This window comes from Dipteris shenzhenensis, chromosome 17 (genome assembly GCF_047967505.1).
Source record: "Dipteris shenzhenensis isolate YYH24624 ecotype China chromosome 17, Dip_SZ_1.0, whole genome shotgun sequence".
Classification (NCBI taxonomy): domain Eukaryota; kingdom Viridiplantae; phylum Streptophyta; class Polypodiopsida; order Gleicheniales; family Dipteridaceae; genus Dipteris; species Dipteris shenzhenensis.
The window spans coordinates 4,088,674-4,210,569 of NC_141612.1; the positions used below are offsets into that span (position 1 = coordinate 4,088,674).

The 121,896-nt window shown below is 42.1% G+C and overlaps 3 protein-coding genes across 4 annotated transcripts; 2 read left to right on the forward strand and 1 right to left on the reverse strand.

Annotated features, from left to right (window-relative positions):
- Positions 1–2,981: 2,981 nt before the first annotated feature.
- On the forward strand, positions 2,982–5,125 carry LOC147891548 (uncharacterized). The gene is made up of 4 exons (XM_087389015.1): positions 2,982–3,912; positions 4,100–4,264; positions 4,361–4,412; positions 4,530–5,125. Exons 1-4 carry the CDS (start codon positions 3,638–3,640, stop codon positions 4,629–4,631), a joined length of 594 nt encoding a protein of 197 aa, XP_087245141.1. The 5' UTR covers positions 2,982–3,637; the 3' UTR covers positions 4,632–5,125.
- Positions 5,126–55,293: 50,168 nt separating this feature from the next.
- Positions 55,294–95,894, reverse strand: ICU2 (DNA-directed DNA polymerase). 2 transcript variants are annotated; one of them, XM_087388047.1, is made up of 33 exons: positions 95,488–95,894; positions 75,066–75,317; positions 74,301–74,926; positions 73,889–74,062; positions 73,714–73,797; positions 73,291–73,365; positions 72,979–73,043; positions 72,735–72,825; positions 72,418–72,606; positions 72,103–72,266; positions 71,891–72,005; positions 71,604–71,783; positions 71,395–71,508; positions 71,157–71,276; positions 70,767–71,066; positions 70,593–70,685; positions 70,002–70,123; positions 61,005–61,077; positions 59,319–59,375; positions 59,072–59,164; positions 58,857–58,982; positions 58,661–58,758; positions 58,369–58,414; positions 58,101–58,214; positions 57,763–57,846; positions 57,534–57,644; positions 57,355–57,444; positions 57,194–57,276; positions 56,797–57,040; positions 56,610–56,663; positions 56,409–56,528; positions 56,187–56,261; positions 55,294–56,108 (listed from the first exon to the last, which is right to left on the reverse strand). In XM_087388047.1, the coding sequence occupies exons 1-33, from the start codon at positions 95,840–95,842 to the stop codon at positions 55,956–55,958; spliced, it is 4,740 nt and encodes a 1,579-aa protein (XP_087244173.1). In that variant the 5' UTR covers positions 95,843–95,894; the 3' UTR covers positions 55,294–55,955. The 2 variants fall into 2 exon arrangements, with proteins under 2 accessions (XP_087244173.1, XP_087244172.1); XM_087388046.1 differs by having other exon boundaries at positions 56,409–56,663.
- An 18,740-nt stretch (positions 95,895–114,634) lies between these two features.
- Positions 114,635–117,012, forward strand: LOC147891550 (uncharacterized). Its single transcript, XM_087387987.1, has 3 exons — positions 114,635–114,822; positions 115,172–116,103; positions 116,245–117,012. Exons 2-3 carry the CDS (start codon positions 115,192–115,194, stop codon positions 116,791–116,793), a joined length of 1,461 nt encoding a protein of 486 aa, XP_087244113.1. The 5' UTR covers positions 114,635–114,822; positions 115,172–115,191; the 3' UTR covers positions 116,794–117,012.
- The last annotated feature ends 4,884 nt before the right edge of the window (positions 117,013–121,896 follow it).

Genomic DNA, 121,896 nt, shown 5'->3' on the forward strand with positions numbered 1-121,896 from the left:
AAAGATGTTGGTATTTATGAAGGTTTTTACAAACTAGTTTGATGATTATTTCCTCTATTTTTCTAAGAAATAGGCAAGAATATCAACCTTTACCCTTTGAACTAAACACAAAACCCCTAAGCACCCTAGTCCATTCTCGATGTTAAAGGAAATGAAACAAATCATCAAACATGACCTTAAAATAACTATGAAATATTCATATTAGCATTTTTCCAAAATAGCCAATCAAAAAATATGTACTAGAAAATATGCCATCCCTTAAGCCCAAATTTATATTATGAATGGTCCAAGACAAAAAGGGACTAGGGAAAATGAATGGTCCAAGACAAAAAGGGACTAGGGATAGGTTGTAAAAAGAAAACATTCTCAATTTCTCATGATTTATCCAATAATGAATTGAAATTTGATCATCCCTCAACCCCTACCAAAATAGGGATGGAATTTGATTCAGAAGATGTTGTAAAACCTTAGATCAATAGGCTATAAAAGAAAAAAATGCTTAATTTCTTATGCTTTATCCAAGGATGAATCCAAAATTGGAATTTGATCCTCTCTCGACCCCTATTTTATTTGTGAAATATAGAGGGGAGTTGAAATGTACCTTGGACAAACAAGCTATAAAAGGAAAAAATGCTAAATTTACCACGATCTATCCGATGGTGATCTCAAACTTGAGATTCAATCATTCCTCAACTCCTATATTTTAGAGACATAGGGAGGGGACAAAAAGATCTAGGTTAGAAGATACACTCTTGGTTGGGATCGGAATTCGTCGAAGAATGTAGGTTGAAATAGAGGAGATGCCAAAATTTGAGAAAGTGCATGATCCTTGATTTGAATATCAATTGCAAGAAATGATGGTGGAAGAATTTGACAACAATGGCCTTCTCAAGATCATCATGTTTGCACAATACTCCCACTATGAAAGTGTAATATGATCAGACACATCATTGTCTCTATATCTAAAGTAAATCACAAAATTTTGGAAAGAAATTTAGAAAAAAAATATGGCAAGCTACCACATTTGATGTTTTGATTTAACATTGTGCAATCCCTTTGACAAGTGTAGGCTTTTCTTTAAATAAAGTGCAAGGAAAGGAACCCATGAAAATTGACAAACAATGTCATGTTACATATAAAAGTGAGAAAAAAGCATGGCATGCACATATATCATATAAGATTCTTTTGACACATGCCCACAATAAAATCAATAGATTTCACTGGCCCTTTTAGACTTCATGTAGAGACATGGTGCAACTATCAAGGTTTTCTTCCACATTGAATTTGATGTCATCGCCCTCGGCAAGCGATCGTAGGCCCTTTTGGATGAAGATGTCCTCACCACTATCATCAAGGGTGATGCACCACCAATGTTGCACGAGTGTTGCACTGGCTATTACACCATTTGAACTTGTCAATCTTCTTCAAGCCTTTAGAAGGGCGAGGCAAGTAAGCTTGAGTAAGAAAAAGAAAGTTCAAACTACAAGGTGGGGAAGAAGGCTCTTACTTCAATCATGATTGTGATATCAGCATCCACGATACATGTGTGGATGGTAGCCAACAGCAAGGTCTACCCTCATCTTCTATGAATGGCGAAGGAGACACTGCACCTCTTATCCTGCAAGCAGGATTTCAAAGGTTCACCTCCTAACTAAATTCAACCACAAGCTTTGAGGACATATAGTAGCATGCATCTCTTTGTATGTATCATGTATGAAAGAGCAAAGTGATCATATTATAGCAAGGTCCTAGAGAAGCAAAAATCTTGGTTGAGCTTTATGTGCGAAAATATAATCATGATGCATTTGCATACCTAAAACGCATTGTGTACCTATGATACAATTAAAAAAGAGGCTCATCTAGGGGCAACCATAGTGTAGGTGCAAGAGGGATTGATTTTGATAGTGCAATCATAATAGAGATTGACAAGGAATTGGGTTATACCACTATCACTCTTTATATCAGAGCTCAAGCCAATAATGCATTTTTCATTACTCCAAAAGGGACCCTTTTCTAAATTTATCAAATGTACAAGCAAGGCTAGTTAAAGTAAAGATTCATCTATCCCTCTCATACCTTAGTGCCCACTATGTAGCCATGTCATCAATGGTTTCAAGCTTGTAAAGCCCTCTTGCATTTTCAGTAGAAAACTTGTTTGTAAAACTTGTGCACGTGTGTGTGTGCATGTGTAGGCACATGTGCATGTGCGTGTGTGTGTGTGCGTGCACACCTACACACGTGCGCATGTCTTTGTGTGTGTGTTTTGAGTGCAAATGTGAGAGAGGCATGTGTGTACTTTGAGAGAGGCATGTATGTGTACTTTGAGAGTAGGCATGAGAGAGAGAGAGAGAGAGAGAGAGAGAGAGAGAGGAAGGGGGGGGAGGGAGTAATTAGTGAATATCGATGTGCCTTGAAAGAATTTACAATGATTGTATGCAAGGAAGAGACTCTATGCAATGCCATTTTTAGAATACAAGCATAGATTGAGAAAGTGATGCATGTTGATTAAGGAATGGTTGAACATTCTAGTGCTATAAGAGGAACAAAGGAGGTACGGAGGAGAAACTATGGTTCTAATAACGGAGGGAATCCATTCTGAGATAGCTTGAAAGTATGGAGAGCATACATAACCCAAGCTTGAATGTGAAAGGTAATAAGAGTCAAAGCATGATGATTTTTTAGGTGGCTTGTCAATTTGCTCAACTAATAGGCCTTGATCAAGATGCTTTCAATAGCTATATTTGCACAGCGAAGATGGTAAAGGCAAAGGTGCCTTTTCACAGGCATCGTATGATGCTATGTCGCGATAAGGTCTTTGGAGTGATGAAAACAAGCTGGAAGTTAGGGATGTGGTGGGGGTAAGGTCCTTAAGTCTAGTAGTTGTTGGTCTTGTCTTTTGTTGGATGGGTTGTGGGAGTGATTTTGTTGATAAAGTTGGGAGGCTGCCAGATTTTCTCTAGAACAAACCAATAGAAGGGACCCCCGAATTTGACCATGAAGCAATATGGGATAGGAAGCACTTTGCAAGGTTTATATTCTTGTGTGCTGCACTTACTAACCGCACTTTATCAGCTTGTGCCAAAGCGAGGTCCGACCAATGCCCTTTTAGATCTAGCGTCTGTTTTATTTTGTTGTAACGTAGCTCTTCTGATCCTGGAGCATGTGCTCGAGCATACGAGAGCACCGGTCTCAAATCGCTGGTATGTAGGAGGAGCTGGTCGTTACGTCGTCTGCACTAGATGGCTGGGGGTGAGACACGGTAAGGCAGTGCGAAAGAGAAGGGAAGAGATATTCCAGAGTGAGAGCCAGAGAACGAGAAAGAGAGAGCGAGAGAGAGAGAGAGAAGTGCGAGCTGAGGGAACGACGGAAACAGCAGCTAGATGATCGAACGGGAGGGTATCACAGTAATACAGAGGCAGAGGAGGGAGAGATGTGATGTAGTAGAGGGAGAGATCGATGTGTAGAGCCGAGGGAAGGAAACAGAAGCTAGATGATTGATTGAGCGAGCAGCGACGTATCACTCTTGATAGTCGATTGCAGAGCGGCAACCAGGGTATATAGAAAATCGAGCGTCGCGAAGACAGGCGATTGATCGTTTGATTGTGGCGTGAATGAAGAGACGGCAAAGTCCGCTGCCATGGCAACGACCTTGAAGATGATCCGCCAACGATCCCTTCTTCTTCCTGATCAAGTCTATGGTATCTCGATCGCGGTGGATTCCCAACAACAACCACCGCTGCTTTGGGGGCCTTCCCCTCTCACCACCACCAGCGCCGCCCCCTCTCGCCATCTCCTTTGGAAACAGCGCGCTGAGAATCTCCTCTGGATCGCCTCCGCCTTCTTCATCATCTACTATGGCGATTTTCGGTCCAACTTCTTCACTCTCCTCGCCAATGACCCTCGCGTCCGCAGGTGCTCCTCCCTCCCTCCTTCCACTGTTCGCTTTCTGGTCGCTTTTTGGTGCTCCCATGCCTTTCTTCCACTCGCTCCATCACGTTTTGCTCGACTCGAGCACTTTTTTGGCTCGGATTCTTTGCTCGGGCTGCAATTGCCGGATATTGTTTGCGCACAATTTGACTAGCAAGTGTCTTGCGCACAGGACGCCCCTTCACCTCGGATCGGTATGTCTTGTCTTGGACATGGGCATCTTCTTTTACTTGGCTGTTCGGCTTCGAGCCAGGAACTGCATCCAGGAGAGTCTGGATGTCGTCGCTCCTGGTGCCATACCTGCTGCGACCATGGTCGGACTAGCAGCGTTTACACTGTAAGGCATTCCTGGCCATGCTCCTCGAGCTTTCACATTTTCTGTCTTGCTGAGTGGATTTTGACAATTGATATTCATGTTGTCGAAATTGTTCAGGTTTTGTGTCGCCCTGTGGCCCATTTGGAACATCTTGACAGTGCCAATGCTGGTAAGTGGGCTTCCCTTCGGCCTGTGTTTTCGTTTGTAAGAGGGTAACTTAAACTCTACCGAAGCAGGCAGTCGACGCCTAGGCGGTTCTCTAAAACAACTGTGGTGGTGGATGCAGCTCACTCTGTTCATGGCGTTCACAGTGGTGGCTCCATATCTGTCTCCCTATGTGAGCATGAAGCTGGATGCAGACTCTTTATGCTACAAAATGAATTCGTAACTGTGTCATATTACGGCGTTGCTATGATGAGCTTAGCATTATATTACTGCATACGTAAGGCCCTTATAAGCGCCTGTCGACTGTCTTGTCAATCGCATAAGCCTGCGAACTGTATCGATTCCTGTAATGGGAAGTCCCAGGGGGACTCGAACCTCCTGATCTACATTGCTACATACAGCTCATAATATGTATCGAGAGATGCAATCGATTGAGAGGATTATGAATCAGACTCGAGAGCGGAGGTTAAGCTCAAAACTCATGTATTTCGCAAAAGGGCGATAGGTGAGCCGCTTCCTCCAGAGTCCAGGAGAGTCCTTCCCTGCAATCAAGAACATTTCAAGATCTAATTTTATGGTATCTATTATCTTGGGATATGGCCATGAGATTTGGGGGGCGGGGGGGCAACGGAGCGACTTGTCGTGATCTCAACTTGTAAAGATCTTGTCGTCTCTTTTAGTTGTGGAACCTCACTACATTTTATGAAAAGATAATGGCAAGAGCATATTCTGTTGGATGGGCGTCGCCTCTCTCGTTAGAGCATAAGGATAATAGAACTTAATCTTTAAATAAGATACCCCTTGGACTATATTGGAAGGGAAGACATAGCCCATAAGTAGGTCATCCTAATTTTATTTTAAAAAAAAGAATGCATTCTTACTTTTGTACCTAAAGTAGTGTGGATAATCTTCATTATGATCAAAATGTATCTAAGAACACAAGAGAATCTTTGGTAAAACAAAGGTCAATATATTGTATACTTGGAAGGTACAAAGTTGAAATTCATGCTCTTTTGGAGCAATCATGTTAAATATTTAATAGAAAAATGTGCAATTGTGAAAATAAGCATTCCAAGAAGATCTCAAAGGCACAACTTATAACTAATAAACCATTATAAGAGAAGCAAAAGTCTATTTAAGAAGACATTTAATGAATGAAGTAGCGCTAATATTTATATAATCTCTCTCTCTCTCTCTCTCTCTCTCTCTCTCTCTCTCTCTCTCTCTTTGCATAAATCATTGGTTGACATGATCAGATCTGGCTGAAGCAAAGCTCAATAGGAGAGAGCTTAGAAGTGGGCTCTCCTCACACTCTACACCAATCAAGGCAATGCCAAGAGCAGGAACTAAAGCAACGATGGTACGTCAACAAACTGAGGTGCAGAAAGCATCAAAAGAAGTAAAAGAAACTCCTCAAAAATCATCAATGTTGCCACCTCCTTTGGAAGAATTGGCACTTACCACTTTAGATGGAAATGCAACGCCTTTTATGCCATCACAAGGAAACTTTTGGAATTTTCTAGCATCCATTCAAGCAGCAATGATGCAACAGCAACAAGAGTTAAGGAGTCTAGCACTAAAATGCCAAGATCTAGAGCATAAAAATGCTCAATTAGATCAAGTTGTGAGCACGCAAGCTGAGATGATTGGTAAATTGCAACAGAGAGTACATGACTTGGAAGAAAATAAGACCATACAACAGCAAGGGATGCATTCTGTTACTTGGGCTGAGATAGCCAAGGGTGCAAATACAGAGGAGCATGGAAGCAATCAAGAAATTAGTAACAAAGAGGTGCACATTGAGCAAGGGATAGATGCAAAAGAATGCAGTGAAAGGGAGAAAAGACCACAAATATAGTCATACGAGGTATGACAGAAAAGGATGCAGAAACACCCCTGTCACTAGCCAAGGAAATTACAGATTTCTTTCAGGAGCATTTTGCTATGTAGGATGTGACTATTTTTGGAGCACACAAGGTCGGCAAGAAAAAGGAAGAGAAAGACCACCACCGGGCAATTGTATGCATGATGATGGATGCAAGGAAAAGAACAATTATATTAGATAACAGTAGGATATACCTACGAGGAACCTCTTGCTTCATCACTGAAGATAGAATACCCAAGCAACAAGCCGAAAGACGCCAATCCTACGAAGCACGCAAGAAGAGACAAGAGGCAAAAGAGGACACTACCCTCTAGGGACACGTGGCTCATGGGACCCAGAAGGAAATCAAAGTAATGTTTTGGAATTGCAAAGGTTTCCCCTGGCAGAAGGGGGCAGGCCTTAATGATGTGCTTGAGGATGCAGATGTAGTCTTTTTTGCAGAGACATGGGAGAGGGATATGCACAGACTACCTCCAATCAATGGATACGTAACACATTCAATATGCCAAACACACACTGGTACAAGAGGGCAAGGAGGAGTTGCATGCCTATACAAAGAGCACTTAGGAGATAATATAAGCATATGCAAAGATGACCCTCATAAACGATTCATCTGGATCATGGTGAAAGCAGAGCCCCTACCACTTTACATAGTTGGGTGCTACATACCGCACTTAGGGTCGACGTACTATCAATGCTATGATGGAGATGGATCAAATCCATACGGAGACTTGTGCTCAGATTTGGTGGAATTCAATGCCAAGGGGAGAGTATTGATTCTAGGAGACATGAATGCACACATTGGGGACACCCAGTTTCAGTCACTTACAGGGCATGAATATGACAAAGACAAAGAAATTGAGATAGACCCCAAGTGGCACAGACACTCGGTGGACAAGGAAGTAAATGCACATGGAGAGGCATTGACAAGCCTAGTGAATGGGCTTCATATGATTGTGCTGAATGGATCAAACCTCTTTCCACATACAAGAGTTCCCACATGCTTTCCAGCTAGTGGAGGATCAAGTGTGGTAGACTATCCTTTAATTTCACTTGATGCAGTAAATTTGGTACATGATTATATAATTGGCCCAAAGTATCCAAAATCAGATCATACTCCCCTTTATCTCAAAATGCACGTACCCCATTTGGCAGAAACTCCAGTCCATGCAGCAAAGAATTGGTCTTTTCGTATGGACATAGACATGAGGGAGAAGTATGCGGACACTACTGATGCTCTTATTAAGGAGGTTTGCAGACTTGAACTAGAGTGAGATGAAAGAGACTTTACTCTCAGCTGCACATACAGTCATGGGTCAAAAAAAGATCAAGAGAGTATGCACAAAGGGCTTACCATAAAACAAATGGTTTGATGATGAATGCATAAAAGCCAGGCTGAAAATTAAACAAATGCCAAATGACATGCAATGTAAAGAGGCTGAAAAACACTTCCATGCACTCACTCGGAGAAAAAAGAGGAAATATCAGCTAGACAAAGAGTGGAAAGATGCCATTGAGTTTGCTAAGAACCTGAGAGGGTTCACGTGGAGGCAAACTAAAGGGAGATCAAAAGAAATCATGGGAGATTTCATAGATGAAGAAATGCTCCAATATGCCAAGCAACTCTACACCCACCCACATGCCTTACCTATGTCCACAGACATAGCTCACTACAATGGCCCACATATTTTCTCTGTGGACGATGTGAATGAGGGCCTGAAGAAAATGGCCAATGGAAAAGCAAATGACACATTGCATATAAAGGCTGAGCTACTAAAATGGGCAGGTGACTACACATGAATTTGCCTAGTTTCTTTGCTTAATGATACAATTACTAATGGTTTCCCCCCAGAGTGGCAAGAAAATTGGGTGAAACCAATATATAAAGGTGGGGATCATAACCAGCTTTCCAACTATAGAACCATTATGGTGGGATCCACCATGACCAAGATCTTTAGCACAATCGTTGAGACAAAACTTAGTCTATGGGCAGAACTGAATGGAAAGAGGGCCATTGGACAAGCTAGTTTTCGAAGAAACCATAGCACTGTGGATCACTCGGTCACATTATGGGTTCTAATGGAAGAGAGCCGGCTACAAGGAAAACCTCTCTATTGCTGCTTCATAGATTTTAAGAAGGCATTTGACACAGTGCCTAGAAACAATTTGTGGGAAAGAATGGGCTACTTAAGAGTGCCAAATCACTTGAAAATAGCAGTCTTCAGATTATATGAGAGAGTAACTTGCCAACTCAAAGGTAGAAACGGATTGTCAACTACATTCCATAGTAATATGGGGGTTAAACAGGGTTGCCCTATGTCACCAACATTATTTGGACTATGTATTGACAGATTGGAGGAGTTGGTCAAAGAAATGATGCAAGAGCAGCAACTAGAGAGCCCCCAAATCTGTGCATGCACCATACTACTATTGTTATATGCAGATGATGTTGTCTTTTTCTCATACACAGCAGAAAATATGCAGTGGATGATGCACATTCTACACAAGCTTTGTGCAGAGAGCGGCCTCATGGTAAATGTCACCAAAACTAAAATAATGATAGTAAAAACAAAGCAGCCTGCAAACACCCCAAGTATTATGTACAATGAGCAGGAAATCGAGAGAGTAAACACATTCAAATACCTGGGAATATATGTGCCAGCAAATCTAGCTAGAATGATTGTGTCCACAGAAGGATTGATGCCGGGTGGGGAAAATATTATCATTTTGAAAATGATTGCAGAAATAGTGACACTAAGAGATGGAGCATCAGACGGATTTTATTTGATGCTTATGTGGTGCAAACAGTCCTATATGCAATAGAAGTATGGGGAGGTACCATCTCAACATCAAAATGGAATGATATTGAAAAAATACAAAAATCATTTCTAAGACGGCATCTGGGAGTTAAAATTACTACACCATACTCAATCATGCTTATTGAGACTGGTACAAGGCCCATTGAACTGAGAGCACTATGAAGGGTTTTCAAATACATAAAGAGGGTCAAGTCCATGGGGTCGCAGAGATTACCAATGAAAGGATGGGAAGCAAGTAAAAGGCCTCAAAAGACAAACAAAAGCAAGACGCTATCATCTGGTTGGTGGCAAGACATTCAGAGATGGTTCCAAAGATGGAGAGTAAGATACTACCTGGAGATGTCATCCAGGGAAATGGATGAGAAGGCATTTCATAAAGCTTTGTTGGGAATATTGCAGCAAAAATGGCAATCAGCTGAAAAAAGGGCTAAGTATGAGTACTATTGACATGTCAATCCCATTTATTGGGACACCTACTCCAAGGAGGAAGAAAATGCACAAAAATACATAACTATGCCCATACCTACAAATGCAAGGAGAAGCATTGCACTCATCCACACCCAATCACACACTCTGGAGATAGAGAAAGGTGCTTGGGGAGATGTCTCAAGGGAACAAAGATTTTGCAAGCTGTGTGACTAAGAACAAGTAGAGACAGAAGCACATGTCCTCCTTACATGCACACGGTATGCCTACATAAGGAGGGACTTTAACAATATTACAGAGGAACACGACACCCTAGCAAGCTTGCTCTCACATAGCCATATAGCCACTCTGGGTAACTATATTGCCAAGGTTCTTAAATATCGTGAATGTTTTATTACTCAATGTATTTCAAATTAATTGTTCTCCCCTCCTTCCATAAAAAGAAGGAGACACTTGTATCGTGACTTTTATGGGTCCCATGGGTCGGTATTTTGGCCCCCGAAGGATGGTAATACATTCTTCTTCTTCTTCTTCTTCTCTCTCTCTCTCTCTCCACACACACACACACAAGTACTCATGTTTTGTGGGTCAAGCGATAGTCCTTTAAAGGGATCCTAACCGTCAAATGACCCCTATGTGCAAAAGTATCACTTAGTTCAAAACTAACTACACTTTAATATATTTAACAAGAAAACATTAATATTTGCTTGCCTTATCAAATGTCTTATCTTAAATCATTTTAAACCTATTAAATCTTAAAAGCATATGCTCTAAGTACTAGGATATCTTCAAAATAATTTTTGGTTGTCATAGCAATCATAATCATTTTTTCCAACTTCAAAGCAATTATAATCAATTTCCTAAGATTGTTTGGATTTCATGAACTACTTGTCATCTTTAGAGCATCTTTATAACAACTTTTTTGGCAATTTGTGTACTTCATACTCATGACAATCTTCTAGCTTCATATTTAGAAATAGCTTTTATAATTTCATCAAATTCTCAAAATTGTTGTGTACATATAGATATGCTTAGCATTCTTTTGCTCCAAAATGTATAGCAATCAGAGTTTCTTACATGAGTATACAATGCAATATTTTAGCTTAAGAAGTTAGAACAGTCATATTGAGTTTTCTATCTTCGAAACACTTTTCTACCTTTAAGGTCATAATCATTTCCTCAACATCATAATCCATTGTTAAGCCTCATAATGGTTTTTCTAGTTGCATCGCAAGTTTTATATTTCTAATTGCTTAGCTTCATAATAATCCATCCGCATGGGTAGCAAAAAGAAGACCCCATACTACAAAGAAAGAATAAATCAATTTAGCAAACTAATAGCAAAAGTAAAAGCCCAACAACAAGGATACAAATTAAATAAGAAATAGCATTCGAGTAATTGTAAAGCAAGGATGCAAGCTCAAAAGCAAGAGCCCAACTGCAAAGATACAAATCAAATAAGAAGTGCTTTCAAGTAAGCAGCAAGGAATGATGCAAACAGTAAAATATCCAACATGCACAGATATGACAAGGCAAAAATCATTCAACACAAAGATACAAGTAAAGATTTACACACTCTAAGCTTGCTAGATAGTCAACACATGTCATAGATCAATCTAAGGTATATCTTCAATATAGATTTTTAGCTTTACGATTATCATAACCTTTTTTGCAACCTCAAAGCAATTGTAACAATGCTATCACATTCTGGCAATGTTTTGGGTTTCACGAATGACTTTTCAGCTTTATATTGTTTTGGCAATATGTGGGCTTCCTACTTCTGATAGAATCTTCTAGCTTCATGTTTAGAACAGCTTTTATGATTTCAACATCACATTTCCATTCTCAAAATTGTTGGATGCATATAGATATGCTTTGCATTTTTTAGCTCTAAATTGTATAGCAACCAAAGTTTCTTGCTTAAGAAGATAATGCAATATTTTAGCTTTAGAATAGCTGTATTGAGTTTTCTATCTTCAAAATACTTTTCTAGCTTAAAGATCATAATCAATATCTCAACTTCATAATTTTTGAGAAGGTTTAAACTAAGTAAAATGTGCCAATGAGTTACAAAGAGAGCAAGCAAGATGATCAATGACCCGAAAGCTGAGTGCAAAGTAAGTTGATCACACGTAACATGATGAACTAACAACAAAGCCAAGTGAAGAAGACCATCCAATGTACGGTGACTTATTAGTAGCCATGCCAAGTTTTTTACAAACTATAGACTTGAGAGCATCTTTGGTTTTGCACTTGAAACCAGACGATATAGAAACCCAAGAGACACCAATGCGCTAAGGAGGTGTGAGCAAAGTCGAGCAAGTCGGTTTTGCAAATCATAGGCAATAGTGTCGCATGCAATGTTTGGGTCCTCCTATAGCAACTGCTCATTCTCTCTCCATTCCTAGCTATAGCACCTCCTACAGTAGCTACTCATCCCCCTCTGCTCTTCCTCCCTCCATTCCTAGCTCTACAGTATCTCCTATAGTGGCTGCTCATACAGTACCTCCTATAGTGGTGGCTGCTCTTCCTCCCTCCATTCCTAGCTATAGTACCTCCTATAGTGGCTGCTCATCCCCCTCTTCTCTTTCTCCCTCCATTCTTAGCTACAACACCTCCTGGAGCAACTGCTCATCCCCCTCTGCTCTTTCTCCCTCCATTCCTAGCTACAACACCTCTTGGAGCTGCTCTTCACCTTCAATTGCACCCTCTATACCTTCCCCCCCTCTCCCTCTCTCTCCCTCTATCGGAGCTGCTCTCTCCCTCCAAGATGCACTTTCAGGTCCACTCTTGCTATTGTGACCTCTCTATAAGCATGGTGAGGAGGCCATACATGTCTTCTGCGTCCAACAGGAGCAAAAATGCACTGGGTGAATGGGTGCCTTCTTGCACCTACAGCTTGAATGATTGGATAGTCATGAGAGGATCTGCCAAGGGTGGGGTCCACATAAGCTTCCCAAGAGAAGAGAGGTGATATTTTGCATGAATGGAAGGGCCACATCATGAAATTCAAGCTTGGTAAGAAAGGATGGCTTGCAAAGGTGCAACACATCTACATGGGGAAGGACATGCGCCTTCCTCCATCAAGCAATCTATCGACAATATCATCGCATTGTAAGTCTACATTTTATGTGAGATTTCTAAGTGTAATGAGTTAGTTTTGTTAGATATCAATGCTCTACTCTTGTCTAACTATGCAGGAATCAGCTAACTCTACTTGTAAGCCCCCCCATATGAGGAAAAGGCATTTGAGTAGCTCGGTTATCCGGTAGGTCCTGGTTTGGACACCAGATGGGGGCCATGTGTGGCCTGATGGCTGGATGGCTTTAGATAGAGTTGACACACTACCAACTAGGCTACATGCAAGTGTGGGAAGGCATCCCATGACTGATCGCACTAAGGGTAGATGGAGCATTTCCCAGGGCAACAACCCACTCTCGGGTTGCGGGGCTCGTTTGGAGCCCCAGATGATCCCGAATGGCTCTGGGCTGAATGATGACTGTAGGTCATTTGCTCTATTCTGTGCCACGGTTCTAACGTGTGCTCGATGGCCTATTTTGGGAGTGACCTCCAGTCAACCGTTTTGGGCCGACTGGGTCGGTCTCCCAATTGGGTCTAACTGACTATGACTAGTGGCTATATAAGAGCAAGCCCGTGAAGCCCATAATCATCACTGGCTACAGCAACCCTGATTCATTAGCATCCAGCCTCTGTCCTCTACTGTTTCCAGCACACCATCGAAGCTTCTCACACAGGAGCGCATGGCTGGAAGGCAGTGCCATCTATTGTATCAATTTTACAGTAATCAAAATTTTGATTCTCCATACTATCTACTTTTCTCTCTTGCATATGAGATCCTATTATCTGTTGAGCACAGATGTTGTATTGTTTTCTTACATGGTATTAGAGCTTGTCTCTAGCAAGAAGATTTGGTAGTGTGTTTCTGTTTGCGAGCAGATTGTGAGAGATGGCCCAGCCCGCAAGACTGCGAATCCCACCGTTCGACGAAAAAGTTGGACGGCACTAACTATCCACTCTGGAAGTTCAAGATGAAGACCATCCTAAGCGCATACGAGCTTTGGGATACTGCTACTGGGGTGGACGTGAAGCCGATTGCGAGATCAAATCTAGCCAATGTAGGACAACAGATAGTACCAACTGCAGATGAGATTCTCGCATGGACAAGAAGAAATGCAGATGCGTTGTGTTCTATTGTCTGCAATGTAAGTGATTCTGTCATGGCGTTAATTCAACATGTCACCACAACGAAGGAGGCATGGACAGTCTTGAAAATTGAGTACGAGACCATGAATCAGACATGGATTCAGAATCTGGCGACTCAACTCACGAATGAGAAACTGTCTGAGTCTGAAACGGTAAAGAAATTCATCACTAGGGTGAAGAATCTACGCGATCAGATGACTGCGATTGGCATCACCATCACCAACGAGAATCTAGCACGAAGGTGCATACGGATTCTCGCACCAAAGTACGACGGTCTTGTTACGGTGCTGAATACACAAAATAGAAATCTGCCCCTCAACTTTGAGGATTTCAACACAATGCTTTTGGAGGAGGAGATGCATCAAAAGATGAGGACTGGAGAAGATTCGGCTTCCTTGGCTGGATCAAAGAAAGGTAAGGGTAAGGACTTTGGTAACCCATCTTCTTCTGATGATAAAAAGAGAAAGAAGAAGATCAAGTGCTTCTATTACAACAAGGCAGGGCACAAGCGGAATGAGTGCCGAAAGAAGATTGCAGATGAAAAGAACGGAGTAAAGAAACAATCTAGCAACAGCGTGCAGGCAGTACCAGTAGAGCTGTTCGTAGCAATTGAGGAGATTTGCACATAGGCAGTTCATGTACCTGCGGATGAACCTTGGATTATTGATAGTGGTGCATCGTGCCACATGACCAGTCGGAAGGATTGGTATACCTCTCTACATCCGGTAGGGAATGACATCCTAGTAACAGTCGGCAATGATGCAAAATGTCCAACAAAAGGAAAAGGTACGATTGCTCTCAAGTCAGATGGAGTTGTAAAACAATTGTCCGATGTTCTTTATGTACCAGATATCAAGAGGAACTTCTTGTCCGTTTTTGCAATCACGGATCGGGACCTCAAAGTTCACTTCGATAAGAATGGTGCACAGATTTTGGATCTTCAAGGGAAGGTCATTGGTAAAAGTACACGGCGCAACATCTACGAACTCTCAGCTTTCAGTGCTCGAGCCGATGTGAGCAACACTAAGCTGTGGCATGAGAGGTTTGGTCATCTAAACCTTAGTTCTTTAAAGGAGATGCATAAAAGTGGAATGATTACAGACCTACTAGAAATTATAGATCTACCCGATGTATGTGAAGCTTACATGATGGGCAAGTAGCATTGGCAGCCCTTTCCTAAGGAGGCCACTAGGGCAAAGGCTCCTCTAGAGCTCGTTCACACGGACCTCTGTGAAGAGATGGAGATGGAAGCTTTGGGTGGTTCCTACTACTTCATGATGCTGATCGACGACTACAGTAGAAGGATATGGATATACTTCCTGAAGACTAAAGATGAGGCTTTTAGTAAGTTCAAAGAATGGCATGTAATGGTCGAGAAAGAAACGGGGAGGAAGGTGAAGAAGTTGAGATCAGACAGAGGTGGAGAGTTCACATCAAGTGAATTCGAAAGTTACTACAAAAGTCACGGGATCAAGAGGCAAAAACCCCCACCACATACATCATAGCAAAATGGAGTAGGAGAGCGCAAGATGCGCGTCATCTGCGAAATGGGTAGGAGTATGATGAAAGGGAAAGATTTGCTGAAGACTTTCTAGGTTGAAGCATGTAACACAGCAGTTTACATTCTGAATCATAGCTACACGAAGGCTGTGAATGGGATGACTCCATTGCAAGCCTTTTTTTATAAGAAACCTTCAGCTGCACATTTTAAAGTTTTTGGATGTGACTGTTTTGTGCATGTCCCTGATGCTAACAGGACCAAATTCCAGGAACCAAAGAGCCGAAAGTGTATTTTCTTGGGCTAAAGTGAAGAGGCGAAGGGTTACCATCTCTATAATCCTGTTACTAAGAAGGTAATAGTAAGTCACGATGTGGTCTTCTCAGAACAGCCACATCAATTGGAGGAGGATGCTTCCTTCCCAGACAACCAAGACCAGGATATCCATCCAGTACAACCACCAATAGCAGACCGAAGTCCCCCAATGGTGCTTGGGAGGATTCAAGATAAAGAAGAGGAAGAAGAGCCTATAGAACCGCAACGGCAACGGCCATTCCTGAAGTGGGTAAAGAATCTTTTGGATAGCAGAGAACCTCCAACCATTGAGGAGGAATCATCCGAACACTGTCGGTCCAAGAGATTAGAGGAGCAAAGAAGGGCACAGGAACACTTGGTTAACTACACTTTGATGATAGAGGTGATTCGTGCTGAAGAACCCAAGTGTCTTGAAGAAGCACAGGGTGATGATAGGTGGATGGAGGCTATGCAGTCGGAGTATGGCTCCATAATGAAGAACAACACTTGGGACCTTGTGGATCGACCACCAAAATGCAAGGTAATTGGCACCAAGTGGGTGTACAAGACCAAGTACAAGTTCGACAGCACATTGGATAAGTACAAGGCTTGGCTCATGGCAAAAGGATTCGCATAGGTACATGGTTTTGATTATCAGGATACTTTTGCTCCCATAGCTCGACTAACCACAATTCGCAATGTTTTGGCTTTAGCAGCACAGGAAAGTTGGCCCGTGTTTTAGATGGATGTAAAATACGCCTTTCTGAATGGAGATCTCAAGGAGGAGGTATACGTGAAACAACCACCAGGTTTTGTGATCCCCGGTTCAAAAGGTAAAGTATGTAAACTAAAGAAGGCACTTTACGGGCTGAAACAGGCCCCACGAGTGTGGTACCAATGGATTGATGCCTACTTTCTGCAAAACGGGTTCAGAAGGAGCCCATCTGATGCAAATTTGTATATCTATAGAGAAGGAGGCAAGTGTATGATCGTGGTCCTTTATGTGGACGACCTTGTTGTAATAGGGAACCATGAAGAAAAGATCTTATAGACAAAGCAGTTGCTAGGAAGAGAGTTTGAAATAACAGACCTCGAATTGATGCATTTCTGTTTTGGGATTGAAGTTTGGTAAGAGCCAAAACAGATCTTCATCTCACAGCTAAAGTATGCTGGAGAGATACTAAAGGCATTTGGCATGGCTGAGTGCAAGACAGTTGGCACCCCTATGGAGGTTGACGTGAAGCTCTCAAACGAGGATTCATCACCACTAGTGGATGAAGTGAAGTACAGAAGGCTTGTGGGCAGTCTGATTTACTTGTGCAACACGCGGTCGGACATCAGCTTTGCAACTGGTGGACTAAGCAAGTTTTCCAATAAGCCTCGAGAGAACCATTGATGCGGGTGCTAAAATACATCAAAGGCACACTTGATTATGGCATCACCTATACCAAGGGCAACACCTTGACCAGATGTTGTGACTCGGATTGGGCAGGAGACGTGAACAGTAGGAGATCAGTGACAGGTTAGTGTTTCTCACTTGGATCTGGAGCTATGTCATGCATTAGCAAGAAGCAACCCATAGTTGCTCTTTCTTCTACCGAGGCTGAGTACAAATCAGCATGTTTTGCTTCTTGTGAATCAGAGTTGCATGGCAATTGCAAAGAACCCTGTGTTCCACGCTCACACAAAACACATTGAGATTCAATATCGCTTTGTACACAAACTCATTATGGATGGAGAGGTTGACTTGGTGTATTGTCTGACTACAGAGAATGCTCCAAACATCTTCACGAAGGCTCTTAGAAGAGACTTGCTGGAGAGGCATCTTCATCGACTTGGCATTGGGCCAAAAAAGTAAGTTCACTTGCGGGTGGACATTGGGGGGGGGTCTTAGATATCAATGCTCCACTCTCGTGTAACTATGCGGGAACCAGCTAACTCTACTTGTAAGCCCCCCCATATGAGGGGAAGGCATTTGAGTAGCTCGGTTATCCGGTAGCTCCTGGTTTGGACACCAAATGGGGGCCATGTGTGGCCTGATGGCTGGATGGCTTCAGATAGAGTTGGCACACTGCCAACTAGGCTACATGCAAGTGCGGGAAGGCATCCCATGACTGACCGCACTGAGGGTAGATGGAGCATTTCTTGGGGCAGCCCACTCTCGGGTTATGGGGCCCGTTTGGAGCCCCAGATGATCCCGGATGGCTCTGGGCTGAACGGTGACTATAGGTCAGTTGCTCTATTTTGCACCACGATTCTAACATGTGATCGGAGGCCTATTTCGAGACCGACCTCCAGTTGGCTGTTTGGGCCAACTGGGTCGGTCTCCCAATTGGGTCTAATCGACTATGACTGGTGGCTATATAAGAGCAAGCCCGTGAAGCCCATAATCATCACTGGGTACAGCAACCCTGATTCCTTAGCATCCAGCCTCCGTCCTCTACTGTTTACAGCATGCCATCGAAGCTTCTCATATAAGAGCGCACGGCTGGGAGGCAGCGCCATCTATTGTATCACTTTTATAGTAATCAAATTTTTGATTCTCGATACTATCTGCTTTTCTCTCTTGCATACGAGATCCTGTTATCTGTTGAGCACAGATGTTGTATTGTTTTCTTACAAGTTTAAAATAGCACTTATGCATAGCAAATGTATTTCCTTTGGAATACGAATGGGAACTAGTCCAATGCTTCTTAGATAAGTTTACTACCAATCATGAGGATTTAGAAAGGCAAATGCATACTGGAGAGAAGTCCTTTGCTTTGAAACAGAGAAATATCTATTGGAATAATGCCAAGTACATTACTCTAAGGATGGCATCAGGCTATGGCCATCTCAATTCATTGCAACACCACAACTTGAAGACATGGATTGTAGCATGGTGGACACAAGAATAGTGCAATCATATAAGGAAAAGATTGCAAAGGATGTGGGCATGGCCATGAACTTTACATTTGTCTCTTAATGGGTAAGGTTGTCTTGGTTTATACCTCTACACATTTTTGCTTCTTGTTTTTAGAATGCACAGAACAAAAATCATGTGGTCATGCAAGTGCCTACATGAGAATTCCCTTGAGGAATTGCTTGGGGTGAATTGGGGATGTAGGTCAAGTGAATAAAAGGGTGATCTATTTCAATACCATGTATGTAAGGACAATGTGGTTGTCAAGTATCACATCTCTCGCCAAATGTTATATTTTGCTTTTCCAATAACATTGACTCGTGAGGACGAATATGCAATGTGTGCTCTCAAACTTCCCAAAATAATTTCATCTTCTTGCATGAAAATAATTTAGTTAATTGACTCAAAAAAGTTGCATACAGGCACAAGAAGTTAGTACATGAAATGAATTTAATGAATTCACTCATAAAGAAGCTAAAACAAGACTTCTACCTCATCATTCAACTGTATCTTTGGTAAGGGTTGGAAGCAACCATATCTCTTTATGCGTCTTATTAATATGTTGTGTAATCTCCTTATTTATCCTTTGCATCACACATAATCACACAAGAATCATTGATAAAGATTTTCTCTACTAGTCTCTTCTTTGGATTCTGATGCGCTTGAAGACATCTACAAAGGTTACACATTATCATTAAAACACCATAATCCATACATGAGGAAAAAAGTGAACCCATCTTGTTTAATCATTGACCATGCTCTTTTTCACCGATATTTTTGTCAACGAAACGTTCTAGAAATGCACCATAGTTGGTATTTCGATTGCTATTATTGTCGAAAAAAGTGTCAAAATTAATGTTAGAGAAAAGACTCTGAGAACTAGATTTTATAATCCAAAATAAAATTAATCTACCACATGGAGCTAATTGGGGGTTCCATAACATGTACTCACACAGTTTGATGCCTAAAGCATAGCATTACGATAGTGCATTAGGATTATTTTTGAACCAGAAGAGAGGATGCATGGGAAAAAACATGGAAATGTTCATTCTTGACCATGAAAATGGGATCTAATGGCCAAGATATTTTTTACAAGCCTCAATCTAGGTGATTTTAAATCCCTTGCAAAGTATGTATCATGGCCATCAGATCCCATTTGCATGACTAGAAGACTAGCATTAGAGAGGGATGCCAAGAAGAGGTAAAGACTAAGGTTCCCTAGAAGGACACTTGGCATCTAGAAGTCCACATGGCATGTAGTGGGCTAGGAGGGAGGATTCCAGAAGGAACTTGGAAAAAGGCAAGTTCATGTGACCAAGGGGAATCTGTGGTAGGGTCGATTATGGAGAGCGGAGCCCTTCTTTGAGGTGTCGCTTCAAGAAGACTCGAGAAAGGGAGAAAATAAAAGAAAATGAAAAGGGAAGGAAAGGGAAGGGAAGGGAAAGGGAAGGAAAAGGGAAGGAAAGGGAAAGGGAAAGGGAAGGAAAGGGGAGGGGAGGGGGAAGGGAAAGAGAAAGGGAAAGGAAGGGGAAACGAAGAAAAACTTGAGAAAACCAAAGAAAATCAACATACTTGGTACAATTGGATGCTTGTAAGGCGTGGTGGTTGTCCCTAGTTGTGGAGAGGTGCTTCCAAGCCATGGAGGTCGTGACAAGGTGTAGAGGATCAATGATGGATGGGAGAGAAGAATGAAAGCGATGCGATTTGGGATTAGGTTTTAGTTCACACAGCGTCAATATTACTGTCGCTAAAAGCGTAGTAAAATGACTGCATTATTTTCTATGGTTTTTTAATTTGGTCTGAAAATTTAAATGCTTGTCCCTATGCCAAGTCCTCATAGAGTTGGTAAGATGATAGCATGAAATGGGTTGTGAATTTTGGAAACCTATGAGCATTGTTTTAGGGTCTGTATACCCTTTTAATTGCATCGAGACATTGTGGGTCGTCCAAGATGTGGTTTTCCATGGCCATGTTCAGCATCCATTTGCAAAATGGGATGAAAGTTGGTAGTCCTCTAATTCACAATGGTACAAAGATTCTCACTAGGTATTATTGCCTTTGGTGTAAGAAAATGGCATATTTTAAGGATCCGTATCACTTTTTCACAATGTATCAAAAAAATGCCTCGGTAGCCTTTTAGTCATGCAAATGTGACTTGATGGCCATGATACTTTGCAAGGGACTTAACATCAACCATACTGAGGCTTTCTTCTCATCGCAATAGCCTAAGAAGATACATTTGGTGCTTTTTGGCTGTAGCTTGTTTCTCTCATTGTTTGGTACATGCGCATAGCATTCACACCCAAACATTCTAAAATGGGAGACAGATGGCTTCTTACTCGCACTGTAAGCCTCATGTGGTGTTTTACATTTGAGTGCCTTTGTATAGCTACGATTAAGGATGTAAACCGTAGTATTGACAGCCTCAGCCCAAAAATGGTTTGGCTAGTCCAGCACCTTTCACATACACCTCCCCATCTCCACGGTGGTTCGCATTCGGCATTTAACAACCAAATTTTGCTAAGGCGTATGTGGTGTCGTCGTTTGTCACTTGATCCCATTGCTCTTGTGAAAATCTCAAAACTCTATAGAAATAAACTCACCACCATATCATGGCCATAGGATCCCATTTGCATGGTCATTTTTAGGTTTTTGCCATGCATCCTATCTTCTAGTTCAAAAAAATGCACCGGTGGTCTTGTCATCATGCAAATGGGATCCGATGGACATGCTTTGAAAGGGACTTAAAATAACTTATTTTGAGGACCATGAAAAATATCATGGCCATCGTATCCCAATTGCATGGTCAACAATGAACATTTCCATGTTTTTTCCCATGCATCCTCTCTTCTGGTTCAAAAAAATGCACCAACGGTCTTCTAGTCATTCAAATGGGATCCAATGGCCATGATACTTTGCAAGGGACTTAAAATAAATTATTTTGAGTCGTGATGCAAAATGTAATGGCCATCTTATCCCATTTGCATGGTCAAGAATGAACATTTCCATGTTTTTGCCCATGCATCCTCTGTTTTGGTTCAAAACAATGGCTCGGTGGTCTTCAAGTCATGCAAATGGGACCCGATGGCCATGATACTCTGCAAGGGACTTAAAATCACCTAGATTGAGGACCATAAAAAATACGATGGCCATCAAACGTTTCCACGTTTTTGCCCATGCATCCTTCTTCTAGTCCAAAAAAATGCTTTTATGGCCCCACTTTTCCTAGCCACAATTAATTACATCCACCATTGTAGTGTCAAGCCCTCTTGGTTTCCCACCTCACCTTAATCGCATCAATAGACTCCGGGATTATGGCTGATGTAACATTCCCTTCCCCTTAAGAATGGTTTATGTCCTCAAAAACAAAATTGGGAAACCTCCTCTGGAGACTGCTTACCCTTTCCCATGTTCTTCTCTCTTCAGATCTATCTTTCCACTTAACCAGACATTCTTTCCATATAGTATGTCGCATTCTTTTTTCATGTGTATCTAAAATTCTTTCCGGTTCATGTGGTAAAGATGCGGATTCAATGAGTTCAACTAGGACTTCATTTCCAATAAGATTATCATCATCTCCTAATTTTCTTTTTAGCCTGAACCTTCTCTTTTTTGAGTCCCACTATCATTGGGGCTCTTGGTTGAAATCCATACATCATCATGAATGGACTAAAACCTGTAGTTGAATGCTTGGCACTATTATATGTAAATTCTAATATGGGCAGATACTGTTCCCAATTAGTTTGCCATTACTTACATATGCTCGAAGCATATCCTCAATGATCTAATTGACCCTTTCAGTTTGACCATCACTCTATGGATGATCTATGGTGCTCATATTCAATGAAGTTTCCAACCTCTTAAACATAGCCCTCCAAAGATGGCTATTAAATTTGCTATCCCGATCACTAACAATACTGGTTGGTAGCCCATACAATCTATAGATATGCTCCACAAATAGCCTAGCTAATTCTGGAGTTTTAACATCTTCACTGACAGGAATAAAATGAACCATCTTGGTCAACTGATTCACAATTACCCACACAGAGTTGTGCCCCCTCTGTGTCTTAGGTAGTCCCACAATGAAATCCATGGAGATGTCAAATGGAATCTCCAATGGGTGTAGGAGACCTCCTACCTTAAGGCATTCAACCTTATTGACCTGGCATTTTTGGCACTTCAATACATAATCTTGGACGTCCTTACCTATTCCAGGCCAAAAGAATTGTCTTTTCAGAAGTACATATGTCTTTTGAATTCCTAGGTGTCTAGTACTCAGACTATCATGACATTCAAAAAGGATTTGGCACCTAATGTCATTATCATCCAGGACACATACTCTACCTTTGCAGAGCAGGTAGCCATCTTCAATAGTATATTTTCTCCAATTGAGTGCTTTATCACCAACCTGTGGTCTGCTGCCATTTCCATGCAACTCCTTAGTGAAAGCCTCTCGATTAGTTGGATCCCTATTTTTAATTTCTGTCCATATTTCAGAGAAGTGAGGATCAAACTCACATTTCCCCTTTAAGGACTCTAGGAAATCATTCTAAAATTGAGTAAAACTCAATTCATTAACAATTGGCATTCGGCAAAGAGAGTCTGCTACTACATTGAACTTCCCTTTCCTATATGTCAATTGTATATCAAACTCTTGCATTAACTCAGCCCATCTAGCTTTTCTACCTTTAAACTCTGGCTCTCATTACAAATCCACTTAATGATCTCCTGATCAAAGATGATCTCAAATTTTGCACCATATAAGCAGTGCCTCCACTTCTTTAAAGCATAGACTATAGCATATATTCCTTCTCATATGCCGAGTAATTTCGTTGGGCACGATCCAACTTTTTGCTTTCAAAAGCCACTGGTCGACCTTTTTATATAAGTACCACCCTAATAGCAAAATCACTAGCATCTGTCTCAACCATGAATGGTTCATTGGGATCCACTACTTTTAAGACAGAAGCTACCGCTATAGTTACCTTTAATTTTTCAAAACTTCTCTTTTGAGGTTCATCCCATATGAATGTACTTCCCTTCCCCTTAAGCTGGTCCATCATCGGAACAGCAATCCTAGCGTAATCTTGGATGAATCTCCTATAGAATCCTGACAAACCTAAGAATATCTATAATTCTTCTAGATTTGTAGGATGTGGCCGTTCCAATATAGCCCTTACTTTATCAAGGTCCATACGCACCCCTTCTTGGGATATTATATGTCCCAAGTATTTCACTTCTTTTGCAAAGAATTCACATTTGGATTCTTTAGCAAAGAGTGAATATCTCTAAGCAGTTGGAACACTTTTCGCAAATATTCCAAATGCTTTTTCTTGGTTTTACTATAAATAAGGATATCATCTAAAAACACTACAACAAATTTTCCTAGATATGGCCTTAAGACATTGTTCATAAGTGTCATGAAAGTTGTTGGAGCATTTGTTAAGCCAAATGGCATTACTTTAGATTGATAATGCCCATACCTAGTACGAAATGATGTCTTAGGGACATCCTCTTCCCTAATTCGTACTTGGTGATATCCTGATCTTAAGTCAATTTTAGTAAAGTATTTTGCCCCTTGCAATTGAACAAAGAGCTCATCAATGCGAGGCATAGGATACTTATTTTTTATGGTGATTTTATTTAGTGCTCGGTAATCTATGCATAAACACATAGTACCATCCTTTTTCTTTACCAGTAAAACTGGTGCAGACCAAGGTGAGCTACTTGTTTGGATTTGGCCCTTCCTAAGATATTCCGTTAACTGTCTTTCGACCTCACATTCCTCCGTATGACTAAGCCTATATGGGGGTTTACAAACAGGGGTAGATCTAGGAATTAAATCTATTTTATGATCTACTTCTCTCTTAGGAGGTAAACCATCAAGTAAATCAGACGGAAAAACATCTTTAAATTCAAACATTAAATCATTGAAAGAAGATTTATACTTTTTAACATTATCAAAAACAACATTACTTCTTTCCGATGCAGAAGACATAAAATCACCAATAAAAGTAAGTTCACAAAGATATACCTCGCATTCTTCTTGGTGTAGTAGTCGTTCCAATTCCATCGAACAAATAAGAGGAGAGTTAGGCACATCATGTTCTCCTTGAATATGGAAGACTCTACCCTCTTTTTCAAACATAATGGAGTTATTAAGATAACTTCTTTATAAGCTATGCCCAAGACTATACAGCCATTCTCGACTAAGCACTACATCTGTTCAGTCAAGATGCATGATTTGGAAATCCAAGGTATCCTAATAACCTTGAATATCTACCTCTACACCATATATCATGGTGTCCCAAACTTTTTTATCACTGCCCTTAGCCAAAGAGACCACATATTTATGGGCACTGGGACCCTCAGGCAATTTTAATTTCTTAACTAACAAGTAGTTCAAGAAATTATGTGTTGCACTATCATTGACCATCACTCTTACTCTTTGCCCCTTAATTTTTCCATGCATCCTCATTAAATCATGAGGACCAAAGGTGGGCTACCACATTGCCGATGATAGACAGCACATGTGGGTGCTATCCTCATGATAGACCTCTACTTCAGTGTACTTTTCAGTACCATTAAGTGGCAACACTTGCACTGCATGCACTTGTTCTTGTGGAGGTCTATATGGGGCTTTAGCTCCCACTGGTTTATTTTTAGGGCCAGTTCCAAGTAGCATGGTCTTTGCCCAAACATTTGAAGCAAAGATTTTCTTGCCTGGCCCTTTCATAATCCTCTTTCTTCAAGAGAGGATAATTCTGTGTTTGAGGTTTCTTAAATGGTGCCTGAGGAACCTCCTTCTGAAAGTGCCCCTTCCTTTTCAAATTAGAAAATTTATTGAACTTTGGAACAAAACCTGTTTGCTCTGAAGTTCCAACTCTGAATTTCCCCGTTGTATCGTCGTATATTTGGGCATACTTAATGGCTTCCTCAAAGGTTTTAGGAGAATTTCTTTTCACCTCAACCTTATAAGTGTCTTTTCACCTCAACCTTATAAGTGTCTTTGAGACCTCTCACGAAACCCCTTATCTTTTGGAATTCATCAATTTCTTTTAGCTTAAAGACTACCTCCCTATAATTTGCTATGTATTGGACTAGAGTGTTTTTACCCATACTGCAATTGTCCCAAGCCTCCCACGCTCTTTCTAATTCATTTTCCAGTAAAAACTCTTTTAGGAAGGCTTGTTCGTCTAGGGATTCTATCACTCTCCCTGAGGTTCATCCACCATTTATAGGCTTTATCTCCAAGGGAAAGACTTGCTTCCACGACTTGATTTTCAGGAGGTGTATTCCTGAGTCAGTGGAAGTTTTGCCACTTTTGCAAGAATGTATTAATTGAATCTTTATTACGCTCCTTTTCTTCCCCATTGAAAATTGGCAGTTTTAAGTCCTTAAGAATGTTTGATATTTCTCTAAGTTGAGGTAGCCCTCTCAACTTGATTAGGAGGAATCGGTGATTTCTCAGTAATAGATACCGATTGAGAATCAGCTATCTTAGTTATAGCTTCAGCTAGGGTTTTTAATGTTTCACTAATAACCCCTAACTGTCTTTCTATATTTTGCATCCGAGTTTCAAGTTTAGTAAATTCCGCATATGGAATTCCATAATCACCATAATTAATATCCTCCATTTCCACATTATCCTCTTGCATTTCAGTTTGTACCTCCTCATGTGTTTCCTCTCCAACTATTGCTTTTCCCTTTCTAGCCCTTTCCTCGGCCTCCCTAATCATACCATCCCTTTCTGGAGTTGTCATTTTAAAGAGTATATTTTCCAGAAATTATAAAGCGAAACACTTTATATCAAAGAGAAAAATACGGTGCCCACTTCCTTGGTATTTGTTCGAGGCGTTGGATTTGTCTTCAAAGTCGACGTGTCCTCTCACGCTTTTGATTCTTGATCTCTTGTTCCGATCCTGCTTTCCTTTATATGCTTTGCTTTGAAATTTTTGACCTGTTCTTCGATCTTCTTCTTTGAGTTTGGCGAGGCTAAGGAGATTGAAAAGAAGAAGGGGCTGAAAAGACTTTGAAAAGAGAGGGGGGGGGCTTTAGACTTTAGAGAGGGGTATAAATACTTTGATGAGGTGGCTTTTTCCAAAGGTTTCTCAACCTTTAGATGACGTGGCCCCCTTTTTTTTTCCAAAGTTGAGAAACCTTTGCCTGTCAAAGCTTTGAACAAAATGAACAAGATGGTGTAGAGACGTCAAGCTCTATGTACTCCACGAAATGACCGTAACGGCTTTCGTCTTCCTAAATCCTCCAAGGTTTATTTCATTTCACCAATGTTTCATATCACCAAATTCCAAGCCTCAAGGCTTCTGTTGCACACTCCAAAATCTTTTAAGGCTTCACGTCAAGTTCACCATGCTTCCACTGTGCACGCCTCTGAAGTTCTAACAGTCTAACTCCTGAGACTCTAAAGTCTTAATAGACTATAGCACAATAGCTAAGATCCAAGACTAACACAGGGACTCTCGTGATGGGTCCTTCACAGTAGTGTAGCCAACATTAACGCAAGTTATTCCTGGATCCCCAGTACTATGATCTCCGTGCTTTCACCTTCACAAATGAGCTCTATAGCTTTCGCCATCCTCGTTGTGCTCCATCCCTCAACCTTCCTGTCCTTGCTTTCAGTAGCATATCGTATCTCAGAATTGGAATTTATTCACACCGTGGATTCAATAGTGAAACGTCCTCATGACTCCAGTTCTGAATCTGAAGATTCTGAGAGGGGCCAAACGAATGCTCAAACAAAACTTTCCCTCAGCATTTGAGAATCCCATAGACTCGTCAAGTCGTTGCCTTGCTCTGATACCAATGAAGCGACACCTCAAAGAAGGGCTCTGCTCTCCATAATCTGCCCTGCCACGGATTCCCCTTAGTCACATGAACTTGCCTTTTGTCAAGTTCCTTCTGGAATCCTCCCTCCTAGCCCACTGCATGCCATGTGGACTTCTAGATGCCAAGTGTCCTTCTAAGGAACCTTAGTCTTTACCTCTTCTTGGCATCCCTCTCTAATGCTAGGCTCCGCTTGTTCCTAGCCACACTTAAGTACATCTCCTTGCTCTCTCTCTCTCTCTCTTTCTCTCTCTCTCTCTCTCTCTCTCTCCCCCCCCCCCTCTCTTTGCTCTTTGGACCTCTCCCCCCCCCTCTCTCTCTCTCGCACTCTCTTTGTCCTCTCCTCTCTCTCTCTCTGTCTCTCTCTAAGGGTAAAAAGTGACCCTCCTCTGATAGTACTATCTTGAGCAATAGTACAGAGAAGGCTCGCAAATTACTCATGAAGATAGATCCCAACACTAGGGAAATACTCACGCACAAGTGGGAGGAGGAGAGATAGCGAGCGTCGGGTCCACTAGCCTCCATAGAGATCTCCCAAGGCACCACCGAAGGTGGACCTAAAGAGAGAGAAAGCCATTATCAAACTAGACATTGGGGCTCTGGTATAGGTAGTGCCATTGGGGGGAGTCAAGCTGACTCCCAAACTTCTACCACCCTCCCCTATCTGCCCTTTAAAAATTAGCATTGAAACACTCTCATGACTTTTTACTAGTGTCGATGTTACCGTAAAAATTGTGTCACCAAAGTCAATATTACCATTGAAATAAGTACCAAAAATAGGGTTGGAAAACTCTGAGAAGCATTGATGTGGCCATCGATATTAATGCTTCTATTACCGTTGAAAAGTTTGATATCAACTCTAGTTTTCACCAAAATTATGATGTTAATAATGATATTTTCTTTTCAATGCTAATATAGACATTTATTTTTATGTATTCTAGAGTTAGAAAACAAAATTCAATGTATTTTCCATCGAAAAAAGCATCACAAGTGAGCTGAACTATTGTAGTTTTGTAGCCATGCAAGTTTCTTGTCTGTTTCCTTCTCCTTGTCCGTCAAGAGCTCAATAATCTCATCATACCAACTTTGCAGCTTTTGAACATACGAGGTATGCTCCTGACATTTATAAAACAAGACCTATGGTGGCATACGAGGTATGCTCCTGACATTTGTAAAACAAGACCTATGGTGGCACCCATGTGTGAGCCACATGGTGTGTAGTCCGAGTTACCTCCACAATGGACTCTCAGAGTTATTGCCAGTTCTTGGCCATCGCATGTGAGCTCCATAGATCCTCCAAATAAAAAATGGGATTAATTCCTCTCACCATGTAGAATAGTGTGAGGAGGAGGCAAGCATGGTATAGGTTGGTGGATAGGCTATGGAGATGGAACTCAAAATTTTCGCGTCAGTGGCTAGTCTTCTTACTCTTCTAGGATCTTGCCTTTCCCTTTGGCAGATTCCTACTCTTTTGGAGCAACAAACCAGTGTTAGAGTTGGGATTTCTAAGGCATTTCCCTCCTATTGTGGATCGTCCATGCTCACGAACTTGGGAGTCCATGCTATATTTTGAAGCTAAGTGGTCATATGGTTGACTCAATTGACCACTATCTCCACATCACAACTAGGGGCACAATCCCCATATCATAGCCTCGGTTATCAAAATTATTAACATTTTTTTGTGCCTCTTTTGTGACCTCGGCTACTATCCTACGTATCTCCACAATAGCTTCCTCCAAGCTTGTAGGTGCAATAGACTCCTTGTCCTGAGTATTCTTTGTGTTGGGCTCGGTGATGGGCCTCTTCTCTTCCATTTTGTTAGTTGGTGGGGATTGGTCATGAGTTATTGGTGGCTCATCTACTATGCCCTAGATAGTCTCATTATAATAGTGTCTAGTTGTATTCACAACTTGGGGCGGGCTGCTTCTTCGTTATCTCCTTGGCATAGTCCTCTTAGTCTACCTCCCCCCTGCACCAGTGGCATCAACTGCCACATTCAAACTATCTTTCCCTCGTACTATGGCCTCCTAATAATTTGGTGAGGCTTGATTATAGGGAGGAGAAGATCAAGTGTCAGGGTTGTTGGGAGAGTGTGGAGGAGTAAGAGGGGCTCATTTGGATCTAGTGTCTAGAGATGAAGGAATCATAGTAGTGGAGGAAAGTGGGTTCTTTGAAATAGGCGTTAGAATTCGTCTATTTAGGCGAGCATGGTGGACCAAGATTTGCAAATGAAACTAGGGACCAAAGTAGGTAAAGGCCCTAAACATGATTCAATGATGATTACCTCTGATTCCTTCATTATAAAGCCAACTCCCATTGTTGCACTCCTACTTTTGCCTGGAAAAGATTTGGCTACACAGCCAAATCTCCCTAGACCCTTGTGATTAAAAAGAAGCTAGCAAGATTTGGCCGCACAACCAAATCTCCCTAAACCCTCGTGACTTATAAAAAGCTAGAAAGATTTTGCATCGTAGCCAAATCTCCCCAAACCTTAGTGCTTTGAAAAGATTTGGCTGCACGGCCAAATCTCCCCAAACCTTAGTGCTTTGAAAAGATTTGGCCGCACGGCCAAATCTCCATAGGCCCTCGTGATAAGGAAGAAGCTAGCAAGATTTGACTGCACGCAAATCTCCCTAAACCCTGGTTCTTTGAAAAGATTTGGCCACAAGGCCAAATCTCCATAGACCCTCGTGATTAGAAAGAAGCTAGCAAGATTTGGCTGCACAACCAAATCTCCGTAAACCCAAGTGATTTAAAAGAAGCTAGAAAGATTTGATCGATTTGAAAGAAGCTAGCAAGATTTGGTTGCATGGCCAAATCTCTCCCAACCCTAGTGCTTTGAAAGAAGCCCACCAGATCTGGCCACAAGGCCAAATCTTTCCAAACTTTGGTGCTTTGAAAGAAGCCCATATGATTTGGCCACACATCCAAACCTCCCCTTCCAGTGCTTTAAAAGAAGCCCATAAGATTTGGCCACATGGCCAGATCTCCCTAGTGTGGTCGAATCTCCCTAGAATCTAGTGCTTTCTCAAATCTACCACTATGTCTAGTGTCAATTCTAGATTCTATTTCAGATATGTTTATCGATAATGTGTTTTGTCTAACATTAAAGATTATAAAGATGATAGTTTTATATTGCTTGGGTTTTTTACAGGAAAGACACAAATGTGAAGAAGGTTGAGAAAGTTGTAAGTGGATTTGGAGAAAAAAGCATACCTTGGTACTTTGACATATATAGTATTGAGGGAGCATAGTTGACACGAGTTCACTTATTTGTTTTGTTACCTAATAAAACTACATACACTTGTGTTGGATCGGTACATCAAATCACAGAAGATGTGGTTGGAAAAGAGGGAGATATTGGATTGTTAATCATTATAAATCAAAATAAGAAATTTCTCTTGGATCCCAACGATTATGAAGCATCTCATATGAAGCCTTATGTAGATGACAACATGCGCTCAAGAGGCTGGATAAGTGTTGAATCAATTGATGGAAATGAAATTGACACAATGACAACAATCGTTGAATCATATCGCAAAGTTTTAGCAACATTAAAGGAGCGTAAGAGTGGGGAAGATAGTGGGGAAGGAACAAAGAAAGGAAAATCGACTATGGTTCAAGCACCAGGTGGTAGCGGAGAAGGGGCAAAGAAAGGAAAGCTAACTATAATTGATGTACCACAAGAAGTAACACCTCCAGAGGGTATGCTAGCAGTTGTGGAAAGAAGTAGTGGTAGTGAATTAGAGCCAAGTGGAAAAAAAGGGCAAAAGAAACCATCAGGCTCGGTGGAATATGAAAAATACTACCCATTCGGGTTGCATGCAACATTTTTGGAAGACGTCAAAAAGCTCCTCCAAGCTATGTATATAGAGGGTTGAACAAAGAGCATGTGGAGAGGCTTGCTGCAGACTTTGGTTATAACTCTAGGCCTCCCTCTGATGTAGCAGATTTAATGCCTTTCAATCTTGAAACAAAGCAGCCCCTAGAAAGGGTAGATAAAAAGGATTTAACCAAGTGCCACTATTGGATACTATCTGGACAACATTCAATATATGCTGCTAAAATATTCACATCTAATGATGATAACAGCATAGCCCAAAGAAAGAACTACTACCACACCTACCAGGCAAGGATTGTAGTGAATTGTCCTGCATGCTTTTGTGTGGAGATATCAAAGATGGCAAACCTGGAGTCTCAAAATATCTTGAGACAATCTCCATACATTGATATACTTAAGCAGGTGAGGGGACAATGGATTCTCTTTAACAAACCCAAGAAAGCACAACAAGGGCTTGTAAAAGGACATCCAGATCGTGAGAATTGGGATGTAAGTACAGATTTTAATTATGAATCATTTTTTACAAGTTTGTTTTCTAAATTATTGCATTCTAATGGATTCATATATTTTGCAGGCTTTCATTAACACTGGCAAGGTAACATTGGGCAATAGCTTTGCTACAAAGGATGTACATATGATAATCACAAGCGATGCCATTTATGATGGTTGGATCTTTATCCTTGAGGATTACATTGTAGGCAAATATTCACAAGATGGAAAATGTGATAGGCAACCCACAGTCTCAATGTCTCCTCAATGTTTAGATGCTTGCGTGGATTGAGTGATGATCAAATTGGTCAAATTTAAAATGACATTAAGGAAAGTAGAGTAGTCATAGCTAAAACAAAGACTGATGCCATGATTCTTGATATTGAAGGACAAGCTATGCAGATCAAGAGAGATGCTGCACTACAAGAGAACTTTATATGTTTATATCGGCAGAGCGACCTTCTTTAATGTTAAAAAATTGGGATGAGTGCAGATTACATTTTAAAATTACTCCAAAATTGTATCATCGGATTCATGGTTGCTCTGACTCATGGTTCAAGTGAAGCTTCAACAGGGCAAGGAAACTCCACCATTGCCTGATGTTGCAAAGGGGTATCTGAGGTGGATTATCGGACAAAGTGCAGGTGCAAGTCATGGACCGAATTCCACCCAGCCTTGGAGGTTCTACACAGTCGGTTCAAACATGGAGGGAATGGAATTTATACATAATGTGTACCAAGAGCCAATGGCAATAGGGGTTGCTTTTGTGGATGTAATGTATGGACCAAGCAGAAGTAGAAATTGGAATGAGGATCGCTTTGAGTGTTTGTTGAAAAGCTTGATGACAATCGCTTCTCCCCCAGTGCAATTCCTTCTTGTGGTGTTCTTGACTATGGATCATGTATCGTGTTTGAAGAATGCATTAAATAAGACATGCGGATAATATAAAATACACTTCGGTTGCCTTAATTTTGAAATTGCAGAAACATTTGTCACTGGATCTATGGATGGCTTAATTGCTTGTGTACTGGTAAGCAAGGAAAAGCATTTCAACTATATTGAGCACTATACCAATGCACAATGTAAGCCATCAATATATGTTGCAGATGAAAAATATGAAAAATCAAGTGGTGCAGAAGAATCAAGTGATGAGGATGATGATGACAAGGATGATGATGATGAATTTGACATTGAATTGTCCTTGAAAAGAAAACGTTCAAGTATCATGAAAGACATGATCATGGGTTTCTGTCGAGAAGATGAGTATGTATTAGACTTGTTCTCTGAGGGGCTTGCTGCAATAGAGTCTCTTTCTTATAAGAGGCATGTTGTTTCAGTTGTTGAGACTTATGAGGAGTTGGCAAAGGTTGAAAGTATATGTTGCATGTATGCTTACAGTAATCATTAAATTCGACAATGGGCTGGCTTGCACGAACCAATATTGGCAATGGAGGGGGTACCAAAAGAAGATGATACAACTGAAGGTGGAGGGGATAAAGAAATTGATACCATACCAGGACAAAAAGAGCTTCAACCCTTCAATGAAGAGCAGCGTGAGGATATACAAAAACACGCTTCAAAGTTTTGGGAAATAGAAGAGGAAGCAACAGGTCCTTGAAATTTTCCTTTTATATGGTGTTCGTGTTTTCCATATGTTATCTTGCTATATTCTCCATATGATGTATTAATTTCGTTCCAAAGATCTTTTAATATTACTTGGAAATTTCTTCTATCTCATTGCCATAATTCACACATTCATATGTATTCTTGAATATGTTTAATTTTCTATATTTCATGAAAAGATGTGTTTGCATGTTGTAATACCTTTGGAGTGTGATACACATCCAAATTTATTTATGAGTTCATAAATGTTAAAAAGTGTGTGGAGTCTTGATCGTGATGAATGAATTAGTGTAAATTGTTGTCTCTATCCTTATTCACTTCATATGAATGCTCAAATATGTTTTGGCCGCTTGGCCAAATCTTTTCTTAGTGGGAACACTCGAGCAATGCTAGATAATGTTGGACTCCACTCTATCTATTACACAAAGGTTTTTGGCATTGTAAGGATATATAGGTTTGGGGATTAAAATAACTTGAAAGGGTATAGATTCAACAACTTTAGGGGGTATACTAAGCATATGAACATGAATGCTTTCTTTTTTTTAGTAATCCAATTTTGTTTTGAAAAAGAAAAACATGAATGCTTTCACACAAACAAATTGCATTGAGAGCACACAACCTAAAGTTTGACAATTTGGTTTTCCATCTTAATCTTCAATTTGTTTCTACTTATGAATTTCATTTCCTTGTTTATCAATAGATCTTGGCCATCTCAATTTCACATCGCTAGAAGCATTGCCTGTACATGTGACACCTGATCCAATGATTCATTATGTGCCTAATTTGAACATTAGCATGCAAGTTCCAAGTTCAACATGGTTGATTGAAAATGTTGAGGATGCAATGTCTGGAGTTAATGTTCCATTGACAAATGTGGATGCAAGCTTAGAAGGTAAAGGAGAAGATGCAATGTCATTGTATAAAGCCAAGGTGCAAGAAGAAATCTTAGAATGTAAAGGAGAAGACATAATGTCACCCTCAAAAATAATGTCAAAAGAGGTGATAACAAAAATAAGACTAGCAGTGATAATAGATTTAAAAGGATTATTGCTTGAGCGTTGTTTTTCAAAGTCAAACAAACATATGAGCTTGCACAATGGGAAGCATTGGCTTGTTCTCCATCCTAGGTGTTTAGAGTTTCTACAATGGTTGCTCGATCACTGCCATGTTGGCATTTGGTCCACTGGAGGAGAAAAGGGCATGGTGCAACACATGTTGGACACTTTGGAGCATCATGTTAACAGAAAGTTACATTTCTTCATGGTTTGGGGTGCGATGGCATGCCACAAGCATACAAAGAGTAGAATCATTTGACCAGATAGGATGAATGTGGAAGCAAAGTTTAAACCATTAATGAGAGTGTGGTGTTGTTTAAAAGAGGAATGCAAACCAGCAAGAACAGTGTTCATTGATGTTTCGCCTTACACGGGTTGTGGTAATCCAGCAGAAAATTACATTTTTCCTACAAAATTTGATATAGATTGTGGTGATTCTATTTTGCTTCATGAGTTATTACCATACCTACAGATGCTAGATGATGCAGTAGATGTGCGCAGTGCCATCTATTCTAACAAATTTGGTCAAGCTCTGATTGTCGAAGGGCATGATATGTTCTATTATTTTCAACCAGTGATCCTTGAATTCAAAGAAAAAAACAAAGAAGTGCTCAAAAGGATGAATGTTGAATTTCATATGTCTAATCATAGTTCAAAAAAAGACACAGAGAAAGGTATTACTTCACCTATAACCAAAACTAGAGTGAGAGGGACTTGTCCTACTACAAGAAGTATGGTGCATGCTCAACATGTTACATTGAATGAAGAGGAAGAATGCATGCTAGGAAAATTGCCAAAATGGGGCCATTGAAAGATAGTGAGGCAAAATGCTTTGCTATGGTTTTTGGATGCAAGGAAAGGGGAATCACTGCTGATGCTGCAAGGGCATTCTTAGCCAACTTGATTCAATTTTATTGCATAGTAGACAACCCTTAGTGAATCTGAGTGATCTTGTTAATTAGAGTTGCAGACACAAATGCTCAACTAAAACATTTGTACCTACATTTTGATTTATATTTGGACACTATTTGGCTAGATTAAATTTGTAAAACATTATGTTTCAATTTGTTTTGTGAAAGAATTAATAGACATTGAATTAGTACCTTGTCCAAAAAATGCTCTGTGCTTTGTGATGTGAGTTTGTATTCCTCCACTAAAAGAATGATTCTTTGATTTTAAACATATGATAGGTGTTGCAAATTGTCCTGAAAAGTTGAAGAGCTATCTTATTACAAAATTTGATCCTGCATTCAATGGTTTATGGAAACATGAATTGCCTATACCCATTGAGCATGTATTCGAAATGAATGGCATCCATTATGAAGTAAAGAAATCAACAATACATGTGGCAGGATATGGTCTTTTTGTACATATGAGCATCAACAAGAAACAAGATTTGATGGTATATAATGGTCCAAAGTATGATTATAATACATGGAGATCTCTCCTCAAGTTTTTCCCAAGGATGAAGACTTATGGAATGTTTGAAGATCCATTCATTGAGCCATTGACAGATGTGAAATGTATTGTGGGAGATGTATTGTATGGAAACATTGCTGGATATATAAACAACTCAATGTATTATAAAGAAAGAACAAATGTTATATTTGTATAGATCCCTAAACTACTACCTTGGGCTCAAAAGTCACAAGGAGATTTGAGTGCCCATGGCTACATTACTGTGCAAACCATAAAGGATATCTCCTTCGGAGATGAGTTACTTTGTGAGTATGAATACTAGTATGGAATTGTTAATGATTATGTTAAACGATGTGGTGCAAAATTGGCTATGTGTCAATGGTTTTGATTATATTTAGCACAAGAAAGCAATTAAAAAAAAGGTTTTTATCAAGACCATGTCTCTGAGTTTCATGAGCTCTATTGTGATGGAGAGTTTCATGAGCTCTATTGTGATGGAACGGTGTTTTTGAACACCACATTTATATAATGGATGTCAAAGCTCTACCATAATCCTATTACATATGTCAATACTGCAATTTATCAACATAGAAACATATGCATTTGGCATTAATTTGATACATCTAATATACCAAATAAAAATTGACAGTTGTTGCAAGTTTAATTTTGTTTTTGAACACCACATTTATATGATGGATGTCAAAGATCTATAACAATCCTATTGCATATATTAATACTTGAATTTAATTTACTCCAATGAATCTTCCTAATGCAACATCTATAAATTGGCTTTCGTTTGTGGTTTCGATGCATATGAAACAACAAACATCTTTCTTTCACTAGCAAATCAACAAATGTTTTGACCATGGAGCCCTGTTCACATCTATTAAGGCCTTTTGCCATAGCAATGTACGGAAGCTTGTTGCTTGGGTTCTAGGAATTGGGAAAGTATTGTGCATGGTCTAGTCTCCCCCAACATAATTGAAACTTGGGTCCTCAATGGAGCTAATGTTTCAATAAAAAACATCAAATTTTACTTTTGAAGTGACTATATTTCATTTCGTGGGAATTGGGATTTTCCCAAATTCTCTAATATAGTGTTGAATGGTCCCTACATGGCAAGGCTACTTGCTAGTGCTTTGTAGCTCTCTCTCCTTAGCCAAATGTAGAAGAGGCCATAGCTTTTATAGGAATTAAAAAGCTAAAAAGGTGACGAGAACAAGGATAGTAGCCGAGTCTACAAGGATAGCTGTGAGAATGAAGACGAAGAATATGGCTAGCACAGAGACAACGCAATGTGAATTCTTGCATGAGCTAATGGCTCATTAGCAGATGATTCGCTACCAATACAAACATCTTGTGTGACTCCTCATCTAGAACCCACAAGATCTAGCTCTCATGATTAGTGCCAGTAATAGTGAGTTTAGCCACCTTGCCTTCCAGACTGGCCAACTCAATGGTACCATTCTCATGAATTTCAACCAATTTGTATGGACCATCCTTACCAAATTTGAAGTTAGGCTTCATCTTACCATCCATTTCATTGTATAACAATACAAGCATACCCTTTTTCAAATTTTTGGGCACAATATATCTGTCATGCCAAACCTTCCTCCTCCTTTGAATTACCTACTATTTCCATGCAGCTCGTAAATGTAATTCATCCAATTTACTGATCTACTCCAACCTCTGATGGACTGCTTTAGATTCACCAAGATGATGTTCTACAACCATGTGCAAACTCAAACTAGAAATTCTATTGGGACAATAGCTTCCAATCCAAAGGCCATGAAAAATGGAGTGAGATTGGTCATGACCTTATAAGTAGTTCTATAAGCCCATAATGCTACTGCAATTCACTATCCTGATCAATAATATTAGAATTAACAGCCTTGGTAAAAACTAACTTGAGAGTCTTGTTGGTAGATTTGACTTTTCCATTACACCTAGGATAGTAGATCGTAGCTATCTAATGGACAATCATGATTCTTTAGTCAAGATTTTTAAAACTTCATCCATAAAATGAGTTGCTCGATCACTTACAAACTCGATAGTGTAGCCATATTTGTGGGTAATATTTGGCTGTAGTCCGCGGCTCTTTTTTGCAATGAGGGTTTGTCTTAATAGTTAAAAATTTTATAGTTAGTGGCCTGCAATTCTAGTTCCTCCTTCTGGCCCCCCTTAGGAACTGTTTTGATCATGCCCATGTTGATCTTGGTGTCCAGGAATCCTTTTGCAAGTGTCTCCTAGCAAAGTAGCAACAGAAAGGGGCTTATGGTTTCCCAAAATTTTTGATAAAATTATATTGGTAGGCTATCTTCCCCCGGCATTTTTTGCTTGGCCATCTGGTCTACTAGCTCCTTTAGCTCTTCAATTGTAATATCTCTATCTAAATAAACCGAATCAAAATTGGACACTACTTGTTGAGAGATCACGCTCAACATCATGTGATTACATGTGCATAGCACTAACACATATAGAGTGCTATAAAGGAAAGGATTAGATGCCCTAACCCTAATCCTAAAACATTTTCAACTAAATCTAGTGTACAGTTAATCATTTGTGGTGTGAGCTCTCTAGTTGTGCCCTCTTTCCTCATCTCCACTCTTCTCCTCTCCCCTCTTCATATTTTTTCATGGTATCAGAGCTCCCTTGCCTTCCGCTGAGGCATTGTGATTCTTGAGAGAGTGAGAGAGATTGAGAGATTGAGAATTCTCTTTAGTGTTCTCCATGAGAATCCACTGCTGGTGAGAGATCTTCATGCATTCTTTGATAGAGAAAATTTCCATCCATTATTTTTGAGAAATTTTCGCTCGTACTTCATGAGAGTGATTTCTTTGATAGATTTCATTGAGAGAGAGACTCAGAGTCCTAAGAATCCATTGAGAGTTCTTTGAGAGATCCATGTGAGAAAGATTGTGAGATTGTTGATTGCTTTTTTCTCTTCCACTGAGAGGAAATTCTGTTCAATCTCTTTGATTGTGAGAGAGAGAGATTCGTTGTGATCATTCCTTTTATGAGATATTTCTTCTTGTGAAAGTTTTTCTCCATACTCTTGTGTGAGCACGAGAGAGAGCTATTCTCTTTACAACATACTCCGTATAGAAAAAGAAGAAGAACAACAAAGGCAACGGGATTAGAGGAGGTTACACGAGCAGTTGGTGAATGAACAAGATACTCTTTCATCTACGGGGACCCTGCTGCAACGGACTAACCTCCCAGCTCCAGCTCCAACAAGGCGCATCTCTATGGCCGGCTACACCAAACTGCAGTCCATCTACTACAACCCCATCGGTCCGTCTCCAACGGGCTCTACGCAAAGGCGACCTCCAACCAAACTCTACGCACTAAGCAGCCGCGCCAACAGACAGCTCCTACTCCTCGGCGACTCACGGGTAAGCTCCTTCACGGGCGACCTGCGGCAGAGACTCCATGACCGACTGCGTACACAGTGCATGCAATGACCTGACAGCTGCAACGGCCTCGTCCATACATCAAGCCAACGAACTCCACACAGCCAGGCTCCTGAAGCGCAGTAGCCCATGCGTGCTCTCCACGGATCCCACGACAGGCTACTCCCAGCACAAACGACCTCAAGCACTCGCTCCATCTCTCCATCCGGCTCGCCTTCTCTCCAAATCAACCTCCAAAGCACCCGGGCACAAGCCGACTAGATGACTCCTACGAGCAACGCCAGCCCGCTACGAACAGCCCGCTACGAAAAGCTCTTCACGTCACCGGAATGTTGTCTTGAAGATTCCGGTGGTATCCATCACCCAACCCTTAGCTACCCTATCGACTAGGGTCACCACACACAAAGGTGTGGTCAACACATGGTGACCTTATCTCAAAGTGCCACATCATCAAAGACTCGCAATTGCCACATCAGCACCCTCAGACCACATCATCAGCATAATTGCCACGATGGCAGACTCTATCTACCACATCAACAAACTCGAGTCGAATTGCCACATCACCACTAACAAGACACACCAGCACTGACACATGCCATCATGCCACATCATCAGTCCACCTCGACTACCACATCATCATTGCCACGTGGCACTGACCCCTGCAAGCACAGTCCCTTGCCAGGCACACTGTGCACTGCATGTGACCACTCTTACCACCTCAGCATAGGGCTCCACAGGCGCAATCACTACATGTGACCCCCTGACTGCCACATCATCACTAAGCACATTTGCACCCTCTTTTGCCCCTCCACCTAGATCAAGCCGTATCTCTTGATCCAAGAAGAATTTGAGGGCACTCCAAAAAGAAAAATCACTTGATTTTTTGTGCTCTATGCGCTTGTTACATCACGCGTACATTTCAGCACAAGTATCACTCACTTTTGAGTCTTGCCGTCGATAAATTCACTTCCTTCACACACATCAGTCTCTACATCAATGCATCTAACCCAACACATAAAAAGAACCAAAGAAAAAGAAATTATTTGTTGTTCGTTTCTTCGATGGACGGTTGGTATAGATCTAGATCAAAGTAGACAAGATCGCCATAGAGGAGATGATTTGAATTTGTCCAAGTTACCAATCTAAGCCATGCCCAAATTTCCCGACTAGTTCCTACTCAGAGTCAGCCCCTATGCTCACATACGGTTTCACATCATCACATTACCTAAAACTTGATATTTATTAGTTCAGTGAGCAGACTTGAGAGTGTTTCGAGGCATTGACCAATTGATCAGTGTGGGCAGATAGCACATGATTTGATTTCACACACACATGCCATCATTGTAAAGCCTATTTGGCTATTTCATGGCATTGTGCACTTTATTCCAGCCTTGTAAAGCCTCTTGGCTATTTTCGGCATCATTTTCCACAAGCCTTGTAATTTAAATTAGATTATATATTGCAGTTCTATCTTCACTGACAGCTCAGATTTCACTGACAGCTCAGATTTCACTTGCTACAATCAGTGTTTTGCAGTTAATTCAGACAGTGATTTTCAAGACACTTTGAGTACATATCTTGCACCATGTCTATGACTAGCAACCTCAATCTGGAGGCATTTGCTAAGCTAGACAACTATTATGGCACATGGAAATACCAAATGGAGACCATTCTTGTACTTTAGGACAAATGGGAGTATGTCGATGGATTTACACCTAGACCATTGGACGATCCAGCCAGCAGTAGCTCTACTCCACCTATTGTCATAGCACCAGCAGTGGGATCTAAAGTAGGATATCCAGCTCTACACCTATAGCAGATCCTGCCATTGCCCAAGCATAGGTAGAATGGGATAAGAAAGACAAGCATACATATCATCTTATCAAGCAAAATGTGCAAGATGTCATGATAGGATAGCTCAACACGGTCAAGACATCAAAAGAAGCATGGGATATGTTCACAACTCTTTACGAGTCAAAGAACACCTCTAGGATTCTCACACTGAGAAACCAAATCAACCAGATTTTCCGCAACAGCAGTGAAACCAGTCATGCTTACATACTCAGGATCAAAGACTACAACAATCAACTTGCAGCAGCAGGAGAGACCATGAATCCAACAAAAATGGTTCAAGTCATCCTAAATGGACTAGGAGAGGGATACAAGAATCTAGTCTATAGCAGATCCTACCATTGCCCAAGCATAGGTAGAATGGGATAAGAAAGACAAGTATACATATCATCTTATCAAGCAGAATGTGCAAGATGTCATGATAGGCTAGCTCAACACCATCAAGACATCAAAAGAAGCATGGGATATGTTCGCAGCTCTCTACGAGTCAAAGAACACCTCCAGGATTCTCACACTGAGAAACCAAATCAACTAGATTTTCCGTAATAGCAGTGAAACCAGTCATGCTTATGTACTCAAGATCAAAGACTACAACAATCAACTCGCAGCAACAGGAGAGACCATGAATCCAACAAACATGGTTCAAGTCATCCTAAATCGACTAGGAGAGGGACACGAGAATCTAGTCTATAGCAGATCCTGCCATTGCCCAAGCATAGGCAAAATGGGATAAGAAAGACAAGTATACATATCATCTTATCAAGCAGAATGTGCAAGATGTCATGATAGGATAGCTCAACATCATCAAGACATCAAAAGAAGCATGGGATATGTTCGCAACTCTCTATGAGTCAAAGAACACCTCCAGGATTCTCACACTGAGAAACCAAATCAACCAGATTTTCTGCAACAGCAGTGAAACCAGTCATGCTTACGTACTTAGGATCAAAGACTACAACAATCAACTCGCAGTAGCAGGAGAGACCATGAATCCAACAAACATGGTTCAAGTCATCCTAAATGGACTAGGAGAGGGATACAAGAATCTAGTCTAGAGTATTGCCATTTAACAGCAAATTCCACCACTGGAAGAACTCTAGTCAATTTTACTTGGTGGAGAGCTCAAGATGCTAGCCATTCATGCATGCAAAGGTCATTCCAATGATCAAGCATTCATAGCTTCAAAAAGAAGCAGAGGCAAAGGCAGAGGTAGATCATGCATGCAAAGGTCATTCCAATGATCAAGCATTCATAGCTTCAGATAGAAGCAGAGGTAGAGGAAGAGGTACATCATTCTAGCAAAGTCATCATCATCCAACAACAGAGTCATCAACAAAGTCAGAATCATCATGAGCATCAGCATCAGCAACATTAGAATCAGCAAAGAGGAAATCATGCCAATCCGAGGAAGATTCAAAGGACGAGGGAATGCATCCACCAATGTGTCAAACATTCAGTGCAACTATTGTCATAAGTTTGGACACTGTGAAAGAGATTGTTGCAAAAAGCAATACGACCAAGGCGGTGAATTCAGCAACAATCGAGGGAATTTTCGTGGAAGAGGAAATCATCATGGTGGACATTCTAGTCACAGTATTATGCAAATGAACATGGAAACTTGCAAACGAGGAAATGTAGAAGACTAATACAGTGTATCTAAACACTAATTGCAATTCAAAAGAGGATTTCAGCTATCAAGTCGACCAAGCAGATCAGGATCCTTGGTACATCGACAGTGGTACATCATCTCATATGACAAAAGCATCAAGAATGGTTCATAGAGATGAAATTATTAGAAGGTCAAAAGAATGTCATCTACATAGCAGATAATACACTGAATCTAGTTCAAGAGACAGGCATTATCCCTATGAACAATTTCATAGGTACAAAAGGATTGGTGAAAGATGTACTCTATGCTTTGAAGCTCAACAAAAACCTCTTGTCAGTAGGTCAAATGACAGAACACAACTACCGAGTCATCTTCGACGGAGATGAATGCACTATCAGAGACAAATGCAGAGGATTTCAACTAGTAGGAAAAGGAGTCAAGGAAGGACACTTGTTGAGAATGCTAGCTAGAATACCAAATTTGCATGCCATGTCAGCTCAACTGCAATAGATGCCACTATCCGCTGCTGCAAAATGGCACAAGAGATATGGTCATGTCAATTTCAAGAGCTTGATAGATCTCAAGAATCAAAATATGGCAATTGGGATTCCAAAGCTACAGTTTCTTGGAAAATTTTGCAAAGCATGCTGCTTCGGCAAACAAAAGCGAACCAACTTCGGTAGAAGCACTTCTCGAGCTAGAGGTATGCTTGATTTGATACACACAAATGTATGGGGTTATGCCCAGACCCACAGCATGGTTTGAACACTTTCCTATTGACTTTCATTGGTGATTACAGCAGATTTTATTGGGTCTACTTTCTGAAAGAGAAATTTGATGTGTTTTTTAGATTTCAAGAATTCAAAGAGAAAACTAGACAAGCAGAAAGATCAAAGTCATGAGATCAGATAAAGGAGGTGAATACATGTCCAGCATTCATGAATTTTTGCAGAAGTCATGGCATTCGAAGACAATTCACTCATGCAGATACTCCTCGGCAGAATGCAAGAGCTGAAAGGAATAATAGTACTTTAGTAGACAGTGCTAGAGCAATGCTTAGTGAGAAGCATCTTTTGAATCAGTATTGGGTAGAAGCAATAGCCACTATAAACCACTTGCTTAATCGGCTTTTGACTAAACGGATTTAGGGTATGACACCTTATGAAGCCTTCATCGGACATAAGCCACACATTGGGCTTCTCCGCATATTTGGTTGCATAGCATATGCCCACATACATGACGACCATTGCAAAAAATTGGATGCGAAGTAATGCAAATGCATCATGGTTGGCTACAGTGAAGAAATCAAAGCATACAAGTTGTATGATCCCATCAACCGCAAGGTCATTATCTATAGAGATGTAATCTTTGATGAGGAATCAGAATGGAAAACCTCAAATACATAGGAGATAGATGCACTAATTTCACGGTCATCTACAGAAAAGGTTGATGAAGAAGAGCAAGAATTGCTAGAAGCACCCCAAGCAGAGCCATAGCAGCTCAGACAGTCTACTAGGGAAAGAAGACCTCCAATCAAATTCACATATACTCAAAAAGGCAAAGCAATTCACGTTGAAACCACCAACTATGCTCTTATGACTACCATCATGGCTACAGAAGACCCAATGTACTTCGAAGATGCAATAGACAAGCTAGAATGGCAAACTGCTATGAATAAAGAAATGGATGCTTTGTACAAGAATAATAATTGGGAATTATGCGACCTTTCACCAGGAAAGAAGGCCATAGCAAAGAAATGGGTATACAAAGTGAAGTACAATCTAGATGGCAGCATTCAAAGATACAAAGCCAGACTATTTGCAAAAGGATTTGCATAGCAATATGGTCAAGATTATGATGAGACTTATGGTCTAGTTAGTGACACTCAACAGATGGAATGTGTACCAGCTCGAGGTCAAGAATGCATTTCTCAATGGTTATCTAGACAAGGAAGTCTACATGCAACAACCAGCAGGTTATGTTGAATCAAGAAAGAAGAATTAAGTTTGCCATCTCAAGAAAAGCCTCTACGGCCTAAAGCAAGCACCCAAAAGTTGTTACACCAAAATCAACAAGTATTTTGCTGATCTGGGGTACATGAAGTCCAATGCATATCATACTCTCTACTACAAAGTTCAAGGAGAAGACATTACTATTGCACTTTTGTACATAGATGATCTAATTATGACTAAAAGCAAGGATAGCTTCATCAAAAAGTTGAAAGAAGAGTTATCTGCAGAGTTCAACATGAAAGATCTTGGACTTGTGCACTATTGTATTGGAATTGAGCTCTAGAGAGATTCAAACAGCACCTTCATGAGCCAGCTCAAATATGTTGACAGTCTCCTGAAGAAGTTTCATATGGTAGATTGCAAGATTGCAGCCACTTCCATGGAGCAGAGTTTGAAACTTACAAAAGATTCAAAAAGCCCTCTAGTCAATGATAGGTACAACAAGAAACTCATCGGATCTCTTATATATATGACTATCACACGATTAGATATATGTTAAGCAGTAAGTTCACTTGCACAGTTTATGGCAAATCCAAAACAATCTCACTGGAATGTAGCCAAAAGAGTCTTGAGATACATCAAAGGTATAAGACAATTTGGAATAGAATTCAGAGGAAGCCATCCAAGGTTGCATGGATAATGTGACAGTGACTATGTTGGAGATCATGAGACCAAGAGATCGACATGGGGATATGCATTCTTCCTTGGTCAAGGTGCTACATCATGGTTGTTAAATAAATAGCCAACTATTTCTTTGTCTTTGACTGAAGCAGAAGATCGAGCCAATTGTTTCTTTGTCTTCGATTGAAGCAAAATATAGAGCACTCGCTACAGGTGCATGTGAGGCTATATGGCTCATAAGACTATTGTCAAAAATAGATTACTTTAATGAATCAAGGCCAACACCAATATACTGTGACAATGAATCAGCTCAAGCATTGGCCAAGAATCCAGTATATCACTCCAGGACAAAGCACATTGATGTTAGAGAATACTTCATCAGAGAAAGAGTGTTACTTGTTGGTGACATCACACTACAGCATTGTGATAGCAAAGAGAATGTTGCAGGCATCTTTACCAAACCACTCGGTAAAGAGCTTTTCGAGAAACACTGACAAGCTCTTGGTTTGATGTAGAGGAAGGACATTTCCATTAAAGGGGTGTGATGGAATGTAATGCTTAGTCCTCCTTCGATTCCCCAAAATCATCATCTTGAGGGAAGACCTACTTCATGATGTTGATCTTGAGGGAAGGTGTTGAGAGATCACACTCAACATCATGTGATTACATGTGCATAGCACTAGCACATATAGAGTGCTATAAAGGAAAGGGTTAGATGCCCTATCCCTAACCCTAAATGGGTTTGTATATATTCTACATTTTCAACTAAATCTAGTGTACAGTTAGTCATTTGTGGTCTACCCTCTAGCTGTGCCCTTGCTCCTCATCTCCACTCTAATCCTCTCCCCTCTTCATATTTTGTCACTACTCTCGATCGTGATTGATTGCATTGTTCTATTATTAGCTCTTAGTTTATTGGGACTGATGCCCGTGGGTTCTCCCAGAATCTGCTGAAAGTGGTCTTCCACTACTTGAAGAATGGTGTCCTCATTAAATACCACAAGATCCTCAACTCAAAAAAATTCAATATTCTTTTTCCTTAGCATTCAAAACATACCCTCATTGGTTTTATCACCCTTGCCTGCCCACCACTCTCTTGTATAAACACTTGCTTGTTACACTATAGACACTTGCTTGTTATACTTCCACAATGGCCTTTATTCTGAGTTCCTCCCTTAGGTCCCTTAAGGAGATCAGGCCTTGTTGCTCTGATGTATCTGCTTCCTTTCTTGTATTTTCTTCTAACAAATAATCAAGTTTCTAAGGAAACGAATGTTTTCCACATTCATTCCTTGGCACATTCATGCATTATGCACCCTCCCTTCTAAGAATTTAGTCGATGGATGAGGACCATGGATGTAGCCAACAACTGCACACACACTCATCCATTTTGTAGTTTTGTTTAAAAGACCATTGTGCACTTTCATGCATGGGAGTTTACTTGAAGAGAGTTCCCCATCTGATCAAGTAGTTCCATCATCCCCTAATGTTTGTCTCTGTTACTTTCCATCTCCTATATTCGCTTGGCCTATAGCTCACCAGATCCTCTTGGCTTTGATGCTAAGGACATGCTCCTATGGCCTCCTTGCATTGTGCCACTATAGGTGGACTTTCCTGCACCTTGCACATGGGATCATGCCCATGTACGTCTTTTGCTGGCGGGTGCACTTCTCCATTGAAAGGCTTTCAAGAATCCTTGAAGTTCTATTGAGGTCAAGGAGTCTGTTGAACTTGTTGCTTCTTCTACGGGCAACTTGTGTGCTCTCTATTCAATTGAGATGATGTGTTTATTTCCGCTACTAGAAATCACTTTAGTGCATTAGCTTCCGTCAAATCTTTCCTATCAAGGTGTAAGGTAAAACCCAAAAATGACAAGAGCAGACTAAGAATGTATTGCTCATCATTTCCTAAAATCATGTTTGTGTCATTTTCATTTAGTGCAATGGGAGTCATTTGCAAGATTGGTCCTAAGTATCTAGTGTTTGGATTCATTTACAGGGGCAGATCCATAGTCTTGTCATTGGCCTTGGTGGTGGCAGAGCTAATAGTAGAGATATTGGCAATGGCAATGGCAGTGGCGGTGGTGGCGGCGATGGTGATGGTGATGGCGGAAACCCTATCTCCACCATCGCTAGCAGAGACCATCCCTATGACATATTTACTTTGATTTTTGGTTGTTTAGAAAGGCCTAATGAAATCAAGCCCCCATCACTAGAAAGGTTCCCAAAAAGGATCGCTCAGAGTCAAAGGCATGTAATCAGGGGGAAGCATTCACCCAGTGCACTGACAAGCATCACATTGAACAATAAAAGCATGTTCATCCTAAAATAGAGTGCCTCTGATTGCAACACTTTCCTGGCTATAAGATCACCTGCAAAGTAACCCCTAAGAAGACCTTTATTAGCCTCTACAAGCACCATGAAACCCACCTTTCTAACACACCATCAGCACATTTGTGATATTATTGACCACCAATTAGGCTATACTTCCAAGCCTTAATAGCAAGCCGTTGTCGCTTGTCTTTGGACATGTGTACAAGAAATGTACCCTGAGAGAGATATTGCAACAATTCATCATACTCTGTCTCATTCCAATGAATAGCAAAAAGATTATCATCAAGAAGCTTGGTTGTAACTCTCGACTCGGTTGTTTGGTATGGTAGTTGAGATAAATAATCTTCTCCTGCATTTGATTTGCCAGGTTTATGAACGTGGAAACTAAATTCCTGTAAAAAAAGCATCCACCTAACCAATCTACCTTAAATTATAGTTTTGTCGATAAGATATAATAATGCCTAATAGTCCACATAAAATATGATTTGAATGCCCAATAAATAATGTGTAAATTTTTTGACACTATAGACCATACCCAAGGCTTCTCGCTCGGTTGTACTATAGTGGCACTCAAGTTCTATCATAAGTCTAGTGGCATATTAATATGATAATCCAATTTTCCATTTACTTGAGCTATAATGATCCCAATGTCATATCCAAATAGGATAATCCAATTTGCCCTTTAGTTGAGCTATAATGATCCCAATGACATATCCAAAAGCATACCCATAAACATGAAAAATGACATCCCATTTTGGTTGGCTACTGAGAATGGGTGTTTCAAAAGTATATTTCTTGAGTTCATTAAATACATTTGATAAATTTAGTGTCCACTAGAACTTCACATCTTTCTTATGAGCTCATATAGTGGGGTAGCTGTCTTAGCAAAATCCCAAACGAAACACCAAGAAACGATCAAAGCCAATAAAGGACCTTAATTGAGTCGGACTTGTTGGTTTATGCATGGAATTTATATCTTCAATATTTCCAATTTTATTCCTTATTTCATCCTTAGATATTATATGGCCAAGAAGGACACCAACACAAACACAAAAAACACTCTTTGCTGGATTTATGAAATAACATTTTTTAAGGAACTACCACAATGGGAAATAATCAATCACTTATTTCAATAGTGTGGATGAATTCCTCTTGGCTGAGCTTATCAAGATTGGCCTTAACTTTTCTGGCATGATTTGGGTTCATTTTGTACATGTGCTACCTAATAGGTTTAGGATTGGGTTCCAAGGGAATTATATGCTATAAAATTTTTACAGACACTCCCTTGAAATCTGTATATGAAAAGATTCTTGACTTCCTGCAAATAGTCATCAACAATATAAACATTGATGACCACTATTTTGGGTTCTTGATCTTATCCAAAATTCAATTCTTGAGTTGGTTCTAGTAGTAGTAGCTATTTTGAACCTAACCGAGTCATGGTGAGATGGGGCTCAGCAATTTTCCTTTCACCAATGAGATTGTCAGTAAAATTGATGGGGTATAGCTATTGTAATGTAATAATTTTGTCTTCCTTGACTTTTTGTTTTAGGTCAGCAACTACTTGGAATATTTCAAGCTCTCCCACTGGTAAGATCTGAAGCTCCATAAGCCGAGTTTCAACATCTTGTGGAAACTAGTCCTTGACTTGAAGATCTTGAGGCCTACAACTTTTAGGCACCTTACTTGGATCGCTCAAAATCTGTATTTCCTTTTTGCCAATTTTTATTATCATCAACCCAATTCCCTAGTCATGTAACACCTTGGCACTTTCAACTAGGGTCTACCCAATAGTAGAGGATAGGCATTTTCTTCCATTGGAATGACCAACAAACTTTTGTGTATGATCACCACCAATGGTAATAGCAACATTAGAGATCATACCTATGGGTTCAGGCTATTGTTCTACCATGTGAACTTGGCATGGAGAAGGCTTCATATTCTTTAGTTGTAATCTACTCACTACAGCCCTATTGATATGATGTTGACTCTAGAACCACCATCCATAATGATTCCTGAGACCTTTTGCTTTTTGATTTTGACAATAATCACGTGTACTTCATCATCCACCATTGGAGTATCAATTATCAGAATAGTAGCCATTGGAACCATGGTTTTGACAAGTGGTTCTTTAGTTTGAATTTGTTGCAGTGGGAACTCTCTACAATAAGGTGCAATTTTGAGCAACTCTACTATAGTAATTCTGACCTTCATTTGCTAAAAATCTCCCATGCTTTTACCACTTTAGGACGCAGATCCCCTTCAAAATTCGATACTACTCGAGTCTGACTTATAGAATCCTTTGTCAAGTTATCTCTTGGTGGCACCATACTTAGATCAAGAGGTAAGTCCACAACTAGAGATTTACCTTTTAGTTCCCAGGTAATTTGGGAGGCAATCTACTTTTGATCCTTCCAATGGAGATCACTCATAGGAGATACTACTCCATTTTCATTGGTGACCAACTCTTGTGAAGGAGTCACTACATGAGCATCCACAAAACTTGGTCTTTCTTCCAATATTTAATTGACACCCAAGATTGACTTCTCGTCTCTCCTAATTTTTCTAAAGGAGCTTTAAATGCTCTTGCCACAATAGGCACTCGGCCTAGGTCTAATTACCATTATAAAAATAATATCAAATCTGCAAAGAACCTTGATTCTTATCTTTTTCATTTTTGCCTTTGCCTATTTAGAATTGGCTCACTCTAATGTCCATATGGTATCCTTGAACAACTCTCTGCAGACGGCCGAGTCTTTGTCTATCTTGAGCTCATTGTCATAGGTGGTTCCCCAAATCCTCTTCTTGATTCCATTGCTCATCTCATATTGGCTCAATTCATAATAGCTTCCTAGTCTTCCATATTCTACCAACCTCTTTGGCCTCTCTATAGGTATTCCTCTTGTCTTACTACATATCTTTCTCTACTCACAGAGCATGTGTCAAATATTCTATAGTGCTTGAATGATACAAAGGGCTACTTGAGAGCACTCCTCAATCCAAACAATAGCTGTCAAACAAGTTTACAAGATCTTGCAAGCCTCGTGCTATCTTGAGAGAAACCTTTTATAGTAGTTTTCGAAACCAAGTAGTTGTTGTATCTTGACTAGGGTCATCATAGACTACTACTGGTGAAATCTATGCACTCAATTCTATGGACTCCTATCCATAATCAATTTCCCACTCAACTATTTTAGCACATCACTCTCGAGTAGGATCACCAAATGTTGACGGTATTTTCTCGCATCGCATGAGTTAATTGGTTAACTACACATGGTCGAGCTTGGTGAAATTGTGTTCGTAAAAGAATATGCCACTCTCGTGCAATCTGTGGGGTGATGTGCAAGGTATCTACTCAAAATGGGTTCAACTAGAATTAGGCGCCGATGTAACTAACATGGGTGACATGCTGTGTGACCAAACTATATGAAGATAGGTATAGAGGTACTTCAATAGAAGAGATACAATAGTATAGGAAAGCAAACACTGACTGCATCAAGAATTAGTCTTTGTATTACAACATCTCATGTATGCACTAACTCATAATAGGTCTACCTAAACTCGGACTCATCTTCCATCACCTTGACTTAGCTAGAATCTCTATGAGCTAGTAGCCTTTCCTAAAGTCCCTAGTTTTATGCTCTCTCATAAAATTCATTTCCTTAGAAAAAGAAATTTCTCAGGATTGAAGCATGATAAGGTGGTCTTGATACTTGTGTGTCAGGACAGGTTGCTACCTTTGGGAGTGGGAGGGAGAGGTTTAAATAAGCGATGGGATAAGGGGAGTGAGACAGTGGGGGGGGTTGATGAGACTAGAGAGTCGCGGAGTTTGATGAGACTAGAGAGTCGCGGAGAGGGTAGTTGCATTAGGGAGTGAGGTTAAGAGTGTAGGAAAAATAGGAATAATTTAGAAATAGGGGGGGAGAGAGAGAGAGAGAGAGAGAGAGAGAGAGAGAGAGAGAGAGAGAGAGAGAGAGTAGTTTGGGGTGGGGTAAGTTAGGGAGCGAAATGAAAAAAGATAGAGAAAATAATAAAAAAGGGGGGAAAAAGGGGGAAGGGGGGTTTTTATTAGGACCAATTTGGAAACGAAATTAGGCTAAGATAGGGAAGGGGGGAATGGGAGAATGGGAGAGGGGAAATTAGGGAAGATAAAATTAGGGAAAGAGGTATGAAGTAAGAAAGCAGGACAAAAAGGATTAATTAGGGAAACATTAAGTTAAGGGAAAATAGAAAAATAACGGAAAGAAAACAAAGAAGGGAAAAATAAGGAGTAACTTAGGAAAAAGGGAAGATAAAAAAGGAAGTGAGAGGAAAAATCTAGGAATAAATTAAAAGGAAATTAGTATAAAAAACTAGGTAGGAGATAAATAAGGAATATAAACATTTTAAAATAAGAAAATTTAAAAAATATAAAAAAAATTTTAAAAACCTAAAGTAATAGGAAAAGATTAGGAGAATGAGGAAGATAAAGGAAATTAGGAAAAAAGGTTTAGCAAAAAATTTTGGAGAAATTTAATATGCCAAGCTTAAAGTGAAGAGAGTTTTATAATATTCCTTTAAAGCATCATGATCAAAAGATGCATTTGGGCAAGACGACCAATATGACTACATTAAAGTGAAGAGAAGTCAAATTGGCAAATGATGCATTTGGGCAATAATGACCCATACCAAGGGTTAATATGCCAAGCTTAAAGTGAAGAGAGTTTTATAAGATTCCTTTAAAGCATCATGATCAAATGATGCATTTGGGCAAGACGACCAATATGACTACATTAAAGTGAAGAGAAGTTAAATTGGCAAATGATGCATTTGGGCAATAATGACCCAAACCACAAGTTAATATGACTATTAAAGTGGGAAGTTTTTATAAGATTCATTTCATCATGATCAAATGATGCCCATAAGATTAAAGAAGGTTGTAAGAATCAAGTGAATGTACATCTTTAGTCTTGTACATATGATTATATGAAAGGTTTCATTCATTGTTGCTTTGGACTACTTTACCCTTATAATAAGGGCCATTATGTTTACTTAGTTGAAATTTTGATTTATTTATTTAGAAATGGGCTTTTCTTACTTAGAAAAGGTTAAGTAGGTCACCACAATCTTCAAAATTTTGAATTTTTCTTATTTAGAGAAGGCTACTAAGTGAACAACAAGTTTATTTAATACCATTCACATGAAGTCCAAAAGACATGTGCAAACATGTTTCATTACACCATGGAGAAGGGTAAGAAAAATAACTAGCATGCGCAAATAAATGATTAGTATATAATCTTACATGGTAAATGTGAGTGACATACAAGATATCAACTTTTGTGAGCCTCCCTTGGAGTGGGAAGAATAATAATAACCTAGCCAATTTGGTTAGAAATTGGAAACCTGGCTCTCAAGAAACATTAAGATAACATTAAGATCCAAGGAATATTGTAACTATGGAACCATCATGACACATATTTGATGTTGCAAATGATTAGCTTTAAAGTCACTAGCTACAAAAGTCGCAATTGATGCATTTGGCCAATAATGACCCATACCAAGGGTTCATATGCCAAGCTTAAATTGAAGAGAGTTTTATAAGATTCCTTTAAAGCATCATGATCAAATGATGCATTTGGGCAAGATAACCAATAGGACTACATTAAAGTGAAGAAAAGTTAAATTGGCCAATGATGCATTTGGGCAATAATGACCCAAACCACGAGTTAATATACTATTAAAGTGGAAAGTTTTTATAAGATTCCTTTCATCATGATCAAATGATGGCCATAAGATAATAGAAGGTTGTAAGAATCAAGTGAATGTACATCTTTAGTCTTTTACATATGATTATATGAAAGGTGTCATTCGTTGTTGCTTTGGACTACTTTATCCTTATTATAAGGGCCATTATGTTTACTTAGTTGGAATTTTGATTTATTTATTTACAAATGGGCTTTTCTTATTTAGAAAAGGTTAAGTAGGTCACCACAATCTTCAAAAAAGTGGACAAGTTTATTTAATACCATTCACATGAAGTCCAAAAGACATGTGTAAACATGTTTCATTACACCATGGAGAAGGGTAAAAAATAACTAGCATGCGCAAATAAATGATTAATATATAATCTTAGATGGTAAATGTGAGTGACATACAAGATATCAACTTTTGTGAACCTCCCTTGGACTCAGAAGAATCATTATAACCTAGCCAATTTGGTTAGAAATTGGAAACCTGGCTCTCAAGAAACATTAAGATCCAAGGAATATTGTAATTATGGAACCATCATGACACATTTGATGTTGCAAATGATTAGCTTTAAAGTCACTAGCTACAACAGTCGCAATTGATGCATTTGGGCAACAATGACCCATACCAAGGGTTAACATGCCAAGCTTAAAGTGAAGAGAGTTTTATAAGATTCCTTTAAAGCATCATGATCAAATGATGCATTTGGGAAAGATGACCAATATGACTACATTAAAGTGAAGTGGAGAAGTTAAATTCGCAAATGATGCATTTGCGAAATAATGACACAAACCAAGGGTTAATATGACTATTAAAGTGGAAAGTCTTAATAACATTCCTTTCATCATGATCAAATGATGGCCATAAGATAATAGAAGGTTGTAAGAATCAAGTGAATGTACATCTTTAGTCTTTTACATATGATTATATGAAAGGTTTCATTCATTGTTGCTTTGGACTACTTTACCCTTATAATAAGGGCCATTATGTTTATTTAGTCGAAATTTTGATTTATTTATTTACAAATGGGCTTTTCTTATTTTGAAAATATTAAGTAGGTCACCACAATCTTCAAAAAAGTGAACACCTTATTTAATATCATTCACATGAAGTCCAAAAGACATATGTAAACATGTTTCATTACACCATAGAGAAGGGTAAGAAAAATAACTAGCATGCACAAATAAATGATTAGTATATAATCTTACATGGTAAATGTGAATGACATACAAGATACAAGCTTTTGTGAGCCTCCCTTTGATTGGGAAGAATAGTTATAACCTAGCCAATTTGCTTAGAAATTGGAAACCTAGCTCTCAAGAAACTATGGTACCGTCATGACATATTTGATGTTGCAAATGATTAGCTTTAAAGTCACTAGCTACAAAAGTCGCAATTGATGCATTTGGGCAATAATGATCCATACCAAGGGTTGATATGCCAAGCTTAAAGTAAACAGAGTTTTATAAGATTCCTTTAAAGCATCATGATCAAATGATACATTTGGCAAAGATGACCAATATGATGCATTTGGGCAATAATGACTCAAACCAAGGGTTAATGATCATTAATGTTAAAGTGGAAAACTTTTATAAGATTCCTTTCATCATGATCAAATGATGGCCATAAGATAATAGAAGGTTTGAAGAATCAAGTGAATGCACACCTTTAGTATTTTACATATGATTATATGAATGGTATTATTTATTGTTACTTTGGACTACTTTACCCATATAATAAGGGCCATTATGTTTACTTAGTTGAAATTTTGATTTATTTATTTACAAATGGGCTTTTCTTATTTAGAAAAGGTTAAGTAGGTCACCACAATCTTCAAAAAACTGAATTTTTCTTAGTTAGAAAAGGCTACTAATTGGACAAGTTTATTTAATACCATTCACATGAAGTCCAAAAGACATGTGTGAACATGTTTCATTACACCATGGAGAAGGTAAAGAAAAATAACTAGCATGTGCAAATAAATGATTAGCATATAATCTTACATGGCAAATGTGAGTGACATACAAAATATCAACTTTTGTGAGCCTCCCTTGAGTGGGAAGAATAATTATAGCCAAGCCAATTTGGTTAGAAATTGGAAACCTTGGGCAAGGTTAGTCGTACCACGTGGGCTTGGGAAGCTAATACACCTTGAGAATCAATCTCTCCACCTTGGGGAAACTTATAGCCAAGCGAATTTGGTTAGAAACTAGAAACCTTGGGCAAAACTTAATCTCTAACGTCTAATACACCTGAGAATCAATCCCTCCATCTTAAGAATGCGATGATGAGTGGTGAGGGCGAGATTCAAGAGGATGATAAGCAATTCCAACCGAAAACTTACCACCACTTTAACTAAAAAGTCCAAAATTCCAATCGGTTGGCTTCCACAATCCAACTAGCCAATTGTAAATTTGAACGAGGTGGGATGCTAAGCTGAGGCTCTCTTTTTGTTGGGACCTGTTAAGGTCACTGGTAGCCCTCACGACCCATCGATCTAGCTGAAGCGGATTGGTGATCATGTACAACACCTAGGGGAACAAGCCTCTGACGTGGTGCATAAGCGCAGCCGGGGCAAGGAAGTCCCGTGGTGGAAGTCGTGGCTACAATGATGTAATAAATAACCGAATGGAGACCCAAATTTTCAAAATTTGAAATTTTGTTAGGGCACGGAGACACAGAGGGCATCCATGTGCACCCATTTATAAGCGCAACGGTCCCTTATCTTCTTCACAGTTTGGGCTGCTAAGTCCACCGTCCTCATTAGTGTCAAAAGCCTCTTCTCCACTGCAACCCTAGCTCCCGCCTCTGAAATCTGCACCACACACACTCTTTTTCAGCCTCACACCACATTTCACCATTTCGCTTCAACCCCTTATCGCATCACGCTCACCTTTTCCAGAGCTCTATCGGCCTCCAGCAATCGGGAAAAATGTGTCAATTGCTTGTACAGGTCCACTTCCGTGTACTGCACAGCCAATTCACAACAACGCTCACGTTTTCGTATCGCCAACGACTGTCAAATCGTGGCCAGAGAGGCCGTATGCGTGGTGCTTCTAGTGATATCTCTAAGATGGCTTTCAGGCGGAGAGAATCTGTGAAGAAAATCAGTCACCTGCCGAACCAGACGACCGTTGCATCGTGGATAATTCGGGCAGATAGTCCCCCGTTCTGAGTCTCCTAAAACTCGGAGATTTATGGTTCTTGTCGTGTGTCCGCACAGCTCGTCGTCACACTGCGAAAGTGCAACGTGAGAGGACAGATCTGAAATTTGACTGGGCACTTGCATAAAGAAAAGGTACGAGGACTTAGTTACCATCATCCATCCCTCGTAATAGCGTCCGATGAATTCCTCTGCTCGTAGTTTCACCTGAGGATTCAACACCCAGTCTTTCGTTAATGAGATGCTGTATGGTTGCACAATCTGTACTTCCTGAAATGAAAGATGCGTCTGATAAGCTAGCATAACGGAGAAAATTGAAAGAGAGTCGTTATCTCTTCACCTGATTAGCTAGCATGGCGGACGACATTCTCTGCAGACCACCATTGACCCTGCACTTCGGGCACTGCAAGTGGTCCTCAGGCACAAGAGCTGAATTTTGTTTTATGACATGGTCGTGTGCTGCCTCATCCAAGGCGACTTCAGATATATCCTGTGTCAAATCTATGACTCGGCTTATGCCAAGGAACGGGTAACGATTTGAGCAGCCAGGGCATACAAGATGTAAAGGATCACAATGACGGTACCTGCACAAAATAATAGTAATAATACGCATTTTCTCCCTCTTGCCTCTCAAAGTCTGTTCGGAGCCACATGTGAAAAATTCCTTTACCAACACAAACCTAGCCCTTACTGGAGTAGAGAGCTGGATCAATATGAAATGGACATCATATCAATACCTTTCGTCATCATCAAGAATTGCAGAAGCAGTCAGCAAAGCCTCGTCCTTATCCACCACAGTTGAGGAACTTTTCGGCTGAAACTGGAAGACATTACAAGCCATTCATTAGCGAGATATACTTGAGGCATGGAGATTACATTTGCAGTTGAAGAACGTTACCTTTGAAGAATCGAGTCCAAGGCACTCCGCAAGATGTTTAGCATCTGTGCCTTCAATTGGAGCACATAACCGTGAAACCACAGGATGTATCTGTAGATCATAATGGGTTGAGTACTACTAAGAGTATGAGATTGTGAAAGAACATGCAGAGAGAGTTTACAAATAAGGTCCGGGAAAACCTGCTGAGATAAGTAATATTCAATGTCGACCAGCCAATTTCCAGCGTCTTGCTTCAGCTCATCTGGATGCCTTGCTCGATCTGCAATGCCATGTGAAGCAGTGTTGGAGCCCTGCCAGTTTGCGTAAGCAATTGATTAGAGAAAGCAAGAATTCCCACTCCGTCATACATGTCCACTGCAGTCTGCCTTACGCAATGGGCCAGTGCTCTGTTAAAAGGAGTTGAGGTACCTGTTCACAGCAAATGATATAGGGAACCGTATCACCAACAGAGCATCCAATATGTTGCCCAGTCTCTTTCAACCTCAGTGCAACCTGTCATATACAGTGTCGCGATTTAGCATCAATACGCCTGCCATGCATGCACCTGTTCAGCTACAGAGATATTTGAAAAATAATTCAGGTCACAGTTTCTCGATGGCTTTACTGCAATCTTTTGGAGTTATCATTTAAGATTGTTCTCTTGCTTGTTTGCCCTCATGTCACCCTCCAAGTGTGTCTGTACAGTATGCACAAATGCAGACTCTATAGAAGTAGGCCATTTTATAACCTGAAGATTCCCTGCCTACCTGTACATGAGGCTGGTTCTTAGCATCCGGATAAGCCTCTGGAGCCTTTGTCAACGTTTTTGTAATAATGTATTTCTCGAGCTCAATCTGGCCACTTCTCATCTCCTCCTGCAGCTGTGCATAGAATTTGTTTTGAAATGTGTCAAAGAGCCAGCTTCTCTTGGTTTGGATTTATTTGTTGACTTATGTGCATCAGATATTTTCCAGCTGCAGAGACACGCCATGGCATTGGTTTAGTTTGGGCAATAAGACATCACACCCATTTTACCTTTCTAAGTTGACTGTGGATGGTCTCAACAACGTCCTCACAGGTCCTGCCATCATGATCCGATATAACAGGATTGTCTTACTTTATTACAAGATAAAAGAAAAGCCAAGGACCTATTGACCTCGACACCATGAAGTAACAAGAGTCTGGAAAAGAACTTGACTCGCATAGTCTTGTTTTTTCTAGAAAATGTGCTCTCCTTTTGTCAAGTAATGGCTATTTTTGTCCAGAGAAACAAACAGAAGGACAGGAGCTCCCAGAAGTACTGAAAGACCAAGCAAGGATATTTTACCCGCCAGAGAGAATTTGTTCCAGACAAAAATTGCCTATTTCTTTTGATATCAAGCTCCAATCTCGCCGTACAATATCTAGACCTTTTTGCTCAATAACCTATACACACGATGGCATAGAAGTTTAAGAGCTGTGTTGCTTGATATACAAGCCCAAAATTGGAAAGCATTTTGGATCAAACGTGCATCTTTGTTTACCTCACGAAAGGTTCCATCTCCGTTAGCTTCAACTTTTACAGCTGCATACTTTTTTTTCTTCAGCAGAAGCATGCGCTTAAAGATCCCATCAAGGTCAATCTCCAAGAGCTTATACTTCTTATTCACCTGCTCAAAGCAAGCCAATATAGCCACAAATTCAATCTCCTGTTGTGCATAGGATAATGTCAGTCAATATTGAGTAATTCCAGGTATACCTCTTTAATAACTTTAACAGCAATTGACCTCACTGTCAGGAGGTCATCAAGCCCTGTATAGATCATTATTGAGTCCGTGTCTCCATATATCACCTGCAAATAAACAGGGGACAGAAATATGAGTTTTTCAAACAAAGCGTAAAACATCCAATCCTCTATTACATACATGAGAGTCTTTCTTGTCAAGAAGCTATGTTAAATAAGCATTCAAAACCCCATCAAGAAATCGTGTTGGATGGTTACATACCTCAAGATTCATGCTGCCTTGGACAAGATCCACTGTATTTTGCAATATCTCTCGGCCCTGCAAAATCATTTTTTCCAAAAATTTGCATCTAGTAAACAGACTGCTCTCTTATTATTAGGCGTGCACAGCACGATTATATCCTTTCATTGAGCATCGTTTACATGGGTAAATATTATATGTATTAGTACTGCAGAGTGTGACAGCAATAAGCCTCAAGCTTTAACATAGGAAAAAGTAATCGTCTGAGTATGCTAGACTACTAAGGAACTGTGTACTGAAACTGAATGAAATGCATACACGCATGACATTCAACTAGTACAGATGCCACATGCATGGTCGGCTGGTCAGCAGGTACACGGACTGGGTTGTCCCAGTCTGTTCTGGTATTTGCAGCAGGTACACAGACTGGGTCGGCCCAGTCTGTTCTGGCCCATGGAATTCCAATTGCGTGATACTGGAAAGGTTTTTGGGACACCTAGTTAGAGACCCTGCCTCAGATTGGGAACCACATGACAATGAGTGTTTGCAGGTCGCCTTGGAGGACTCAAGATTTAGACCTGAGTGGAGCTCCTTGGAGCTTGGCCCGAGAGACTATTGGATCCAATGTCAAAGTTTCCAGATACCCGCTGATGGAGGGGGGATCTCTATCTGGATTGGTTCGAGTTTGTGGATGGTGCCAGATGTTAGACAAGTTGAAGCAGACCTTGGATGCGGTGCTTGGCAAGATCTAGTCTGTTTCTACTTTCTAAGAGGGACCAATAGAAGGTCATTTATCAGTTCTGCTCATTGGCGGTGCTAAACGGTGGTCTTCAAGAGACAATGACTGATTTGATGACCGAACTCAACGTTTGGAAGGTCGACAGGCTCATGACTTGGTTTGGTACAGCCAGACGCTAGCCTGTGATGATCATACTTATGACCCAGGTTGGCTTGACTAATGCAAGGACACTGCAGAGAGGTTCTGAGAGGGCACCTCTCATGGGCGGCAGGGGCTGGAACAACCCTTATAAATGGGCAAGGTTGTGGAGCTTTTATACGGCCCACCAGAGGGGCCTGATCGGCCTGGTCCAGGTTGCTAGGGAGTCCACGTCAGGTCAAGGGGCTGACTGGTCGACCATATAAGCTGGTCAGCTAGGTCAGCAATGTTGGCCCCTACATGAGTCAGTGACCAACTATCGGGGGATAGAGGGGTGGGGGTGGTGACGGATGAGTCCACTCTTCTCTATATAGAGGCTCCTTTGGGGCACAGTAGGGCATCACCCAGGAGCTCTCGCAAAAATAGACACTGAAGCCCCTCAGCTTAAGGCACATGTCAGAAGAACAGCAGCAGTGGCCCAATTTTGGTACCAGAGAAGAGCATCACTTGACTGCAGCTGTGAGGTACGCAGAGGCCACCTGTATTGAGAACTGTCCATGTAGAGCATCATTTATACATGATATTTTAGCCGTCCACATATGGCTGTACTATTTCTAGACTTGTGTTTGTTCTCTGATATACTTAGTGAACACGTCATTAAATCCTTCATGTTCATGAACTCTAGCTATATTTCCGCCAAGGGGGTTAAGATGTAGCAAGCAGCCTCTATATTCTGACAATCCACTCTTACTAAAATAGTTAAGCGACCGTTATTCAGCCCCCTGGTAAAGCAAATGTTTTCAAAATAGTAGTTCTATTCTTATTTATACCTGTGACGTGATCAGCTCTGCAATAGGTTTTGCATAAAACCTGGAGTTTGCAAATCCAAGGCACCCATACAAGCTGCAATCAAAACCCCGGATATAAAGGTCATCAAATTTACAAAATCCTCAAGGCTGGTTTTGGGTGTTAATCAGATTGAGAGCAACATTTTTTTATAGAATTTCATGTATAAGTGCAGAGATAATACATATTCCTTAAACAACACACTTAACGTTGAACATTAACATTAAATGACTCATAAATATCATGAGACAAATTACAAAAATTCATGGTAAAATTGACAAACGACAACATAAATTCTCACATGTAGAATGTAAATGGGGCGAGCTTTTAAAAACAAAAACAACCAAATGTGGAATATCTCAAAACAAAGAACTAGGCTTGTTTGATAAGCAATGCAAAGTAGTGTGATCTGAGCTCCTATTATTCTTGTATACAATCTATCCCAAAACAACAAGCAATTTCAAGCATGTAAGATTTCGAGCAAAGCGCTAAAGCTTGTTTTATAGTATTGCAAGATAGTCTGGTCAAGTCTCCACTTATTCAGCAATTTTTTGACAGCCCCAGCAACTCTTTGCCCAAAAGATTTGATGAAAATCTTCACAAAGAGTGCATGAAGGTGATGTTGGAGAATTAATGCTCCACCCCTGGAAAGCCACCTAACTGTAGATGCTCACATGTAAGGGCCCCAGATGAGAAGCAAAAAGCACTAGTGTAGGTGAAGGGTGGATGCACATTCTGCCAAACCATGGCAAAACTGTGCCTGCCTAAGTCAGCTGTACGTGATGATATGCACTGCAGGTGCTGATTTAGCATGACAAATGGTTTGGCACTGCTGTGGTGCTGACATTGCATTTTTGTAACATACAAGATCCTAACATGGCGTCTGATGATGATGTGGCCCAATCAATAGTTGCATCACATGTTGGCTGACATGGCAGACTGCACACACGGCAGTTGGCTGCTACGAGTCAATGCTGATAAGGCAGATTAGCTACATGGCAGGGTGACCTGCTGCTGGCCAGATGGCTTTTTCCAGGACCTATACAAAGAGAGTTGCGCCCTGCTCATCATCCATCCCTTGGAGAGCAGAAGCATTCTCAAGCAGTGTGGTCAGCCTTGGAGTACATTGTATGGCACATCTCCCGTCTCAAGAGTGTACAAGGAGGCTATTGACATCCAGTAAGAAGGAGAGCATGGTTGCGTGAGTGTCATTAAGATGAAGCTTCTTTTTCAGCCTTTTTGGGAAGCAGCATCTTTTCAGATGTAGACAGCCTCTTCTCTCTCTTTCAGTGTATGAATTATTCTTGAATTTAGCATTGCTTCGATTGTTGCACATGCATGGTGAATTCTCTCACAGAAGATGGGGCCTATCAAATTCTGAAAGTAGTGAGAAAGATCAAGGCAACCGTTATCGCAGCACATCAATATGCAATAGTAAAAAAGCACTCTATGGCATGCTGGCGATGAGCAGCCGAACTCTTTCTCTAGCTCAAAGTATCCATGTGTGGTATTAAATATGTTAGAAAAGTCACTGCCCCACCTGTGAGCCCCCGTTTTGAGGGGACAAGGGGACAAGGGACTATAGGGGGTAGGGGAGCACAGGTCCTACCAGGCTGGAAACCCAGCAAAGGAAGAGAGGCATGGCCCTTCTACGTGGCTTATGGAGCTGGAAATGGCAGCGCCTAGGATCTGCATCAGCAGCCCATGTGCTGGGCACATGGGCCCATTTATAGGGCTGGCCCAAGCCAGCCAACCAGGTCGGTAGAGGCGGCCTACAGGTCAGTGCTGCAAGCAGGAGGCCGACCCCCTGCAGGTCGGTTTCTCCAGTCCCCAAGCAGGGCCTATAAAAAGCCCCCTCTCCCCCTCTCATTTCTCATCACCTGCACAGACAGCCTTGCACAAGCAAGCGCGCAGAGGGAGAGAAGTAGGCTCAGCAGTTGACAGCATCTCTTGGCTGTTTGTATACGCTCACCCGTTGAGCTTTTGTCTGCCCAAGATTGTGGGATAAAATATCTGAGTTTTTTGCTATCTATCTCTCCATCTCTCTGAGTGTTGTAGCTAGATCAAGAGTGAGGTGTGAGTGATTCTATCCTCTATTTCCAACATGGTATCAAAGCAAGGTTTACAGCTCTAGATCGGAGTACCTCAGCAAGTAGGTGACTCCAATCGACACCAGGTTTGCTGCGTGGTCAAGTTCTCCGCTGCAAATTCAGTTTCAGTTTACTGTTCTTTATTACAGCAACGATGGAGGACAAAGATTCAACTATTGCCTCTTCAGCCCCTTCTCTTCCTTCTCCTCCAGATTCTTCTCATTCACCATCCCGAACTTCAGAGACGGGGTTGAATTACCCGATCTGAAAGATGAAAAATCTAGTGGCCCAAAAGTTGTGGAAGCTAACAACGGGGGTGGAGGCAAAACCGGAAGACTTGCTGGACAACAAGGGGAAGATGGTCATTCTAGTAGATGGTGAAGAGCTTGAGAATCTACCGAGTTCAATGGATTCTACAAGAAGCACGGGATTAAGAGACAGCTCACTACACCTCGCACATCTCAACGGAATGGATTTGCTCAGAGGAAACACAGGACTGTCACAGAGACAGGGTTGACTATGTTACGAGGGAGGAATCTCTCAAAAGCCTACTGGGGTGAAGCCGTGAACACTGCCGTTCACATCCTCAACAGAACCAAGACCAAGGCTATTGATGACAAGACTCCATAGGAAGCTTATTATGATAAGAAGCCCACCATGTCTCATTTAAGGGTTTTTGGTTTCAAAGCATTTGTGCATGTGCATAAAATGAGTGAACAAAGCTTGATCCCCATAGCCGGAGCTGTATCTTTGTGGGATACAGTGAAGAATCCAAGGCCTATCGCTTGTTTGACCCGGAAAAGAAGAAGATCCTTATCAGCAGGGATGTGATCTTTGAGGAGACCGAGCCACAACCTACAGAAGAGGTTCCAAAACTTCCGGCATTACACCCACCCAAGGTCACCATCCGAGAGGTGGAGCCAACTGAAGACCCCAAGGAGGAGGAGGAGGAGCATGGCATTTTAGAGCCATCTCCCAAGTCAACTCCATCAAAAGCACCTCCATCATAGGAAAAAAAAAAAAAAGCACCTCCATCAGAGAAGAAACTACCACAATGGTATTTGAAGACCTTAGCAGACTCACGGGTCACGAACATTCCCGTAGAGCAATTTCAAAGCGCGGCGATCTCAATGAAACATGAAGACTCCCTCCGTGAACTACGCTTTGGTAGCTCAAGCCCCGTTCCTTCCACGAAGCGAAGGATATACCAAAATGGCAAGAAGCCATGCAGGCAAAGATGGGTGCATTTTGAAAAATGACACCTGGGATTTAGTACCCCAACCAACCAAGCAAAAAGGTCATTGTTGGGACTAAATGGGTGTACAAGCTTAAGTTCAAGTCAGATGGGAGCTTGGACAAGTACAAAGCAAGATTGGTGGTGAAAGACTATGCACAGTCAGAAGGACTTGACTTCGACGAGACCTTCGCTCCCACAGCTAGGATGGTGACTATTCAGACAGTCATTGCCTCGGCTGCTCATCACAGTTGGCCTATGGTTGGCTACAGTGAAGAAAGCAAAGCATACAAATTGTAATCAACCGCAAAGTCATTATCTCCAGAGATGTAATCTTTGATGAGGAATCAGAATGGAAAACCTCACCTACACAGGAGATAGAAGCATCAACTTCACAGTCATCTACAGAACAGGTTGATGAAGAAGAGCAAGAATTGCCAGCAACACCCCAAGCAGCGCCACAGCAGCTCAGACGGTCTACTAGGGAAAGCAGACCACCAGCCAGATTGACATATGCTCAGAAAGGCAAAGCAATTCAGGTGGAAACCACCAACTATGCTCTTATGACTACCATCATGGCTACAGAAGAGCCAGTGTACTTCGAAGACGCAGTAGATAAGCCAGAATGGCAAATGGCACAGTCACCAAGATTTCAAATTCCAGGATCCCCATCAAAAGTCGATAAACTGAAGAAGGCCTTATACGGGCTGAAACAAGCCTCTCAACACAGAGGGGGATTTCTCTCAACACAGAGGGGGATTTACAACTGGTATTGATTCTATATGTCGATGACCTCATCATTACTGGGGATCATACGAAGAAGATTGCTCAGGTCAAGAGACTTCTCATGGAGGAGTTCCAGATGACTGACTTAGGCATACTTCACTACTTTCTTGGGATTGCGGTGAAGCAAGGAAAGAGCAGTATCTGTATTTCACAAGAGAAATATTGCAAGGAACTCCTCAAACACTTTGAGATGGAAATTTGCAAAGCAGTGACTCCCATGGAAAGTGGTCTAAAGATGAGTGTGTGTGATCCATCTCAGCCGGTTGATTCATCACTATATCGATGCCTGGTGGGAAGTTTGCTTTACCTCACGAATACCCGACCAAATATTTCCTACGCAATTGGATTGCTCTGTCAGTTCTCCGCCACACCCAAGAAGGCTCATTGGGACGCACGTATGAGGGTGCTAATGTACTTGAAGGGTACCTGCACTTACGACATCACTTATACGAGAGGCATTGAGTTGGGAGGTTTCTGTGATAGTGATTGGGCAGGTGACATTGATACCCGAAGATCGACCTCTAGATATTGTTTCTTACTCTCATCAAGAGCTGTGTCATGGCTGAGTAAGAAACAACCTACAATTGCTCTTTCCTCTACAGAGACGGAGTACAGGGCTGCCTATACAACGGCATGTGAAGCATTGTGACTCAGGTGGATCTTGGAGGACATGAATGTGGCCCAAGAAGATGCGACTGTGGTTATGTGCGACAACTAGAGTTACATAGAGATCGCCAACAACCCCGTGTTTCATGCACGGACGAAGCACATCGAGGTCCACTATCACTTTGTTCCAGAACTCATCGACGAAGAAGTCATAGAGTTGATATATTGCCCGACCAACGACAACATCTCAGATGTCTTCATGGAACACCTCATTCGACGCATGGGGATCAGCCCACAGTTTTGTCATTGAGACGGGGTGTTAGAAAAGTCACCGCCCCACCTGTGAGCCCCCGTTTTGAGGGGACAAGGGGACAAGGGACTATAGGGGGGTAGGGGAGCAGAGGTCCTACCAAGCTGGAAACCCATGCAGCAAAGGAAGAGGGGCGCGGCCCTTCTACCCGGCTTATGGAGCTAGAAATTCTTTCTTTGAAAAAAAAAAAAAAGTAGGATGAAATCATTAAATCTTATCCCAAAGTATTGAGAAGAAAAGATGCTCTTATGACTTGATGTGGACATGGTCAACAAAATGGGACCTCCCTCAACGGGTGATCCATTGTATCCAAAGGCCACAACATTCAAGAGGAGAGTCTTGTTTTGGCAAGACAACATAATGGTTAGGTCCAAGGAATCATTCTCTTCTTGCCTCGGCTTTTATTAAAAGTTTTAGAAGATGACCAAATATAATATACATGGGAGTGCACCAATACACTATAATCTCTAAGGGAAGACATTGGGTTCACATGTTTGCTAGCTCATCGTGAATGCTTCTCTGGCAATATTATCCATATCATGCAAAGGACTTCCCTCGCTCATGGCTCCAGCTATGATTCTTTCTCCTCGTCAACATGACATAATGGAATCCCTTTAATTTCTTTCAATTGTGCCGTGACTATCCAAATCAGAGTCACCATAAATGTTTCTAGGAACAGATTTTAGGGTTTCAAATGGAAACATTTTTTAAAATCTCAAAAGGAGTTTCGCCTAGAAACATGCAAAATTAATATATGTAAAATAAAGCAAGTACATTTGTATTCAGACGTTAACATGAATCCGTGGTAGCATTGAGGGAAATCACATTCTAAGCCTTTGTTGTGGATGTATTTAGTATTGCACCGGCATTTTCTTGTAAGAATACATTAATTTGGAACACGAGAGTCTAATACACATGTGAGGACTCAAACTTGCATTCTAAAGATTTTATTGTCCCCACCGGACCACATCTAGTGTCTAGACATCAATGATCTCTCTCTCTCTCTCTCTCTCTCATGATAGACTTTTGTCAATTTTCAAGGTTAAAGTTTGAAGTTTGACCAATGGAAACGAGAATGTTACATATATATAAAATATGAAAAAGGCGATGTGGACAAGACAATCATCAATCTTGAAAATAATAAGTTTGAAGTCACGAAGTATAATAAGCGACAAATAGCTTGTAAGTCATGACTCTTGAATAAACACGATGACAAGTCATACAAATGATAATAGGCTAGAAGTACAATGTACATTAGAGCTAACTATTGCTAACACCTACTCCAAGATCTATGCTAGCACACTCAACAGAGTCAACACTATGATCTAAAATAAATTATATGTTCTCGAAGAGGAAGATGGAGATGAATGAATGCCTTTCTCACATCTACTTTGACTCCTCGCCAAAAATCCTAATTTTGGAGGGTTTTGCAAGAAAACAACCAATTTTGCCCATTCTTTGGAAGGTCGGCACAGGTGACGAACTGAAACCCAAAGATCTAGTGGATGCCAAGGGTAAGGTAGTAAAGAATGTTGACCAAAAATATGTTGAACAATGGGAGGAGGACACGGAGGCATTATCTCTTGTCAGAGGAGGAAGATATGGTGAGTGATTAAAGTCAAGATTGTCTGACATAAAATAGCAGAGGTAAGTCAGAAGGCCGACAGAAACACAACTTGTGTTGTCAGTACAAGGTTTCAACACTAACCATTGCAAAGGAGTTCTTGGGCGTAGATTCTTACGAAGAAATTTGCCAAATGGTGGTAATCTATTCCATTCAAAACAAATTATACAAGAGGTGGGAGAGTAAGAAGTCTATCCATGACCTCTACAATATGACAAAAGCCAAGGAGGTGGTCTATCGTGCCACAACATCCGAAGTGGTGTCAAATGAAAAAAAAAGAACAATCCTAGGTCCTCATGAATGAGATCAATCTCTTGCGCCTCTGTAGAGGACCTAGTACATCTCTTCCGCTGGCTCTTGAGGGCGAAAATAAGGTATGCCCAAATAGAAGTCTACTATATCAACTGAATCGGATGGCTTGCCAACTAAAACATGTGCCGTCTCAAACACCAGATCCACTACAAAGTAAAGCTGGATAACACCTAACAAGCCGAACCAGCTAGTGAAGAAGATGAGTCGTCCTGAGCTGGAATATGAAACTGCTCTGCATAGTCCATATTTAGTTGAGTTGTATGTGGTAACCCATATACCTAGATGAATCCAGGAACATTCCCAAACTCATCCTCTAAAAACACAACATAGTGCAGTTTCAATCTCATGATAGTCACTCACAAGGTTGAAAACCATAAACTCCATCATGCATAGCAGGGACTAGCTACTATGACATCCCCACTGACGTCATCAACGCCCAACAGTGGGTGTAGACCATAGTATAAAAATATGCTCTCACACATACAAATCCACACACCCACACATACTTGAGCATCCATTTCTACAAAGTCTTCGTACTGAGTTTCTGTCGGCACTCCGGAGGTGAAGGGCAGACTCAGCCATGATGAAGGCTAGCACTAAAGGAGAAGGCTAATCAAAAGGTAGTCCAAAATCTCTTCATTCAAGCTACAACTGCTTGTGAAGTCTAAACATTTTCATTTTAGTCTCTCCCCAACGAGCATCTAAATCTAAATCTAGCTGATAGGACAACCACCATTTAAGATAGAAAGAATTATCACAATACCAGCAGGCCGCAACTTGGACGAAAACTTCACAAGGTGAAATTTGCATGTCCGCTAATACGGCAGAAGCATATACCTAGATGAATCCAGGAACATTCCCAAACTCATCCTCTAAAAACACAACATAGTGCAGTTTCAATCTCATGATAGTCACTCACAAGGTTGAAAACCATAAACTCCATCATGCATAGCAAGGACTAGCTACTAAGACATCCCCACTGACATCATCAGCGCCCAACAGTGGGTGTAGACCATAGTATAAAAATATGCTCTCACACATACAAATCCACACACCCACACATACTTGAGCATCCATTTATATAAAGTCTTCGTACTGAGTTTTTGTCGGCACTCCGGAGGTGAAGGGCAGACTCAGCCATGATGAAGGCTAGCACTAAAGGAGAAGGCTAATCAAAAGGTAGTCCAAAATCTCTTCATTCAAGCTACAACTGCTTGTGAAGTCTAAACATTTTCATTTTAGTCTCTCCCCAACGAGCATCTAAATCTAAATCTAGCTGATAGGGCAACGCACCATTTAAGATAGAAAGAATTATCACAATACCAGTAGGCCGCAACTTGGACGAAAACTTCACAAGGTGAAATTTGCATGTCCGCTAATACGGCTACCTTTATGAATCCAGGAACATTCCCAAACTCATCCTCTAAAAACACAACATAGTGCAGTTTCAATCTCATGATAGTCACTCACAAGGTTGAAAACCATAAACTCCATCATGCATAGCAAGGACTAGCTACTATGACATCCCCATTGACGTCATCAGCGCCCAACAGTGGGTGTAGACCATAGTATAAAAATATGCTCTCACACATACAAATCCACACACCCACGCATACTTGAGCATCCATTTATACAAAGTCTTCATATTGAGTTTCTGTCGGCACTCCGGAGGTGAAGGGCAGACTCAGCCATGATGAAGGCTAGCACTAAAGGAGAAGGCTAATCAAAAGGTAGTCCAAAATCTCTTCATTCAAGCTACAACTGCTTGTGAAGTCTAAACATTTTCATTTTAGTCTCTCCCCAATGAGCATCTAAATCTAAATCTAGCTGATAGGGCAACGCACCATTTAAGATAGAAAGAATTATCACAATACCATCCCTGAGATTGCCCTCTAAGTTATTTTAAAATTGTGCAGCTGGTGATTTTGATGAGCCTTTCTAATATTTATTAGTCTATCACAGCATACATTGGATTGACAGTGCATGTCTATACATAAGATTGGACAATGATGCACCAACCTATTAGCTGTGAGCTTGAGAGCCTGCTGCTGAATATCAAGTTGCTGGTGTTTTAATGGCTCAGATGTCTGCTTTAACCATTGTTTTACTTGCCGCCTCCTTTCCACGAGACTCTTTAAGATCTGTCAGTAGCCACATTCTCTCTGTTAGCATGGACAAGTTTTGTAGAGCAAAGATTTTGAACAAATCATATACCTAGATGAATCCAGGAACACTCCCAAACTCATCCTCTAAAAACACAACATAGTGCAGTTTCTATCTCACGAGAGTCACTCATAAGATTGAGAACCATAAACTCCATCATGCATAGCAAGGACTAGCTACTATGACATCCCCACTGACGTCATCAACGCCCAATAGTGGGTGTAGACCATAGTATAAAAGTATGCTCTCACACATACAAATCCACACACCCACACATACTTGAGCATCCATTTATACAAAGTCTTCGTACTGAGTCTCTGTCGGCACTCCGGAGGTGAAGGGCAAACTCAGCCATGACGGAGGCTAACACTAAAGGAGAAGGCTAATCAAAAAGTAGTCCAAATCTCTTCATTCAAGCTACAACTGTATGCAAGGACAGTGCTTTACTTGAGGAAGAACTCCAGGAACATCTGTCGAAGGTACACCTGGTATAGTACCATCAGAAGGTCTGTGGACTGTGGTAAAGCACACATTGTATTCCTGCAAAAACAAAGCACATCACATAGCCTGAACCTGAAGCAGTGGAGTAGCAAGAGTAATGCCTAGTTCATATGGACTTACTTGGATTATTGAAGGATAGAGACTGTTGAAATCCAGTAAGAGAACAAACTTATCATAGAGACCCTTCTTTGGCTCCAAAACTAGACCTCCCATGTATGCAGGTCCCTTTTTATGTTTCCCATTTGCTCCTTGAATTTCTTCATCATGAATGTCATCATCACCTTCTTGGACCTCCTTAGCTGCTTTTCTCTTTTGCACCAAATGTTCTTTATCACGCAGTGTAAGTTTGTCCGGCACTATATACTTCCTTGCATGAAATTCATGGAGGAGAAGATACTCCACCCTTTGGGCTCTTGCTCCCTAGTGCATAAGTCTTTGTTAGAGACTTGTGTTCGCATAGGACGTAAAGCAACAGGACTGGTTTATGTTTCCAACCTCAACAAAGCTTACCTGAAGCGTTCTGCTCCAAAGGTTTCCACTTATATTGGTAAGTTGTCGTGTTAAAGGGAGCACACTGAGACGGAACATCAGTCCTAGTGCTAGCCAGGCATCCGTCTCACCACATTCAACCTACCATTAAAGTCCTCAGATGAGATCAAGTAAAGCTTAGTAGAGACATTTCATTTAGAAAAGAATCATCATCGTTAATTGTTGAAAATAAAACGACCATTTTAAAAAAGGCTCCCACCATTTCCACAAGGGATGCTGATGACTGGTACATGCTAGGTATGTCAACAGGTTTTAATTCTCTCCTCTCCCTCCCCAACTGATTTTTGGATAGCTCAGTCAGGGTGTAGCTCACCTACACCACAATGCAATATTCAACATAGTTATGCCACAGCATTGAAATGATCAAATACCTGCCCTAGTATGATGAAAAGTTCTCTCAGAACATACTTCTTTTAGAAGGTCACGGGATGCCAAATATGTATCACAAAGCAATCTGCCAGCTATGCATGTCAGTGCTCCCTGACCAGCTCCTGCTCCAAATGCTGTTCCCCCTCCATTAAGCTTAGGCATCACAGTGCGCTTCAGCCGGCCTACTTTGGACCATATGTTGCTCTGCACTTTGCATGCCTGTCACATCACTTCCCACAGTGTTAAGGCCAAAGGGTGAGCCCTATCTACATACAAACTTAAAGCAGCTATCATAATAAAACACTACCATTTCAGTGTATCCTTGCCTGTAAACGATGGAGCAATACATCAAGATCAAACCCTGAGATATTGTGCCCAACCAGAACATCAGGGTCCAGCTGATGCAGTTTGATCATCAAATGATTCAGTAAAGCCCTTTCACTGTTCATACCAAATTCACATTGAAAATCAGTTTCTATTGTAGAAATTTAAGCAAGGCGTAGAGTGCATACATCAAAAACTAAAACTGGCCACAGACCTGCTCTCACAACTAAGAACATTTGAGCCTGCTTTGTTATTGATCTGAGCAACTTCTGAGGTGAAGCCCATAGGAAAGATGCCTCCATCTAGCTTCCGAACAATAGTAAAGTGACTAAGCATCTCATGAGTATTCCACTCTGCTTGCGGCATTGGCATATCAATCTAGTAAAGGATATCAACATTCAGAAACCTACCTTACACCTTTAGAAAACCCGGCATGCTATTGATGTAGGATTTCTACCATCATTACAGAATACAGATATGATTACATAACAGTTTCAGGGACTTAACAAAAGCATGGGACTTGTTGCACCTTTACTTTCCGACAGTATACAACTGATGCAGAAGCAATCTCATTCACATTGAACTTATGATTGACAACAGTCTTAAGATTCAATGCTGCAACAACCACGGTTGGGAATTTCGGTGGAGCTTTCCCTGGTGCAGAAATAACTACGTCTTTCGGGGATTCTACAATAAGCTCCATTTTACACCAGCTCACCTAATCTCAAGCCAAAAACAGATAATATCATGTTTGATATCACAAAAGAAAATTACCTTGATCTCTTCAACAATTTGGAAGGCATGAAGGGAATTTGACCTCATGGAGTTTGGCGTTGAATATAATACCTGTGAGGAGCTTGGACAGTGCATGGGATTGTTGATTGACAGCCAGCAAGGACCTTTAATCTTTTTCTTGATTAAGAAAAGTTCTAATGCACTACAATGGCATATAACATCAAAGCATTAGGGGATGAGGCAAGGAGTCTTACATGCATCGAAAGGTGCAAAAATGAAAGCAAAAGGAATATGCACGCAGCAGGAAAACTCTTTATTAAATTGAATTAGAAAGTTCATCCTGGTAAAACCCTACCTTGAATGAGTCCCTAACAGAGCAGAAAAGTGCACTCCCTTCAGGTCCGCAGGCAGTGGAGCATCCTGTCAGTTATCTTGCAGTCAAATACTTTCCGACATACCGTTTTTAACATATTTTGAGGAACAGTTTTGCTTTACAGAAACTCTAATTCTGTTACATATGGTGGAGCAAAACAAATTCCCTAGTCTAACAAAGAAATTCTTTAAGAGATGATGACTGATAATTTCCCTATAGCCCATCTGTTCTTGTTTCAAGAACTCTTTTAAAGCTAAATGCCATTGGGAAGACAACATTGGGAAAAGTGCACACCTTGAAAGGATAGCTCAATTTCATGTAATAGTTATCCCCCACCGGAACACTTGGATTCTCAAATGCATAAGAACGCTGCCATAAGGAAAATGTTTAGGCATTGCATATTTTTCAGGCAGAAAGAAAAGCCTAAAGTAATGATGATGTAACAAAAGCAATCCAATACCCATAAAACTTCATTAACCCAGTTGCAGTGGAGTGGAAAACAGGTAAACGTTAGCATAAGATTATGAAAATTTCATGGTCCATTTTAGGTGCTTAAGCTTTCCAACACATAAAGTCATAGTCAGAACAAGATAATGGTTTAACATTTACATTCTCTTTTTTGGAAACTGCATGCAATGTGTATGAAAATCCAGTTCAGCATTTAGCCCATGCAAGAGTTTTGTGTCCATAAAAAGAGGGAGATATAGACTTGCAGACCTTTACAGGAGCCATCCTAAATGTATCGACATCCATGTCCATCAGTTTCTGGGCCAGTTCTTTCTTCAAGTCTGTGGACATTTCCTAAACAGAAGAACAGAACTTCATGTACATTATCCACAAAATTGAACAAACGAGTGCATAATCTCTGAATGGTGATTAGTACTTTTCTTACCTGCAGTTTTTGCATGCACTCGTTTCTTTTGCCAGAATCTCCCAGTCTGGCTTCCTGTTCCAACTCCATAATGACAGTTTGCCGAAATACTGATGGAGAAGGGACCGCATATACACAGCGTTGCATGTTTCGAACCACTACACAACAGCTTACATACTTGCTTCCTGTGTTTACCTGTCAAAAAGGGAGTCAAATCCTCATATACAAAATTATCTTCTCATCTTCTGCAAGACTGTTCTTCATCAAACATCAAGGCTGGATCTTTTGAACATTGACTGGACCAGAGGCACCCCTCTCAGTGATGTCCATTTTCCTCTGGCCCACTATTGTAATGTGTCTCCCTTCCCCGCCACTGGCAAATCAAGAAGAGGGTACATGTAAAATGACCTCTAAACAAAGTATAAGGCATTACCTTGCCAAAAAGGAAGATTGTGCCCGGATTAGCCCCAAAGGCCTCTTCATAGGCATCCATTAAAAAGAAGGCCAATTTGCCTTCAGAATCCAATGGAAGTGCACAATTGTCAGTTGTGGTTGGTCCATCCTCGATTTCCTCATATTTGACCAGTTTGCCAGCCCCAGCCTCACAGACTGCCTGCCATGCTGCAGATGCTTTCTTATCTGTTGTACTTGCTTCCACAATCTTTGCATTCAGACCAATTTTAACCTCAGAATCATGTTGCTTTGGAGCAATTGCTTCATTTTTCACGGGGATTTTCTGTACAGGCTCTTTGTTATCAGGTGCAGAAGAAGTTTGGACATCTTGGTCAATTTCTGTACAGCCAGCTTCCCTGTTTTCTTGAGGAAAAGCTTCTAGCTCTATATCTTTAAAATTAACCATCTTCTGAGCATTTTTTCCCTGTTCATCGGATAGAGATGTGTAGATTGGAGCTTCCTGTTTGATGGAAATGGCATCTACACTATCAATATTGTCAACGGGTATATTAGGCTCTTCCGGAACTGGAATTAGGCATTGCTTCACATGAGCAGCTGGTTCAAGTGGTGGCGACACATTGAATGCCAATCTGTTCATGCCTAAACCTGTCATGAAAGAAATGCATCATTAAGACCAGACAATCTAAAAGGCCCCCTTTGAAAATTAAAACCGAAATCAGTACAAGTACTATGAGTAATGAAGTGAATCACTGTGCTTAAATTTGCATTAGGACAGGCCATATACCTCCTCGTCTCCTCCACCTCTCGCGTTCCCGATCAGCATCATCCACTGTTATATCAGCCAGAACATCTTCAAGGATATTATCTGCCATGACTGCACCCTTGGCAGCTGCAGGAATTTTTTCATCCCTGGCCCTCCTCAAAGAAGTCGCTCCAGAGGCCGCAGCAAACATACTTGAGACACGCTGCCTACCCAGGAGGGTTGCAGCAGCTGAAATTGCAGCTGTCTTTTGTTTTGCTGATTCCTTCTTTGTTTCTGTACAAAAGGGAAATCCCCAAATTTTGAACACTGCTTCCTACCATAATGGTCAATTGGCATCTCTCAAAGGATCTTATATCAGAAAAATGCACCACACTTCACTGGAAGTAATCAAAGCTCTGTAAGACAGCCAGTACAATATACAACTATAGCATAGCACCACATCATACAGAGCACACCCCAAAACCTTATAAATTTTTTGTTTATCTTGCCTGTTATGAAACAGCAAAACTCAAAACTATTTTGCAGGAAGATTGGAAATGCATTACATCAAGAAAAACAAATAGTAGATCAGATGAGAGACCAGCATGGGCAAGTCCTAATCCCAAGGAAAAGTAAGTATTAAAAGCACAGCAAAAGGGAGGCCAACTTAGGTGAGTCTTTTCCTAAGTACAACCAAAAATACAAAGTATATCAATCACAAGGGCCAAAATGTTGCTGAGAGTCTAAGATGAGTATTCAAACTTGACCTCTCAACTCACTTAGACTTGAGCTGAGCTTACACAAGTTACATGCTTCTACGGTACAAACTGAGCTCTTTTTTACAAGATTCTCCCCTTTGAGGATTCGTTTGTTATTCATATATGCAATGTATTCTCACATCCTTAACTTTCCCTTGTCAAGTGGGTTGTGGAAAAAGCAACCTCTTGGCAGCTTCTCCATTTCTCGCCTTTTCCCAATGATCTGCTGAAATCTCCTGTCTTCGAATCCTTGATTGTGAAATATGACTAAAGCAGATGGTCGTGCTCATTATACCAGCATCACCTTCCTCAGCAAATAGCTTTACAAGCAAAGTGAGCAGTCCTATATTCAGCTTCTCTTGATGATGAAGCAATAATAAATCTTTGCTCAACCGATAAGTAGGAGATGCTCCAATGGAAAATGTGAAACGTAGCTGTATATCTTCTAGCATTTATATTCCATGCCTAATCTTCATCAAATAATCTCTGCAATTCTTGCTTGAAGTTCTTTTCTTGTAGGATTTTTTCAATCAAAACTTCAACCACAAATCTACAATAAAACTTCTTGACTATGTAGATCAAACAGCTGCTATGTGTTTTCCTTTCAATAAACCCTGCAAGAATCCATTGATGGATTTGACATCAAGCTTATTATTTCTCCTTGAAAATCGCATACATGTGGATGGATCTGTCAAGTGTGCCTCTTGACTTAGCTATTACAGGTTTCCTCCAATGTGATCCGTTAAGGAAACGGAAGATATGGGACTCAGGTTTGATCACAGCATTTTGTAGTTGGAGTATCATAGGTGGTAGTAAGCTATCTCCTTATACCATTTCAACTCCAAAAATTATGAGAAGCCCTCCCCTTGATCTTACCTTAGAACCTTATCTTGTGTTCGTTATAAACTTGACCAATCACTAAAATTTTTGAAAGCCTCTCTTTGGTTTCAAGAATTGAACATAGCACTTTCCATGTTGCCTGTTTTATACACATCCTAAATAAACATGACCAAGCTCCAAGGTTTGTTGACTTCCATATGACATAAGCATCTCCATCTAAGAGCATTATCCTCTTGTGCTTTTCAATGATAAAAGCTTTAAGTATATTTGATACATGACCTTTCAATGGAGGACCTTTTCCAATGTCTCTGTCTTTCAAAAGCTTTTGGCTTTGTATGTTGAGATTCATGCCATCAGCACATGGTGCTCACTAAATTGGCTACTCAAGTAGAGCCTTTGGTACATCCGTATTTTCAAAGCTCATAGAGCTTGCCACTTGCCACTTTTATCAAGCCATGGCAGCAAAAGCAGATCTATAATACAATCATCAAAGGCATTGACTTAGGAACATTCACATTTGTAATCAGCTTCACTCTATTATTCAGCATCACTGCTTTTGAACATCTGTAACGCCAACAACATTGTGAGTAGTATCATCACCCATTGCAACTTTCTTTCCTATATATATTATTGTCTACGATGACTTCTCTAGAATTTCAAATGCACAGATTGTGTTGACCCACCTTTCATGTTCTCTGTGATTCTCTCGTCTCTCAGATATATGTTGGTCCTCTTTTAGCTACATGTTCCTGAGGTTGAGGTCCAGGTTGCATTTTGCCTCATCTTCCTTTTAAAGGAGGGTCTCCTTTTTATCTTGCTTATAAAGCAGCTCTTCTTTGCCCCTTCTGTAAGGTAGAGAAAACACGTATACACATTTTCTTGGATCCATTGTTAGAAATCGACCAACGGAGGGTACGCACAGTGGAAGACTGATAGTATTGCCCAAGAGCTCACAATGTGGTGTGGGATGTATCATGTGGAATCACAAACTTCTTAACTTTACGTGCATAGATGTGCAAGCCAGTAAATAGACAATGTTCAGAGACAAATATAGAAGCAACACTTTATATTTCCATCCGTCCACAAAGTAGGACAGGATCCAATACCAAAAGGTTCTCCTACTAGATGTCAAGCACGTCTAGATCTCTGAGCCCACGTGCTCCACCTCGAGCAAATGTAGACTCTCTGACTAGAGTGTTCTCTACCTTACTGCCTATGAATCAGCCTAGGTGGGCAGCACCTTGCTAGCTCAGTCTGCAGCTCTTTGTAGGTCTTCTTCACCTCCTGGGAGTAGGTCTAAAAATGCCTTAACTGCTGCTCCTGTCTACTGCAGGTTTGTTGCTCCAGGAGATATTGATCGCAACACGTTGCTGCCCTAGAAGACAGCCAAGGTCCAGCCTCTAGGGAACTGTCTACAGCACACCTTCCACTCTCCTTCACCCCCAGTGTGAGGCCCAAGGGAGCGGCTTCTGGCTGCTCCTGTCTGCTCCTGCTCTTGCTGAATGTTGGATATCAAATGAGGCCTAAGGCCTCTCCTTTTATAGGCCCTCATAGTAACCGATTGGCAGCCCCTTAGTGGGCGACCAGTCTGCTCAAAACCTACCCATTGTGGGGTCCACTGGCCGACCCAGCAGCCCTCCCCATGGACTCACAAAACTAGGCCCCTTCAAGGCCATTTGCAAGGCCGACCTGCCACATGGCATTGCGCCACTGGCCAGAGCCCTACTGCCCCAGATCCAGGACTTTTGCAGGCCTCACACTTGCCCATAGCCTTCACCATCTGTCACGCATCTTTCTGCATGCAAGCGCCGTTTTGCTACACCATCCTTGCCTCCTGCCAGGCCTACACCAGCCTCGTACAGACACGTATGCATCCCATACCTTCTCCGTACTGAAGCGCCGCCTGTCCTTCCTTGAAATCCCTGCACAATCAGGCTACTGCAGGTCCCTGATGTCCACGTGTCTGGCCCATACATCAAGAGCTCCACGACTTGCCAAATACCCTTCTTGCTAGCCCATTGGCCATGTCTGGATAGCTGCCCATGCTGCCCATGTGGCAGCCTTTACCTTTTGCTGTGTGCTGCCCACATGGCAGCTCATGCCCATGTGGCAGCCCCAATATCCCCTGGTCTACCTCCCCCATGCTCTCCTCATATGGGAGCTTACAGATGGGGAGGTGGCCATTCCAACACCCCCTCTCACCGACACATCTCAGCCCAATGCCAACACATTGATGACGATGCTCCAGTAACTCCCTAGTCGTAGTCCTCTAGAACACTTCGATGTCAAAATCCTTGGCTTTTCATGGAGTGGCTCTTGCTCCACTAGGTCTAGTTTTGCTTCCGCACACCATCCGATACGCAGGTCCATCTCTGGTAGCACCTCCTAGCACCACCTCCTTCAATCACGTTCCCACCTTCGAACTCGAGCAATCCAACCGTCACAATCTTCCAATTGTCCCCCTCATAATGAGTGAACGACCTAGAGTCTTCCAACCACCATGCTTTGAGGGTCTGTCTCAACCTGTCCTTCCTTTGGTAAGGTCCGCAACAAAAGAACATCTCCAGATAACCTGGACCACAAACTTTAAATGCACCTGACTGAACCTGAGTCACCCTCCTTCTCGCAAGGGCACTGTCCTCTAGTCGTAGAAGTTGATTCCCAAGATCTTCTTAATTAGGATCCTCCTTCAATAAGGTCCTCGCCTTCAGAGTCCCACACCTGTGAGCCTCCTACTTGGGCTCTGATAACATGTTAGAAAACTACCCAACGGAGGGTACACACAGCGGAAGACTGATAGTATTGCCTAGGAGCTCACACATGTCACAGTGTGGTGTGGGATGTGGAATCACAAACTTCTTAACTTAATGTGCATAGATGTGCAAGCTAGTAAAATAGACAATGCTCAGAGACAAATATAGAAGCAACACTTTATATTTCCGTCCGTCCACAAAGTAGGACATGATACAATACCAAAAGGTTCTGCTGCTGCAGCCCGCCCCACCCCCGCTCTCTACCTCCTCCCCCGCGCATTGCCTCCTCCCTCCCCTCCCCCCTACCTGCTGCTCCCCCCGCCTCCTCCCTCCCCTCCTTGCTTCTCCTCCCTCCCCTCCTTGCTTCTCCTCCCTCCCCTCCCCCCTACCTACTGCTCCCCCCGCCTCCCCCTGGTTCCCTCCCTCGCTGCTGCAGCCTCCCCCGCGCTGCTGCAATCCCCCCCCCCCCGCACGCTGCCTCCTCCCTCCCCTCCCCCCTACCTGCTCCCCCCCTCTCCTCCACTCCTCCTCTCCTCTATCCTCCCCTCCTCTCCTCTTGCTGCCCCCCCTCTCTTTGCTGACTCCTCTCCTTGCTCTTTCCTCTCTCTCCCACCTTCCTTTCACCCTCTCCCTTCATATGGAGTACCCTATTCTCCTTTAGGGGTCTCCTGGGCTTCAGGAAAGCGGACAAAGTTCTTCTTTGTGTTTGAATCGGCCTTTCCCACCTCGATTGACGAATGGGTTCCCATTCAATCAATCCGTTACCGCCAACACCGCGGCCGTAAGAACCGTCACTTTCTCAAAAGACGAGCTGCAGCAGTTGCAAAAGGACTTGGAGCATGAGTGTTCCAAGACTCTCTTCGCACGCATCCATGGCTCCCACCCCTCCAGGTCACAAGCTAGAGATTGGATGCTTGCGGCGCTTCCCCAAGACCTCACCCCCCACCTTAAGGATGTTGATGCCAAAGATGTGGCTAGAGATAAAATTTGGTAGAGTTTACCTGTGTTGGTCACACCAGAGATGATATGCTCACTTGATGCACGCTTTACCAACACAGAGTTCAAGACTGCTCTCTCCGCCATTCATAAGGGCAAATGCCCTGGTTCCAATGGTCTTACTCCTTTTTTTACAGCCTTTTGGGATATGATAGGTGATCATATTACTTCAGCCCTGCAGGGCATTTGGGACTCGGATGAGATGCCTTACTCACTGACCGAGGGACTCATACACCTTATCCCGAAAAGTGGCAACAGGAATTTTGTATCCCATTGGAGACCCATCACTCTTTTTGGCACTCTATATAAAATCCTTGCCAAGGCGATCAACATCCGATTGCAGCCCCTTGTTCCAGACCTCATCCATGATACTCAGACAGGCTTTGTGCATGGCAAGAGCATATTTGATAATATCTTTTCCTTTTGGGAAGCCACAGAGTGGGCTATGCAGGAGCGAGCAGAGGCTGGCAATTCTACTCCTGGACTTTGAGAAAGCCTATGACAGAGTAGATTGGGGTTTTCTTGAGGTCACTCTTCTACGATTTGGATTTTTAGATGCATGGATTAGAGGGGTGGCCTCCCTTTATACATCAGCCCATAGCCAGGTTTTGATTGGAGGGGTAAGGGGTGACAAGTTTCAGATTTCCAGATCAATTCGTCAGGGATGCCCTTTAGCCCCCTTCCTCTTTCTTTTTGTGGCAAAAGCTATGAGTATCTTCCTTAGATCTCAAGCTGAGCTTTATGGGTTGAGATTGCCCTTGAGACAGGAGCAGGAGCTTCTTGACTGTGAGTTGGCTAATGACACTGCTATTTTTATTGAGGCCTCTTCGCAGTCACTTGATTCTTTCCGGACAACCTTGGATATTTTTTTCTCAGCTGCAAAGACACACATTAACTGGCATAAATCCTTTGGCTTTTGGATCAGTGATGAGGACACTTCAGGATGGGGAGTTGACATTGGCTTTTCCTAGATTCAGAGGGGTGTTCCTGTAAGATATTTGGAATGCCAGATAGGATTGGGCATCTCTCCAGCACAGCAGTTTGCCCCAGTACTAGAAAGTATAAGAAAAAAGCTCCTTTTTTGGAGGTCAGCCAAACTCGACCTTGCCTCTAGAGTTGTGGTAGTGAACCGGGTTCTCTCGGCCACCGCCTGGTTTGTGTGTTCTTGCTGGTGCCAGTCTAGGGATTGCATCACTTAACTAATTAGACCAGTCATGAATTTTTTATGGAGTGGACTTGATGGCATGGCAAATGTTGCAGCGAGGGTGGCCTGGGAGACCATTATTCTCCCTACATGGAAAGGGGGCCTTAATATCATTGACCCGGACTTGCAGTGCAGGGCATTGCTTTGTAAGGTGGTGGTGAGGGGACTTATGCCTGGACAAGAACCTTGGAAGGATTTCTTTTTTGGACGCATTCAGGCTTGCACACCTACCTTGGGAGATGATTGGGTGGACAGCCCTCGCTGGATTTTTACTTCCGCCTCTCTCAAGTCTCCTACCTCTCCTCTCATGACTGCCATGCTAAAAGCTTGGGGGAGCTTTAGGAATACTCTTCGAAGGGTTCCGCCCTCTACCCTTGAAGAGATTGATAGGCAACCGATCATTTGGAACAATAGTATACTTGATGAGCATGGCAGACCACTGGGCACTTCCCATTATATGCAGTGGTCTAGATGGGAGAGAGGCCCCGCCTACACAGTAGGCACTTAGAAGGCTTTTGTTAGGCTACCTGAGGATCAGAGGCTACAGTCCGTGAGTCACCTCAGAGGGGTAGCACGCAGGATTCAACAGATAGATGCAACCATCTCGGTGGAATGGACAGTTGAGATGCCTGTTACTTCCACCACTTGGATGGGAGCTTTTTCGAGGACAGCAGTTCCTCTACGGGTGATCGCTCTTCGAGATCTCGGAAAAGATGCTCTAGTCTTTGACATTGGGGATGGAGGTGTACTCTCTAGATCCACGGATGATATTCTTCTAGAGGTTGCCTTTCAGCCTGTCAGGATCGCTGGTTTTGTGGACCATGGAGCAGGCTTGCAATGGTACTTAGACCTCGACCCTCTGCTCTTAGCCCTGGGATCCTGGAGGTTGTGGTTATATGGAGGTGCACCTATCAGGTGCTTGCAGTGGGACCCAGGAGGGTGGGAGTGGATAGATCATGCGCACCGAGAGAGGGGGATTCCCTTTTTTCGTTTCACGGTTGGTAATGCCAGAAGATTTCAGCTGAGCAGTAGAGGTTGGATTCCCTCCAAAGCCCCCCATCGGGATAACTTCTTCATCACCGCAGATTTGCGTAGGAATTTCTGGAGGAGGCTCTCGAAATCCCTCAGAAATAGAAAGATCACCCTTTTCTTTTGGCTTTCTATTCATGAAGGGATTGCAGTGAACCTGTGGAGATCACGATTTGGGGCTGATCCCACTTGCCCTCGCTATCATTCTACAGAGGAGTCAGTGCGACATTGCCTTTAGGACTGCAATCAAGCAAGAATTGTTTGGAAAGAAGTTGCTCGGATACTCAGTATTTTTCATATTTCCCTTTCTTCATGACTTGGGGCTCGATCGCATGGTTATCCCTTACTGGGCCCCAGGTGTTTTATGAGGGTGAGCCTTCTTCTTGGGCACTCTCGATCCGCCGGCAGGTGATAGAGCCCTGCTCTCTTCAGGATGCATGTCAAACATATTTCCTAATCAAGCCTCTACTGCAGATCACGGGAGCAGCACCATGATTCTCCTCCCAGCCAATTCTTGCTAAGGCTCACAAGCGAGGCAGAGAGCTACGTTACCAAAATCCACGTGAATCAAATCCTTCTCTTCTCTCTCTAGCCTTAGCAAACCCCAAATCCCTAGATAGATCTAGATGCCACATGTCATCCATATAGGGCCTTCCTAATGCAACATTTCACCCCTCTCTTGGGATGCAATTAATTCCTTGCCCCTAGGCACAATCTTAGCACTAGGCCGCCAAAATCTCCCAAGAGGTGTCCACTGAAACATGTGAAGCTCTGAAAGGAATATGTGGTACATTGTTACGCTCTAGCCGAGGTAGCATGACCTCGGAAGAATCAGTCGACATTTCCCTTATAGGATCTATCTCTGTAATATATGTGTTTGCGCTTCATGTAAATGATCGGGAGGGATTTAATGTCAAGGTCCTAGGTGAGGGCTGATAGCACCAGACTAGATAGATCTGAGACCAAGGGCCTAGTGCTAAGATTGTGCCTAGGGGCAAGGAATTAATTGCATCCCAAGAGAGGGGTGAAATGTTGCATTAGGAAGGCCCTATATGGATGACATGTGGCATCTAGATCTATCTAGGGATTTGGGGTTTGCTAAGGCTAGAGAGAGAAGAGAAGGATTTGATTCACGTGGATTTTGGTAACGTAGCTCTCTGCCTCGCTTGTGAGCCTTAGCAAGAATTGGCTGGGAGGAGAATCATGGTGCTGCTCCCGTGATCTGCAGTAGAGGCTTGATTAGGAAATATGTTTGACAATTGGTATCAGAGCTCAAGGCTACGAAGAGGAGAGGTGTGAATTCGAGATACAGGCTTAGACAGCCCGAGTGGCGGACGGCGACCAGTGTTGGTGCTACGCTATGACGGACGGAAGGTGGCGAGTAACGTGAAGGAGCTGCTGACGGTGCCTGGATTGGAGTCTCTGACTGTCGACGTCGAAGGGCCTGCGAGATGACGTGGGGTTCCCGTAACGTATTGACGGGCCTACGAATCGGCGGGGCGCTGGACTACCTCAACGGAAGGTTTATGCGTGCGTTTAACGAATAGTATAGGGCGACTACAGCAAGACCAGAACGGGGGTGCCGTGACGACGGACACTCGGGGAGTTACGACGGTGTCTGGTGACGTAGTGCAGACGTGGAGCGCAGAGTGATACGAGTGGTTGTCGAAGGACCAGAGCACAGACATGAGATGCAAGGTGTTTCATGGGTCTAACGGAGAATTTGATCGACGCTCATGTAGAGTTTCCAAACATACGTGAGGCTTTCGATGCGATATGGGGTCTGGACGCAGAACAGCGTGATGGCTAGACGGTCGACGGGAATAAAAGATTGTTAGTGTTACGTGATTAGTCCGTAGGTTGGCGAGGACAGCGTAATCTGAAGGATACGCGATACCAAGAGAAGTCTTATTATTCATGAGCAGGCAGTACGCAGAGGCTGCAGGATCCGGAGACACCGATTGGACGCAGAGGCGCAAGACTTGACCAAGGAGCTTTCTTTGATCTCCCTTAGCTTTGTGTTGTTTTTTTTTTCTTCTTTAATTAGCTGGGTGACGCGCTACTTCCATAGACAGGACAGCATGCATGAGGTTTCAGCGTGGCAGTAGGGACGGGTTATGCCTGTGTGGTTCAGTTTGAGTTAATTTGCAGGAATTTCCCTAGTATAGGGAAAAGCGGGATTTGGATATATGCCTGTGTCAAATGCGTAGTTAGTGTCCATGTCAGATTGCAAGTATTCCCTAGTATAGGGAATTGTGTTCAGAGTGTCAGTACCCTGAATTGTGTCAGCTTGTGATTACAGTGTTCTAGGGGTGTTTTTTTTTTTTTTTTTTTAAACCCCAAAACAAAACACCTACTGAACTAAATGGAAGCAGAAGAAGGGACTTCCAGGAGGGACCTTGGTGAATCAAGAGTCCGGCCGACCCAGCAGGGATCGCGCCCAGTAGCTCACACTTTATCTGGCAGGATTGCATTGCTGGAGGATGCCTTGCAACAGTTGTTAGTGCAGCAATTACAAGCCAACGCAGGGCAATCTGAACTTAGGAGAGCGTTACAGAGTATGTCTGCCAGACCTTCTCGAGAAGAGAAGGGAAAGGCTCCAATGGAACTGGAGTCTAGTGTCCATACGGTCGAGCCTAGGAAGGCTAAAGTGCCAAATATTGCCAATTACAGACCGGAAAAGTATTCTGGTCGGATGAACGACCGTAGCTCCGATGTCATTGAGACCTGGTTACACAAATGGGACGAGGCGTTCGCCATTTGTGAGATCAGAAATGACATCAAAAAGATCCGCGAGGCCACCCATATGTTTAGTGAGGCAGCGGATCGGTGGTGGATTAAACAACAAAAAGATGGCATAGCATCCACTACCTGGGAGGGGTTTAAAAGAGAGTTCAGGAAACACTTCTTACCTCCTGACGAGGCATCCCGAGCTTGGAATCAATATAGGAACCTTCGTCAGAGAAATTTATCAGTGGCAGAATACACTGATAAGTTTCGGGAGAGTGTAATGAAGGTTAACGAACCCCTGCCTCAATCAATCCAAGTGAAAGATTTCATATTTGGATTGAATGATCGAATAAAAATGGAAGTTCGGGCTAAGTACGCGAACACGCTAGATGATGCAATAGCTATAGCCCTGAACTACGAGGATGCCAAGGGCAGCAAGCCAAGTGGGTTTGCACAGATCGGAACCCAGTATGGGTATCCGAAGAAATCTGGGTTTAAGAAGAAGTGGGCTAGTAGAGGGAGTGGTTCGCAGCCGAGTGGTCAAGCCAAGCAGGCGAGACCGGCTGAAACTCCTAAACCAAGTACCACCATGTGAAGAGGAAAGTAACTCCAATGGCAGCCCGGGCTTGGTCTAAATCTCCCTTGAACCCAGAACAGCAGGAAAAAGCGAGGAGAGAAGGCTTATGCTTTGGCTGTCTTCAACCTCATCAGTGGAGAGATTGTCCACGTAATAAAGATCGTCGGATGGCTGAGATGGTGATCTCAGAGTGCGACGTGGAGATGCAGGGAAGTCCCAGAGCGGAAGAGATGCAGATTCAGCTAGCGAGATCTTCTCAGAGGTTAGTACCTTGTTTGTTCTGTGTGTCTGTTACTAAGTTAGTGACGAGTGTACCTGATAACATCCTATCTAAGCCCGCAGCAACGGGATATACAGCCTTCAACGATACGGAGTTAATTAAAATGAAAGGGCAAGTAGCCAGTCATGATGTCATTGTGTTGTTTGACTCGGCGTCAACTCACAATGTGATTAACTCCAAGCTCGTGAAGAGGCTGAAATTAAAGACAAGTCCATCTGACTATGCGTATACAGTCAGGATGGCCGATGGAAGTTCAACTAAAGTATGGGACCAAAGGGTTACCCAGTTAGAGCTTCGGATTCAGGACTATGCTGAGAAGCTTGATTTTGAAATAACCAAGCTTGCTCATGCGGATATAGCCCTGGGAATGGCGTGGCATTCTAGGAAGAATCCAGCCATTGATTGGAAAAAGCACGTATATCAATTCAAGATGAATGATGTGCTTTATGTCTTGCGAGGTGAAAGAGATATACCTCAGGGACCGTTGGTTTCCGTGATGGAAATCAGAAAGGCTCAAGTAGAGTTTTTGTACCTTTGCACAGCATCGGTAGAGTCGATGGATGATTCTTCGACTAGCACTCATGTTACGCAAAGTGGTGAGATGGCCAAGCTGGCTAATCTTATAACAGAGGAGTTCTCTGAATGTTTTAGGGATGAACTACCTTATGGGTTATCTCCAGAGCGGAAAGTTCAGCATAAGATTGAGCTGATCCCGGGGGCAGAACCTGTAAATAGACCTCCCTATAGAAGGAGTTTTACTGAAGAAGCGAAGGTACGTAAGCAACTGGAAGAATACCTCAAGTTGGGGCAGATTCAACCAAGTTTCTCACCTTTTGCTTCACCAGTGATATTAAAGAGGAAAAAGGATGATACGTTTCGCCTCTGTATAGATTACAGAGCATTGAATAATATCACTGTTAAGCACAGGTATCCGATGGCTCGGATTGATGATTTGCTAGATGCACTACATGGAGCCGTGATTTTCAGCAAGATAGATCTTAAGTGCGGCTACCATCAGATCCGGATTAGAGCCGAGGATGTGCATAAAACCGCTTTTAGAAGCAGGTTTGGTCATTATGAGTTTTTGATAATGCCCTTCGGATTTACCAATGCTCCAGCGACCTTCATCATGCTTATGAACGATTTACTACGTCCGTATATCGGAAAGTTCGTAGTACATTTTATTGACGATATCTTGATATTCAGTAAAAGTGTTACTGAGCATCGTGAACACTTAAGAATAGTGTTCAGTACTTTGAGGAAAGCCAGTCTTTATGTGAATAAAAAGAAAACTATACTGTGTATGGTTAGGTTTGAGTATTTAGGGTTCATAATTACTCCACAGGGGGTAGAAATGGATCCGAAGAAAGTGGCTGCGATACTGACTTGGCCAATCCCTCAGAGTCTGACCGCGTTGCGATCATTCTTGGGATTTGTCCAGTTTTATAGAAGGCATATCAAAGGATATTCCGGAATAGTATCGCCATTGACTGATCTGACCTTAGATAAAGTACCTTTTGTTTGGGGACAAAATCAACAGGAAAGTTTTAACACCATAAAACAAGCTGTGGTCTCAGGACCGGTGTTAAAAATAGTTGATCCCCAGAAACCGTTGTTCCTAGAAACCGATGCAAGTGGCATTGCGGTAGGAGCAGTCCTTCAAGAGGAAAGGCCAGTAGCCTTTGAAAGCAAGAAGCTTTCTCCCTCTCAAAGGAATTGGCCAACTCATGAATTGGAGTTGTATGCTGTTATCCATGCTTTGAAAACATGGAGGCATTATTTGTATGGTTCAGAGTTTTATGTGAATGTAGATCATGATACTCTGAAACATTTTTGTAAACAGCCTGACTTGAGGGACCGCCAAGCTAGGTGGGCAGAGCTCATGCAGGAGTTTAATCTAACGATTCGGTACCGAAGAGGAAAAGACAATAAGGTAGCTGATGCGTTGTCTAATTCCCAAGTGTTATTTTTATACAAAGCATCCATTTCTTCATTCATAGCAGTTTGTCATTCTGGCTTGTCTACTGCGTCTTCGAAATACATTGGCTCTTCTGTAGCCATGATGGTAGTCATAAGAGCATAGTTAGTGGTTTCCACCTGAATTGCTTTGTCTTTCTGAGCATATGTCAATCTGGCTGGTGGTCTGCTTTTCCTAGTAGACCGTCTGAGCTGCTGTGGCACTGCTTGGGGTGTTGCTGGCAATTCTTACTCTTCTTCATCAACCTGTTCTGTAGATGACTATGAAGTTGATGCTTCTATCTCCTGTGTAGGTGAGGTTTTCCATTTTGATTCCTCATCAAAGATTACATCTCTGGAGATAATGACTTTGCGGTTGATGGGATCATACAATTTGTATGCTTTGCTTTCTTCACTGTAGCCAACCATGATGCATTTGCGTGACTTCACATCCAATTTCCTGCGATGATCATCATGTATGTGGGCATATGCTATGCAACCAAATATGCGGAGATGCCCAATGTGTGTCTTGTGTCCAGTGAATGCTTCATAAGGAGTCATATCTTGTATCGGTTCGGTAGGAAGACGATTAAGCAAATAGTTAGCTGTAGCTATTGCTTCTGCCCAATACTGATTCGGAAGATGCTTTTCACTAAGCATTGCTCTAGCACTGTCTGCTAAAGTCCCATTCTTCCTTTCAACTCTTGCATTTTGCTGAGGAGTATCTGCACATGTGAGTTGTCTTCGAATGCCGTGATTTTTGCAAAAGTTCATGAATGCTAAAGACATGTATTCACCTCCTCTGTCTGATCTAATGACCTTGATCTTTCTGCCTGTCTGGTTTTCTACCATGGCTTTGAATTCTTGAAATCTGGAAAACACTTCAGATTTCTCTTTCAGAAAATAGACCCAACAATATCTGCTGTAGTCGTCGATGAAGGTCAAGTAATAAAGTGAACCATTGATGCTGTGGGTCTGGGCATAACTCCATACATTGTATGTATCAAATTCCTCGTGCACGAGAGGTACTTCTGACAAAGTTGGTTCGCTTTTGTTTGCCGAAGCAGCATGCTTCACAAACTTTTCCAAGAAACTGTAGCTTCGGAATCCCAATTGCCATATTCTGATTCCTGAGATCTAACAAGTACTTGAAGTTGACATGACCATATCTCTTGTGCCATTTTGCAAATAGAGGCATCTGTTGCATTTGAGCTGACATAGCATGCTTATCTGGTACTGTAGCTAGCATCCTGTATAAACGTCCTTCCTTAACACCTTTTGCTACTAGCTGACCTCTTTTGGATTTATCTCTGATAGTGCATTCATCACCGTCGAAGATGACTTTATAGTTGTGTTCCGTCATTTGACCTACTGACAAAAGGTTCTTGCTGAGCTTCGGAACATAGAGCACATCTTTGACTAATCCTTTTGTACCAGTGAAATTGTTCATAGGGATAACACCTGTCCCTTGAACTGGATTCGGTGTATTGTCTGCTGTGTAGATGACATTCTTTTGACCTTCTAATGGCTTCATTTCTGTGAAACATTCCTGATGATTTGTCATATGAGATGATGCACCGCTATCGATGTACCAAGGATCCTGTTCCACTTGGTCGACTTGATAGCTGAAATCCTCTTTGGGATTAAAATTAGTGTGTCTAGGTGCATTGTATCAGTCTGATGCAATTCCTCACTTGCAAGAAACATATTTCCATGTTCATTTGCAAAATGACTGTGACTAGAATGTCCACCACGATGATTTCCTCTTCCTTGAGAATTCCCTCGATTACTGTTGGATTGACTGCCTTGGTCGTACTGCTTCTTGCGGCAATCTCTTTCATAGTGTCCAAACTTGTGACAGTAGTTGCACTGAATGTTTGACACATTGGTGCATACATTCCCTCGTCCTTGGAATCTTCCTCGATTGGAATGATTTCCTCTTTGCTGATTTTGATGTTGCTGAGGATGTTGCTGATGCTGATGCTGATTCTGACTTTGATTTTGTTGATGATGACCACTATTCTGATATGATCTACCTCTGTTTTTGCCTTTGCCTTTGCTTCTGTCTGAAGCTGTGAATGCCTGATCATTAGAAAGACCTTTACGTGCTTGAATGGCCTAAGTCCTGAGTTCTTCACCAAGTAGAACTGACTGAAGTTCTTCCAGTGTTGGAATTTGCCGTTGGATGGCAATACTATGGACTAGATTCTCATATCCTTCTCCTAGTCCATTCAGGATTACTTGAACCATTTCTGCGGGATTCATAGTCTCTCCTACTGCTACAAGTTGATTGTTGTAGTCTTTGATGCGGAGTACATAAGCATGACCGGTTTCACTGCTGTTGCGGAAACTCTGGTTGATCTGGTTTCTCAAGGTGAGAATCCTGGATGTGTTCTTGGACTCAGAGAGCTGCGAACATATCCCATGCTTCTTTTGATGTCTTGACTGTGTTGAGTTGTCCTAGGATGACATCTTGCACATTCTACTTGATCAGGTGATAGGCATACTTGTCTTTCTTATCCCATTCTGCTTGAGCTCGAGCAATGGCAAGATCTACTACTGGTGCAGAAACTGTTTGTGTAGATGTAGATCCCGTTGCTGGTGCTGTGACAACAGATGGAGTAGAGCTACTGGTGGCTGGATCGGCCAATGGTCTAGGTGTAGATCCATCGACATACTCCCATTTGTCCTGAAGCACAAGAATGATCTCCATTCGGTATTTCCATGTACCGTAATTGGAGTTGTCTAACTTAGCAGATGCCTCCAGATTGAGGTTGCTAGTCGACATGGTGCAAACAATGTACTCAAAAAGTATCCTGAAAAACTCTGTATGAATCAACTGCAAATACACTGAAGATGCCAAGTGAAATCTCTGTACCGTCGGTAAAGATAGAACTGCAGTATATAAGATCTGATCTGTGTTACAAGGCTTGTGGCAATGATGCCGAGAATAGCCAAGAGGCTTTACAAGGCTAAAAAAATGATGTGCACGATGCCGTGAGATAGCCAAATAGGCTTTATAATGGTGGCATGTGTGTGTGAAATCAAATGCTATCTGCCCACTGAATCAATCCGCAATGCCTCTGAAGTCTGCTCACTGAACTGATGAACGTAAGGTTTCAGGTAATGTAATGATGTGAAATCGGATGTGAGCGTATGGACTGACTCCGAGTAGGTACTAGTCGAGAATTTCGAACATGGCTTAGATTGGCAACTTGGGAAAATTCAAAGCGTCCCCTCTATGGCGATCTAGTCTACTCTGATCTAGATCTAAACCAACCGTCGATCGATGAAAGAACAGCAAATAATTCCTTTTCTTTTGTTCTTTTTAAGTGCTGGGTCAGATGCGTCGATAGAGAGACAAATGTGCGTGAAGGAAGTGGTTTTGTCGACGAGGCTCAAATGTGAGTGTAACTTGCGCCAAAATGTGCATGTGATGTGACGAGCACGTAGAGCACGAAAAAACGAGTGACTTTCCTTTTTGGAGCACCCTCAAATTCTTCCTAGATCAAGAGATACGACTTGATCTAGGTGGAGGGGCAAAAGGAGTGCAAATGGTGCTCAATGATGATGTGTCACTGTGAGTCACATGCAGTGATGATGTGGCACTGTGCCTAGCAAGAGGTGTGCTAGTGAAGCTCTGTGCTGAGGTGGCAAGAGTGTGCACATGCAGTGTGTGCACAGTGTGCCTGGCAAGGGACTGTGCCTACAGAGGATCAGTGCTGACTGGACTGCTGAGGTGACAGTGCTGAGGTGGCACAGATGATGTCAGCAAGGTGACGTGGCAATCGGTGATGACATGGCATGATGATGTGGCAATCGATGATGACGTGTCAGTTGACGTGGTAGTGCTGACGTAGCTGCTTACATGGCACTATGGATAAGGGTGCCACGTGGCAAAGGATAAGATAGCTACACGTGGCACATCCGGGTGCCTGATGACATGGCAAGTGGATAAGTGTGTGACACGTGGCTCATAGATAAGGTGATGACGTGGCAGTTGTGGCTAAGGCTATCTGCCACGTGTCAACAAATAGAGCACACTGCGTTGTGGTGACCCAATCGAGGTTATCTGATTGAGTTAGATTTACTAGGATAGATGCCACGTGTCGATAGAAGGCCTACCGGAATCTTTTGAGATTCCGACAAAATCTTAAAGATTCTATCGTCTTCTCCGTTGGTCTGTTGAAGATGCAGCTCGTTGAAGGAGCCGCCGCTGGGGGCTCGATGGATCCTGTTGACGGCCGTAGAGGTCGTTGGACCCTATTGGAGCGAAGCGGCAGTCGGTTGCCTTGTAGGAAGCCGTTGTCACTGCTGCACACAGCGTTGTGTGTTGGCACGGACGCTGTCTTTGGAGGTCTTGCGGTGGCTTTGGTCGGCCGCGAAGGCCGTTGCTGTAGGAGAGAAGCCGTTGATTTGCTTTGGAGTTTGAAGCATCCGAGTCGTTGAAGCTTTCGAGAGTCTCTGCTTGTTGCAGGTCGCCCGTGAGCTCGACTTTAGTCTTTCGCACAGCTATCGTGCTATGAGCAACCGATGGTCGTCGCGAGAGCCCCTAGCCTTAGAGCGGACGTCAATTGCAGAGAAGGCGTTTGGACTTGCGTTATTGAAGGTTGGTTGGCAGAGCAGCTTTGAGCTGTAGGTCGTGAGCTCTAGGTTGATGAAGGAGCGTCGGTCTACAGAAGGTCATTGGCGCTGGCTTGCGTTCGAAACTTGCGTTCGAAAGCTTGTATGCGTTGGAGAGGTTGAGTGGCTGCTTGGATACTCAATTTCTTGGATGCGCTTGGAGATGAAGTTGCAGCCGTTTGCTGCTGTCTCTGCTGGAAGCCGCTCTCTTAGTTGATGCTTGTAGGAGCTTGCAGTCTTTCTTAGTTGTCGCTGAAGTAGAAAAGGCTCTCTTTGTCTAGAGTAGCCCGTATTGCAGACAAAGAGTAGCCCGTATTGCAAGGAAGCCAAGCTCTCTCTTTTGCTCACAAGGTGAAGAACAATGAAAGCTTCGGAATGCTTCAAAAAACTCAGTGTTCACTAAACTCTCACTTTCATTCTCAATGGAAATCTCTCAAGGAATTCAAGAATCTCTCTCTCAATCAATAAAGATCAAATGAAGGAAATCTCAAATGAATTGGACGGAAATCTCTCATGAAATCTCTCTCTCCATAGACGGAAATTCTTCTCAATGAGAAGGAAATTTCTCTCTTTCAATGAACGGAAATCCTTCACTCAACGGAAGTGAACGGAATGAAAGACTACCTCTCAATCTCTCAATCTCACACTCTCAAGGATCGCAATGCCTTAGCGGAAGGCAGGACCATGCTCTGATACCATGACAAAATATGAAGAGGGGAGAGGAGAAGAGTGGAGATGAGGAGAGAGGGCACAACTAGAGAGCACACCACAAATGACTAACTGTACACTAGATTTAGTTGAAAAAATAAAATATATACAAACCCTTTTAAGGTTACGGGTAGGGGATCTAACCCTTTCCTTTATAGCACTCTATAAGGTTAGTGCTATGCACATATGATCACGTGATGGTGCTATGCACACATGATCACATGATGTTGAGCGTGAACTCTCAACACCAACATCATTAACACTCAATGGTGGATGCAAACCATAGCATACAAGCTCACATATCTACACTCGACCACATATGATGCTTTTCACCTGCCTTCAAACCAATAACTCAACACCTATCTCGCTGAGTATGCTGCAGTACAGTCTAACACTGCCTCTTAGTTCATCCCACTGATGAGTACGCTGCAGTCCAGTCTAACACTGGCTGTTATCTTTTGGAAAAGAGAACTTCTATATAAGAGAAGATGCAAACAAAGGAGCTCTCACCCTGGTTGCCCAAATTTGCCTGTCGCCTTTCCGAAGTACAATCGAGGACATAATACATATTGACTAAGAGCACTCTAAGGCAGAGACTTGGTCATGTCACCACCCTATACCAATCAAATGACCAAGTAGATCCACACTGAGCTACAAGACATCTACCTTTGCAAGACATAGCATTCCTCCTTCCAAACCGTCGCATCTCTTGCGACATCATCTTGAAGTCTATTAAATAGTCTATCCACCTACCTCCTTGCTCCATTGCACCTATTCCCAAACCCCCTCGTGCAACTATTGCTCGTCAGCTATGTCAAAGAGTAGGACATCACACCTCTAGCTATCTCTGTAGCAGTAAAACATGTAGTGCCAAGGGTCCTCACTCTCATATCTCACTCATAACATGTGCACAGAAGGACAAAATATGAACGCAATCAGATTTAGAATAGACAAGACAGAACAAAGGCAAACTAATATATCATATGTAGCCAGCCACTACTGCTCTCCTTACAGCCCTGACAACTGCACAACTGAGCTCAAACACCTACCAGAAGTGCCTATTGAGGCGTTAGTGGACGTTAGTGGAAAAGAGCCTATTGCCTTGCATAGGTGAGAAGTTGTAAATGCCCCCTCTTGCACATGCCTCAGCCATCTAGATGCCAACCTTGCTGTAGTTCTGGGCCGAAGCCTACTGCAAAAGGCTTGACTTACACCAGATCCGCCGATTCTCTATTGCCAATCCCCAGCAGTAAATTCCTCCCAAATTTGGAATGCTGACATAGGAAGAAAAGAACCATGACAATCAACCTTCATAAGCAGTCACCTTGAAGACAGAATAGAGGCAGAACCACACCCTGTTGCTCCTGTGATACCACATTGACATTGTGTTTTTGGTGAATACCTCCACTAAACACGGTAACCCACTTACTCAATCTGATCATGAAACTATGTTTCCCGTGTCAACCTTGCCAACCACATGCTGCAAATCAATGTCAATCTATTGTTGTCTGGCATGTCTCAATTCTACAGCTCTTCAACCGTAATTTTTAGAAGAGTCAGGATCTACGTAGCCTCCTTGTATATAGGCTGATTAGTTCGGCAACAAAACTCATGAAGGTATTCTTGGATGCCTTGATCACAGGATCTGACTTTACCCATATGCAAATATGCGTTCATGATTTTCGTAAGTTGCAGTAGATTAGCAGAGCTAAAACGTGTCCAAGGCTGCTATTACAGACAATCGTAATCCGGCTATGCACGGTGTAATGGAGCTTACACGCGAGAGGGGAGCGACATGGCACGTAGACGATTAAGTTTTCCAATATTAAACAGCAGTGCGTATACTAGAAGCCGAATTTGCATAAACCAGCGGGATTGGACCTTGGGAAGACTCTTCAATGCGGTAGATGAAACAATGAGTACATTGCTTACACGGTACACAGCGGAGATTCGACTGCCTCAATGACAAACCAATGCATTGAATTAAAATGCTGAATGCATGCAACCAACCTGCTGCTTTCGCCTTCGCTTTCTTTCCTTTCGCGTCGTCGGCGCCGTTCTCGTCATCGGAGGACTCTGGACGCACATCCACTTCCCAATCCTCTTCTTCCCCAACGTCATCGTAGCCCAAACCATTGTCACCCACGACGAATTCTTTAGCAGCCTGACGGCGCTTGGCAACGAGCAAATTGTAATCTGCTTCGGGGAGGGTGTCGTAGATCTTGTCCTCCAATTTGAGCTGGAAGCCGTCGACGCGGCGGCCACCCTGTTGGCGCAAATTCTTGAGCTGGGCGAGTGCAGAAGCCCGGGCGGAAGACTCGGAGGAGGCAAGGGGGCGACGTCTTGCGATGTCGGAGGGAGCCATGGACAAGATGGAGATGGAGATCTCTTCACAGGGAAGAGGGGGAGGCGGGAAATCTGAAAATGGCGCCCCTTTTTGGCCTGCTCCCAATGGGTACGCCTTAGTATACGTTTTGGGTGGCAATGAGAAAAATAACCAAAATACAAAATTGGATTAATACTCTTACCTCCTATTGGCTTCCGTGGTGGCTCATTGCATGGCGGTCTCTCGATGGAACCGGAAGAGTTATCTTTCTGTCAAAGCCCGCCACCAAATGCAATACAAAGTGGTGCATCCCTCCATCCTTCAACGATGATTTAGGCTAAGTTGTGTGGCATTCCGTGGAGGGCGTGGAAGTTTGGTGGTGTGTTGCTTCTCTCCTGCTGCAATAGGTATCCGCTCTTGCTTGTTTGTTAGTTTCCCTTGTCTCTGTAGTGATGGAAGCCACCAACGAAATTGACCTCTCCATGCAGTCGATGGAAATCGAAAGCTCGACCTTTGTTAGAGGTCTTTCATTATTCCCTTCAACTTTCCTTGGATTCATTCATTTTGCTTTGATTCTTTAAGCTTCCTTCGCTTCGTTCATGTTCATTTTCCCTAATCACTTACTTGGATTGTCTTTTGCAGACATGGAGAGGAAATTTGGTAACGACATGGACGACAAGAGCTGCAACACTAAGTTTGATTCAATCGGTTTGTTTTGATACTGGAAAACTCGTCGATTTTTCTTTCGTCTTCCTGCTCTGTTCTCTGTACAAAGACATTGCTATAGGAAGGTGCCAATAATCATTGATTTCGTATCTTAGTAGATGCAGACGACAACTCGTCTCGTTTGCTTTTCTATATATTCTACGCTCTCTCACAGCTCATTGCATCGCTGACTACACTTTCTGCTCTATATAATCTCCCCTTCCATCCTACATTTCATCCTTTCTGGGCTTTCTAGCATCCTTGCATGTTTGCAATCTTCTGTTCCCTAAGCGCCTTGAGAAGCCCCTTTAACGATTCTTTCTCTACTACTTCCTGCTTCCCGCAACGCTATCCTAACCATTCTCTAATGAACCGGCTTAACATGTGATTAGGAGTGAGTGTAACATTAGACAGCTTCTGCATGATCAGACACATTTTATGTCCCGCGTCCAACCATTTTTAGATAGACACAATTTGAAGGGTCACTGGATCAAACATGATGTCGAGAGAGATTGGGAGCATCCTCATTGAATTGATGCATTGTTGTATGTGCTGAAGCACATACAATATTCGGTTTAACCGCCCAACCCCACCCTAGAAAAACTAGAGATAATGTGAAGCTCTAAATACATCATCCCAGGAAGACGTGTTGTGCACTAGTGACACCACAACGTCTAGCTATTCTTTAAAGATTGAAGCTAGAAAGCAAGCATTCCTTCAGCTGAACATAGTCTGTGTATCATCGACCTCTGACAGCCGTCCGTTTGAGTCCACCGCCTCGTACTATGTCTTCCAATTTCCTGTCGTACCTCAAGTAGACATGCTTGAACTGGGATTGCAAAACATTTTTGAATTTGTGTTTGTGGCCTGGCCTACTCAAAACACAAATTTTAGACCATTTTTGGACGCTGCAAAGATAATCTGTCAATGAAATTCCATCCAATAGTGTGATTTTGTTGCTCACTCCTTTCCTTATGGATGCTTCTCATATTGGTTCTAGATCTTCAACTTGCAGAGCTCTTGCAGAATGATATAGAGGCACAAATACAACTTTCACAGCTGATTTAGAGCTGATGAAAGAAGCACTAGGAAAGCCAAGAGCAATTGTAAAAAGCTCGCAGAATGAGGTCCATGAGGATTGGGTTGTTTTCTTTAAATCAAATGTTTTGCATTTTCCAGAGTGACACTAGTAGTTGCCCTGCTGCTCTTGCAACTTAGTATATTGCATTGTTGTAGTCTCGTCTAACTCACACTAAAGCGTCTGCATGAAATAGTGCATTGTTTGCACTTGCAACTTTGAGATTAGGTTCTCAAACACTGGAGGTTTGTCTCAACCAAAAAAAATAGACGGTGTGACCCAAAAAGCAAATAAGTATATAGGATCTGATTTTGCTGGTTTAGTTGAATTGATCATTGGAAATATGTTTGGATAATTGGATCTTGTGGTAGCTGAATTTGGAGTTTGTTGTGGAATTCCAAGGTGATTTGAATTGCTTTCACAGGTGGGCATGGTGTTAATGGTATTTGCTTTAGCGGAACCATGTCTTTGAGCTTGTGTTATTTATATTTTTCAATCCGTAGGCTCTGACATTGTAGAATAGCAACTGAATCACATGTAGATCTCTGACATTGGAGATCTACACACACTCACAGAGGAAGAGGGTGGCACAAAGGAGGTAGGAAATTTGAAAAATGGCACCCAAATTTGTGCCTTTTTTTCCTTCTTTTTTTAATAAAATGCACTCATGGTGTTAAGGCCGGGTTCACACCATGGTCCGCCCACCAAGCCTCTCGGGAGGAAGCCACGCACGATGATTGGGTTCACACCACCATGATCCCATGTAGTCTGTCGCACAAATTAGATGCAAAGAAGCATGATTGGTCCAATGGCAAACAGGGGGTATTTCGGACAAGCAGTTCAAGTTCAATCACCAACCATGGCATTTCGCATAAAAACTTTTTAGGCTACCCACTCGATAGGCGGCCTTAAGAGGGCGGACAAGAATATTTCTCAAGCGCGTCCAGGCCCCACTCCTGTATTGAACCAGCCCACGACCCTTTTCTTAAGTGTCCAAGTAGGTGGCCTGAACCCATCGTAACAGCGTGTTTACGTGAGTGGCTTGGTTTCGAAACCAAAATCTGCAATTTGCAATCAACAGGTTCACTTGGAGCAATTTTTTATCTTGGTTGCAAGCCATGAAAAAAAATTGGTTGCCTAATGAGCCCCTCCTTGGAAGGAGGCACTCAAGAGAAAACTAGGAGTAATACTAATGCAAATGGGGGAGTTCACTTACTGTGATATCACACTTTGAAGCTACAGAGTCTCAACCACTGGCAGTAAATAGTCTTAAAACTACTTGGAAACTACCTGTACATGAACCCAAAAGAATATACAACCTAGTTTTTCCCCTGAACCTCCAATTTGGAACCAAGCTTCACGCAAGAACAAGCTTTAAGGGTGTTTAGAGTTCATGCTCACCATGGGCACCCCCCACAAATCATGGACAGGCAAGAATGCTTGGGCACCCACGTCTAGCCCACGACCGAGATGCATTCAATGCATGGGTGGCTCTAGTCCATAAACCAAGGGTTGATTCACAAACAGACGCCCGAACGTTATCCCTCAGACTTGCCTATTCAATCTTAAAGTAACATGTATGGCCTGATGGATTTGATTCACACACGGGCGATAAGATCATTCATTAATAGAGGGGGGATACCATATTCAACACCCTACTAGGTAAATGGGCCCATGGTTTCATTGGCTATTTGCCTCCGCCCAAGGACTAGGGCATGAACCTAGAGACCCAAGCCATTGGAGAGTGCTAGAAGACAGTTGCAGTCAAGGGCCCTTGCAAAAGCCTCACCTAACAATGTGTAAATATCCATATTAGTGGGCAACGGAAGGAAAATCCCATCATTTGGTGCATCTACTAGGAGCTGAGCTATGAAACCAAATCCAAGAGCTCTCATCTAACTAGTGATCCTACAAGGGAGTGACCCTATATCTACATCCAAGAATCCAGTTCAAAGATAAGGTCTTAAGTTTGGATTAGCAAGCAAGCTAAGCCCAAGATTCTTGAAGATCCTACTCCCCGAGTCAAATCTTGAGAAGAAAGGAAGGGACACGCCTGTTCAAAGTGACTTGTCATCCCCAATGAGGATGTCTCTGTCTGGAGCATAATTTCGTTAGAAAAACAATCTTTAAGCAATGAAAGCCATTTCTATGGATGATAGTATTCCACACATTGCCTACATTGAGCTCCATAGGTGAATGGAAAACTTTAAATACAATACTCCAAATATTAGAACCATGCTTGAAATTATGCTTAACAATTGAATGGTAATGTTAACCACCAATGCAAGCCATTTGCTATTGATGATAGCATTCAACACATTGCTTATAGTTTAGCTCAAAATTTGTATTGCGGTGCTAAATGCAAATTTTTAACATGATTGAAAATGACTCTACATTCGAAGCCAAACACAGCAACTCGACACACACATCAACAAAGCAAATGCAACAAAGGTGACTACAAAGCAACATCAACAACCAAACACATAACAACTGCAAGCAAAGCTACGACAAGCAAAGCACATGATGGTACCACCACCAATAACCAAAGCTTACAATGAATGTAGACTACGACAACCATGATGCTTCAAAGAAGCAAGTAGAACTTTGATGCACAATAGCTACAAATCGTTAAGAGAGAGAGAGAGGCTCCATTGCTCAAGAGAGGTCTTTGATTGCCTTCTCCATTGTTGCCATCATCAATCCCGTTCACCTCCTCCATCATTGCCGTCATTGATCTCGTTTGCCTCTTGCATAGATTCAGAACCTCCTTCATATTTTTAGTTCACCAGCTTTCAACCTTAGGCCACATGACAATGTCACGTGCCAGATAGGGTAATCCTAACCCTAGGCTGATATAGTGCCATGTGGTAGAATAACCACATGGTAGATAAGGGCAATCCACATAGTGCCACATCAGCTTGCTAGCTCAGGATCCACATGTCAAATTGCTACACCAATAAGTGACACATAAGCAATGCATATCAATAGTGCCATGTTATCCTACCACCTCATCATATGCCACATTAGTAGTGCCATGTCAGTAGCATAGTCAGCATGCCATGTCATCATGCCACATCAACATGGGATGTCATATCATAGCCACCTACTAAGCACATATTGCTACAAAGTCATATTTTTGTAAGAAACATGTGAACACACATACCACATCATTAGGCATTGCTACATTGTCATTTTTTACCACTCCTTGGACAAAGTTTGGCACAATTTTCAAATGGCCATAGCTATGGATCCTCAAGGAATTTTGTAGTGGTGCAAAAAGAAAAAATGATCAACTATATGTGTCGAGAACATTAGATTTGTATTTTGAATTTTCCATAGTTTATAATTATTAAATCCACATCATAAGAACCACCTCTTAATGCATTGCATCGTCTTCAAATCAGCACTTAAAACGATCAAAGATATAACCTTTGCTACCTTTTATGTTTTGACTTGTAGTCCATATTAGAGTAGAAAACCTTAGAGGAGATTGAACTCCACCAATCCGAGTAAACCTCACAAGAATTACCCGATTACTGCCCACTGACTTCAATCCATGTAGTTTTGTCATCAATGTTCACACTCACATGTTTGACACAAACTCAATATTCTTGGTAGTTTTCACTTCACGCCAAAGATTTGTAACACTTGGCAAAGTGCTCTTCTCCTTAGATGTAGGATAGGTGTGCATGTTCATATACATGCCACCTATGTAAAGTCACATTTTGCTAACTATTTTTTGGCATTGGTTTCACGCATACGTTAACCTTGTGTAACCTCTTAGCTATTCGTGACACATGTTTGTCATCATTTGACTATAAGCGTGACTTTGGCACACATTTCTATTTCACCATGAGTTGGTTCATGCTTACAAAACACTTTGTTTTGAGAGAGAGTATTGCAATATGACAAATTTAGCATAAGCCCCATAGTGGGAGCTTTGATATAATGTCTCTTGGGTAAACAATCTTGACGGTACATGGGAAAGCCTCTAGCATAGATCAATAGATCGTCTCCATCGTGGAGCTATATATACAGTAATCAAATCATTTTGATGGCATACCACTCATGACTTTGAATTAGTTCCATGAGTGGAAAGAGAACCTACTTCGACCTTTTGTTTCCAAAGAGTATGTACCAGTATATGGTTCTAATTCTCACCTCATTGGTCTTGAGGTATATAATTGGAATTCTCGCCTCATTAGTCTTGAGATATTTGACACAAATGCATGATATGCTTGTATGGAGCAACCTCCAATTTTTACCATACACGTTTATAGAGGTAAGCGCTCATCATGGGGCACTCCCATGTACATTAGCATGGGGCACTCCCATTTACATCAGCATAGAGGGATTCTAGTAATGTGCAATCATCCATGTATGCATAGATTCGACTCCATCTACTACCACATCAAATGATAAAGATACACAAAAAGAATTCTATAACTGCAACCATGCAAACTTTCAATAGGTAAGTCCTCAGTATGAGGCTCTCACATCTCAGCAACATGTGAAAAAACATGCCACAATGCATCCAACTCCCAAGTAATTCCTTCCTAGCATCCATCATGGATGCTTTCACCTTTGATATGGAATAAATTATGACCATGGTAATAGTTTCCATAACTAGTTTAGATAAACAAATTAGTCATTAGGAAAATTTAGCATTGGCTTACTCATTTTGCAATAGCGATCACCTCATGAGGACATCTACGCATCATTGCAAACGACAATATCAGGTTTGGCTATGAGCAACCTAAGGGACCTCAGTGTTCCAACATGCAATTATAGATGCCCATATAGTCCATACTCGATGCAGACTATTGCTATGAGAATAGTGTGTGTGTGTGTGTGTGTGTGTACCCACCTTTGCCCCAGTAGGATACAACACACTAGTAGGTCATCACCTAGTGTGATGACCTACTGTCTACCCGAAGAGGTTAAGAAGTATTTGAGAAGTGCAAAATTTAAGGGATGGGAAATATGTGCTTGAGTAAGGTAGGTCAGAACTTAGTAGTGTGGAAGCAAATAGAATAAGTTGAGGTCTTGGTAGTAGTAATAACAAGCAAGGAGAGGAAAGTGGGCAATTCTAATAATTGCTCGGGCTTGAAGAGTTCTTAAAAAGGTGAAATTTTAAAAGGTAAGTGGAAAAATAATGTTGCTCATAAGAGCAATGAAAGGAGTCAAAAAGGCGACGGCCATGATGACTAAATGTAACGTTTGGGAGGTAGGAGTGAGAGTTGGAGTGGGTTGTTTGAGAGATATGGATTGGATTATGACGTCCCATGAATATTTCTGCAAGGACAAGAAAAGGATTAGAAGAACGTTTTTAGAAAAGAGGAAAACCAAGTTAGATTAGGGAGTCAAAAAGCTAGATAACGGCCTTGATGACTTAAAGGTCCTATGTGCAGTTGACCAAAGTTGCAGGGGAAAGCGTGTGTGTGTAGTAGACATTAACAACACCCCTTTCCATAGTGAAGAGTAGACAAATTTGGAGTAGGAAAGAGAAATGTTTAATAGATACACTTTGCAATAAATATCTGGGAAAAATGAAGTAGCATCAATTAAAGGATGAACAATCTTTTCTAAAAGAGGGAATGTGAGCAGTAGAGCTTTGATAAGTTGATGGCAGCATCACTTTTATTGAAGAGGGGAGCCTGCCTACCTGCCACCATCCAATAAGCAAAATAGTGAGAACCAGTTTAAACTTTAGTTGGGAAGACAGGTGTCATCGAGACCCCTCCCTTCTTATCGGGGTCTAAATAAAAATCGATGCTTGGCCATACACTTATCAAGGTTAAGGAGCGAAAGTAATGGACAATTTTAGAAAAAAAAAGGGGGGGAATTTAAAACAAATTAAGGGAAATAATGGGGGAAAAAGGTTAGCACGATTAGTCCAAAGGTTAAGGAGCAAAAGTAATGAACCTTTGTAGAGAGAAAAAAGGGTTTAGAATTCTAATACAAAAAGATAGAAATAATGGGGGGGAGGGGGGGGAAGGGGGTTTAATTGTTAAAAGGAATTTTATGAATAGGGGCAGGGGCGGTTTGAAGAGATTTTAGAAAAAGGAGGTAATAATCTAAATAAATGTAAGCTAAGAGGAAGAGAATTTTATTTTGGGATGATTAACTAGGAAAAAATGGAGGGGGGGGAAGAGGGGGACAGAGAGGGGGGGGGAATAATGCAAGGAGTCTTATAAAGGACGATAGATTACAACATCAAAGAGATTAATGAGAATTGAGGTACCATAGATTAACAAGAAGTAAAGAGTTTAATAAAAAATGACGTGGAAGATGAAAACAAAACCTGTGAGTACATAATTAGTGAAGTTGAAAGGAGTCAATGAAGGAGTCGTGAGCAGCAATGTTGTGGGAAGCAAATTTGTGAGTAGTAAAGTTGTAAAGAGCATATTGGACATGGCACTAGTAATGACACAGAGATTCAAAAAGGGGGCTGCCCAGTGGCGGGAGGTTCACGGCACATGAGGCTAAAGGTAGAGCCATAATGCCCAATTCCGTTCATTTGCTTGCCGCTCGCCACATCAGACTTTTGTAGGATATGGAGGTGACATTAGGAGTTTGCGAGGTAGAGGATGCAGAGTGAGAATAGTGCGTAGATAGGTAGGTTGCTAGGTTGCAGACCCGAGGAGGTGAATAGGTAGTGGGGGGTGAGTAGGAGCGAGGGCTGATACAGTTTTGGAGGCATGAGATGGGGGCGTATTTAAACAATAGTAGTCAGTTGAATCGGTTGGTAGTCGGGGGTTGGGAGTCGGTTGGTAGTTGGGGGAGTTTGGGAACAATTAGTTAGGTAATTAGGAGAAACGGTAGTTAGTTTAGTTAGTGTAAAGTAGTTAGGATGTAGTTAGGCGGGGGAAGTACGGAGTTGGGCGTAGGTAGGAAGTTTGGTTAGTTTGTTAGTGTAGTAGGTAAATAAGTGAAGGAGTTTTAAGGAGAAGAAAAAGGGGGGGCGGGGGGGGGGAGAAAATAGGGAGAGGTAGGGATAGAGAGAGAAGATTAGAGAGAGGAAGGAGAGAGAGGGAAATTTTTGCGAAAATAGGGGTGAAAAAAGGGGGGTTTATATGAGAAATTAGGGAAGGAGTAGGGAAAAGGGAGGAGGGGGGGGGGTTTAGGGGGAAAAAAAAGGGGGGATTAGGGAGAACAAGGACAATTTAGGGAGAGGAGAAAATAAGTAGAGAGAAAAAAGGGGGATTTTTGAAAATTTAGGGAAAATGAAAAAGACCAAGAAAGAAATTTAGACATAATTAAAAGTAATAGGGAAAAAATGAAATTAGGAGGTTCAGGAAAACAAGGAAGATTAGAGAAAATTAGGAAGAAGAAAAAAGGAATAAAGTTTGGAGAAAAATTAGGAAAAATTAAGGAAGAAATTAAGCAAGAAATAGGGAGAAATTAGGAAGAAAATAGGGGAAAATAGGGAGAGAGGGGAGTTAGATGGAGGGGGGGGTAGGGTAAAAATAGGAAAGAATTGAGGAAAATTAGGAAAAAACCAAGGTAATTTTGGAAAATAAAGTTAGGAAAAATTTTAGGATAAAATTAGGAGAAAATAAGAAAAACTTAGGATAGTAGAGGGGTAAGTTGGGAAGGGAGAAGGTTTGGGGGAACTTAGAAAGAGTGGAGGACAGGTAGAGAGAGAGAGTGGTAAAAAAGATTTTGGAGAGAAGGACAGAGAGAAAGAGAGAGGGGGGAAACGGAAAGAGAGAGGGGGGAACGGAAAGGGAAGGGGAAGAGATAGTTTAAAAGGGGTTGTCAAAGGATTTATAAAGGAAAGAAAGGTAAATTGCAAGGATAAAAGATAAAATGAGAATAGTATGTATGTGTGTGTGTTTGTGTGCATCAATGCATTTTTAAGTTTTCAAGGAAAACTTATTTCTATGTCTTTGCAATGAGAAATCTATGAAACATGCTTTTACAATGAATCCTATTAAATTTGGTCTTGATATTTGTATAAGTATATAATGAATGCTTTGGTGATTGAATTATCAATTTCACTTTTACATAGTGTTTATGAGCACCATATGAACAAAGTTACACCACTAAGTCACGACATGATGACAAGTCACATAAGTAAGCTATGGAAATGAAAATGCTCACAACAAAAACGAGTCTTGATATGAAAAGCTATTATAATGCCTTTATTAACACCACTATGGTTCACGAGATGATTCTTACTCAAATGAGTTTGGAAGTTGATAAATTTGTAAGTGATAATGTAGCTTATACATTAATTATATAATATTTATTAATTGATAACATAGTTCATATTTCATAGCTTCATGAATGAGAAATATATTCTATTTTACCTATTTCTATTATTTTTTCATGCAGACATGCTATAATTTCTCCCAATGCTTGCCATTCTAGAAAACATAGGAATTGGGATTTTCCCAAAATTACTAATGTAATGTTGTTGTGCAACCATTGAATACAAAAGTGAGGGAAATCCATGAAAATAGAGCAAGTGAGAGAGAGAGAGAGAGAGAGAGAGAGAGAGAGAGAGAGTTTATTAAAGTTTTTGGAAGACTGATGGGTTTGAGACTGTGAAAATCCTAGTGCAAACGAGCTATGGTGGTGGAGCTACTAAACGAGCATCCACACCAATGCAAAATGTAGAAAATGCAAAATGGTAGTACTAACCCTAAGTACTAAGTACAACATAGTCATGTCGGTGGGGTGGACTATATATCATCATCAGCATCATCATCATCATCATCATTAGGACATTAGGGTGGATGAGGCAATGGAGGCATGAAATCGATGATAAAGTGTTGTCGGCCACTCATGGGTGCAGCCCTGGCGCGTCTCTTGGTCATAGCTCTATGCCTAACAAGGGCTATAGTAACCCTTGTTGGTTGGGCTCCAACTCTAAATAGGGAGGGAATATTTACAAGTGTAATTTGAGTGTCAACCCTCTATCTGAGCAGTCGGGTCACTGGCTCTGGGTTTCGGTCATGTCGAGGGCCTCGTCTCGTTGGGGTCCATGTGATTTGGTTGAAAAAACTCCATGATAGAGCTTTGATAGGGATCAACCAAGGAAGAAGTATGCTCCTGTCACCATGCTCCAAGTATCCTCTTGTGGTGTTTGAGTACCTCATGAAGCCTACCAAACACCTTTGGTCTGGGTAGGAGAGGAATCAGGCCAAAACCCATAGGTGACCCATCAAATGTGAATTGCTCCTGGCGCATGATAGCTCGAGATGTATTAAGGTCATAACCTTGGTTTGCCACAGCCCTTCCAGTTTCATCTAGGACATGGACAAGCTGACCCACTAGATGGGAGACCTTGCTGATGGAGGTACATAGTATCCGTGAGCGTGAGATGGATCTAACACGCTTCGCACAGGAGCAGGTCTGCTTCACCCAGGAGTAGAGTCGCATCATATAGGAGTAGGCTCATGCCATTTGGGACCTAGTTGATCTCATTTAGGGACTCAGACAAGATATCTTGCAGCTCCGATAGGAGGTCACTGCCATACGTATAGTTCTAGGGAGCACTCCAATTGTTGAGGCATAAATTGTGAGCATACAATCTGTAATTGAGGAGACTTCCAGATGGGTCGACATGGCCAAACGGGAACTTGCAAGGGCAACCATTTCAGCTACCCTCATGGAGTAGCAACAGAGAGGTAGTAAGCTCTCAACATCAGAGTTCGTGGGATCCCATGCATTGAGGCTACACCAATGAGATAGATACAATGAACCTTGTGGCCACTACTATGGGTGTAGCTAAGCACAGGATCAAGATGGCATGGTGGGTGGGGAGAGACCCCAACTGAGAGCAACCTCTGATCATACGGTTCCATGACACTGAGGCATGATTTTTTGCAGGTTAGTAGTCCTGCGAGATCAGCCAATGATCTCCATGGATGAGGACCTCACCCCCCTACAGGTTGAGGAGAGGCACTCCCTATTGCAAACTAGGGACACAGGGGGAGTATGAGGGTCAAGAGGAGTTGTAGTTCTTTACAGATCCACCCTTTTGGGGACCATTTCAATAGAGCAGAGAGATGCACATTCCAAGTTTCTTTGGATACGGATCGACAAATGGACAACCGGGATCTATTTGTTGCAGTATGCTACTTCCCTCCCGAGACCTCCCACTTTGCTAGAGATATTCGAGATGAGGCTGAGACATCTCCATTTGCAACTCTGTATCAATCCATTGTTGACTTCTTGAGCCGCAGAGTATTCCTACTAGTTGGGGACTTCAATGCGAGGATAGGTGCCTGCCAGGTACCACTCCTCGACTTTAGCGATGATTCCATTCTATTGCCATACATTGACCTTGAGGGAGCAGGTATGCTACAGATTTTCATTGACAGACAGGGACCAATCACGTCTTATGGGCAGGCCCTATTGGATCTCGACAGGATGCATGATCTCATTATTTATAATGGTCTTGATAGATGGCCCACGCCTCAGGTGGTCTCACATGCTTTCCACATGGGGGTTGTTAGACGCAGAGCTATGACTAGAAGATGTCATAGGGCTGCACCCATGAGTAGCCGAGAGCACCCTATCACCGATTTCATGCCTCCATTGCCCCATCCACCCTGATGTCCTGATGTTGTTGTTGTTGAGCTCTTCCTATCTCTCCACTGCTCTTCTGCTCTCTCCCACTCTTCTGCTCCACTCTCCTCTCCACCATTCTTCGCCTCTTCCTCCCTCTCCACTGCTCTTCCTCTTTGTCCCACTCTTCCTCCCTCTCAATTGCTTAGATGTATCGCTCCACCCCTCTGTATAATCGCTTGGGGGCTTGCACGAATGTTGTGGAACTTGTATGCTTGTTGTAATGTTGTGGAACTCATATGCTTAATTCTTTGTGCCTTAAGTTAATCGCTTGTCACTTAATTTTTATACCTTACCTTAGCCTAATTCTTTCCATCTCCATGCGACTAATTGCTAATACTTGTTTTTATCAACTTGGGGGCCCTATTTGTTACATTAGCAATGTTTGAGAAAACTCAAAGAAACCATAGTTTGAATGAGCTAGTACAATTTGATTTTCCATACTCCGTGAGTTCAATATGATTATATCACTCCTCCTCCTCCTTTCGCAGGGCTCCTTCACACTCTTGCACCAGAGGTACTTCGCTAGAATTCATTTTCAGTTCTCGTAAACTTTGATAAAATATGAAGAGGGGAGAGGAGAAGAGTGGAGATGAGGAGAGAGGGCACAACTAGAGAGCACACCACAAATGACTAACTCTATACTAGATTTACTAAAAAATGTAGAAAATATACAAACCCATTTAGGGTTAGGGTTAAGGCATCTAACCCTTTCCTTTATAGCCCTCTATTTGGTTAGTGCTATGCACATATGATCACGTGATGGTGCTATGCACATATGATCACGTGATGGTGCTATGCACACATGATCACATGATGTTGAGCGTGAAATCTCAACACCTTCCCTCAAGATCAACATCATGAAGTAGGCCTTCCCTCAAGATGATGATTCTGGGGAATCGAAGAAGGACTGAGCATTACATTCCATCACACCCCTTTAATGGGAATGTCCTTCCTCTGCATCAAACCAAGAGCTAGTCGGAGTTTCTCGAAAAGCTCTTTACCGAGTGGTTTGGTAAAGATGTCTGCAACATTCTCTTTGCTATCACAATGCTACAGTGTGATGTCACCAAGTAACACTCTTTCTCTGATGAAGTGCTCTCTAACATCAATGTGCTTTGTCCTAGAGTGATGTACTTGATTCTTGGCCAATTATCACAGTATATTGTTGTTGGCTTTGACTCATCAAAGTAATCTATTTTTGACAATAGTCTTCTGAGCCATATAGCCTCACATACACCTGTAGTGAGTGCCCTATATTCTGCTTCAGTCAAAGACAAAGAAACAGTTGGCTGTTTGTTTGATAACCATGATATAGCACCTTGACCAAGGAAAAATTCATATCCCTGTGTTGATCTCCTGGTCTCATGATCTCTGGCATAGATGGATTGACAGATTTTATGTGGATGATTGGGCTCTTGACAGAGGTGGTACTATTTGCATTGCAGCTGGGGTGTCCACTTTAGATTATTTTCCAGTGGTTTTGATGGTCTCAGATCCCCATGTGAGGCGCCACTCTGCCAGTGTTAGGATTCCATATTCTTTCTATGCAGAGGAGGGCCTTATAGAGACAGTGTTGAGGACCTGGGTATCTCATTTGTAGGATGGGTAGCTTTCTTCTTTAGACTTAGCTGTAGCCCTCTCTGATATCAGTGACCTCTCTTTCAGTTGCTCGTATCAGAAGGGGTGAGATCCTCAGGCATGAGATAGGTATCTGCTAGCACTTGGGTGCCCTCCAGAGGGAGGAGCAGAAGAGGCCTATAGATGCTTGGATTCAGGAGTGCCTTGCTGCAGCAAGGGCTCAACAGCAATCGCATTTAGATTAGAGAGCAGAGTATGCCTTTCATGCTAGAGAGTCATTTTGGACACAGAAGGGAGGTAGGGTCAACAAGTAGTTCTTCTCTATTCTTGGCCCTAGACATAGTAGGGAGAGCGTCTCACAGCTTGTTGACTTAGGCGGAGTTCTTCAGACACATCCAAATGCCGTCTTGCAAGTTGCCACCGATTTCTATGCCTCCCTTCTTACAGTAGATCCAGAAACTTAGGTCACAGATGATGCTAGAGTGGTTATTTGGGGACACTTACCTGGGTTGGTGACAAGGGATATGACTGTTTCACTTGATGCACCCTTCACCAATGTAGAGTTCAGGACTGTTCTCTCTGCCCTTCACAAGGGCGTATCCTAGTTCAGATGGACTTACCCCCTTATATTTATTACTTGTTGGGATTAGATTGGGAATCACATTACCTCAGCCCTGTAGGGTGTATGGGACTCGGGTGAGACGCTAGACTCACTTACGGAGGGCCTCATTCATTTGATTCCAAAAGGGGGCTGCAGGAATTTAGTGTCTCAGTGGAGACTGATTACCTTGCTGGGTACCTTGTACAAAATCCTAGCTAAAGCTATTAGCCTTTGTCTACAACCCTTTCTACCAAATCTTATCCATGATACGCAGATGGGTTTTGTGCATGGCAGGAGCATCTTTGATAACATCTTCTCATTTTGAGAGGTTTCGGATTGGGCCATGCATAATGGCCACAGGCTAGCCATTCTACTCTTGGACTTTGAGAAAGCTTATACATTAGAATGGGGCTTTCTAGAGGGCACACTTACTTGTTTTGGCTTCTCAGATGCATGGATCAGAGGGGTGTCAGCCCTCTATAGATCAGCCCACAGCCAGGTTCTTATTGGTGGAGTTAGGGGAGATAGGGTTGAGATTACCAGATCAGTCCATCAGGGATGCCCCCTATCCCCCTTTTTATTCCTTTTTGTGGCTAAGGCTACGAGCTATTACAGTAGAGCTCAAGATGGAATCGTAGGGCTCAGGCTTCCTCTGAGGCAAGAGGATGAGCTCTTAGACAGTGAGTTGGCAGATGACACAACTGCATTTTTGGGTGCCACTCCACAGACATTGAATTCATTTAGGACAGCATTGGATTTGTTTTGCTTTGCGGCAGGTGCACACATTAATTGGAACAAATCCAATGGCTTTTGGATCAGTGATGAGGACACTCTAGTATGTGGGATTGACATAGGGTTCGCTTGGATTCAAAGGGGAGTCTTCGTCAAATATCTAGGATGCCAGGTTGGGTTGGGCATCTCTCTGGCACAACAGTTCGCTCCCGTATTGGAGAGTATCACGAGGAAACTCATCTTTTGGAGTTCAGCAAGACTTGACCTTGCATCTAGAGTTGTGGTTCTGAACCAGGTATTGTTGACCATTGCTTGGTTTGTTGGTGCAGATCTAGAGGTTGTATTGCTCAGCTCATGAGATCTATCAAGACCTTCCTATGGAGTGGTTTAGATGGCACCTCAGATGTTGTAGCTAGGGTGGCTTGGGAGACCCTCATTCTCTCCACAGGAGAATATTATTGACTCAATCTTGCAATGTATGGCCTTGCTCTACAAGTTTGTAGTACGTGGATTGATGCCTGGACAGGAGTCTTGGAAGGATTTTTTCTCACGCAACATTCAGTCTTTCACCCCTTCTCATGGGGGAGATTGGTTGGACAGCAACAAATGGATATTTACTTCAGCCCATCTCAAATCCCCCTCTTCCCCTCATAGCTGTTACTCTGAAAGCTTGGTGCTGCTTTAAAAACACACTTCACAGAGTTCCACCCACTTCTCTTGAAGAGATTCAAAGGCAGCCAATCATGTGGAATGACTTGATTTTGGATCATCATGGCAGGCCACTTGGAGTGTGACATTATACGCAATGGTCTAGATGGGAGAGGGGACCTGCCTCTACCGTAGGCGCTTGGCAGTTCTTTATGAGACTTCTAGAAGATCATAGACTTTTAGCAGTTGGCCGAATCAGAGGGAGTGCACTTAGGATACGACAGATATAGGCAACCATTCTGCTAGAGTGGATTGACACAAATGACATGCCGCTTACAGAGTCCACTTTGTGGGGAGCGTTCTCAGGGACGGGCATTCTGTTACAGATCATTGCATTGCAGGATGCACATGAGGATACCCTTGTCTTTGATGTTCAGTTGGGAGACAGACTTATCAAATCTTTTGATGATATTCTTTTGGAGGTTGCATTTTAGCTCTCCCTTCTATTGTGCAATAAAGACCTTGTTGCTTGCAACTTGTGTCTATTGTTGCATGGTCCTCTGCAAGCAATAGATTCTTACGTGGATGTTTTTAATTTGTTTGGCTATGGGCTTCCTTTTCTTTTTGATTTTCTAGCAAATTTTTTGGATGTTTTATAGGTTTGTTGTAGGTATTGATTCTTTCCTTACCTATTGATGCTAGCATCAACCTTCTGGGTATGGACTGTAGTGTTTACTCCAAAAAGAATCAAAATTTGTCCTCTTGCTCTATCTTTTGCTGATTTTTGCATTCCTAATGATATTCTTTTGCTACAAATCCATCTGGGAACTCTTTTACTGCATGTAGATTGCTTTGCATGCACATGGATTGGGCAAAGTTTTGATTTTGGAATAGATAGTGTATTTTTCCTACCAAGTCTTATTTTTGTAATAGAAAGTGTATTTTGCCTACAAACTTTCATTGTTTGGTATAGACTGTGGATTTTGGAGTGCAAAATTCATCTTCTTGCTCATATTTTGGTTGATTTTTGGATGCAACTTATTGATATTATTTTGCTGCAAATCCTTTTGAAAACTCTATGATTGCATGCAGATTGCTTTGGATACACACCAATTGGGTAGAGTTTCATTTTTGAAATAGACACTGCATTTTAGCTTGTATTTATGCATTCCATGATTTTCTTCTTCGTAGATTTCATCTTATGCTTTTTTTGAGTCCTCATTAAGTGCATTTTTGCTGATGTAGATCTTTTGAATGAGAGTTTCTTTCTCCATCTAGTGATTAGAAGAGTTAGACTTTGTCCTTCTCATTGATGCTAGCATCTCCTAGTTTGTTTTCTGAACGTTTGCATATTATCTTTATTGCAACTTGATGGTAACATACTCTATTCAATCCATTCCTTAACGATCGATGCTAGCATTTTTTTCTTTGTTTCTTTCTCTAAATAGCAAGAAGTGGTAAAAGATTTTAAGAGGAGCAAGGTTGATTTGGATAATATTTATGCATTTTGGATTTTCCAACAAGCCAAAGCCATTTAAAGGGAATCTTCCAGATACCAGAAATGACAAGTGTGTAATGTTGCCCCTCTGTTGCCCTTTCAAATGTAACACTGTTTTATGTCTTTGATTTATTAGGACCAAGCCCGTTGCAAGCTTTAGGTATGGGCATAATGAACAAATTGAATAAAGTCTTCATTATATGCTTCTCCAACGTATGCTTTATAAGGGACTCCTAAAATGAGCATCCATAACATAAGGAACCCTAGCAATGTAGGCCCAAAATAAGATATGGCAATCATAAGCAACAAATTTGAAATTCTATCCGAAAATTGACTAAAAAGTCTGGGGTTAAAAAAAACAAGGTGGCGATACCACTCTGGCCCTGCTTGGAACCTTTGCCTTCATCACTCACCATCTACTACTGTTGCTCCTGCTGCTCTTCTACTGCTTGCTGTGCAAGGCTAAGGGGGTAGGTACTTAGTACTTCCAATAAAAGAACTTGCTAAAACAAATTTAGTAAGATTTGGGTTAGTTCCTATTTGGGTCAAACAAATTTAGTTAGATCTGGGTTAGTTCCTATTTGGGTCGAACATTCCTAACTACATCATTAACCTAAGACCTAACCCTAGTCCCCACTAACTCGATCAACTTGATCGACTACCCACAAACCCCCAATTTCCCAACCCACCTCCCAAAAATCCACTCATCCCTAAGACCCTTTTAAGGGCCAAAAAGAGTCTACAAGTTCTTTCCAAATCCAAACCGCTAATTTCAAATTTTAACTTAAGGTGAAGCTCCCGGGTGTTTTCCTATTGACTTAGAATCGAATTTGAAATGTTAGCTAAAAGGTGAAGCTGTCAATATTCGCTTCCTAGTTATTGATGAATTTTGGTTTTTTTGGGGAGTCCTTACTGTATGTCTGCTTCTCACATTTGTAATTTTGTAGTGAAGTGAAAACCACGCGCGCTTGCGCATTTGCTGCGGAGCTCTAAGTTCCTAATGACGCGCCTAAATGCGTTAACTGGCGAGCCTGGAGGGAAGTACCCATGATGTATTTCTCGACAGTGAGCCCGCTTCATGATCTACTGGTCTTCAGGACTATCTGCTGCGTTACGGACGTTTCTGCGATCATATTGATTTTGAGCTCTGCAACTTGCGTGCTTCAAGCCCACTCTTGAATCCTGCTTCTGCTTCCAGATCCCGCGAACCGCTTTTCAAATGTTGCTCGTCGCTAGCGGTAAAAGCCTGCACGATCCGCCTTGTCTTGTAGTCTGCCACCACCGTCACGACTCACAGGAGCGGTTTTCAAATTGCCACCATCCTTGCGCCTCGTGGGATTGTCGCCGCCTCGTCTATCTGCGTATAAATTCGCGGGTCTCGACTCTTTTGAGGCCCCTCAACAGCAGCTGATCTCGTCTCCAGTCCTAGAAGACCGAGACTTCAGTTTTCGAAGTTGAGAGGAAGAGAGATTGCCTGACTTGGTAAAAATCAATTGCCAGCGTCGGCGGTAATCGGTTGCACGTTGCAATTCGAGAGAAGAGCACTGCACAGTGCAAAGCGGGTTTTTGGCCGAGGGTCCGATTCGAGAAGTCTGGTGAGTTTTGTGTGCATCAGTTTGGTGAGCTTTCATCGGCTCTTTACTGTGGTCAAGGCAGGATACGGCTAACACATTTCTTAAAGACATAGTGCTTGCTGAAAAATAGTAGTTTACAGCGGTTTCGAGAGGACTCCTCGATATCCTTGTATTTCTAGGGAGGTGGTCCTTGCCTTCCTGCCTCAGACCTCTGCCTTGATCATTTTCAAAACTTCCTTGATACTTAGGACTCAGTTACGACTGGTGCTGAATGCTAGTATTTGAGTCGCCCTTAACGTAGGAAAGTCGGAGAGCTATATCTTGGAAAATGAAGGTTATCCTGATATCACCCGTTTGTCCCTGGGTACAGGTCGAGCTAAGGCAGCACAGATGGGCTGCTCATCCTCGAAGACTCTAAATATCCAAGAGCAATGCTCGCAAGCCAAAGGTTTAGCTGCAGATTTGTCTATTCCCCTGCAACACCATCCACGCTTGGATGAGGACATGTACATTGTGTCGTTGAAGTCGAGCACCTACGGCATTATGAAAGACGAACCTACGAAGCAAACTAGAGAGCTGCGATCCTCCTCGATGAGCAGGATCGAAACAAAACATGAAGAACCTGTCATTCCGATGTATGAAGAGTTCAAGAATTTCGATACGTGCGGTGGGATAGTTTCAGACGTGAATGCTATTCTCTCCAAGTTGAAGTTGGAGCAACACCTATTCTCAGCCAAGGAGAGCCTGGAGTTTCCTGAGATCATCAACACTTGGGAGCTGATGGCTGGGTTGGAGGGCGAAGAGTCCAGTTCAACGGGCACAAAGCCTAGTGGGAGATCAAGGAGAAGATCCAGGTCTGTGGACGGGTCACAGGTCTCGAAAGGAGGCAATCGCCATGCGAGCATTTGCGGAGAGCGACGAAAAGCGCCGAGCAGAGAGCTCGATGCTGGTGATTCGTTTAATGCTGCTGCCGTGATGCAGGTGGGGCGCGGGCAATGCTACAGCACGAGTGCTGAAACGGGCTCCTCTGATGCCACAAGCAGTCTGTCAGCCGAGAACTCGTCGGCAACATTTCCGTCAGAATCGTGGGGGGAGTCGGAGGTCTCTTCCAATGCTGGCACAACGTGGGCGGCGCCCAAAGAGGCGAAAATGAAGGTCTATGAGGGCGGCCTGAAGACAGGCGAGTACGGGGAGGTAGGAGGCAAAGTCGACGGAATGCGCAACTGCGGTGCGCGCAGCGAGGTGGTGAAGAAGGGAGTCTACGTCGACGGAGGGCGAGAGAGGAGGCGGGAGGGGGAGGCTGTGGGGAAGAGATGGGGTGGCAGGAAGGGGGAAGAGGAGGGAGAGAGGGGGTGGTCGGAGGAGGGGGGGCTGGAGGAGGAGTTGGAGGGGGAGTTGGAGAGGGCGTTGGAGGAGATGGGAGGAGGAAGAAAACATGGGGAGGAAGAGGAGCAAGGTGGCGGAGGCGATGGCGGAGGAGGAGGAGGAGGGGAGGTGGTGCTATACACGACGAGTCTGCGGGGGGTGAGGAGCACGTTCGAGGATTGCAAAACGGTGAAGGCTATTCTGGAGGGCTACGGCGTGGTGGTGGACGAGCGGGATGTGGCCATGGACGCGGGACTCCTGCGGGAAGCGCAGGCCTTTCAAACGTCGCCGCAGCGGCGGCGTCGCCTCTCCGCAGTACCCCGTTTGCTGGTCTGCGGCCACGACCTCGGCGGCGCCGCCGACGTCCTCCTCCTCAACGACCAGGGCCGCCTCGCTCCCCTCCTCCGCGGCCTCCCGCGCAGTCCACCTTCTTCTCACTGCCCTGCCTGCGGCGGCGCCCGCTTCCTCCCCTGCCCCTCCTGCAGCGGCAGCCGCAAGCTCTTCCTACCCTCCCCCGCCGCCGCCGCCCGCTGCTGCCCCCATTGCAACGAGAATGGCCTCTCCAGATGCCCCCTCTGCTGCCGCTCCTCCTCCTCTTCCTCTTCTTCTTCTAACACCTCTTCATAAACCCCGCCACACTCCCATCCGCTGCGTACCTGGACGTAATGAGGTGGTTTCGTTGACGTAACTTACTTCTGAGTCGGTTTGTATGATGTATCTCTGAAATTACGGCGGACCGCAACAAGAATGGTCCCCCCGCTGTGCTTCATAAACCAATTCTCACCCCATACGTACCTGGACATAATTGAGGCGGTTTCGTTAGAGTAATTACGGCTCTTACTTCTACAGTTGGTTTCTATGATGTATCTATGGGATCACTTCTAAGTCATGTCATATCTATGCTTTCCCGAATTCATTAAACGTCTCTAGTTTTGCTATAAACGTTGAATGTCAACCCAAAAAAAAACGTTGAATGTGCTCTTGTTTGGTCTTATTAGTCACTTCTTAGTCACTTCCTCGCATTCAATTAATTAATTAAGCGAACTCGCGCCCCACCCTCTCGTTTCGCAATTAAACTATCTATACTACGTTAATTTACGTCGCCTGTCTTTGCTCTGTTGCTCTGCTCCATCGTCTCCTGTCTCTCCTTGCTCTGTCGCTCTGCTCCCTCGGCTCTTGTCTCGCCGCTCCCTCCACCCTCCCCTCTCCACTCCACCCTCGACCCTCCGCTCTACGCTCTTCTACTCCCCTCTCCACCCTTTTACTCTGCTCGGCTCTTCTACACCCCTCTCCACCCTCCCCTCTACGCTCTCACTTGTCTCTTCGGCTCTTCCTCTCCACCCTCCCCCTCTCCCTGTTGCTTGGCTCCTCCCCTTACACCTCTCTCACTGCTCCCTTCCCTCTCTCCCCCTTCCTCCCCTTCTTCTTGGGAGGCTTTCACAGCCCCCCCTTCTCTTTGCTTGCAATCTATCACCCCCCTCCTTTTATGTATTTCAGAAGCTTTTGGAAGAAGCTTGCGCCACTGACCATTTGCAACGACGCTTTTGGAAGAAGCCTGTGCCACCCCCTTGCACCTTATTAATCGAAACATTGGATCCACCTTCCTAATAATCTGAGCATTGTTTAGCTTGCATGCTTCTTATGATATCGGACGGATTTCTTTTGTTGCTTAAGCAATATCTAGAACCCCTTTGCTTGAAAATATTCAAGCCTTAACAAATGCCAATTCTTTAGACTTATGTGTTTAAAAAAAAAACTCTATCTAAAAACACCTTACGTAAGTATATATCATCTTGCACAATCCATTTTGAATGAAATAAATCACCACATTTTGTAAGTTGCAATTCTCCTTCAATCAGCAAATATTACAATTAAAGTTCTTGCATTTTGACATCATCCACTTGAAAGTTGTCCACGTGATCAAATAGTGGAAGAAGGAATGCCCAACTATGTCAATGGAACTCTATCTACCCTTGGCCACCCAAGGTAACTTCAGTACAATCCAACCCCATTGCCTACTTCCTCATGACTAGGCCAAGACCTTCACATCCCAATCGATGCAACTAGATAGAGACTACAATTTGGTGCACCAAGCGCTAACAATGACGCCTAGACTTGCAACACCAAGCCTCGAAGGACTTCAAAAATGCTATAGAAACTACTACACAAGCCTTCCAAGTTTTGCCTCCTCTTTACCTATCAACCCTCATATTCCTTCAAGATTCAAACCATAAGGATTTTTTCCAAGCTAATTTTGGGTTCCAATTGTTGATCCTTGGCACCCACATGCTAAGAAACTTGCATAATGTGGTGGACAAAGCGGTGCATGAACTAGAGCATTTAAGGAGTAGTGCATGCAAAGTTTCTATGTAGGAAGTGGCACGCGATAGTATAAAAGGACAATTGATCATGGCCAAGGTGGTAGACCATCCATGGGAACAATAGTCCAAATTTGCTAGAATGCCAAGTGCATGTTCTACATCTTTGACTCTTAAATTTGCTTCAAAATCTTGGCTTTGAAATAAGAACGTAAGAACAAAGGCATAATTGATCATCATGACAGACTGAGAAAGAATGATTCACCTTAAAAGTAATGTAATGAGCTACGAAAATAAAAAAACCTAGCATACCACAAGAACAAGAATTGATTGAGGATATGATTGTGTAGGCCTAACAATGCAAGAATATTGTGCTTGTCCTTTACATGAACATTGTTTGGAAAGTCTCCACACTAAATACCTTGGTAAAAGTGGTATATGTAAACCAAGAACCAATCAATTGATAAATGTAAACATTTGATGCCTCAATCTCAAAATATAGGACTTGGAGAAACGTTCTAATACATTAATGAAGAGCCATTAAATACATTCATTGGTTTTAAATAGAATTTAAGTCTCAAGTTTAGAAGGTTTCTTCAATCTCCACTACTTTTGTGTAGCTAAATGTTTCGATGGTTCTAAAAGCGAGAATGATTGATTAAACAAAGGTTGGAGGTCTTTGCAACAAAACGAGTTGAGCTTGTTCTTGTGAAAGCATGATTGGTTAACAATATTCAAGAATCAAGATACCTTAAGGAAGCCAAAACTATTGATGAAGATATTGAGTGATACCTCAAAAAATTTACATGATTTCTTGTCTCAACATTGTTCATTAGTCATATTAGCCACTCTTCCTCCTAGTGTCAAAACCTCATGTGCCTTAAATGGAAAGTGGATCCTTTCTATATCTGCTAGTGAAAGTGTTGTCTTTGTTGTCTCTATCTCTTTCAATGCCATCACTCACTCCTCTAAGATATGCCAACAATGCTAAAAGATATGTTTGAACGCTTTGATAGCAATTGTCTTTATATTGTTTATTTGTATGAGCAAATTGCAAGTCGTCATTAATACAACATTTGCACCCTACTTCGAAAAGCTTGAATTAGTTACCAACTCTTATCCAAACAACTCTCAATGCATGCTACTATCTCATCACACAAACTCAAGGGTGGGAGCTTTGCTTTCAACTTCTCTTTAGCAAGCAAAACGCAGAAGAGGGGGATATGAGACAAATCTACTTGTGGGATTAGTCATCTTCTGCCATAATGTTTGGCCTAATCTCTAACAACATGCCCATGCCACTTACTATCTTTGTGAGCAGCACAACGCTTATGTGAGGCTTGTACATAAAAACCAACCAAATGGACAAAACCTTCATTAATAAATTAATCTCTACTCTAACTACTTGCCTCCCTACCTCAAACACCGACAATTTCACAACCAATTTAGTCCCATCTTTAAGGGCGTCTACATAGACTTCACCAAACCCACCATATCCTAAAAACATTTCATACAAGAAAGGTCTTTAAAATAGTATCTTATGTGCGACTCTAGTGTAGAGTAGCTAAGTGGCTCATCCACTTCTTGTATACTTGCATATAGCTTCCATAAAAATCAAATCAATCTACGGCTTTTCGTAGTTTTTTTTTTTTGGGGGGGGGGGGGGGTAAAATGCAACAGAAAAATTGGAATACCGATACAAAGGGACAACTCGGAAACAACGCTTATGTGAGGCTTGTACATAAAAACCATCCAAATGTACAAAAACTTCATTGATAAATTAGTTTCTACTCTACCTACTTGCCTGCCTACCTCAAACTCCGACAATCTCACAACCAATTTAGTCCCATCTTTAAGGGTGTCTACATAGACTTCACTAAACCCACCACATCCTAAAAACATTTCGTACAAGAAGAAAGGTCTTTAAAACAGTAGAGTAGATGAGTGGCTCATCAACTTCTTGTATACTTGCGTATAGTTTCTAGTAAATGATAGTACACCAAAGCTTTCGCGACAAGGATCAATGCAATATTGATTCAACTTGGACTCAACACCCATCTGAAAAGAACCACTTTTCATAGTAATAATGTTCAAAACCCATCAACATCTGGTACTTGTTGTAGGCATACTGTTGTATCAAGCAAACGAAAGAAAGGGAGCACAAGAGTTGTTGAAAGAAGCAATGATGAAGGGGGGTTTTAGATGGTAAGTAGTCCTAGTCATAGGGGAAGCTTTGAGAGGAGAAGGGTTGGACGACCATGGGAAGCAAGTGGGAGATGGACATTCAAGGCCACAACCACCTTGGAATGAGTTATGCACCATGCGATGAAGAGATGTAATTGGGTTTGGCAATGAAGGTTGCTGATGCAAGCATCTCGAAGAAGGTTCCGAGTACCAAGGATTGTCGTGTGGATGTGCCAAGACATTTACCAGATTGGGTGAGAATATCAAGATATACAAATCCATGGCAAGAAACCAAGTAGCCATATGAGTACTCACAAGGAGAGGATCAAGAAAAATGTGCCATGTGAAATACATATATATAGATATAAATGAACTAGAGAAGCCCAAGATATGATATGGACAATTAAAGTGGACATAGATATGTTTTCTATTACTCACATGTGCCCACTATAATTGTCCACTAGCAAAATTTCATAGTTAACAAGATGCTCACTCCCCCTGCACACATGAAGAAACATAACCTCTATACCCTTCCTAACTTCCAATGGAGCTACAAGTCATGCTATCCTCTCTTCTCATTTCTCTTCTCCTTCTCACCTCTCCTTCACCTTCATTGGCTCTATTTATGTCAACAAAAGTTCATCCTAGGGGGGCCCCCTTGAAAATAATTAACCCAATGCTGCTGGAGAAGTCCAATTGCATCTCTCATATTGACAATGCATCAATTGCCTTCAATCTTGCCTTTAGTGCTGCAATCTTCAATCTTGCCTTTAGTGCTGCAATCTCATAACATCTAGCAGCACTTCTTCCCTCCCTCTCTCAATTGATGTGGACATGTAGAAGTGCAAGTGGAGGGCAATGAAGCACAAAGGGAGGCTTAGTGGGAGAAGGGCAAGGTTGTGGAAGCAAGGGGATAGCTAATCCTAATTAGGGAGTATGAGTGGCAATGAGGTCTATTTACTCTCAATTCAGGTAACCTATGTCAAAATCTTTAATGAGCCACAAACATCATTGAAAAACTAAGAGCATGAGAAATGACTACTTACATAAAGATAAGAATATATCCTCTCTTTACTAATTGAAATTTTCATAGAACAAGCAAAAGAACAAAGAAAGGACAGCCTTTGAAATTCTAGATATCTTTAATGTATTTCAAATGTCGTTGAGAAACATGATCTTACTAATTGAAACTTCTCATAGAACAAGCAAAAGTAACAAAGGAAGCTCA

Excerpts from the sequence above, each read along its gene's own strand:
- LOC147891548 (XM_087389015.1), top strand. The coding sequence starts at position 3,638 with ATGGCAACGACCTTGAAGATGATCCGCCAACGATCCCTTCTTCTTCCT. Across the intron at positions 4,265-4,360 it reads GGACTAGCAGCGTTTACACT|GTTTTGTGTCGCCCTGTGGC; the intron begins GTAAGGCATTCC and ends GAAATTGTTCAG. Across the intron at positions 4,413-4,529 it reads TCTTGACAGTGCCAATGCTG|CTCACTCTGTTCATGGCGTT; the intron begins GTAAGTGGGCTT and ends TGGTGGATGCAG.
- ICU2 (XM_087388046.1), bottom strand. The coding sequence starts at position 95,842 with ATGGCTCCCTCCGACATCGCAAGACGTCGCCCCCTTGCCTCCTCCGAG. Across the intron at positions 57,645-57,762 it reads ATATCATTTGCTGTGAACAG|GGCTCCAACACTGCTTCACA; the intron begins GTACCTCAACTC and ends GCAAACTGGCAG. Across the intron at positions 56,262-56,408 it reads ACGGTCGTCTGGTTCGGCAG|TACACGGAAGTGGACCTGTA; the intron begins GTGACTGATTTT and ends TTGGCTGTGCAG.
- LOC147891550 (XM_087387987.1), top strand. The coding sequence starts at position 115,192 with ATGGGCTGCTCATCCTCGAAGACTCTAAATATCCAAGAGCAATGCTCG. Across the intron at positions 116,104-116,244 it reads GGAGGCGGGAGGGGGAGGCT|GAAGAGGAGCAAGGTGGCGG; the intron begins GTGGGGAAGAGA and ends AAACATGGGGAG.